General features: G+C 45.8%; 2 protein-coding genes across 7 annotated transcripts; one reads left to right on the forward strand and one right to left on the reverse strand.

Annotated features, from left to right (window-relative positions):
- The first annotated feature begins 6,645 nt into the window (after window positions 1-6,645).
- FAH (fumarylacetoacetate hydrolase) lies at window positions 6,646-40,265 on the forward strand. 4 transcript variants are annotated; one of them, XM_063596870.1, is made up of 16 exons: window positions 6,646-6,786; window positions 6,907-7,016; window positions 11,936-12,046; window positions 13,631-13,752; window positions 14,307-14,356; window positions 16,141-16,231; window positions 21,975-22,072; window positions 22,188-22,240; window positions 26,062-26,161; window positions 26,929-27,059; window positions 28,929-29,004; window positions 31,451-31,497; window positions 34,041-34,142; window positions 34,959-35,076; window positions 37,732-37,935; window positions 40,040-40,265. In XM_063596870.1, the coding sequence occupies exons 2-16, from the start codon at window positions 6,936-6,938 to the stop codon at window positions 40,117-40,119; spliced, it is 1,464 nt and encodes a 487-aa protein (XP_063452940.1). In that variant the 5' UTR covers window positions 6,646-6,786; window positions 6,907-6,935; the 3' UTR covers window positions 40,120-40,265. The 4 variants fall into 4 exon arrangements, with proteins under 4 accessions (XP_063452940.1, XP_008961333.3, XP_063452941.1 ...); XM_063596871.1 differs by having other exon boundaries at window positions 6,650-6,722; XM_008963085.6 differs by lacking the exon at window positions 37,732-37,935.
- An 11,619-nt stretch (window positions 40,266-51,884) lies between these two features.
- On the reverse strand, window positions 51,885-110,799 carry CTXND1 (cortexin domain containing 1). 3 transcript variants are annotated; one of them, XM_034939268.3, is made up of 3 exons: window positions 109,480-110,104; window positions 59,988-60,139; window positions 51,885-58,415 (listed from the first exon to the last, which is right to left on the reverse strand). In XM_034939268.3, exon 3 carries the CDS (start codon window positions 58,348-58,350, stop codon window positions 58,171-58,173), a length of 180 nt encoding a protein of 59 aa, XP_034795159.1. In that variant the 5' UTR covers window positions 58,351-58,415; window positions 59,988-60,139; window positions 109,480-110,104; the 3' UTR covers window positions 51,885-58,170. The 3 variants fall into 3 exon arrangements, with proteins under 3 accessions (XP_034795159.1, XP_034795157.3, XP_034795158.3); XM_034939266.3 differs by lacking the exon at window positions 51,885-58,415 and adding an exon at window positions 108,090-108,216 and having other exon boundaries at window positions 59,993-60,139; window positions 109,480-110,799; XM_034939267.3 differs by lacking the exon at window positions 51,885-58,415 and having other exon boundaries at window positions 59,993-60,139; window positions 109,480-110,662.
- Between the last annotated feature and the right edge of the window lie 32,857 nt (window positions 110,800-143,656).

The following is a 143,656-nucleotide window of genomic DNA, read 5'->3' on the forward strand; positions in this document are numbered from 1 at the left end:
TATCACTGAATTCCAGCCAGAGAACAGAGCAAAACCTGTCTCTAAAGCAAAGCAAAACAAAACAAAATGAATCTACTATATAGCTATAGTAATCAAAACAACATGGTACTGGCATAATAACAGACATATTGAACAGAATAGAGAGCCCAGGAATAAATCCACAGATTTACAGCCAGTCGATTTTTCACAAAAGTGCTGAGAATACGTGATGGGGAAAGGACAGTCTCTTCAATAAATGATGTTGGGAAAATTGGATATCCACATGTGGAAGAATGAAATTAGACCCTTATCTCACACCATATATAAAAATCAACTCAAAATGGATTAAAAACGTAAACTTAAGAAATGAAACTGTAAAACTAGAAGAAAATGGGAAAAGTTCCATGTCATTGGTCTGGGCAATGATTTTTTGGAATATGAACCCAAAAGCACAGGCAACAAAAGCAAATACAGACAGATGGGATTATATCAGGCTAAAAAGCTTCTGTATAGCCAAGGAAACAATCGACAAGAGAAAACCTAGGAAGTGGGAGAAAACATTTGCAAACCACACATCTGATATGGAATTAGAATCTAAAACAAATAATGAAGTCAAACAACTCAATAGCAAGAAAACAAGTAACCTAATTATTAAAAAATGAGTAATGGATATGAATAGACATTTCCCAAAAGACATAAAAATGGCCAATAGATATGTGAAAAAATGCTCAACGTCATTATCAGAAAAATGCAAAATAAAACCACGATGAGATATCATCTCACACCTGTTAGAATGGCTATTATCAAAAAAACAAAAGACAGCAAGTGTTGCAGAGGCTGTGGAAAACAGGGAACCCTTGTACTTTGTTGGTGGGAATGTAAATTAGTACCGCCATTATGGACAACAGTATAGGGGTTCCTCAAAAAATTAAAACTAGTGCCACCATATAATTCAGCAATCCCTCTGCTGAGTATATATCCAAAGGATATGAAATCAGTATGTCATAGAGATACCTGCACCTCCATGTTCATTGTAGCATTATTCACAATAGCCAAGATACGAAATCAACCTGAGTGTCCATCAGCAGAGGAATGGATAAACAAAAGGTGTGTATACACAATGGAATACTATTCAGCCATAAAAAGAAATCCTGTCATTTATGACAACATGGATGAAGCTGGAGGACATTATATTAAATGAAATTAGCCAGATGCAGAACAACAAATACTGCATGATCTCACTTACATGTGGAATCCCAGAAAAAGTTGAAGTCAGAAGTAGAATAGAATGATGGTTACCAGGGGGTAAGGGCTGGGAGGTTGGGGAGATATTGGTTAAAGCCCACAAAATTTCAGATAGGAGGAATAAGTTCAAGAGATCTATTGGAAAATATGCTGACTATAATTAATAACAGTGTATTTTTTTTTTTTAGTCCAACTGAGTCTTGCTCTGTTGCCCAGGCTGGAGTGTGGTGGCGCAATCTCAGCTCACTGCAACCTCCACCTCCTGGGTTCAAGTGATTCTCCTGCCTCAGCCTCCCGAGTAGCTGGGACTACAGGCACCTGCCACCACACCCAGCTAATCTTTGTATTTTTAGTAGAGACGGGGTTTCACCGTGTTAGCAAGGATGGTCTCGATCTCCTGACTTTGTGATCCGCCCGCCTTGGCCTCCCAAAGTGCTGGGATTACAGGCGTGAGCCACCACGCCTGGCCTTATTATATTCTTGAAAATTGCCAAGAGAGTAGATTTCAAATGTTCTCAGGACAAAAAAAATGAAAAGTGAGGTAATGTTTATGTTAAGTAGCTCAACTTAGCCATTGTGCAATGTATACCTATTTCAGAATGACATGTTTTACATGATAAATACGTATAATTTTTATTTGTCAACTAAAAAAGTAAAAAAGAATTCTCCAGGTGTTGTCCCAGACAGCCGCTGAGATGTGGAACACATCTGACAACAACAATCAGAATCCTGGTGAGGAGGGAGGGCAGGACAGAATGCTCTCACACAGGATGTTCTTAGACAGAGTCAATCTACTTCTCATGCTGCATGTTATACTTTTATGTACATTAGTGATGGGGAGGTAAGGAAGAGGAAAACAGGATTGCTGACATTTATTGAGAACTTTCTGTGTGTCCCACAATATGCTGAGAGTTTTTGCAGGGGTTTTCTTATTTGATCTTCTAAACAACCTTACAAGGCAGGTATCGTTTTTATTATTTCATTTTTCCAATGCATGAAATTAAGATTTGGTGAGGTACAGTAACCTAAACCCAAACTCAATATGAACATTCTAGAAAGAGATTTCAAATCTTTCTTATTTGAAACCTTAACACATATATTCTTACAGCTGGGTGCAGGGGCTCACGCCTGTAATCCCAGCAATTTGGGAGGCCGAGGTGGGCAGATAACGAGGTCAGGAGTTCAAGACGAGCCTGACCAACATGGTGAAACCCCATCTCTACCAAAAATACAAAAATTAGCCAGGTGTGGAGGTGTGAGCCTGTAATCCCAGTTAGTCGGGAGGCTGAAGCAGGAGAATCACTTGAACCTGGGAGGTGGAGGTTGCCGTGAACCGAGATCGTGCTACTGCACTCCAGCCTGGGCAACAGAGCGAGACTTTGTCTCAAAACAAAACAAAACAAAAAACAAACCAACAACAACAACAACAACAGACATGTATATTCTGTTACCACATACTGTTTCCTTTTGTTCAACATCTAGGGAAAGGGCCACAAGGAAAAATCATGCCTAGCCAACTTTTGTGTGTGTGTGTGTGTGTGTGTGTGTGTGTGTGTGAGAGAGAGAGAGAGAGAGAGAGAAAGAGAGAGCAAAAGAGAGACAGGGAAATTTTAGTGTGGATTTATTGTTGACAAACTAAACAATGTTTGCAGAGAGAGGCACTGAGAATGATCTATTCAGCTATGCCAAACAGGTTGAATACAGAGGTTGTAACTTACGTGTCAACATTCCTCTGTATTTCTGGGAGCAGAGTGGGATCCACAGCTATAGCTCAAAAAGGCACCGAACATTTGGATGGGAAAAAAGGGATAATTCATATGGGAAAACTATTGAATATGTATTTAGTTATAAGAAAACAAAACAAAATTAGAAGTATTTTGTTGAAATAACAGTGAGGGAGAATCTAAAAAGTGGCTCCTGCTTTGATAATGGTAACAGAGAACTCATTATATGGTACACATTATTAAGTCAGATGGCAATGACATGTTCTTTATTTAAGGTGCTGCTTGTTATTTGTGAGTCTTGCAAATCCAGCTTAAATCCAAAATGGATTTGAGGTAGTATTCCATCAGAACATAGACACAATAGTACCTGAAACAGACTGAAGACAGAATTAAAGAGGGCAGGAAGAAGAAAATTTATATTGCAGAAAACCTAGCCCTGGTTGAGCTGGTTCACCTAGGACTTCATCCAATCCCCTTCTCCCCACCCTACAACATGCACTTGCACTTGAATTACTTACGTTCAGTTCCAAGATCCTCTAAATTTTGAACTCCTTTGAGAGGACAGAATGTCGTGTATATTTGCACATGACATATATTCTTGATACTAAAATGTACTGGACACATGCCAAACCCATGATGCCCACTACAAAATGTGTACCATAAACATCACTGAGCTCAGACCTGAAAAAGAGAGGACACTTACTTTGCTGAAGTGCTTGACCTTTGACATAGTTTCCTCTTTTTCTTGATGACCATGCAGCAGCGCTGAGTGTTGCAAAAAACGCCACCCCATCCTGCTTCCCAGTGCAGGCAGTATCCACACCTTGCTTATCTGAATGGCAATTGCCAGCTTCTCAGAACCGTTGCAAGACATCAGTGTCCTGGATCCAGAAAGTTCTCTCTCAGCTCTCTTGTAAAGGAGTGAGGGACATGCTTTGTGTGAATGAGGCCTGCAGTGCAGTGTGTTGCTTTTTAGCATCAGAGGGAGGCATTAAATATGGTGCTACAGAGACCCAAACCAGCCTTCATTGCTGGAGATGCTGAAACTCACTGCGAGTCCTGAAAGTGTTCATACTCTTTGAGTCAGTAATCTTCCTTAGGCAATTGTCAAGGAAAAGGAAAACATTCTGTGCATGCACATCTTCACTGAACCGTTATTATTACCATCTAAAACATTGCGACTTCCTTAGCCAATGACAATGATCATAATGAAGCCTATTGGGCCTCAAGGAAAAATATTCAAGAGAATAAGGTAGGGAAAGACTGAAAAATTGCATCTATGTAAAGTTTATAAGGATGGAAAAGCCATGTGCATACAAATGGAATGAAAAAAAACATGAAAATGTGAAGACTACGTTGGTGGGATTATGGGCAATCTCTTTGTTTTAAAATTCTTTTTAAATAATTGTTGTGATATACGTGGCCAACACATTCTCTTCCAAAAAATGAGAAAGAAGAAATATAGTATACTTGCAAGTTATTTCAAGTGCTGTTTTCCAAATAGAGAACAGCTTTGGCGTTTTCAGACACTGTGTATAATTAGTGGGTTGGTTAAGTCTATTTTAAAACTATGAAATCTTACTCCCTCTTTAGCCATCTCATCCCCACACCCTTTCCTACACATACATCTGCCCCACGTCCTTTCCCTAAAATACTTTGGTTTTCTTTCTCCAAGGGTTTTATCATTTAGGCTTTTGTTAACTTGTATGTATTCAGTAGAAGCTCCTGGCCTAGCATCCCCCACACAACACATGCTCCATAAAAACAGGAATTAAAGATGTGAGTTGCTGGTGTATCCCCATGGCCTGGCATAGGGCATGGGCTTATTAGTTATTGCTTCATTTCCTTTTGGTCAACAGTTTTATATTGATGACATGTATTTATGGAGCACCTATTCTGTGCCAGGTGTTTTGCTGGGTATTGACAGAGTTGCACATGGAATAAGAAAGCTCGTGGTTTTAATGGGAAGGAGCAGGGCAACTACAGAACGTGGAAATAATTCATTGCGTTGCAGCTGAGGACTAGCTTGAATTAGGCAGGTATCAAGTGCTCCCTGGAATGCCTCTTTATAAGGCCACCAAGTTGGGATACTCTCCTCTTCTTTTCCTCTTTCAGGAACCTACCAGAACAAATCAGACCACCTTCATTCCCTCCCCAGGGCTGACTTAAAAGAACTGAAGCCAGTCCTTGGCAGAGCCACTCAGGGCAGGAGATGAGAGCCAAGAGGCTGTGCCCAGATTACACTCCTTACTGGGTGATGATCACTGGTCACGCCTGGTGGACAGGCACCAGAGTGATCTCAGGGGCTAGGAAGGGGGGCTCAACAGCGGGCCCTGCTTGCCGTACTCGCTCCTCTCAAGCCGTCTGGTTTCAAGCCCACTTAGCTCACATTATTCTGCCATCTTCCAGCCTCTTCTCCCTAAGCTGAAATGCGGAGCAGCCTCCCTAACTCAGCAGTCACTGTGTCACATTCCTCAAGGATCTTCAGGGAACCCTTGCCCAGACTATCGTCTACTTTTCTAGATTTCAGCCGGCATCCTGGCTGTTTAAAAGTGTACCTGAATCATTCACACCAACAATAACACAACGACACACTCTCCGGTGTGTTCCAAGTGTCCTGGCTGTGGCATGGTCTCAAAAAACTGCAGCTGACTGCACATGAGTGATTAGATAACACCTTGAACCCACCCTAAGATAGTCTGCCTTTCCCTTCTTCCCTGCCTTCCTTTTCTTTCTCCCTCTCTCTCTTCTCCTATTTCTCTTTCTTCTTTCCTTTCCTTTATCCCCCTCCCCTCCTTTCCTCTTTTTCCCTCCCTTCTCTCTCTTTCCACACACACATAACCTGTATATGCCAGGCACTATTCTAGGTGCTTCACAAATATTAATTCATTCCATTCTCATATCAACTTTGTGAAGTAGGAACTATTATCATCAACATTATACAGAGAAGGAAGCTGAGGTAGAGAAAGTTTAAGTAACTTGTCCAAGGTTGAGCATCTTGTCAACGTCATTTTACTACTGGCATGTGAAACAGGTGAGTTATATTTTTTAGAATATTAATTCTCATTAATTGAAGCCTTCCAAACAGGCCTAACTGTCCCCTTCTCTGACATACAAGTGGAAGTGTCATAGCTGGACGGAGCATCATGGTATGAAGGCAGAAAGGACGCGACTGGGTGTTCTTCTGAAGCTCAGGGAGCAGCTCTTGGGGAGAAAGTGTTTCCAGGAAGCGGACAAGAGTTCTGTTGAGCTGAAGAGCAGGGCAGCAGCCGGGGCGAGCGAGGCTGGAGTCATGCAGGGTAGAGCCTTAAATGCTAAGCTGGGGTTTGCTCTCGGTAGGACCAGCTAGCTGCCCCGAGCGGGGGCTGGAACCAGATCTCCCCGACGTGGACTCGCGGACAGGGCGGGGATCAGGACGGGGGCGGGGCCAGGGGAGGGGCGGGGCTCGGGGAGTGAGGCGAGACTGGAGGGCCTGGGACTCGGGTACCCGGGCCAGGGGAGGGGCGCGGCTCAGGGAGGGAGGGAGAGATTGGATGACCTGGGGCTTGCAGGGCGGGGCGAGGGGCGGGGCGAGGGGAGGGGCGGGGCGAGAGGAGGGAGGGTGAGACTGTGGAGGACCTGGGGCTCGCGGGGTCGGGGCAAGGGGAGGGGCGGGGCTCAGGGAGGGAGGAGAGACTGGAGGATCTGAGGCTCACGGGGGCGGGGCCAGGGGCGAGGCGGGGCTCTGGAAGGGCGGGCGAGACTGTGGAGGACCTGGAGCTGGCGGGGGTCAGGGTAGGGGGGAGGGGCAGGGTTCGGGGTTCGGGGGCGGGGTGTTCACGGTGAGACCAAAAGTCAGGTAGGAGCCTCCGGGGTCCCTGCTGTGTCACCCGGACAGGCCGTGGGGGCGGGCAGGGGGGCGGGGCCGGGCCTGACCACAGCGGCCGAGTTCAGTCCTGCTCTCCGCACGCCACCTTAGGCCCGCAGCCGTGCCGGGTGCTCTCCAGCATGTCCTTCATCCCGGTGGCCGAGGATTCCGACTTCCCCATCCACAACCTGCCCTACGGCGTCTTCTCGACCAGAGGCGACGTGAGCAGTGGGGCTTTGGCGTCCGGGCGCGGGGAGGGAGTGGAGTGGAGTGGAGTGGAGTGGAGTGGAGTGGAATGGAGTGGAATGAGGGGCGGGATGGAGGCTTGTGCCACTTTTCTCTTAAGATTCGTTCCGTGAGAGTGCCTATGGGCTCGAGTCCCGCCTCGTAACTTTCTAGCTGTGCACGTTGTTTAACTTTTCAGCCTCATTGTCCGCAGGTTTGCTGAGAATTAAATGCAAAATGAAATGAATCGTGTCACTCTCCCAGACAAGCAGAGCAAGCAGGATTCTGTTACCGGAAGCTGCAGCACACAGGCATGCTGCCTACTCCGAGGTGGTTGCGGTGTGTTTCTCTCGCCCAAGAGGCCAGGTCAGGGCTGGTGGTTCATCTCGCTGGATAGCCCCTAACCCTAGAACCCGGGAAATGATAACCCGGTATGCGTAGCAGGTCAGAGGGGCACGCGCGTTTCTTGGCTTAGAGTTGTGAGATCTAAGATGGCAAGTGTCTCTGCCTATAGCTGAAATTCTTTCAGCTCCTGGTGTGGGCTCCCTGGCATTCCCCTACTGATCAGAAGAAAGAGGGCAGGGAAACAAACTTTGACTAAGTCAGTGTAGTCTGATTGGTAGAAAGAAGTATTTGAAAACTGGGGGTTTATCAGCAAATAGATAATAAGAGGGTCCCTAGGTTGGAAAAGCAGATTCCCTTGGATTTGTTGATGATATTTTTGGCTTAGATTTCTGCTCCCAACTTTAAAGGTAAACTCCTGATTCAGCTCTGTAAGCCATAGAACCCCAGAATCAGGAAATGTTTGCTAAACGAGGGGCCTGGCAGTTGGCTTCTTCTTGGAAAGTGGGGTCCCCTCCTTCCCCCATGGCTTGTCATTGGATGCAAGTGGCTGGCCTTTTGTGGGCCTGTCTGCGGTAAGTGCTTTGGTCTAGAAGGGTCAACTTGTGGTTTCACATCTGGCCGGGCTGACCAGATGTTGCAAGGATACAGAAAGTGGACACTCAATCCCCTGGAGGACACAATCTGAGGCACATTAAATCTTAACTTGTGATGGCCAACAACCTTTCTGCAGACAGAGCCCTCCCTCTGCCCTCCTCAAACACTTTGCCCTCGGCAGATGTGTCCTCCCTCACCTTTGCTGGGAGCACAAATCCATTAGACAGAAACATTTGTGAGAGGCAGGCACACCCCAGTAGGGAGCTCTGACTTGCTTTCTCAGGGGAATCGAATTAATATCCGTTAGAGTGTGGCTGGGTGTTTTCAGACACCATGTCCCGCTGTTTCAACATCAGAATGTGCAGGGCAGCCACTACAGATGTCTGGAAGAGAGAGCCCCATTCCGCTGTCCTCTGATACAGTGCTGGGGGTGGAGAGTTGGCCCTTTGGCCTTCCAGCTGAACAGGCCTCTTCTGAAACTTTCTCTGCAGGCATTGGACATTCCAACCGTGATGGCTGCCTTGCCAGGCAAGACTAGTTGCCAAGGCAAAACCTCCCTTCCCCCATGTCAGCAGTCAGCCTTTCCTAATTTGAGTGGAATAACAATGAATCCTGCCATCACTTTATTCATTTTTTTTTATTCGGCGAATGCTTATGAACCCCAACTCTGGTCCAGATTTTGCCCGGGCTCCGAGTTGGCATCAAAGACACAGGAGACGCCTTCCTTCCATTTCTGGTTGCTCATGGACTAGTAAGGTGTACAGGGGTGCTCCCTGTGAAGGTAGGGGTGGTGGCCTCTGAGAACGGGATTGTAGTAGTGTGGAGCTGGTTTTGCCGGGTGCCTTGTTAAAGTCCCCGTGGTCTGGCCGTGCCGCTGCCTCCTGGCCTCTGCTCTCTCCAGCCACATTGGCTGCCTTTGAGTCTCTGAGATGTGCTAAGAGCAGCTTCCTGCCTTCAGGCCTTAGCACATGTTGTTCCTTCTGCCTGGAATACTCGTCCTTCTGCTCTCTATATGCTTGGCCCCTTCTCACTCTTTGGGACTCAGCTTAAATGTCACCTCCTAAGCACCCTCTCTGAATGAGCTCCCCGCTGCGGCCCAGCCTTGGTTATCTCTCACCACACCCTGTGTATCCTTTTGCTTCTGGAGAGAAGGAACCACGTCACTGTTCCCAGGACCTCAGCAGCCTTTGTGTAATGCTGGTACTGAGAAGATGCTCTCTAAATGTTTGTGGCATGAATAGCGTCTACCCTGTGTCTGTTCTTGTGGTGAGAGATTTACAGATATTAATTAAATTCTCACAATAAACCTACTGTGAAGTTATTGTCCCCATTCTACAGATGAGGAAACTGAGGCCCAGAGAGGCAAAGCATCATGCTCCAGATCTCACAGCCAGTAAGACGCAGATATGGGGTTGATCCCCACATCTGTCAGCCTCCCAATCTGTAAGGTCCAGCCCTACGGGGCTTAGCGGGTGTTCTCCCTGTGTGCGGAAATGAGAGATTGTAAGAAATAAAGACACAAGACAAAGAGATAAAGAGAGAACAGCTGGGCCCGGGGGACCACTACCACTGAGACACAGAGACCGGTAGTGGCCCCGAATGGCTGGGCACACTGATATTTATTGCACACAAGACAAGGGGGGCAGGGTAGGGAGGGTGAGTCATCCAAGTGATTGATAAGGTCAAGCAAGTCATGTGATCATGGGACGGGGGCTCTTCCCTCTAAGGTAGCCAAAGCAGAGAGGGAAGGCAGCATACGTCAGCATTTTCTTCTATGCACTTATAAGAAAGCTCAAAGACTAAGACTTTCGCTATTTCTTCTACCGCTATCTACTACAAACTTCAAAGAGGAACCAGGAGTACAGGAGGAACATGAAAGTGGACTAGGAGCGTGACCATTGAAGCACAGCACCACAGGGAGGGGTTTAGGCCTCCGGATGACTGCGGGCAGGCCTGGGTAATATCCAGCCTCCTACAGGAAGCTGGTGGAGCAGAGTGTTCCCTGACTCCTCCAAGGAAAGGGAGACTCCCTTTCGTGGTCTGCTAAGTAACGGGTGCCTTCCCAGGCACTGGCGTTACCGCTTGACCAAGGAGCCCTTAAGCGGCCCTTACGCGGGCGTGACAGGGCTCACCTCTTGCCTTCTAGGTCACTTCTCACAATGTCCCTTCAGTGCCTGACCCTATACTCACCGGTTATTCCTAGGTTATATTAGTAGTACAATAAGGAGTAATATTAAAAACTAATGATTAGTAATGTTTATACTAATGATCGATAATTGTCCATGATCATCTGTATATCTAATTTGTATTACAACTGTATAGCAGTATAGCTACAGTTTGTGCCTGCAGTCTCTTGCCTCGGCACCTGGGTAATCCTTTGCCCACACCAATCCCATGCTTCCCCCTCTATGTCAGGCTTGGAGTTGGGTAATGCTTTCCTTTGGACAACTTTATATCAGATATGACCAACTATTTTAAAACAGAGGCAATGCACATTCATTCTCTTGAAGTTAGACAAATGCAGTCTCCCTCCTTAGTTTGTTTCCCTCAAGTTGCAGATGGGAAACTGAGGCCCAGAGACTTGTCCAAGATGATAAGATGGTGAATGAGGGAGCAGACTTGGAGCCCAGGAATCCTAGATCTGACCTGTGAGCCCCTCTAGTTTTGTGCTGAAGAAAATAACTCCCAAGGTTGAAAGTAGAGGGACTCACTCTCTCAGACTTTTTCTGGGTCCTCAGGTCATAGTTTGAAGCACAAGTTTGAAGCTTCTAGGCTTTGTTTGCATTTGAGGCAGCAGACAGCTGCACTTGTGACCCCAGTTTGGAAGTTGCTCACTGGTGGTGACTCCTTCTTGCCTTCAGCTGGGTGTGGGGACCAGGGTCAGAGATGTGGTCCAAGGGTCTGCCCTGCACATTCCCTGAATGGAAAGCCACTTGGATTCAGGTGGTTCAGCTCTTTGCCTAAAGCAGATTTGCCATTTTCAGGAGGGGAATACTGAGGCCCAGGGAGTTGGCAGTGGGGCTGAGAATGAGTAACTAAGCTCTCCAGGCAGCCTCTTCTAGGGTAGGCTCTGCTGGGACCTCAGATGAGGAGTATGGCTCTGGTCTACCCCGATTCCAAGAGCTGACATGCATGGAGAAATGGTCATCTTTTCTCAGCCCACCCCAGTGAGCAGCCAATGGAGATAAGGCCAGCCAATAATCCCACCACTAAGCTCGCTGGCACTGAAATGGCCAAGCTGGTGGTTCAGGAGAGCTGGAAGCCTGGCTCAGGACAGAGCCCTGGGAAGTTGAGTCTGCAAACATGCCCTCGGGTTCTTGTTGACGAGCAAAGCTCAGGGTTGTGGGGACAAAGACCAGGACTTAACAAATATTTAAGACATCTTTGTTGATGCTGGGATTTTGTGGTGCAGAAAGGAACTTGCCTTGCATGTTCTGAGCAGTCTGGCTTCCTGCAGCTCCCTTACAACCCGAGCTCTCCTCCATTTGAGCTACAACAGAGCTCATTAATCCAAGCCACCTGGCCCTCAGCACTGTGCGTTGGGCACTCATGCTCCACCGCACAACTGAATTACCCTAGTCAAGGCCTAGAAACCTGGAAAATAATCCAACATCCTGGTAAGGTGGTGAGCTCCTCATCACTGGAGGCATTTATGTAATGCCTAGGGAACTTTGCAGGGGTCTTTGCCCAGGTTAAGTGGCTAGGACCAGGCTGACTGCTCTTCCCCCAGTCCAAGGGATATTTGATTTATTTCCCATTCAGGGAACACAGATTATTTTTCCTTTTAGTTCTGGAAGCAGAGATGGCACAAGGGAGCTGGGGCAGGATGCTGAGAACATGGTTCTTCAGTCCGCTCTGCATACAGGGCCACCTAAAGGGGGACCCGTGGACTCTTCAATAGACAGGCTTTCTGAGTAAATGAGCCAAGCCCAGCCAGGGGCTTTTTCTGGTACTGACGGTGTTGTCTTCCTCCTAGCCAAGACCAAGGATAGGTGTGGCCATTGGCGACCAGATCCTGGACCTCAGCATCATCAAGCACCTCTTTACTGGTCCTGTCCTCTCCAAACACCAGGATGTCTTCAATCAGGTAGGACATTGTGAAACGACTTGTCCCTGACCTCAGTGGCACTTACAGTGGATGCCAACAAGAGAATGCTCCTTGCATTCCATTTCCGATAGAGGTAATGCCATCGGAGGTCTCAGTGGTTATACTTGGATAAGGCTGGGGTTGTTTTGAGACAGACAAACTGGTAGGAGGTGGCCTTGGGACAATTCAGGGTGGCTTCTCACCTCAGGGCGAGTTCCTAGGTGAAAAAAGTGTCAGTGTCTGCAGTCCTGGGTCGTTCCTAGTTGTCTATGAGATGAAGCTCTTCAGGAACTCTGGTTACTTTTCTTGTCAAGCTGTTTGAGCCTCTGCCTGTCCAAGGGCTGTGTGGGCCCCCAAGGGAGGGAGCTACGAGCCCAGCCCTCCAGTTCTGTGGAAGCAGCCACGGAGGAGTCAGCCTGAAGTACATGTTCACATGGGATGGACATGAATTTGCTTCCCTGTAAATGGTCATCTACTTTGATATAGCATCTTCTCATTGCATGGGTCAGGAAGAAGGGTGGGATTTATGGGTACCTCTTGTGTGCCAGGAGCTTCGCACACATCCTTTCCTTCAATCCTCCTGACCACCCTCTGGCATAGGAATTGGAATTCCTATGCGGGACTGAGCATCTAGATGGGGACCTGAACTTCTGGAATGAGACATAGTTTTCCCAAGCTGCACAGCTAGAAGTATCAGAGCTGGGACTGGAACTCTGACTCTTAGAACCTACAAGGGCTTTTTCTGCTATGCCTCACTGGCTATAAAACCTCTTCTTTTTTTAAATTAAAAAACTTCTCGGCTCACGCCTGTAACCCCAGCACTTTGGGAGGCCGATGTGGGCAGATCACTTGAGGTCAGGAGTTCGAGACCAGCCTGGCCAACATGGTGAAACCCCCTCTCTACTAAAAATACAAAAATTAGCTGGGTGTGGCAGTGCACGCCTGTAATCCCAGCTACTCGGGAAGCTGAGGCAGGAGAACTGCTTGAACCTGGGAAGCAGAGGTTGCAGTGAGCCGAGATCACATCAGTGCACTCCAGCCTGGGTGACAGAATGGGGAAAAAAAACCAACTTTTTTTTTTTAATAGAGATGAAGTCTCACTATATTGCCCAGGCTGATCTTGAACTCCTGGGCTCAAGTGATCCTCCACCTCGGCCTCCCAATGTGCTGGGATTACAGGCATGAGCCGTCACACCTGGCCCAAAACCTCTTCTTAACTAATGTGAAAGGAATTAGTTTAGGCTGTGATCACTCTGCAGACTGGAGTGTGCCTCTACTGGAAGAACATGGCCACCTTCAACTGTGGGCCGGGCCAAGCTTAGCACAGTTGCTGTGCCAGGTAGCAACTTCTGGGCTTGGACAATTGTGTGCAGGTGCACGAGGGCCTGAGGCAACGTCAAGAGAGGATATGCTTTTCTCCAGGTTGATGAATAAATGACAAAACTAAGAGCAGAGGTCCTGAGAGTTTGAGTTAGCGGGAGAGAAGTGGCAAGGGCTGGCAGGCTGGCTGGCCTTCCATTGGAAGGAGGGATACTCCCTGGGTTTTCCTGTACCTGATCTTCTTTCTCCCTGTTTTGGTCTTAGCCTACACTCAACAGCTTCATGGGCCTGGGTCAGGCTGCCTGGAAGGAGGCGAGAGTGTTCCTGCAGAACTTGCTGTCTGTGAGCCAAGCCAGGCTCAGAGATGACACCGAACTTCGGAAGGGGTGAGAAGCACGTGGTCATAGGGGGGATGAGGGGATGCAGCAGGGGAGATGAGGGGATGCAGCAGGGGAGATGAAGGCTGTGTGGTTGTCAGTGCCATTCTGAGTCACGGCTTGGCAGCCTTAGTGTGGCCAAGTCAGACCTGCCCTCATCCAGCCCCTGCCTGAGCTGCCTATTGATGGGAGGGCTTTGGGAGGACTGGGATTGCCTTGGCGCCTGGACTGGAGCTGCCCAAGCTAGGCCAGGCCAGGCCCATTGGCCCTCTCTCTTACTCAGGCTGTCCTCATTAGCATCATCTGTGACCTCATCTGGTTTCTAGAGTAGGAAAGAGTTTCCACTTGTCTAGTCCCATTTCCTAGGGTAGAATATAGAAATGGCTTCAGTGGGTGGATGTCCTCTCAGCTATGAAAAGTTCAGCATAGCTCTGGCCCCAGGCCAGCCAGAAGGTGCCCACTGGAGATTGTGGATAATCTTGGGGATGGTCTAGGCTGAGCCTGTGGGTGGGACCGCGCTTTGCTGCCTACTTGACTTTGAAGCCCCTGGTTCTGTGTTTCAGTGCATTCATCTCCCAGGCTTCTGCCACGATGCACCTTCCAGCCGCCATAGGTGAGTGCAGTCTCTTCACCAAGACAAGAACGGAGCAGCTTCGTGGGCCAAGAGGGCTGGCCAGGTGCTTTGGTTCTGCATCTGTGTGGAGGGCCCCTGCTGGTTGGGGGAGATGGAGGAGGGGCTCTGGGGCTGTTACCCCCTCCTCATCACTGACCTTTCCCAGCATCCAGGCCCGGCATTCACTCAGGCTATTATCTTGCCTCAGGTAGTGAGTTGCAGACTGCTCAAGTTCATGACTAGCTGCATGGCTCCCTGCACAGCAAATTGCTTTCCTTCCCCCAAAGGCTATGGGACAAATTCTCTGAGCTCAGTCCGTGAGTCAGCAGTTTTGAGGATAGAGGCCAGAGGGCTATGAAGGGCCCCAGTTTGAGCACGTGGCAGGATGTCTGGTTGGAGTGTCATTCAGGAAGTTGGAGCTGTTGAAACTCTCAACCTGAAGCAGAGAGAGAGCTGGCTCAGCCTGCGGCCCAAAGCACAGCCCTCTTCCTTGTGCACAGGTCTCCTCTACTGGGCTACCCGGGCACCTGTGAGCTGAGGGGCCGGTTGACCCTGCCCTGGGGTACACTGCCTCTCTGGAACAGCTCCTGCTGTCCGGGGAGAGTCCTTTGCTGCTGGGCTGCTTGGGCTAAGCTGACTGGAGGATGGGGTTGGGGACAGGGGCCGAGTCACCTGCCTCCTCCCAGCCCCTCTCACTCCCCACTCTCATACACTCATGGGACTGTGCTATGTTTTGGCAAACCAGCTGTTGTGCAAACCATATGTCTTTCAGGGATATCATGTCTGGTTGACTGATGGTGCCCTTTCTTGTTTTTTTTTTTTTTTTGTTATGGATTTATTCTTTTGAAAAATCTCTCAGCTATTACTTCTGTGCATTGGGACTGAAGATGGGAAGCAGCAGCTAAGGCTCCACCTGCCCTGTGGACTTTTCTTCCTCTCCTCACCCTTCACCATGACTGTTGCTAGTCTAGGCTGTTGGTATTGATGAATATCCAGCATTTTTTTTTTTTGAGGAGACATTTAGGAAGATAAAACAGGCAGACTGTCCCAACTGGTTTTTCTTTCAGATTTTTAATTCTCCGAATGGTAGATATGCCTACCGCTTGCTGGCCAGCCCGTTCAGTTCATCATAATCAACAGGCACTGATATGCATCTGCAGTGTGCAAGCCCTTGTCCTTGGCACTCGGGCAGAGTCCAAGAAAATGAGGACTGAGCTGGGGCTGTCCTAGAATGTCCACAGTCTAGCAAAGATGTGCACACACATAACTGGAGCACCAGTGGGAAGCGAAGCCTGCCCCAGAAGGATTCAGGGGAGGGGATTTGGAGGGGGAAGAGATCCTGCTAGAGAGAGCAGGAGGGCTTCAGGGAGGAGCAGGCCTCAAAGAGTTGCCAGGATTTGAATACACAGGGACAAGGGAGAAGTCAATCAGTATAGGCGTGGTGAGGGAGCCTGTGGGAACTCGGGAATGGCAGTTGTGTGTGGTAAAAGTGGGGAGCCTGAGAAGGGGAGTGATATCAGCCACTTGGTGTTCACATTCCACTGTCAGTTTCAGAAAGTCTGGACTCCTGATTTCTTATTTGTTTCTCAGCTGAGGGCTCTAAAAACAAATCTTCAGTGAGGATATTTTATATTGCATTTGGTGCTGCCATTGCTGGCTGCAGGCTGAGCTCTGGATGTGTAAACAGTATTGTGTGCACACTCGTGGCTCCAGTGCTTGGAACAGTCCATTCTTCCTGAGGCATGTGGGTTGCTGATGGGATCTGTTGGGTCTTTCCTCTGCAGGAGACTACACAGACTTCTATTCCTCTCGGCAGCATGCTACCAACGTCGGAATCATGTTCAGGGACAAGGAGAATGCATTGATGCCAAATTGGTATGAACTGGGCCAAATGTTTGCATAAGTTCAAAGTCTTTCATTTCCAGCAGCATGTTTGTCTCAGGAGCTGCCAAGTTCTTCTTAAAGTAAACTGGGGAGGAAAAGCAGTTATGATGTTGCAACCTCTGGAAGCAGTGGTCTCAGCTTCTGGACTCCTGCTCAGCTTGGCTTAGGACTTGCTGTGGGATCGAAGGGCAAGTCCCTTAAACTTCTTTGGACAGCAGGGGTTGGAATTAGATTCCCTTAATCCCTATGCTCCTTCTGGAGTCTTTCATTTATAAGCTGTGTATTATTGTACTATGGGCAAGTCTTAGACTCTAGCATGCTCCATACTTACATTTTCTGATAAATGAGAATCCTCAAATGTGCCCAGTGCTGTATATTCCTCAACATGTGATTGGTTTCATTCATTTGTTTGATCCTCGTAGTAGTTCTGTGATGTCACAAGGCCATGATTGTAAGCCCCATTTTACAGACAGGAAAATGGGCTCAGAGAAGGATCAACTTGCCTGAGCACAACAGGGCCACAGCCTGTCTCCCAGCCCCCAGATCAGGCCATTGACCAAGCTGAGGATGCAGAGCTGGGATCCTTGCCCTTTGTTCTGTGTTGTCCCCTGGATGTGATGGTTCCTTGGAACTGAAGAGGGCCTGGACTCAGTGGCAGGCATACATTCCAGGCCCCAGTGCCATCAGTCACACACAGGAGCTGGGTTAGGGACGGGGCTTTACTCTCTCTCGAGTGAGTGTCTCCAGTAGGCTATGCCATGAGGGGAGGGTCTGTTAGAACCAAGATGAGGAAGAAAGAAAGGGAGACAGAGCAGTTCCAAGCCAGAGATGATGAGCAACAAGGCCAAGGTTGCAGAACGAGGCAGGGGTGAATCTGAGACCAGAACCCAGGCTCCAGGTTCCAGGCTCCCACGTGAGATGGGCAAATATTTGAGAATCTTGCATTGTACAGGCTCCAGGCTGTATTTGTCCCCAGCCAGCTTCAACTTGTCTATCTGATGGGTTGAGTGTCTATATGAGTGTCCTTGGCAGTGATGACTCAGTGGACTGCCCAGCCCCAGAAGAGCTGGCTGTCACCTGTGTGCCAGGATCCCAGTGGCCAAAGGGCAGGGGCACCAGGAAGTGAGAGGAGAGCCGGGACCTGGGAAATGAGTGTTGACTGTGTCTGAAACCGAGTGTGGGGGCCGCAGCCATCCTTGCCCCATGTCCTTCTGCAGAATAAGAGCAAACAGGCCTTCTCTAGCCATGTTTGATGCAAGATGGCCCGCAGCTGTGACTTTTTAGCTTTATGTACATAGTCTTTATTATAAAGGTAACATATATTTACTGGAATTAACCCAAATACTACAGAAAATATGTAAAGTAAACATTTACAATTAAAAATGTGTCTACTCTTTGACCTGCAATGCTCACTTTCATGCATCTATCCTACAGAAATAAAAGCACCAGTGGGTTGTATCCAAGAGCAAGGATGTTAATTAGCAGAGTTTCTAGTGGCCCAGAACTGGAAGTAATTTGAATGCTTATCGGTGGAGGAATGGTTGAAAAATTGGTCTATTCACAATATGAAATGTTTTGCAGCTAGTGAAAGATTTAGATCAAGAGAGATGTGCATTGATCTGTGTTAAGTGAAATAGGTAAACCATAGGCAATTAGGTAAAGTGTGTCTCACTTTTATTAAAAAAAGCACAAAAAATATATATGTACATACACACTGTATTAGTTTTCTGTTGCTGCTGTAACAAATTACCACAAACTTGGTGGCTTAAAACACAAATATATTCTCTTCTAGTTCTGGAGGCCAGAAGTCGAAAATCAGTCTCACTGGCTAAAGTCAAGGTGTCAGCAGGGCTGGTTCCTTCTGGAAGCTCTAGGAGAGAACCCATTTCTTTGACTTTTCAGCTTTAGAGGTTGCCTGTATCCCTTGCCTTTTGACCCCTTCCTGATATCACTCCAACCACTTGCTTCTGCTGTTACATTTCCTACTTCCTCCTTTGACCTTGCCTCTGTCTATAAGGACCCTTGTGATTACATTTAGCGTTCACTCAAATAACCAGGGAGAGTATCCCTATCTCAAGATCCCTAACTTAATCACACCTGCAAAACCCTTTTTGCCATGTAATAATATCGACAGGCTCCAGGGATTAGGATCTGGATATCTTTTGGAGGGCTATTTTTCAGCTTAACACACACACACACACACACACACACACACACACACACACACGTACACATGCACACACACACACTTATGAATACATTATTTCCATAGGCCGGTATGAGCATAGAGAAAGGCAAAAAATATTAGACTCCAGATTAACATTGCTTTCCTCAGGGGAGTGGCCGGATGGGGAGAAACTACTAACTCCTTTTTTTCATCTGAATTGTTTGAATTATTACATGCCATGTAATTGCATGCAATGGAATTTTATAATTTAATCCAATAAAGGAACCAAAGTGGGTAAAAAAGGGAGCTCTTCCTCAGCCACTCACCAGAGGCAACTACTTTGAACAAGTTGGATGTGCCGCTTCCTGTACTTTGCTCCAGGTTACATATGCATGACCACACGTATGCACGCATACATATGCATTTTATTTCTTTAGTTAACAAAACGAGGCCATGCTGAAATTTGCTTTTTTTACTTCTTCATTGAATTGACATATCTCCATGTAGATAAGTTTAAATCTATCTCAGTCTTTTACAAAATAAGTTTTTTGGGGTAGGTAATACAAGACAATTACACAGTAAAATAGCATTTTTATAAAAAGATACGAAAATACAGTACAGTAGGGCTGGGCGCGGTGGCTCACATCTGTAATCCCAGCACTTTGGGAGGCTGAGGTGGGTGGATCACAAGGTCAGGAGTTTGAGACCAGCCTGGCCAATATGGTGAAACCCTGTCTCTACTAAAAATACAAAAATTAGCGGCCGGGTGTGGTGGCTCATGCCTGTAATCCCAGAACTTTGGGAGGCCGAGACGGGCGGATCACCTGAGGTCAGGAGTTTGAGACCAGCCTGGCCAACATGGTGAAACCCTATCTCTACAAAAGTACAAAAATTTGCTGGGCATGATGGCGGGTGCCTGTAATTTCAGCTACTTGGGAGGCTGAGGCAGAAGAATCACTTGAACCTGGGAGGCGGAGGTTGCAGTGAGCTGAGGTTGTGCCATTGCACTCCAACCTGGGTGACAGAGCGAGACTGCATCTCAAAAAAAAAAAAAAAAAAAATTAGCTGGGTGTGGTGGCGGGCGCCTGTAGTCCCGGCTACTTGGGAGGCTAAGGCAGGAGAATCACTTGAACCTTGGAGGTGGAGGTTGCAGTGAGCTGAGATCACACCACTGCACTCCAGCCTGGGCGACAGAGCGAGACTCTGTCTCAAACCCCACCCCCCACCAAAAAAAAAAGAAGGTACAGTAATAAAAGTGTATAGAAATATAGGGAAATGAGGACCATGCTGGTTTCCTCTAGGGTGAGGGGCAGGAAGGGAGGGAAGGAGAGTGAGACCAGGGAGGGATCCCAAGGATGCATTGGACTGGATAAGTGAACTGTTATTTCTTTAGCTCCTTGGTGGTGCATGGTGACTTGTGTTACTACATGTTTTTGTATATCATAAATATTGCAAAATAATTTATCAAACATTTAAAAAATTAAAAGCAACAAAAACAGTCAATATATATATACATGGTTGAGAATTCAAAAGGTACTCAAGGGTAAACAATGAAAAAAACAGAACTCAACCACCTATGGGCCACCATCCAGTTCCCTTCTCCAGAGACAAAACTGTTAATCGGTGTCATACATATATTTTCTTTCTCTTTTTTTTTTGAAACTGGGTCTTACTTGGTCACCCAGGCTGGAGTGCAGTGGCATGACCTTGGCTCACTGCAGCCTTGACCTCCCAGGTGAAGCCATCCTCCTGCCTCAGCCCCCTAAGTAGCTGGGATTAAAGGTGCACACCACCATGCCTGGCTAATTTTTGTATTTTTTGTAGAGATGGGTTTTCGCCATGTTGATCAGGCTGGTCCCAAACTCCTGGACTCAAGTGATCAGCCCACCTTGGCCTGCCTTAGCCCCACAAAGTGCTGGGGTTATAGGCATGAGCCACCATGCCCGGCCTTCTTATATATTTTTTCACAGATGTTTTTGCATACTTTGCCAGTTTATATATACAGTCATTTCTCTATTATTAGTTTACAAGAGTGTTTTATAAGTGATAGAAATTAACCCTTTGTTGCAATGCATTGCAAATATTTTCTCCCAGTATGTTATCTTTTTTCTTTGTTTGCCAGTTTTTCTAGATACAGAGTTTTGCATTTTCTTTTTCTTTTTTTTGAGACAGAGTCTTGCTCTGTCACCATGGCTAGAGTGCAGTGGCACCATCTCGGCTCACTGCAAGCTTCGCCTCCCAGGTTCACGCCATTCTCCTGCCTCAGCCTCCCGAGTAGCTGGGACCACAGGTGCCTGCCACCATGCCCGCCTAATTTTTTGTATTTTTAGTAGAGACAGGGTTTCACCTGTTAGCCAGGATGGTCTCGATCTCCTGACCTTGTGATCCGCCTGCCTCGGCCTCCCAAAGTGCTGGGATTACAGGCGTGAGCCACCGTGCCCGGCCTAGAGTTTTGCATTTTCATAAAGTCAGGCATGCCAATCATTTTCCTTATGGCATTTACTTTAGTGTAATGTTTAGAAAGGCTTTCTCCACCCCAAGAATTTGGAAGTTTTTTGTGTTTTTGTGTTTTTTTTTTTTTTCTAGTGTCTGTAATAGCCTTTGTTTGTACATTTAGATCTTGAATCCATCTGGATTTCCTTTTATGTGTGAGGTGTGGTATGGGTCTGTATCCATTTCCTGGGGCTGCTGTAAGAAAAAGCCACAACAACAGGAATTTATCCCCTCAGTTCTGGAGGCCATAAGTCTGCAATCAAGGTGTCAGCAGGGCCATCTCCTCCTGAAGCTTCTAGGACCATCCTTGTCCTTGCTGCTTCCAGCTTCTGGGGGCTGCAGGCGTTCCTTGTGTCTGCATCACTCCAGTCTCTGCCTCTGTCTTCACGTGGCCTTCTCCTCCTTTCTACATCTTCTCTTCTCTTCTGTCTCTTATAAGGACATTTCTAATTGGATTTAGGGCCCACCTGGATAATTCAGGATGATCGTGTCTCAAGATTCTTAACTTGATTACATGTATAAAGACTCTGGGAGTTAGGACATGGCTGTATCTTTTTTATTTATTTATTTTTGAGACGGAGTCTTGCTCTGTTGCCTGGGCTAGAGTGCAGTGGTGTGATCTCGGTTCATTGCAACCTCCACCTCTCAGGTTCAAGCGATTCTTCTGCCTCAGCCTGCCGAGTAGCTGGGACTACAGGTGTGCACCACTATGCCTGGCTAATTTTTGTATTTTTAGTAAAGACGGGGTTTCACCATGTTACCCAGGCTGTTCTCGAACTCCTGGCCTCATGTGATCTGCCCACCTCAGCCTCCCAAAGTGCTGGGATTACAGGCGCGAGCCACTGCGCCCAGCCCAGAATTTTCTTCCTTTTTGAGGCTGAGTAATATTCCACTGTATGTATGTACCACAGTTTGTTTATCCATTCATCTGTGGATGGAAACTTGTAAGCACCTTTTGATTTTTGAGCCATGTGTATATGGCCACTCTTTGTTTCTAGTTTTTGAAGTTTTTAAAGTTAATTGACAACATATAACAGCTCTGATGCCCTGCATTCTCTTGCCTTCCTTTCTCAGGCTGCACTTACCAGTGGGCTACCATGGCCGTGCCTCCTCCGTCGTGGTGTCTGGCACCCCAATCCGAAGGCCCATGGGACAGATGAAACCTGATGACTGTAAGTGACCCCAGCGTCCAGGCCTTGCTGGTGCCCAGCTTTCTGTTCCCACACAGAGAGTTCTGTGGCCTCACTCACAGCACCCTTTTTTTTTTTTTTTCTGGTGTTATTCCAGCTAAGCCTCCCGTATATGGTGCCTGCAAGCTCTTGGACATGGAGCTGGAAATGGTAAGTGAGCTTGGTGTTTTATTGCCATGGGATCTATAGACACCCGGCAGGAGAGCCCTCTGGGATGGCTTCCCGCACCATGAGCCGCCCACTCCTCTCCTCTTCAGCCACATCGGCAGCCGCTCTGTGTCCCCACCTGGCCATCAGAAGGACAGTTGATCCTTATTACTTGCAGATTCTGTATTTGAGAATTCACAACTACTTGCTAACATTTATTTGTAAGTCCAGAATTAATATTCACAGAGCTTTTGTGGGCATGTGTGGACATGCGCAGAGCAGTGAAACGTTTGAGCTGCCTGGTGAGCATGTTCCTAGGTGAGGCTGGACAAGGTGTTACTCTGCCTTCTTGTCTCAGCTCATGCTGTAAACATGTGTCCTTTGTAGTCTGTTCGGTGCCATGTTTTTTGCATATCTGTGCTTTTTTGGCTGTTCCATTGTTTTTTTATAACGGCCCCAAGCACAGTGCTAAAGTGCCGTCTAGTGTCCCTAGCACAGGAAGACTGTGATGTGCCTTATGGAGAGAATATGTGTGTTAGTAAGCTTTGTTCAGGCAAGTTACAGTGCTGCTGCCTCAGCTCAATGTTCATGAAGCAACAAAATATATTACATAAAGCATTTTTAAGCAGAAACACACATAAAACAAGGTTATATAGTTAGGTTTTGATTAGTTGATAAAAATTTTCTGACCAAAGGCTTGTAGGAACCTAATCCTGTGTTTCCTCTAGGAACAGTCATTCTATATTTGCTAATTCTGTGTTCATGGTGACTTTATAAAAAATAATTACCTGGCCAGGTGTGGCGGCTCACACCTGTAATCCCAGCACTTTGGGAGGCTGAGGTGGATGGATCACCTGAGGTCAGGAGTTCAATACCAGCCTGGCCAACATGGTGAAACCCCGTCTCTACTAAAGATACAAAAATTAGCTGGGGATGGTGGTGGGTGCCTGTAATCCCAGTTACTTGGGAGGCTGGGGCAGGAGAATCGCTTGAACTGAGGAGGCGGAGGTTGCAGTGAGCTGAGATCGCGCCACTACACTCCAGCCTTGGTGACAGAGCGAGACTCTGTCTCAAAACAAAAAACAAAAAACAAAAACTCAAAAATAATAATTACCACGAGTGACAAGAGTCAAGTGTATCAGCCCCATGGCTGGGCCCATACAACCTCAGAACTGTGGTCACTTTAGGCTGCATACTTTTTTATTTGTTTTTTGTTTTGTTTTTCTGAGATGGAGTCTCACTCTGTCACCCAGGCTGGAGTGCAGTGGCACTATCTCAGCTCACTGCAAGCTCCGCCTCCTGGGTTCACACCATTCTCCTGTCTCAGCCTCCCGAATAGCTGGGACCACAGGCACCTGCCACCACGCCTGGCTAATTTTTTGTATTTTCAGTAGAGACAGGGTTTCACCATGTTAGCCAGGATGGTCTCGATCTCCTGACCTTGTGATCCGCCTGCCTCAGCCTCCCAAAGTGCTTGGATTACAGGCATGAGCCACCGCGCTCGGCCAGGGCTGCACACTTTTTTAAATTAAACTTTTTATTTTGAGGTCATTGTAGACTCACATGCAGTTGTGAGAAATAGTACAGAGATCCCAATACCCTTCACACAGTCTCCCCCAGTGGCAACATCCTTCGTAACCATGGTGCTCTATCACAACCTGGATGTTGATGTTGGTACAGTCGGTCCCACCACCTGAGGATCCCTCATGCTGCCCATTTTTCAGAGGGGACACTGAAATCTGGGCAGCCCCCAAGGTGAGGGGACCAGGAAAGTGATGGAAAGGAGGAGCTGACCTGGGGGAGGCAGCGCTCCAGGGACCTGGCAGGGTCTTCAGCATCTGCTGGGTTGTCTGATGCCCAAGGTTGGAGTCAGTCTCCGTGTGGGAAATGCAGACAGGCAGTTGGAGGGGGCTTTCCCATAGTCACCACCTACAGTTTTAGGCGTTGCCTCAGGAAGCTCTGAGTGCCTCATCACTGATGGTGTAGAAGAAGCTGTCATGGGGCCACCGAGTCAGGCTGAGGCAGTGGGAAGCTCTGGTTGGTGGAGGCAGGCTGAAAGGCCCATCTGCTTTTCTGGAGCTCCCTCTCTCTCCTGGGCTTCCCTGTGATTTCTCTGGATTCAGTCCAGAGGAGGGAAATGAGTGGGCACTGCCGAATAGCCTGTGGATAGCAGGGCATTCCCTGCCAGCCCTCTGCCTCCTCCTGCCTTAGCAAGGGTACTATGTGAGACTTCGGGAGGAGGACCCCCAGCTGAGATTCATCAGAGCAGGGCATCTGAGCCCTGGTTTGGGGCCACGGTCTTCTGTCTGGGAGAACTAAGGACTCTGCAGGCAGACGCTTCACCTGTTGAGAGGGAGAGAGACAAGACAGAGAGTCAGCATGTGGAGAAATGGTTGGGGCAGAGAACCCAGGTCGCCTGGACTGAAAGTCATGGGATTCTCCATAAGATAGTGCTTTTGGGTTCTTTTTTTCATCTTGATGAAAAATTTGCAATGTTTAACTATTGTCACAGAACAAATAAGATGGTGACTAAGTTTTGCAAATGTCATGGCTGAGTCTATGTTTTTCAAAGAGATTTTCCCAAATTTTTCTTTCTAATGATGCCTGGCTAGTCTGTTGGTTCATGGACATCACGTTGGTGCTGTTTTTCTTTAGAGGTAGTGGGATGACGGATAGGGGTTAGAGGCTGTGGGGTGTGCTCTCTCTGGTACTATTTGCTGCATGAAGGAGGCAGTCTTTTGGTTTTTCATTTTTCATTAAAAAAATTTATTTTTATTTTTTATTTTTGTTTTTTAATTTTATTATTATTATACTTTAAGTTTTAGGGTACATGTGCACAACGTGCAGGTTTGTTACATATGTATACATGTGCCATGTTGGCGTGCTGCACCCATTAAGTCATCATTTAGCATTAGGTATATCTCCTAATGCTATCTCTCCCCCCTCCCCCCACCCCACAACAGACTGGATTAAGAAAATGTGGCACATATACACCATGGAATACTATGCAGCCATAAAAATGATGAGTTCGTGTCCTTTGTAGGGACATGGATGAAACTGGAAACCATCATTCTCAGCAAACTATTGCAAGGACAAAAAACCAAACACTGCATGTTCTCACTCATAGGTGGGAATTGAGCAATGAAAATTTTTATTTATTTTATTTTTTTATTTTTTGAGACAGGGTCTTGCTCTGTCACCCAGGCTGGAGTGCTGTGGCGTGATCTCGGCCTGCTGCAGCCTTGACCTCCCTGGCTCAAGCAATCTTCCCACATAAGCCTCCCAAGTAGCTGGGACTGCGGACATGTGCCACCATGCCTGGCTAATTTTGTTTATTTTTTGTAGAGGTGGGGTCTCACTATGTTGCTCAGGCTTGTCTCGAACTCCTCAGCCTCCCAAAGTGCTGAGATTATAGATGTGAGCCACGGTGCCTGGCCTGGTTTTTCATGACATGAATACAAACCCCGATAGTTTCAGTTTTACAAGCCCCATGTGGCTGTCAAGTCTTGAAAGGCAAAGCCTGTATGGGATGAAGAGGAAAGAGCAGAGTGGCCTGGGATGCACTGAAGGGAGGGGAGGCTGCTTTGGAGCTCAGGGGCGCAGAAGGAAGGCCGAGGGCGGGGGCAGGGCACACCACTGCACGCTGCTTTCCTGAGGCGTCCATCTGACCTCTGACTTAGAAACACAGTGGATTCATGCCAGGCCCCCGTGGGAGTCCTGGTCCATGGCTGGAGTTTGGAAATACCTGACCTTTGCTCTCTAGGTGACAAGTGACCTGGGCGGCAGATCAGCTCCAGATTCTAATGAACTCTCCCCCATGTCAGGCTTTTTTTGTAGGCCCTGGAAACAGATTGGGAGAGCCGATCCCCATTTCCAAGGCCCATGAGCACATTTTTGGAATGGTCCTTATGAACGACTGGAGTGGTAATTACTGGAGCTCTGCTCCTGTAGAGATGACGGGGAGGAGACTGGGGACTTGGGGCAACTTCATAGAAGCTGAAGATCTGGTGCAGGTCAAAAGTGGCAGGTGATGCAGTGACTGAGAGTGGGGGTTTGGGTATCAAACAGACTTTCAGCTCTAAGAACTCGGGCCACTCACTTAACTCCTCTGAGCTCCAATTTTCTCATGAGTGGCTAGGGACACAGCTGACACCATAACTAATATTTACTGAGCACTTTTGTGTCAGGCCCTGTGCTTAACACCCTACATATATTCTCCCGCTGATCCCTGCACGGTATGTGCAATATTATCTTCCCATTTTACAGATGAGGAACTGAGGCACAGGGAGATTTCAGTTAGTTGCTGAACTAAGATTTGAAGCAAAACAGTCCAGCTTCTGAGCCTGAGCTCTCAACCCTTTGCCATACGTGGGAGGAAGATGGCACCGTAAGCCCCAGAAAGTGTCTCTCTCATAGTTTGAGAATGAGCTTCCAGCCCCTTCCTGGGAGATATCCTGACCATCGTTTGGTCATCCTTCTCTTTGCTGTAACCTGGCACAGTGCCCTCAAAGGACCTCTGTCCTTGGCATTGAATGCTCTTGCCCCTTTGTCCTGGGGCAGCCTGACTGGGGCTGATCTTTGTGGAGATGGCGGTGCTAGGTGTCTCTGCTCCTTGGTCAAGGGCAGGAGGGGGTCGTTGGGAGATGCCCTGATCAGCCTTTGTAAGTCCTGGCTGTGCCCTTCTTCTGCAGCACGAGACATTCAGAAGTGGGAGTATGTCCCTCTCGGGCCATTCCTTGGGAAGAGTTTTGGGACCACTATCTCTCCATGGGTGGTGCCCATGGATGCTCTCATGCCCTTTGCTGTGCCCAACCCGAAGCAGGTAAGCACATTCTCTGCAGGAAGCTCCCAAACCCAGCCCTGCTGCCTCTGAGGCTGCTTGCCCACTGAGTGGACATGCCAGGCATGCAGACCATCAGGAGGGAAGCTCTGTGCCCACGGCATGCCCACAGCAGAGTGCCTGGGAGTTCCTGGCCATGATTACTTCCAGGGAGCCAGGGCATCATTCTCCCTTGTGGTTTCCCTGGCCCTGGCACAGTTCTTGGAGAAAACACAGAATTTTGTAACCTTAAGAATCTTGCAAGACCAGGGGATCTGGCCAGTTGGCAGGAGGAGTCCCTGCAGGTACCAACATTGCACAACCTCCCAGGTGGCCATCAAATCTTCTTCTGTGCAAATGGCGCCACCTGGACCCCAACTCATAGAATGCAGCTTGGAGCCCAGCAACAGGGAGTCCCTGCAGCATCTGGTTCCCAGCACCGCTTGGTCTACCACTGGGTCTAGGCCTTGACCCCTGGTTCCAGTCCTCCCTTCTCAGCCTGTTGCAATCTGCCCCACTCCATCACTGGCAACACCTGGCCAGAGTCACCTGTGACCCGATAGTCAGTGTCATGACCTTGTGTCCCCTTCAGCATGGACTTCCTGTGGCCCCTCACTCTTGTTGGCATTCCCTCACCCCTTGGTTTCTGGCATGTGACCTGTCCTCGTTCTCCAGTGTCTCTGAGTCCTCACGATGCCCCTCTCCAATTCTGACCTCCCTGTGGGGATCCAGGCTGAGCTCCCAGCCATTTGCACATCCTCGCTTGAGCATCTCACCACGCATTTGCTGGGGGCCTCTACCAACACCCGGTGCTGGTCCTGCACCCACACTGCTCTCCTGTGCTCCTCTGCCTCTGGGGTCATCTCATGTTTGCTGTGCTACAAACAACCCTGAGGTCTTTCCTTGCAAGCCAGTTCTAGTGAAGTCCTGTGGGGCTTTCACCCTCATCCCTTGCTCTCTCCTCGCTGCTCCCTGCCACAGCACCCCCTGCCCACCCTGGTCATTTTCAGTCGCCAGGACTTGACTTTCTCTCTAGCCGGCAGCGGCCCTGTCTAGTCTCCCTAGGGCTGCAAGGCCACAGCCTCTCTTTGCTTGTCCTCCAGTCATTTGCCTTCTTCTGGGTCGGTCATCACAGGGTTTTGCCTGCCTTCCTCTGTGCCAGCCCTTCCCCAACACCATTTAGGTACAACACTACTATTCCCCCTCTGAACTATTATTTACTTAATGTTTTTCTTCAGAGTGGCTCCCAGTTTAAACTTAATATATTAAGAAGGGAACTTTATATTCCTACTGGCATCACTAGCTACACTGTTTCATAACCATTAGTATCACCAAAAACGATCTCATGTCCCGTGGGTGACTCATGTACCATGCTTTGGAAAACACTGCTTTTGGCCGGAGTGCAGGCGTTCTGGTCCAGCCATCCAAGCTGCCTCCCTAGCTGGCTCCAGCACCAGCCAGGGCTGTCTACTTCTGTTGTGACCCCTCTGCCTTCCAGGGGCCCTGCAATGCCCTTTCAGGCCCAGCCTTTCCTCACAGGCCAGGCTTTGTTCTCCATCTCGGCCCGTCTGCTGCCCACCTTCCCTTTCTCTCCCCTCCCGTGGCTTTCAGGAACATCTCTGGTTTGGCTCCTGTGACCTTTGACCTGCTGATGCCCCTTCCTTGGCTGCATTTCCTGGAGACCCACAGTATGATCCCCCCACTGCTATCCAGGGACACAGTGCTGGGTCCCTGGAGAGGGAATGCTCCTGCTGTCTCAGACCCTCTGCCTAGGGGAGCAGGTGCTGCCGGGGGCCTGGCTGGTATGGGGGCCCAGCCGGGTGAGCTCAGCCCACCTGCCAGTGACCTCTGTGCTGTGCTTTGCCCTCTCAGGACCCCAGGCCCCTGCCGTATCTGTGCCATGACGAGCCCTACACATTTGACATCAACCTCTCTGTTAACCTGAAAGGTATGTTGTAGGGGGACTGACATGGCCAGGAGCTCTGAGGCAATGTGTGCCTGTGTGCCTTATCCTGAAGGCTCCTGAGCTTTGGCAAGGGTGGGGGCACATGCTACAGCCCTGGAGATGTGTGTGGCTCGTCTAAAGGAAAGAGGAGGGGAGGGGAGGGGACACCCTGGTGCTCACTGGGAACCTAACTGGGCCCATAGGGCATTAACCCTGTCACTGAGCATTCAGTGGTAGGGCTGAAAGGATGGAGTCCAGGACTTCCATCTTCTGCTTGAATCCCCTCCCCAGCCTCTCCAGGGGCTGCCTGGCTCCTGCTCACATATCGCCACTGACCCTCACTTCCGTGGTGGGTGGCACATTTCATTGAGTGCCTGTTTGAAAGCATGTCCTTGTGGGTCTGTTCGCTTGGCTGAGCCCCGGGGGCCACACAGAGCCAGCGCATCAAGACCCAGATTCCCACCATGGACCAGCCCCGAGTGTCTTGCAGACAGACCCGAGATCCCCACCCTGGGCCAGCCCTGACATAGACAGGGCCCACATCTCCCTGTGGCTGCTCAGCCCGCCTCCGCGAACAGACCCAACGGGGCGTTGGTAATAAAGAGACGGGCTCTGCAGGCCATGACTCTGCTGCTCAGCTGTGGGACTTTGGGCAAGTTGCCAAACCTGGCCATGTCCTCATTTGTCATCTATGAAATGGGATAATAGCGGCGTTACCTCATGGTGTGTTGTGAGGACCAAACATGTCAATTCATGCAAAGGTCTGGGACAGGGTCTGTACCTAGAAAGAGTCAGGTGTCATTTTCCAATCCCAACGGGGGCCCTTGGATGGGGAGGGTTTGCCTGGTGGCCACACACAGACCTCCTAGCCACACTCTGGCCAAATCTCCTTTTTAGCTCCATTCTATTCCTTTTTCTTTTCTTTTCTTCTTTTTTTTTCCCCCGAGATGGAGTTTCACTCTTCTTGCCCAGGCTGGAGTGCAATGGTGCGATCTTGGCTCACCACAACCTCTGCCCCTGGGTTCAAGCGAGTCTTCTGCCTCAGCCTCCTATGTAGCTGGGATTACAGGCATGCGCCACCATGCCTGGCTAATTTTGTATTTTTAGTAGAGATGGGGTTTCTTCATGTTGGTCAGGATGGTCTTGAACTCCTGACCTTAGGTGGTCTACCCACCTAGGCCTCCCAAAGTGCTGGGATTACAGGCGTGAGCCACCATGCCCGGCCAGCTCCATTTCTTTCTTCTGTCTGCTCTGTCTGTACACGCCAGGCTTTGCCATGTCTGTCTCACTGTCAGTTCCAGGGTCTCAGCCCTTCATGAGGTGGTTCCTGTCAGGAGGCGCAGTACACTGCAGGAGTGAGGAGCTGTCGCCATGGGAGCAGGATGCTCCATGGAGAAAGAGATGTCACAGAGAGCCTCCTGGCTGCCCAGGGCCCTCTGGGAAGCTGTGCTGGGCCCGCTCTTTCAGGTTCCAGGTCAGGAAGCTGAGGCTCAGAGAGGAAAAGGATTCACCCTGAGCCACCTACCTGGCTAATGGCAGGGCTGGGACTCAATCCAAGTGTGTCACAAGTTCTAGGTTGGCCTCCTGCCACCCACAATGCGTGCTTGGAGTATACTTTCTATCTGGTTTTGTCCTCGGTATTCCTGCCTGCCTAGAGGTGAACCTGCCCGGGGGAGGCCACTGGTAGAGAAGGGACAAGATTATCCAGAAAGCACAGTGTCCAGAGATGTAGTCCTGCATTTGCAGTTCTGATGTTCTGAGTTGGGATCTGGGCGAAAGGGTCTGGGGAGGAGCAGCCTTGGCAGACCCAGACCTTGCATGGCTGAAGAGCACACCTGTTCTGTGCCACCTCAGAGGGGAAGTTAGGACCAAGGGAGGAAGCCAGGTTTTGAGGGAGCAGCGGAGCTTTCTACTTATTAGTGCTGTTCAGAAGTGGAACGGCAACAGCCCGGTACCTTGCATGTAGTAGATGTTTAGTAAATATTGTTTAGTACGTTGTGAAGTAGCACACTGCCCATCACCGGAGGAGCTCGGCAGGGGACAGATGACCCAGCTATCCAGAGGACTCCTGAGGGGACAGCAGGTTATCCTTGATCAAAGGTCACAAGTAGCTTTCAAATGGCACGCTATCTCCAGTGGATTTGCGGGTGCCAGGATCACTGTGTTAAGAAGGATTCTGAGGCTACATGTGGACTCAAAGCAAACATGCGCTGTGATCAATTAATGCTGCCTGCTGTAGGTGTGGGAGGAGGAAGTGATGACTCGTGTGCATGTATTGGCCAACCCTGGACCTCCCAGCTCTGATGTCCTAGGAGCTAATCGTTTCACAGACTCTAAGTGAAATCATGTTGGACAATAGGAAGCTTCAGCCACAGAACAATTCTTTTTTTATTTTCCTCCCTGATGCATGGAATTAAGTTTTCATCAATATTGCTTTTCTTTCCAACAGGAGAAGGAATGAGCCAGGCGGCTACCATATGCAAGTCCAATTTTAAGGTAAGCTTTGACGCTGATCAGACTGCTTTTTAGAATTGAGGGAAAGAGAGATTTTTCTTCCTGGCAGGAACAGGAGGAGAGCATTCCTTTTGGGATATGATGATGGGTCAGCCTGTGGGCCTGGAGATTCCATGGCCTGTCTCTTTTAGGAGTGGCCATGGGGTCACAGAGTTCTCTCGAGATAGAGGCTGCATAAATGTGGCCAGTGATTTTCTTGGGGGAAAATAGGTGTTCCTGTAAAGGTCTAGTTCCTGGTTTATCCTGTCCTGCCAGCGGCTGTATTGATGAGAGTGACTTATTTTTTAAGTGAACTTTTAATTGAAGCATAATATACATAGATAAAAATGCACACATTACTGTAATCCCCGCACTTTGGGAGGCCAAAGTGGGAGGATCACTTAAGCCTAGGAGTTTGAGACCAGCCTGGGCAACATAGTGAGACCTTGTCTCTGCAAAAAGTAAAAAAATTAGCCGGGCGTGGTAGCATGCACCTGTGGTCCCGGCTACTTGGGAGGCTAAGGCAGGAGGATCGCTTGAGCCCAGGAGGTCGAGGCTGCAGTGAGCCATGATCACACCACTGCATTCCAGCATGCGTGACAGAGCAAGACCCTATTTCAAAAAATAAAAATTAAAAAAAGTGCATATTATACATGTACAGCTTGAAGAATTTTCCTAAAATGAACATCCCTGTGCAACCAGCACCCAGATCAGAAATGGGAAATTTCCAGCACCTCAGCAGCCCCGTGGGGCCCTCCAGGTCACTTCATCACTCCCTCCAGCAAAGGTCACTCCTCTCCTGACCTCTGTTACCATGTATTTTTTTTTTTCTATTTTTCAGTTTTATAGAAATGGCATCATAAAGTAGCATGTATTCTTTTCTAGCTGGCGTCTTTGTTTTAGTGTTAGATTTGTGAGATTCAACCCTGTTGCTCTTTGCAGTGACAGCTCATTTTTCTCATTGCCTTATAGTGTTGCACTGTATAAATATTCCACAACTGACTTAATTTTTTTTTTTTTTTTTTGAGACGGAGTCTCGCTCATTGCCCAGGCTGGAGTGCAGTGGCGCGATCTCGGCTCACTGCAAACTCCGCCTCCTGGGTTCATGCCATTCTCCTGCCTCAGCCTCCCGAATAGCTGGGACTACAGGTGCCCACCACCATGCCTGGCTAATTTTTTTTTTGTATTTTTAGTGGAGACGGGGTTTCACCATGTTAGCCACGATGGTCTCGATCTCCTGACCTTGTGATCCGCCCGCCTCAGCCTCCCAAAGTGCTGGGATTACAGGTGTGAGCCACCGCGCCCAGCCAACTGACTTATTTTGTAAGTCACATCAATTCCACAATCGATGGACATTTGGTTGTTTCCGTTGTTTTTGGCTATCATAGAGTTACTGTGAACATTTTAGTACACACCTTTTGGTGCACATATGTGCACATTTCTGTTGAGTGTATATCCAGTAATAGGCTTGCTGGGTCATAGAGTACACGTAGACTCAGCCTAGAGGTACTTCCAAACAGTTTTTTTGAAGTGGTTATACCAGTATATACTCCCACTCGCAGCATGTAAGCGTTTTGCCTGCTCCACATCCTCGTCAGCTCTGGTGGTGTTTGCCTTTTCGTTCAAACCGTGCCTGGGATTGTGACTTCAGTTTGCATTTCCCTAATGACTAATGCAGCTGGGCATGTTAGTCATATGTTTATGGTTCATTTGTTTCTTGGCCTTTTGAATATCCTCTGAATCATTGAACTATTCCTAGTTTCCCTAATTTCCCTTCTAATTTAATATTATTCTGGGCTCCTTAGGGCTACTAAGAAGAAATTAAGGGGCCTCCTTGCAGGGGCTCGTGGGCAAGAATCCATCTTTTGGGCTTCCTATGCCGGGATGTGTGGCTGTAGGAATGGCAATGTGAGAAGCTGTGGCCTGGGACAGGCGTGGGCGTGCATTGCGTCTGAGCGTCTCGGTGGGCACGTGGTGCCTTGGCCCCCTCTGCCCACAGCCTGACCTCCCACAGCTCTCCCTCGCTCCTTGGCCTGCCCTGACATCGTATTTGAATCATTCAGCTCCATTGCCCAGTGTCCATCCCAAGGCCCGGCATGGGAGAATGGGAACGAGGGCTTTGCTCACGAGAAGCCTCTGCTGTGGTGTGGACTTAGATTCTCCCAATACGGGACTGGAAGGTGTTCCCAGGGCAGAGTGGAGTGTTGTACACAAGGGCATGTTGCAGGCTGAGGGACTGAGCAGTAAGGTCAGCCCTTAGGGGATGCTGCTTGGAGAAGGTGGTCAGTGTGGGCTTGAGGTAGCAGGGGAGCTGAGGTTGGAGCTTGTGAAGGAGATGGAAGAGCTTGGGGGAGGTCTCTGGGCAGCTCCCCAGGAGGACAATGTGTCCTTGCTATAAGGGACTGGAGAGAGCTGGCTGGGGGAGCTGGGGACCGGGGAAAGGCCAGGGAAGGCGGTCGTGAGCAGGGCAAGCTGTGCCCAGCTGCCTCCGGGATGCTAGGCTAAGCCTGCAGCTGCTCATTCCACCTCGCGTCCATTGCCCGCAGTACATGTACTGGACGATGCTGCAGCAGCTCACTCACCACTCTGTCAACGGCTGCAACCTGCGGCCGGGGGACCTCCTGGCTTCTGGGACCATCAGTGGGCCGGTGAGTATCTGGCTGCACTGAGGGCTGCCCACGCAGAGCATCCCTGCTCCCCACACAGCCCCGAGGGCCCTCAGCTCAGCCTCAAGAAGAGATTTCAGGCCCGAGGTGGGTGTATCTCACAACTCTGTCTTCCTCGTAGCCTTTCTCTCTGGGTGCAGGAGGGACTTCTCATCCAAATTCAAACCTAAAGAGACTGGTGTGAGAACGGAAGCCTGGGTCTCTGCCTCTGTAGGGGAGCAGCGCAGTGACACGTGGGGAGGAGTCAGGAGACAGTGATAGTGTCTTGGTTGTCACCATCTCACACTACACCCTCCCAGGATGAGGTGGCCATGCTGCTGTGCCCCTTCCCGCCCGCTTGTCCCCCTGTAAGCCTGTGGGAGTCACAGAACCTTCAGAGATGATGACCTTGGGGTGGTGCATGTGTCACTCACTTCCTGCAGGGGCCTGGCCGAGCCCTCTTGTTCCTTGAGCTGTCGACAGGAGGGTGTTAAGCATCACGATATCTGGGCAAACTGCAGCCTCCAGAGCAGGGAGGGGATGCTGCAGGGGGCACTGGGCACTCTGGTCAGGGATTCACTGATTCCTAAACAAGCGATGTCCTTAGTGGAACCATTGCTGTCCCCACAGGAAGAAGGGGCAGAGTTCCATGTCTCAAAGGCATCTCTGCAGTGATCCCACCAAGGCCGAGGCAGGGTCTCTGAGGGGCATGAGGGCCCCCTGCCACTTCTCGGGACTCCCAGGTCTTGCTGAGCATGGTCCATGCCAGAGCCAAGGCATAAATTCACGTTATTCTTTCTTCCCTTTCCTGTGATGAAGGAGCCAGAAAACTTCGGCTCCATGTTGGAACTGTCGTGGAAGGGAACGAAGCCCATAGACCTGGGGAATGGTCAGACCAGGAAGTTTCTGCTGGACGGGGATGAAGTCATCATAACAGGTGAGGGCTGCCAAACCCAGCGGCTCGTCTTCCTCCTTGCCCGCCATGCACTGTTCTAGCTGCGGGGCGCTCCTACCTGGCCATGAAGCCATCTGTTCTCATGCATCCTGACTCTGCCTCCCAGAGTCTCTGCCTGCTTGTTCTGTCCTTCCCCACAGCTATGGCTACCCGGGACTTCAAGTGTGAGTCTCCCTAGGCCAGAAAGACTGTAGACATTCTGCCTGGTCTCCCTTCTCCCTGAGCATAGTTATAAAATACTGGCAGGTTCCTCAAGGTCTAGACTTTGCAGCAAACCCCCTGTGCAGACACTTGGTGACCTATGACTAGGATCAAGGAAGGTTCAGCTGAGTTAGTGACTGAGGCTTCGCAGCAGCCTGTTCCGAGGAGGTGAGGGTGCCTCTTAATTCTTCTGGGGGGGCCATTCTGCCTACCACATTTTACTAATAGAGGGAAAGGGCACCATAATGGTTAGCAGCACACTCTTTAGAGCTGGAAAGATTCAAGTTGAACTCCCAGGTCCCCCACCAGCTGTGTGACCTTCATTAAGTTATTTAGCCTTTCTGAGACTCAGTTTACCTCATCTTTAATTTTTTTTTTGTTTTTGAGTCGGAGTCTTGCTCTCTCATCCAATCTGGAATGCGGTGGCACAATCTCAGCTCACTGCAACCTCCGTCTCCCAGGTTCAAGCGATTCTCCTGCCTTAGCCTCCCGAGTAGCTGGGATTACAGGCGCGCTAATTGTGTATGTGTCAGTTTCCGTGCTTAACTAAAAGCTTGTGTTAGTTTCCTGTGGCCGCAGTAACATAGTACCGCAAACTTTGTGGCTTAAAACAACTGAAATGTATTCTCTCACAGCTCTATAAGGTACAAGTTCAAAATCCTCATGTTGGCAGTGCCATGTTCCTGGAAACTCTGGGGAGCATCTGTCCCTGGCCTCTTCCAGCTTCTGGTGGAAGCCTCTTTGGCTTGTGGCCACATCACACTGATCTCTGCCTCCACGGTCACATTGTCGCCTCGTCTTCTGTCTCATCTCCTTTACCTCTCTCTTATAACACACATGTGATAGCATTTAGAGCCCACCTAGACAATCTCCTCATTCTAAGATCCCAACTTAATCACATCTCCAGAAAATTTACTATATAAGGTAACATTCACAGGTCCTAGGGATCTGCCGTAATTTAGTCCACTCCAGAGCTCTTGGAGAGCAAAGTTTAGTCCAAGTAGCAGCCACATAGTGCATGCCCAGTGTGGCTGTTGGTTAGTTCTTTGAATAAAGTGGATTTGGTAGAGAAGATGCAGGCAGAGCTCAAAACAGCAGATGATACCCATTATTAATCAATAAATACCCATTTTGCTCCCATTTCTGCAGCCTAATTATACCTCTCTAATTTGAATTTGACAATATTTACTGAACATCTGCTAGGAGCCAACCATATTGCAGGCATGTCCACCTTCCTTATTTCATTTTCTACTCACAATAGCCCTTTGATGATATAATATCATTGCCCCCATTTTGCAGAGTCGAAAACTTAGGCTGATAGAAGGCAGGTTACTTGACAAAAGTCCCACAACTGGGAAAGCCAGTCTGCAACCGAGGTCTTCTGATTCCCCTGCCAAGTTTGTTTCTAGTCTTTCTGCAATGCTTGCCAGACCTACCGCAGGCCTTTGGTCACGGTTCTGTGGATTGAGTGAAAGCATTTTCTGAAGTTTTGATTTGGGGAAAGGAAGGAAAGAGATGGTGGCAGAAGAGAAAATGATGGCTTTAACTCTCTGTTGTCAGTGTGATAAGGGCCCCTGACTAAGCCATGCTAGACCAGGCAGCTGTCCAGGGCCTGGGAGAAAGGAGGCTGGTATCTAGCAGTTGGAATGCACATGTGTTCTTGACATTTGAGCCAGAGAAGGAAGGAGAAAGGAGCCAAGATGCCATGAGAGTCATTTCCATGTTTGTTTGTGTATACAACGCCTTACTCCGGAAGGATTTTTGGAGGCCAGCAGAGGAATTCAGGGAAAGGCAGTTCCTTGGATCTGAAGAAGCACATGTTGGCAAGTGAAGAGGGAAATGGGAACAGATGGGCAAAATCCCCTGGAACCAAGAAAGAAGAATTATAATTTGCTAAGAGGAGAGGCATACATTATGTGTTCATAAAAAGAAAAAAGAGAATTTCATACAGAAGCAGACACTGAAAAACTCAAAAGAATGCATATTGCTAGAATTTGGGCTAAGCAGGGGGTAAGCAGAGGAGCGGGCAGGTGGAGGTGGTGCGTCAGCTGTGTTACCTTGTGCAAAGGTTCCGCGCATTGGTGGACGGCTCTGCCCTCACCTTCTACGACTTCACTGGTCACGTGGCCCTGCTGAGCTGCTTTCTTGCTTGAAAGCCACACATGGTTTCTTCAGCTCTTCCCGGCTTTCCTCCTCCTTCTCTGCACCTGCTCAGATGCCTTTATGGCTGCCTCTCATTTCCCTGCTTGCTCTTCACGGATGCTCCTTCCCCAAATCAATTTCTAACCATTGGAAACGCGATAGAACATTCAGAAGTGCTGGCATCAGCCAACGCCGCAGCACTTACTGCAGGCCAGACACTGTGCCAAGTGCTTTACCTGCAATACATTTTCTATTCCAAACAAGGCAGCTACTCTTACTGTCTCTATTTTTCAGATGTGGAAACTGAGGCCCAGAAAGATGCATACTTACCCAGGATCACACAGGCGATAAAGGGTAGAGCCAGGGTTTGGACACAGGCAGCTGGGCTCCAGGAGCTGTGCTCTGAACCCTTGTGTCCTGTTGCCTCTTTAAATGGCGCAATGAAATTCTCATTTCTGAGAGAGTCCAAAAACCACAAAATCTTCAGCAAGAGAACAGGTGAAGTAAACAAACCAAAAATATCAACAAAAATCTCTGATCGTCTTCGTTTAACTCATCCATCCGCTAGTCTCGCTCACAAGCCCCATCTGGTGCTCAGCTTGCAACTTGCAAGGATGTGTTCTCGCAGGCATTTGCACGGATGGCTCTGCACTGCTGGACGCATGCATGTCTCACTCTCCTTCAGATCTTTGATTTGTTGATAGTTATAGTTTGTTGTGGATTCTTTCTTGGTATCTGACATTATTTGGAAACTATCTGAGCAAAAGTCTTTCGTTTCTTTCCCTGCGTCTCTCAGTGGTGGCGTCTTTCACCTGGTGTTCCTGTGTCTCTGTTTATTCCAGTTTCTTTCCCCAGCATTATTGCTTCCCTTGCCTGGCACAGAATTCCTGGGCAAGGCTGACCAGGGGTCCCAGGGTGTAGAAGCGGTGACCCTTCTCCTTCAGGACCATGGTTGGGAGAGGCTCTTTAAAAATGCTGCAGTTCCGAGTTAGTTGTTTTGATAGATGTTTAATAAATTTCTGCTGGGAGCCAGTTTTACTTTAATAGGCTTTTTTTTCACCCCAGTGGTGTGGATATTTCTGAGCATTGAGGTGGAAAAGAGACTGACAGAAAATAATGAAAATGAGCAACAGAATAGGTGAGGGCGTTGCTCTCGACAAAGGGCATCCCTGCATGTTGTCAGCATGTGGGTCACGGGGCTTCTTAGGGCCCCCCAAAGGACAGCCTCACTGAACAGATGTGACAAATGCATCTCGTGCCTGAGTGTCTGAGCCTTTGCACGTGTTCTTCCCTCTGTCTGGAATGGCATTTTCATGTGTCTTCCCTAATGAACTCCTAGCTACCCGTCAAGGCCCAGCTAAGATGTACCCCCTTCCTGCTCCCTTTCCCTCCATGCTGCTCGCTCAGCACCTGTAAGCATTTCTCTGTATCTCTCGTCTGGACCTCCCACTCCCTCTAAGTGGACCCCTCTCAAGGGCAGAGATGGGCTTCTCTCTGCTTTTCCATCATCCTTGTTGAAATGGAATTAAATGAAGGAAACTAATATTTATTAGTTTCTGAGATGTGCTGGGAATTTCACTGAAATATTTAGTCTAATCCTTACATCCTTGAGAGATAAGCGTTGTTTTTCTTGTTTGCAGATGAGGGAGGTGAGTTCTGAAGTCAAACAGCTTGTTCCCAGCCACCCAGCTCATAATGGTTATAATGACTGACACTTACAGGGAATTTCAAATGGGGACTGGAGGCTGTTCTCAGAGTTTTCTATGCATTTGCTCCCATCATCCTTGCATCAGTCCTGTGCGGTGGGCACTATCATTAGATCCATTGCACAGATGAAGAAACTGAGGTCTAGAGGGACCCAAGGTTACAGAGCCAATAAGTAGAGGAGCCAGGCTTTGACCTCAGGCATTCTGGCTTCAGGCTAATTGGCAGAGCGAGGATTTGAACCCAAACCCATGTGGGGAGAGTTGACCACTGTATTAGTCTGTTTTCACACTGCTGATAAAGACATTCCTGAGACTGGGTAATTCATAAAGAAAGAGAGGTTTAATGGACTCACAGTTCCACATGGCTGGGGAGGCCTCACAATCATAGTGGAAGGCAAAAGGCATGTCTTACATGGTGGCAGGCAAGAGAGAATGAGAGCCAAGTGAAAGGAGAAACCGCTTATAAAAACATCAGATCTCATGAGACTTCTTCACTACCATGAGAACAGTATGGAGGAAACCACTCCATGATTCAATTATCTCCCACCGTGTACCTCCCACAACACATGGGAATTATGGGAGCTATAATTCAAAATGAGGTTTGGCGGGGGACAGAGCCAAACCATATTAGCCACAGGAAAGCTGTTGAGCCTTGCAGTGCCTCTGAGGATCCCTGGCTGTGGGGTGGGCCCAGGTTCTAGTCCAAGGGCTCCTGCATGCGACTCTGCCCAGCTTCCGTGGAGGGTTATTCTTGTGTTTAAGATATGTGTGTATGATTCTGATGGCACCTTCCTGCCTCGGGCCAGCTGTGTGCTGACGGGCACTGCCGCTGCCTAGGTGTTGGTTCCGGTGAGCCCAGCAACTTTGTGACTGATCCTTGTCCTCCTCTGTTCCAGGGTACTGCCAGGGGGATGGTTACCGCATCGGCTTTGGCCAGTGTGCTGGAAAAGTGCTGCCTGCTCTCCTGCCATCATGAGATTTTCTCTGCTCTTCTGGAAACAAAGGGCTCAAGCACCCCTTTCAACCCTGTGACTGGGGTCCTCCCTCGGGCTGTAGGCCTGGTCCGCCATTCAGTGACAAATAAAGCCATTGTGCTCTGAGGCCTGCACTGCCGCAGATGCAGCTGTGCCCACTTATGATCGTGATTTGATCCAGTGGGTCAAGGTGTGTAAAGCCTCCCTGCCAGATATTCATTAATGTGTTTTCTCACTCTTACTAGTGAGGTCAGGGGTCTTTGTGGGATTTTCTTATTAGACATCCCAGGCCTCCTGGTATTTCATGGAATATGAAAAGAGACTGGCACCTGTAGTAGTCAGGGCTCTCCAGAGAAATAGAACCAAGGAGAAAGAGATCGATTTATTGATTGATTGATTGATTTTAAGCAAATTGGCTTCTGGGATTCTGGAGGGTGGCAAGCCCAAAACCTGCTGAGTGGGTTGCTGGCTGGAGACCCAAGGAAGAGCTGCAGTTTGAATCTGAAGCAGTCTGCTGTCAAAATTTCCTCTTCCTCTGGGAAGTGAGTCATTGTTTGGTGAAGATCTTCAACTGATTAGATGAGGCCCAGCCACACTGTGGGGGTCTCCTGCTTTACTCCACTGATTTAAGTTTTATTTCACCTAAAAAGTACTTTCTTAGAAACATGTAGAATAGTATTTGAGCAAATATTTGGGTACCTTAGTCTAGCCAAATTAATACAGAAAACTGCCCATCACAGCACCCTGCATGTCCAGTGTTTCTTGGGGCCAGCGGATGAGCACATATGGGTTGTAGGCTTGGTTCATGGGCCCCGTGGCTGTGTCTCCACACTGTAAGCCTTGGGAAGAGCCTCCGAGTCATGGGTGAGCACCTGAACTGTGGTGATGGCAGAAAAGGACCTAGCTTTTCACCTCTTGCAAGCCCACCAGAGTCAGGAGAGTGAGCTCTGCCCCATCTCTTCTGTCCCAACCCATTGCACACAGGAAGCCCTGGTTCTACCCTAGTTCCTTGGTGATGACAGCAGGGGAGTATGCCCTGCGACCTTTCCTGGGCCTGATGAGCCTTATACCGGGGCCTAGGGGGATAGTTGAGGATGCAGAGCCCATCCATCAGATCGCGCCATTCATTCATTCACTCAACAAATCTTTATTGAGCACCTTCTGTGTGTTAAGCACTGTTCTAAGGATGAGAGGCACAGCAGTAAACAGAATAGCCCATTTGAAGCTTACATTCGAGTGGAAAGAGATAGACAATAAACAGATAAGGAAAAGACATGCAGTATGACAGATGGTAATAAGTTTTATGGACAATTGGGAGATGTGGATGCTATTGTAAATGTGGTTAGAGAAGGCCTTAATCCCATAGTGCATTTCTGCTAGAGAGCTGAAGGAGTGAGGGGAGCAGGCCAGATGGATATCTGGGGACAGAGTCCTCCAGGCACAGGAATCAGCCCGTGCAAAGCCCTGAGGATGGAATATGCTTGTCATTTCTAAAGAACATCAAGGAGGCTGGTATTTCTTCCTCACATAAAAGCAACCTGGGGTCAGGAAGGCTGGAGTTAGTGTGGCAGCTCCACAGTGTCATTAAAGATACCTCTGCTCTGCCATCCTCGGTATGTGGTTTTTAGTCTCAGGGTTACCTTATGATACAAAATGGCTGCTGGAGCTCCAACTAGTACATCTAAGTTCCAGGCCAGCAGAAAGAGACAACAAAGAGGTGAGGATTGGGAGGATGGAAGGGGAGAACAGCCCTCCTTCCTCCTGAGTTAGGTCATTTTAAGCAGCTTTCCTGGGAGTCCCATACCACACATGTCTTAGATTTCATTGATGAGAATTTGGTCACAAGGCCACACCTCATTACAAGAAAGCCTGGAAATGTAGTCTTTCATCTAAACACATTGCTTGCCCTGTGAAAATTAGTTTGATTGCCCTAAAAGAAGGGGAGAATGGATACTGGGGGACAATTAGTAGTCTCTGCTACACACAGGCTGGGAAATACCATGCTCTGAGGCTAAACTGCTCCCCACGGACTTTACTTCCTAGAGCTATGCTCTAGGGCCATATTCTCCAGTGCTTTGCTGATTTCAGTGGAAATGCTGTATAGGGCAGATGTCAGCAGGATCTCCCAGATGCTACTCTCTAGATCAGTGATGCAAACAGTTCTCTGAATTTGGAAGACCAAAGCCTTCCCCAGGATTTTTCTGAATTCCTGGGGCTTATGTTCCCAGGGCTACATCTGCTTCTGTTGACTCAGCTAAAACCCCTGCTCTCTAGGCTGTGTTCTGAGATTGTTCCTAAACCCTTCTCTCCTTGTTCCTAAAGCCTTCTCTCCTGGCATCAACCCACAGGAGTGACTCATCTTTTTCTCAAGGCCCTCACCTGCACATGGATAAAAGGCCCTCATGCTCTGCACAGTAGGGCTTTACTGGAGATCTCTGGGTCACAGGCAAAGGTCACTTAAAATAATTATTAATCCACTTGTTCCCACTGGCACCAGAGAATGCTGGTGTCATCTGTAGAGATCACACGCTTATCCCCTTGTTGGGCATTTAATGCACTTAAAGGGCTTGGTGATGTTGGGAAAACCCAATGGACCTGCCCCAGAGTCTGAAACACACACAGGGCAGAAAGAGCCAGAAACGTTCCTGGCATCAGATTCGCTTAAGAAACCAAACTAATGGATGTTAATTCTGGGTCCAGCCTGGGCTTTACTTGGCAATTACTTTTCCTTAATCTTCAGCGACAAGAGCCTCTTTGTTTTACTGTCTCCGACTCCAGAAATGCTCACTGCCAGCCCCACATGACAAGTGACTTTAATGGTCTTTAGTTTTGGAGATCTACTTTATTGAAACCTATCTGTGTGTAATAATATGAAATAGACAAGAATGACTTTCAGGGTCAAATTTCCTCTTTTTGACAGTGATATTTTAAGGACTAGAAGCATTTTGACCAGATGAATGGAGCTTTCAGATGGGATGATGAGCATCTCAAGGCAGGTTGGCCATAGTTATCACTATATCTTCCTTATTAATTTGTATTCCATTTATGCTTCCTGTTTTTAACCAGTGGCCCATTCGGAATATGAATGGATGACTGTGAAACTGAGAGTAGAGTTCATTTGAAACTTTACCTGACCAGGAGGAGTCAGGCCAGAGGTGTTTCTGGCAAGATGGGGCCCACTGCAGGTTTTATTGTAGGGTGGCAAGGGAGCTAGGCTCAGGGGCACGCTACTGCCCGGGGCCAGGGCAGGCACTAGGGGTTCCAGGGGCTGGGAGCCCCTGTCCCTATTGCAGAGGGGACTGGAGGAAGAGAAGCCTTGTTGCCCCCACCATGGGACTTCTCTGTCCTGAGGCCTCTCACACACATTGGTTTACCTTTGAAACACTGTACATTGAGAGCTCTCCTGAGGGTGAGTGTAGACTTGAACCAAGACAATGTTTTTGAGGACTAGGGAACTTTAGGGATTTTTTCTGTTTTTTTGTTTCGTTTTGTATTTTAATTTTGAGAAAGGGTCTCACTCTGTCACCTAGGCTGGTGTGCAGTGGCACAATCTTGGCTCACTGCAGCCTTGACTTCTCTGGCTCAGGTGATCTTCCCACCTCAGCCTCCCAAGTAGCTGAGACTACAGGTGCACACCACCATGGCCAGGTGATTTTTTGATTTTTTATACAGACAGGATCTCACTATGTTGCCCAGGCTGGTCTTGAACTCCTGTGCTCAAGTGATCCTCCTGCCTTGGCCTCCCAAAGTCCTGGGATTACAGGCATGAGCCACCACGCCTGGCAATTTTGGGGTGTAAAGTATTACAATTAATATTATCTCAAAGATTCCTGACACCAAAATGGATCTCAAAAGTGGTTCTATTTTCACATTTTCTCCCTTTCTTTAGTTTGGAAGCATATTCCTTTTAACACCCCCAGAAAAAGTAATTTGGCAGGGTTGTATCCTGAAGTACTAATTTGTTTTCTGTGTATCCCCTCTCTTTCTGTCCTCTCAGCAAGATTTCCAGGGCTGTGGGAGTATTTTGCTCTCCTTCCTCCTGCAGAGAGGCAGAAAGAAACTCGTGGGAGAGGGACCAAGACTGGATGCTTGCTTGCAAGCCTGTTTTTGTTTTTTAAAATTCTGCTCTTGAAAACTAAATAAGGCTGAGACCAGTCTTATTTTCAGACTGTTTGCCAACAGCACACCAAAAAGCTGGAGTGACAGTTTCTTTCTTGGAGAGGGAATGGAGTAGCATGGCACATCTATTCCCGCCAAGGTCATGATCCTGGAAATAAATAGACCTTTGTTGTCTATGATGATTTGATCAATATCTGCCTTCACTGGATTTTCAGCTCCTTGAGGATAGTCTGCTTTTGCTTACTGAAAGTTCATCAGTACCTAGCACGTAAGAGCCACTCGATGTATACTCATTCAGTAAGTGAATGAATTCTAGGGGATCACTGGGAGCAGACTGTGTCTTACTGATAGGTCTACTTCTAGCATTTGCAGGGCCTAAGCTGAGAGTGCTCATGGAGTCTCAGTATTTAGGAGGTATAAACAAGCTATACACTGTTAAATAAAATACTTTCTATTCTCCTACCTAGATATGTTTGCTTTCATAATTGCAAAACAAACATATTTGCAAAGTGATGGCTTTTATGTGATTGAAAATTGGTAAAATATACAACTAAACTTAATTATCACTGCACTTGAAGAAAGTCGATGGGATGGCAATGTTTGGATGAGCATTAAAGACATAAATTCATGAATTTTATACTTTATACATTTTTAAAATCAGACTTTATTTTTTACAATTATTTTTCTTTCTTTAATTTCATTAGAATCGTTAATTATGCTCTCCTGAGCTTTTCATATAAGGTGTGTTTTACTGATGATATGAAAGATTAAAAAGTACATTGAATTATACTTCAGTGTACAAGAAGTAAATATCTTCATCAAAACTCTGTGTTAAAAATTGAAAAATTAAATTTTTCCTATGCATTTTCTTTTTTTTTTTTTTTAATTTTTAATTTTATTTAATTTAATTTTATTTTATTTTATTTTATTTTATTTTTTATTGATCATTCTTGGGTGTTTCTCGCCGAGGGGGATTTGGCAGGGTCACAGGACAATAGTGGAGGGAAGGTCAGCAGATAAACAAGTGAACAAAGTTCTCTGGTTTTCCGAGGCAGAGGACCCTGCGGCCTTCCGCAGTGTTTGTGTCCCTGGGTACTTGAGATTAGGGAGTGGTGATGACTCTTAACGAACATGCTGCCTTCAAGCATCTGTTTAACAAAGCACATCTTGCACCGCCCTTAATCCATTCAACCCCGAGTGGATACAGCACATGTTTCAGAGAGCACAGGGTTGGGGGTAAGGTCACAGATCAACAGGATCCCAAGGCAGAAGAATTTTTCTTAGTACAGAACAAAATGAAAAGTCTCCCTTGTCTACCTCTTTCTACACAGACACGGCAACTATCCGATTTCTCAATCTTTTCTCCACCTTTCCCCCCTTTCTATTCCACAAAACCGCCATTGTCTTCATGGCCCGTTCTCAATGAGCTGTTGAGTACACCTCCCAGATGGGGTGGTGGCCGGGCAGAGGAGCTCCTCACTTCCCAGTAGGGGCGGCCGGGCAGAAGCGCCCCTCACCTCCCGGACGGGGCGGCTGGCCAGGCAGGGGGTTGACCCCCCACCTCCCTCCCGGACCGCTGGCCGGGCAGAGGGGCTCCTCACTTCCCAGTAGGGGCGGCCGGGCAGAGGCGCCCCTCACTTCCCCGACGGGGCGGCTGGCCCGGCGGGGGGCTGACCCCCCCACCTCCCTCCCGGACGGGGCGGCTGGCCAGGCAGAGGGGCTCCTCACTTCCCGGTAGGGGCGGCCGGGCAGAGGCGCCCCTCACCTCCCGGACAGGGCGGCTGGCCGGGCGGGGGGCTGACCCCCCACCTCCCTCCCGGACGGGGCGGCTGGCCGGGCGGGGGGCTGACCCCCCCACCTCCCTCCCGGACGGGGCGGCTGGCCGGGCGGGGGGCTGACCCCCCCACCTCCCTCCCGGACGGGGTGGCTGGCCGGGCGGGGGGCTGACCCCCCCACCTCCCTCCCGGACGGGGCGGCTGGCTGGGCGGGGGGCTGACCCCCCCACCTCCCTCCCGGATGGGGCGGCTGGCCGGGCAGAGGGGCTCCTCACTTCCCAGTAGGGGCAGCCGGGCAGAGGCGCCCCTCACCTCCCGGACGGGGCAGCTGGCCAGGCAGGGGGCTAACCCCCCCACCTCCCTCCCGGACGGGGTGGCTGGCCGGGTGGGGGGCTGATCCCCCCACCTCCCTCCCAGACAGAGCGGCTGGCCGGGCAGAGGGGCTCCTCACTTCCCAGTAGGGGCGGCTGGGCAGAGGCGCCCCCCACCTCCCGGACAGGGCGGCTGGCCGGGCGGGGGGCTGATCCCCCCACCTCCCTCCCGGACGGGGCAGCTGGCCGGGCGGGAGGCTGACCCCCCCACCTCCCTCCCGGACGGGGCGGCTGGCCGGGCAGAGGGGCTCCTCACTTCCCGGTAGGGGCGGCCGGGCAGAGGCACCCCTCACCTCCCGGACGGGGTGGCTGGCCAGGCGGGGGGCTGACCCCCCCCACCTCCCTCCTGGACGGGGTGGCTGGCCGGGCAGAGGGGCTCCTCACTTCCTGGTAGGTGCGGCCGGGCAGAGGCGCCCCTCACCTCCCGGACGGGGCGGCTGGCCGGGGGGGGGGGGGGCCGACCCCCCCACCTCCCTCCCGGACGGAGCGGCCGGCCGGGCAGAGGGGCTCCTCACTTCCCAGCAGGGGCGGCCGGGCAGAGGCGCCCCTCACCTCCCGGACAGGGCGGCTGGCCGGGCGGGGGGCTGACCCCCCCACCTCCCTCCCGGACGAGGAGGGAGAACGCTCCTCACTTCTCAGACGGGGTGGCTGCCGGGCGGAGGGGCTCCTCACTTCTCAGACGGGGCGGTTGCCAGGCAGAGGGTCTCCCCACTTCTCAGACAGGGCGGCCGGGCAGAGACGCTCCTCACATCCCGGACGGGGCGGCAGGGCAGAGGTGCTCCCCACATCTCAGACGATGGGCGGCCGGGCAGAGACGCTCCTCACTTCCCAGATGTGATGGCGGCTGGGAAGAGGCACCCCTCACTTCCTAGATGGGATGGCGGCCGGGCAGAGACGCTCCTCACTTTCCAGACTGGGCAGCCAGGCAGAGGGGCTCCTCACATCCCAGACGATGGGCGGTCAGGCGGAGATGCTCCTCACTTCCCAGACGGGGTGGCTGCCAGGTAGAGGCTGCAATCTCGGCACTAAGGGAGGCCAAGGCAGGCGGCTGGGAGGTGGTTGTAGCGAGCCGAGTTCACGCCACTGCACTCCAGCCTGGGCGCCATTGAGCACTGAGTTAACGAGACTCCGTCTGCAATCCCGGCACCTCGGGAGGCCGAGGCTGGCAGATCACTCGCGGTTAGGAGCTCGCATTTTCAAAGTTAGTTTTCTTTGAAAATATTCAAAATTATTAATAATAAAAAGCAAGATACAAATAATTAAAGAGCTTTAACATTTAATCTCAAAATTCTTTAAATCAAAATGAAATGTCTAAATTCATTTTTTGAAAATGTAATAAAATCTGTTTTTGTTTTGTTTTTTGATATGGGGTCTCACTATGCTGCCCAGGCTGGCCTCAAACTCCTGGGCTCAAGGGATCATCCTGCCTCAGCCATCTGAGTAGCTGGAACTACAAGCCCGTGTCACTGCACCCAGCTCAAAAAAATTAATTAAATCTTATTAAATATATTTTATAAAAACAAAACTACTTTGCAGTCTTAGTGTTCACTGTCCACTTAGTTGCCAAAGTAAAGAATTAGTGTCACTCTTCGTTTAGGTTATGAGACCCATGTGCCAACGAGGGCGCATGTGGTGAGTCCCTTCAGAACCCCAGATCGGAAATAAAGTTTGGTTTTAAAAATCTATAAAGTAGGTATGTAGTTGATGAATTTATGTCTTTAATTCTCATCCAAACATTGCCATCCCATCAACTCTCTTCAAGTGCAATGATAATTAAGTTCAGTTGCCTATTTTACCAATTTTCAATCATATAAAAGCCAAAAAAGAAAAAAAAAGCAAGAAAGTGGATATTTGATGTAAATGGGAAATGTCATTTGTTTGGGGAAGAATCAGTTACATTCTGGCTAGGAGGAAGTGTGTAACAAGTTGAATAATCATTCCTTTCTCTTACCTAAGCGCTTCCACTGACATGTCCACCTCCAGGGTTGGACCTGCCACAGTCCTGCGTGACATTCACACAGTATCTTTTATTTTGGGGACACAGGGCAGGGATGTAAAGAAGAACTCCCCTGGCTTGGACAGTATTACTCATATTTGCGGTACAGGTTGAGCTGCACCAACCTGAGGCCCGAGGGATAGAGGTGCTTGTATGAATTTGAACAAATTGATTTGTATGTGCGTGTCTGTTATAAGCTGGGCCCTCTGTGGCGTGAGTTCCAAGGAAGCCCCCACTCCATACCTTACCCCAGCCTAAGGGCAATATTGCTTCTTTACCTCCATCTTTGGACCCCACACGGTCTCTGATATTTGTTTTGTAATAGCAGAGACTTGTTCATTTCACACAACTAGTGAGTGGCAGAGCTGAAACTGGATTCTAGAGCTTTCAGCATCTAGGACAACACTCTCCCCATTTATGGTCTAGTGGTATGCGGACTTTGATTTTGGCCTGTGGAAGCAAGATTCTCAAGGGCAGGGCTGTGCTCTACGCATCTTTGTGTCCAAAGCCCCTGTTAGACAGTAGTTGCTTCTAAATGTGTGTGGCATTGTACTCACAAAGTTCCCTGTTTCGTAGCTATAAGCTCAAGCAAACTCTTCTTTCAAATGATGTTAGTGCTGTATTTGGTAATCTAAGAGAAGAAAAAAGGAAAAAAAAAAAAAACCTGTGTGCACCAAGGTTGGTCACTGAAGCACTATTTTTGTAGCCTAACTTTCAGCCTCCTGAATGTCATCAAGTCATTTAGCTTTCTGGGGTCTCTCTTCCCTTAATATATATTCGTGGAAAGCTTGAGCTGCTGTCCTATCTCCAAAGTGAAACCGCATATCTCCCCACTTAATGGGATGACTGCTGTGAAGTGGAGGTGGCTTCTAAGGGACAGCGTAATCTTTTTTGGGGGTATATGTTGACCAGCAGCCTCTGTATGGTCAGCTGAAGTATTCTCAATTCTGGGGTCCTTCTTAGTTATGTAGATGAGGCAAGTGGACACTCCTTTCCTTGGAAAAAGGGTATAGTTGGATATAACCAGGGTGCCCCTCTCTTTGGTGCAGAAGGGTGGAGAGGGAGTGGACCAAATTGCATAAGAAGTCCAAGGGATGTGAGAAACTGGTATTCCAATCCTCCCTCCTAAATAGTCAAAGTTAGAAAATTGGTTTGGGTGCACTGGTTGGGTCCTGACTGAGGTCTGTTGGCAGGAAGAACACCCAGGGCCCTCTGCAGATTCATCTCCCTTTGTCCCTCCAGATCTATTCTCCATCCTTCCCTGCCCTGCTGTTTGCGCACCTGGAGGCTGACCTCGTTGGACAACATCACCCAGGCTCATGCTCTCTGGCTGCTGGTTAGGATTGGCCAGTGGAGGTGCAGGCAGAGGTTGGAATATAGAGGAATAAAGCAGCAGAGAGCATCATCCTCCTTACTCTTTCCCTGCTGAGCCATGGTTTGGGCAGTGGCTGTGTCCCACTATGTCCTACTGCTCCTGTGGGCAACATAACCACAGTCTTTGCTAGATTCTGGTGCCACTGTTTTCTCCCCAGGCAAGGGGCAGTAATGGCTTCGTATCATTGTTAACCCTGGATTAATCATCAACCCTTACTGATTCTCTTTACCTTACCTGTCCCTCTGAAAATTGTCCCAAAATTAAACCCTCTTCACTGAACCTTTTGAATTTGCCGCTTAAATCCTGATGAATAAAGTCATTGGTATTAAGGGTGACAATTGGACCCATGGAGTGAGGGCTATTATTGTAGAAGTGGCCCCATGGAAGCCCTTGGAACTGCCTCTTTGTGACAAAATAGTAAACCAAAAGCAATTCTGCATCTTCAGGGCAATTGAATTGTGCCCCCATCAAAGACTTGAGAGATGCAGGACAGGTGGTTCTAATCACATCACTATTTAAGTCACCTGTCTGGCTTATGCAAAAGCCAGGTGGGTCCTACAGATTTTCATAAACACAATCAGGAATTAATGCCATTTCAGGAGTTGTTCTGGATTGGGTATCTTTATGAGAGAAGATCCGCTCAGCCCCTGACACCTGGTGTGCACCTGGTATTGTACCTGGTGACTAGAACAGTAATTCTCAAAGGGTAGGTCTGGATTAGCAGCTTCAGCATAACCTTGGAATGTGTTTGATGTACAATTTATAGAACTCCACTGAAGACCACCTGAATTAAAAATTCTAGGGGCTTACCAGCTGTGTTAGAACGAGCCGTCCAGGTGATTCTAATGCATACTGAAGTTTGAGAACTGTCATATTAGAAATAGTTTCCATTGCATCACAATCAATACAGATAATCAGAAGGAGTTCACCTTCACCTGTTACAAGACTGCGGCACACCCTAAATGCATTACCTCAGGGATCTGCCAATTCTCCTGGTTTCTGTCATATGATATGAGACCCTTATCATCTTGACAGCCCGTAGAACTTTATGGTTGCCTGCTACATTGATAACATTATGCTAATTGGATCTGGTGAATGAGGACTAGCAAGTGCTGTACTGCCACATGCTTGCCAGAGAGGGGAAGAAAACACATGTGGAGGTTCAGTGACCTGACACATTGGTGAAACTTCTTGGGTTCTAGCAGGCTGAGGCCTGTTGGAATATCCCCACTAAGATGAGAAACATGTTGCTTCACCTTGTGTCTTCCACCATAAAGAATGAGGCTCAGCAGTTGATGGATCTCTGGATTTTTGAGGCAATATATAGAACATTTGTGTGTGTGTCTGATGGATTTACTGGTTACATCATAAGATTGCTGGTTTTGAATGGGGCCCAGAATAATACAGGGCTCTAGAAAAGGTATATCCAGACTGTGATGAAAGCTACTCTGCCATTTGGACCTTAAGATCAGCAGATCCAATAGTGCCAGAAGTATCTGTTGCAAATGGAGTGCTGTATGGAATTCCTAACCATCTCCAATAGGAGAATCACAGTGTTGACCCAACTGAACAGGATGGGAAGAGAGGGTCCAAGACAGTCTTGGGCAGATATGTGTGAAAAGACATCTTTGAAGGGGCCCTGGGTGTCAAGATATTCAAGAGCCATCTAAATGCCTATCAGAGGGCATCCACTGCAGAAAAGACTCTCAACGATCAGCTGGATAAGATGACCCAACCTGGGGGTGTGAGCCTCTTCCTCTGTCTACTCTGGTGTTTGCTCAATGACATCGTGAACAGAGTGACCGTAGTGGAAGGGATAGAGGCTATCAACACTATGGGCTTTCCCTTGCGAAGGTCCATTGGTTTCCATAACTTCTGGATATGTAGCCTTCCAATGAATGAGACCAATGCCAAGCCCCTGATATGGCACCATTCCCAGAGATGGGTGGTAGGAGACAGACCAACCGCTTACTTGGTAGCAGGTTGATTACACTGAATCCGTTTCATCATGGAGGGCAGTAGGAATAGACACATATTCCAGATATGGATTTGCCATCCCTGCCCCTCCCCGCCATTTGTGGTGTTTCATTCTTTCATTTTGTGCTGCTAAAACAGAACAACACAAACTGGGTAATTTATAATGAATAGAAATTTATTTGGCTCACGATTTTGGAGGCTGCAAAATACAAGATCAAGGAACCAGCATCTGGTGAGGACCTTCTTGTTGCATCATAAACATGGTGGAAGGAATAACATGGGCAAGAGAGAAAAGAGGACCAAACACCCCCTTCATAACAAACCCACTCTTGAGATAACTGCATTAATCCATTCACTCCGCCCTCATGGCCTAATCACCTCTCATTGGGCCCCAGATCTCAACACTGTTGCAATGGGAATCAAGTTTCCAACATATGAACTTTGGGGGACACATTCAAACCACAGCATATTCATCTCAGCATATCCCACAAACATGGCCTTTAACCAAGAAACCTTAGGTTTTGTGGGTTTGGAAATCTCTAGTGACCAAGAGGAACTGCTTCCACCAGGGAATATAGTTATGGGTCTGTTAAATTGGAAGATGATCTTGTGCCATCTGGGGCTCCTTATGTTGAAATATTGGCAGAGAAAGAGATCACTGCACTGTCAGGATGGTTAACCCCAATATCCAAGGGAAAGTGGGGTTTCTGCTACACAATAGGGGCAAGGAGTACTAGCTTTGGAACCCTGGGATTCGCTAGGGCACTTGGTACTCCCTGTATCCCTTGTCCTCATTCTGTAAGCCTGAGGTGGGGGCATGAAATTAGATTTCTAACAAGCTCCCCAGAGATGCCAATGCTGTCCATCCGTGGACCATAGTTTGAGTAGTGTTGCCCTAGAGCACCTGCTATTCTTTCTGATAAGTTTACAGAGCTTCCAGGTGAGATCTTCAAGGCCTCTTCATATTCTTTAGGAATCTGTGGATACTGTGGCAACTCAATGAAGACACGGCACTAAGAATTTGAATCCTCTGTGGATGAAGATTTGGGTCATTCCACCAGATAAAATTCTCCAACAGCTAAGGGAGTGCCAGAAGGTAGAGGGGCTATGGAATGGGTGGTGGGAGAACAAGACTGCAGTTACCACTCTGGGCCTCATGACCAGCCACAGAAGGGGGCACTAGCAGTTGTGCTTTACAGGAAGTGTTCCACTTACCCAGGAGTGGCTACATTATGATTTAAGTTGCAGGAGGGAGTGGGACTAAATTGCTATCACCCCCAGACAATATGGCTGCTGGTGAGATTTTATGTTTCCCCTGTGCCGGGGACAAAATATTTTTCTCCCATCTAAGCAAAGTTTGTGAATGGCTGCTAAGTGGTAATAAGATGAATTGTGCTGGTTTTTCTTCTTTTGCTCCAGTGTGCTGCCTATGTGGACCGTATCACCCAGGGTCCCCTGACCTTTAGCTTCTGTTGTTTTTGGCCAATGGAAGACCCAGACAGGAGATTGGAGGGCAGGAGGCAAGAGGTCAAGGTATTTATTCCCCCAGCTCTCTTCCTACTGAGCTGCAGTGGGTGCAGGAGTTTTGATCCTCTAGCTGTGGCCAGGGCTTCCATTGGGTGACTCCTTCTCCATGGCTCTAGCTCTCCCTGGGTTCTAGATCCTTCTCCTTGTCTCTCTAGGCAAGAGATGGTAACAGTTGGTGGCCTGCCTGTTCCTGGGTAGTTTGTTTTTGTTTTTTATTTTTAGAGACAGCATCTCTCTTTGTCGCCCAGGCTGGAGTGCAGTAGTGTGATCCTAGCTCATTGTAACCTCAAACTCCTGGACTCAAGTGATCCTCCCACCTCAGACTCCTGAGCAGCTGGGACTATAGGTGTGCAACACCACAGCCAGGTAATTTTTTAAAATTATTTTATTTTTTGTAGATAAACAGATTCTTGCTTATGTTGCCAGGCTGGTTTCAACTCCTGGGCTCAAGCAATCTGCCTGTGTTGGCCTCCCAAAGTGCTGAGATTACAGACATGAGCTACCTTGCCTTGTCATCCCTGGGTGTTTTACTGTTCCCTGTTGTTTTCCATACCCTTGCCCAACCTCTGTAAATATTCTTTCATTAAATTATCTTCAATCAGTGCTTCGTGTGTGCCATCTCTTTCCTGCCAAGACACTGAAAAGTCCCAAGGAGAATCCTCCTAAAGGGAGAGAGTCTTTGCTGATGACCATCAAGCTCATAAGTAAGGGCTGGTGTGGCTGAGGCTGTGTGTCCCTCTGGACACAGGCAACCTGTCTTTGTTCTATGATTGGACAGAATAGCTGGGCACATGGATGTGGACCCAGATAACTCTGTTTGGGCACCTCTCCACAGGCTGGGCCACAGGACATTGTGGGTGGTCATTGATCATGCCTGGCAGAACCAGTCCTCAACAGCAAGACCTAGGGATATGAAACCACACTAGTGGACACACCAAACTTTGTAGTTCTCTTCACTTGGTGTTTGAAAGCAGGGCCAGCCCCTTTTGGATTGATTTAGCCTCTGAAGTTCTGGAAATTTAATGAGACAGGGAGACACTGATCTTTCAACTCGATAAGAACATGTAGACATTTCAGCAACTAATTGGAAAAAAATGAAATAGCTATGATGGGAATGATATGCCAGGATGGTAAAGCTAGGGTCCTACTATACATATCCACCTGTCTGAGCATCCTTAGAGGCCACATTTCTTCTAGTGACCATCACTCTGAACTCTTGGTTCTGCATATTTCTGCTACCCCACTTGTCTCTGGGACTGTTGGCCCCTTCCAGATCGTATTTCCCTAAGTGACCCACCACCGAGGTGTCTTCATTGTCCCAAAGACCACTGCTGCAGAGTGGTGGATCATTTATCAGACTTTAGAGAGGGCTTGGGGCAACATGAAGGGAGTGTAGCTGAGCACAGTACAAGCAACAACTTTAAACTGGCCACTAGGCACCATTGCCTGGAAAACCCACCACCCATTCTCTGCTTTGGAGAGTTCCTCTCCAGCCTGTGTTCTCCTTAAGTCCTGGGTTGTGGCTACCTTCACAGGCCTCCCATTCTCTAAATGCTTTTCATTTCTTCTCTGCCAACTTCTAGCCTTCAATACTTCTGTGCATTTCTTTTGCAGATCAGTTTATCTTTCTATCCACAACCCCAAAGTTCATCTTAGCTTGCCAGAAACGAGTTGAGACGCTCTGATCACAAAGGACCATCTCCTCTGTGCTTCAGCAGCATAATGCAACAACTGAAGCCTGAGATTCCAGTTGCTTTTTTCTCCTTAATATGATCCAGTTCTTAGACAGGTCTCCCTCCCCCATGTGCTCCATGTGTCTCTTAAATGGAGAGAGTGTACTGTAAATATTTATTCTCCCCTGTCGTAAGCAAGCTCCCCGGCTTCATCATATCTATCTTGATCTTTCTTTTTTTGCTTGGAACATGTACAACAGGGAAAATGGAAGAAATCCAAATATTTAATAATAGGAGTCTACATAATTATATATGTGCACTAGATGTCATGTTTTATGGCCATTAAAATGACAAGTATGAAGAATGTAGCAGCAACATGAAAGTATACTTGTGATGTAATGTTAGGAGAAAGAGTATGATATAAAATTATGTAGCAGATCATCTTTATGAAAAAAAATCTTGCATGAGGACAATGATTAGAAGGGAATATATGGACACAAAATGAAAATTGCTGTTTTTTAGAGGCTTGGGTTGGGAGTGCTTTTTATATTTTCCACCCTTCCTGAAATGCTACTATTTCCCATTGCCATCAAACAAGAGTCAAGAGATAAGGTGAAACCCATTAGCAAATCTGAGTGTGGAAAAGAATTAATTAGGACCAAGGGATTCTCAGGCAGTGCTTCTTAAACTTTAACGTGCACATAAACCACCTAGCAAATCTTGCTAATGTACATTCTATACGTAGGTCTGGAGGGGGCTGTGAGTTTGGGTTTCTAACAAGCTCCTCAAGTATTGCAGAGGCTGTTTGTCCTTCAACCACAGTTTAAGTTGCACTGCCCTGGGGCACCCTCTTTTTCACCCCTGAGGGTTCTAAAGTGTGTCCGGGGAGGTCTGGAAGACCTTTTCTTGTTCCTGGGGTCTGTTATTAGCTGACTGGGAGTTGGTTCTAGTTTGCATTGTAAATGCATGCTGATGAGCTTTTCACAGAAACGCCTGGCTTCTCAAGGTAGGCTTCAGAGTGAGGGCTGCTGCTGCTGAACCTGAGGCAATGCACAAAAGGCTTTTGCTTTAGATCCTCCCCATCATACAGGGCCTTCCCTGCATCTTGGTTCACTGCCTTTGCCAGCTGTCCCTTCGTGCATTCCACAATAGTGGGGATAGGGGTGGGTAGGAGAGGGGTATGAGAGGGATGACAACTGGATATCCCCTGAAATGCTGCCTGAAGAGCTGTGGCCTTGTCCACATTCAGGGGTCACCTAGTAGTGATAGTGCTTTGGAACCCATTTTCCAGGTGGCCTGGGCTGTGGTGGGGACTAATGGCTGGGAGGCAGGCAATGAGAAAGAAGTCTTGAGCTTCTTCACAGCTGCAGGTCTCTTGGATGGGGATGGAAGGCCACAGCTTGGAGGGAAGGAATAAATGCACTCAGAGGAAGGGGAGCTCAGGTGCTCTCATTTAACTTCGTACCATGTTATGGGAAAACTGATGACAAAGGCAATTATGTAAATTGGTAGACACCATATCCCTTGAGGTCAGGTGCTGGGAAAGGCTGCTGTGAGTATTCCTCTGACCAAGTGGTTCTGGCTGGGAGATTTGGCCTGTAGGAAGCAGCCCTCAGAAGTAGAGAAAAGCTGAAGGTTCCAGGCTCTGTAGGGGCAGGGGGCACCCAGAACCTCTGCTCCTCCCAGCTCAGACCCCTGGCTTCTCCTGGGGTGGTGAATTCAAGAACATTCATGTTTGCCCATGTTCTCTCATTTCAACCTCACAACAACCTTGCGAGGTAGATGTTATTCCCTCACTTTACAGATGAGGAAATTGGGGCTCAGAGAGGCTGAGTGAGTTATTTGGGGTCCTATAACAAGGAAGTAGAGGAATTGGGACTTGGGGCCGGTTTTGTAGGCTCTGCTCTAATGATTTTGCTGCAAGGTCATAGATGTAGGTGATGGGGTGGGAGTCGGTGGAGGGCAGAAAGAGGTGGGAGGAGGGAGGGCCTGAGAAGAGCCATCATCGATGACCTCTTCCTTGCCCCCCAACTCCGACCATAGCACATTCATAGCATATTCACTCCCCTTTCTGTCCTTTTGTTCACATGAGGTATATGCAAAAAATAAAATTTTAAAAATGACAAGGCTTTTCCTATCTTACAATGAGGAAACTGAGGCGCTGGGAGGTGAAGTGACTTGCTCAAGGTCGCATTGTAACCTGACTGGTAAATGCGAGACTAGAACCCAGGTCTCCCCATTCAATATTCATCTCATGGACTGTGCACCCCCAAAAAGGGTACCGGGCGAAATCATTTTGTGTGAGGAAAAAATAGTGGAAAACAATTAAATATGCAACCAAAGGAGAAGATTTTTTAACCATGACCTACCCAACCGATGGGATGCCCTTCGGTCACTAAAACTGGCAGCTAAGAAGAGTGTTTGATGTAATGGGGAAGTATTCATGCTATCATATGAGGCGATACAACATCATGCACAGAGTATGAATTTGACTAAAAAATACAGGTAAAAAGGCTGGAAGAAAATATATCAAAATGGTGATTTCCAGGAGGTGGGATTATAAGTGTTATTTCCTCCCCCTTTCTTTCTATTTATCTGCATTTTCCCAAGTTTCTAAAATGTACATTTTATTTATAACAGGAAAAATATATCCCTCTATATTTTAGTTTAAAAAAATACTGCTTGGAAGCAGCCCATATCCTGTGCGTTTTGTGAATTTTCAGGTGAGACTCCCTCAACCCGCTTTCCCCCCTCACTGCCACACCACTGCTAGTCCATGGGGAGGGGGCTGGGCTTCAGGTGGGACATCTTGGTTGGGAGCCTCCATTGCTACTTTGCATTTAAAGGACCGAGAGTCTCCTCAAGACAAGACCACTGTTATGTGATGGATGGGGGGTGTCTGTTGCTGGATCCAGTTCCAAAAGGTGCCCAGGAACCTGGGAAGGTGACTACCCTATCATCTCACAGGGACTCCCCACACTGGAACCCCAGCCTCCTGGGTCCTGGTCCAGGGCTCTTTTCCCCTGGCTGCTCCATGGTTGCGACACCCATGGCACCCGGGCATTCCACGCTGGTGCTCGAGGGAGGGCTGAGAGGGCTAAGCTGCACCTTCTGCTTCCCTGGGTGGCCAGATTCATTCCTTGCCTCTGTGGGATGGCAGGCTGGCAGGGAACACACGGATGCATCCTGGGGCACAGCCACCCACAGAGCGCCAGGTCCAGTCCCCACAGCCGCTGTGCCTCAGTCGTCCAGGTGCTGCTCCTCCCAGGTGGATGTGGGGATGGCGCTGTAAGGGTCCATGATGACCTTGGCACAGCGGATGATCATCACGACAAGGAAGAGGCAGAGGAAGACGAAGCAGGCCAAGGTCAGCCCTTTGTCCACGTCGACATAGACGGGCTCGGGCGTGGGCTCCTCCATCTCGCGGCAGCGACTGCGGGCTGCTCCTCCTCCGCCTCGGGCTTGACTGGTACCATTTTCCACCCCTGCAGAAACAGCCACAGCAGTGGGGAAGGAGGGGCATGGTCATGTGCCTGGGGTGATTGCAGGGCACCAACCTCTGCTCCCTCTTATCTGCTACCCCCGCACCAAGAGCTTGCTGCTCAGACCACCCTGCAGGAGGGTAGGAGGGGATGGGTACACATGGACCCACATGGTCACAGCCCGAAACCTTGTAGGTAACCAGAGTCTCTAGCAGGGTGCAGCCAGTGCCTCCCCAGACTGGGGCAGGGGAGGTGACAGATGAGTCCCAGCAGGCATGGGACTAGGGTGGGGCTGAGGGTTGGGTGGGGATAGAGGCCCTGCAGCTGCCTCCACTCCATGAAACCCTTTAAAAAGGCAGTTAGGATAATGCTTTCCATTTAGCCAAGCCACTATCTGAGGGTGATCTGAAAGCATTCCCAAAATTGGGTAATTATTATATTTATACATGTATTTTAGAGACAGGGTCTCACTCTGTTGCTCAAGCTGGAGTGCAGTGGCACAATCATAGCTTACTGCAGCCTCCAACTCCTGGCTCAGGCAATCCTCTTGCCTTGGCCTCCCAAAGCGTCAGGATTACAGGCGTGACCACTGTGCCTGGTCTATCATGTTTTGAAAGCAAAGAACCTAGATTTCAAATGAAACCTATTGTGGAAAACCACAGAGGAATAGACTGAGGAGGGGCTGCTGTCATGGAAGAGAGTGAGAGGCCTGGAGGGTCTATATCCCCTTCCCTGCTGCAGGTCCTCACAGGGACTCTCTAGAGACTCCTGCTGAGGCCAGCACATGGCCTGAAAACTGTAAGTGTTATGGGAAGAACAGTTTTGGCAGTCATGTGGAAGAGTCCCAGCTCTGCCACCGCCCTGCAGGGCAGGTCTGGACAGCTCTCAATTATTGTTAGGACTCCAGCGGTAGTGCCTACACTGACACATCACTCATTCATCTTGGGATGATTTGCAACTTCTCTGGGTCCTAATTTCCTCCCTGCTGAGGAGAGGTGGCCATACCTGCTTCACAGGGATGTGACGACCAAATGCACAGTCCCTGGCTCCAGTGGATGGTCAGTACATACTTTGAGTGAACTGGGAGCTCGAGGAGCTGGCTAGGAGCGAGCAGGCAGCTCCCCAAGTTCAGCTGCCAGGGACAGCTTTAGGAGGAGGGCCGGCTGCTGCTCCCTCTCCCCATACATAGCGTTCGTCCCTATCCTCATCCCTGAACTTGTGGAGTGCTTGAACTGTACTCTGTGCTTCGTGTTCTGTCTGTTATTTAAAGCTCATGATACCCCTGGAAGCAAGTTACCCAGGCATCCATAGGCCCATTTTATAAATGTGGAAACTGAGGCACTGAGCAGGGAAATGACGTATCCAAGGTCCCACATCCCACACCCTAGGTCCCTACATGTCTCTGCCTCCTGTAGTGGGGCTCCATCTTCCCCACCCACTCTGGAGCTTCAGGAAGATACCTGTGTGTGCAAGCTTGGAGCCCGCTGGCTGGGGAATATCTGTAACCACAGTCAACCACGCCTTCCCCTCTCTTAGACCTTGTCTCAGCCCTCACCACTCTCGGGGGACACTGACCTGCTGACTGGAGTGGTCACCACTTCATAAGGACCCTGGCTGTTCCAGGAGGCACGAGGAGCGGTCAGGCATCATGGGGGTCGCCCAAGGAGAACAGTGGCCTTTCACTGAGAGCAAGCACTGTGCTGGCTCGTGGGGGCGCTGGAGTGTGACTGTAAGAGAAAGAGACAAAGAAGACTAGTTATTTCCTGAGATGCCCAGCCCCAGATTTGATGTGGACTCGCCTGGGTAGCTCCTCCCTGGCATGGGGGTGGGAGCTGCCACACTCTGTTACTTGATGTTGATTTCTTCTCTCTTTTTAAAATATAACAACTTTCAAGTCTGTAATCCCAGCACTTTGGGAGGCTGAGGTGGGAGGATTGCTTGAGCTCAGTTCGAGACCAGCATGGTGAAATCCTGTCTCTACAAAAAGTACAAAAAGTACAAAATTTTAGCCGGGCGTGGTGGTGCATGCCTGTAATCCCAGCTACTCAGGAGGCTGAGGCAAGAGAGTCACTTGAACCCGGGAGGCGGAGGTTGCGCCGCTGCACTCCAGCCTGGGCGACAGAGCAAGACTGTGTCTCGAAAAAAAGTGTGTGTGTATATATATATATATATACACACACACACACACAAACACATATATACACACACACATGCACACACACATATATATATAAACTTAAAAAAAGTGACCACGTACACATAATATAAAATCTACCATCTTGACCATTTTAAAGTGTACAGTGGCATTTATGTGTACTGTTCAGTGGCATTAAGTACATCCACACTGTGGTGCAGCCATTGCTGCCATCCATCTCCAGAACTCTTCATCTTGCAAAACAAACTGTGCACTCATTAGACCATAACTCCCCATTCCCCTTCCCCCAGCCCGGGGCGGCCACCATTCTACCTTATGTCTCTATGAATTTGACTGCTCTACATACTTCATATAAGTGGAATTGTACAGTATTTGTCTTTTTGTAACTGGCTTATTTCATTGTGCATAATGTCCTCCAGCTTCATCCATATTGTAGCATGTCAGAATTTCATTTTTTTTTTAAGGTCCGAATAATATTCCATTGTATATATATATACACCACATTTTGTTTATCCATTTTTTCATCAATGGGTACTCAGGTTGTTTTCACCTTTTGGCTGTGTAAATAGTGCTGCTATGAAGGTGGGTGTACAAATCTCTCCTTGAGACTCTGCTTTCAATGCTTTGGGGTATAGAAGCAGAAGTGGCATTGCTGGATCACATGGTAATCATGTTTTTAACTTTTTGAGGATTAAATTGAACATTTTGCGTAATTAATAGTTGTACACTTTTCAAAACTCAAAAAGCACAAAAAGAAAACAGTCAAAGCAGTGTTTTTACTACCCCTCTCCCCAGCCATCTAGTTCATCTCCATAGAGGAAACTACTGTTATCAGGTCTTTATACATCCTTCTAATCTGGAGATATTTTATTCTTATACAGGAAAATATGTATGTTTATGTATTTGTTTTTCAAACAAATGCAAGCCTGTTATATAAACTGTTCCACATCTTTTAAAATTTAACGTATCTTGGAGATTATTTCATGTCAATACAGAGAAGGTTGCCTCTTTCTTTTTAATGGCTCTATTGTATTTTGTTGTACTGATATCCCATAGTAAATTCAACCGTTCTTCTATCAGTTAGACAGAATTTCCAATCTTTTGTTTTTCATGTATTGATGGAGTAAATGTCCTTGTAGCGGTCATTTTGCACATGTCTGAGTATGTCCGTAATTAAATTCCTTCAGGCGAAACTGCTGTGTCTAAGGATAAATTCATTTTAATTCTGATTGATAGTATTATTCTTGGAGGTTGTACCTATGTAAGCTTCCATTGGCAAAGGTTGTGAGGGATGGTTGTCCTACAGTTGAAACCAGCCCAGTTGTCCCATAGAACTGATATTTATGGGTTTTTTGAATAAACATAGAAATTGACCCTCCCAGTCTTAAAACTTGAAACTTACATTTGTCTCATCTGAGTTTTTTCCTTAGAAAACTGACTCTCAGGCAAGGGACTGAAATGCACCAGATCCCGGCATCCAGACAATGAGACACCAGACCCCTCGTTCATCTTTCTTACTCTTCCTTACCTTCCTAGTCCAACTTTTCCACATTCTTTCCCTAGTCTATAAACCCCCAGTTTTAGTCAGTTGAGGCGATGGATTTGAGACTTATCTCCCATTCTCCCAGTTGACATCATGAGAATAAAAAGCCTTTTTCCCTGGAAATACTCATTGTTTCAGTTACTGGCTTTCTGAACAGTGAGCAGCAGGACCCAGCCCGAACCCCTGGTGTTTCAGTCACACAATCTTGAAAACCGAGTTATCCTTTATTTTTGCCAATTTGAAAGAAAATTTGAAAGAAGATGTTACAACATCTTATAGCAAACATTTTCAAACACACGGAGAAGTTGAAAGAATTATACAGTAAACAAATATATACTCACCACCTAGATTCTATAGTTGTTAACGTTTTGCTGCATTTTAAAAATTTCATAGTTACCCACCTATCCATCCTTTTTATTTTTGGAATGCATTTCAAAGTAAGACGCAAACATTAGTACACTTCACTTCAAAGCACTTCAGCGTGTGTATCATTAACTAGAATTCAATATTTGTTTACAGATTTCTTAAAAGGTAAAATTTACATGTAGTGAAATGTACAAATATTAAATGCATCATTTTGAGATTTTACAAATGTATATACCCTTGTAGCTCTCAGAGTAATTTTCATTTATCTTCGTGAATGAAGTTAAGCATCTTTGCATGTGTTTAAGATCCATTTGTCCTTCCTTTTTTGTGAACTCTCTGTTAATATCCTTTATCTATTTTTCTATTGGTTTTTTGGTATCTCTCCTTTTTGGCCTTGAAAGCAGAGAGTTGAAGTAAATATACTCATTTTATTTATTTTTATTTTAGTTTATTACTGTTTTTTTCTTTATCCCTGATTCTTACTCTTATTTTCTCTTCCACTACCTAATTTTAGTCACTAGTATTAGCTTTCTAATTGTTTACGTTTGTTCTTTTAAATGTGTGTGAGTTTCTGTAATTTGAATTGTCAACTTTAGATGTATATTTATTCCCAGCTGTAAGATATTAGGAAATTAGGGAGCTTATTCTAACTTTCACCTCCTTTTCCCATTCTCTTTCCATTGTCAGTTAGTTCTGTTATTTCTACACGGTTAGGGGATGTAACATTTATATGTTGTTTTTGCCCTTATGTCTACCTTAGTTTTCATTCTCAGTTTTACAGTGACATCTATTTAAGGCTTCCCACCAGTCCTTTGGCTGAAGTTTTTCTATCATCTCTTGTTTGGCTGTAGATTGTTGTCTACCATGTCCTTCAGGAAGAGGTCATGTGAATAATATTCCCCAAGGTCTTGTCTCCTTTGAAGGGAATGTATATTTTTCTCTGCCTGCCTTAAAGATTTTCTCCTTCTCTTTGGTTTTCAGCAGTTTTCCTGTGAATGTGCCTATGTGTGGTTTTCTCTGGATTTTCTTGCTTAGTGTTTGTACTACTTCTTGAATGTTACTTGATGTCAGCTTCTGAAAATTCTGGGCTCTTTCCCTTTTAAATATTCATCTGTCCCATTTTCTCTCTCTTCCCTTTCTGATGCTCCAGATACACTTAGACCTTTTCACTGTGTCACAATTTTATTTGTTATGCTTTTTTCCTGTTTTTTTTTCTTTTTATGCTGTAGTCTGAATATTTTTATGAACTAACTTCAAGTTCATTAATCTTGTCTTTAACTATGTCCCATCAGCTATTAAATCTACCTATTCACATTTCCCTTCAGCCATATTTTTCAGTTTTAGAATTTCCATTTGATGCTTTAAAACAATTTCCAGCCCTCCAGTGCCATTTTCCACCTTGTCACTGATATCATAATTTTTTTGAAGTCCTTATTTGATAACTCCAATATCTAGGTCATCTGTGAGTTTGCTTCTATTGTTTATTTTTTCTTTTGGTTCAGTTTCTTGATATACCTGATAAACATTTCAGTGAGTTACTGAGCACTGATGTAAAACATTGTAGTAGCTCAGGGTGATGTTATTTTTCTGCAGAGAGGATTCACCATTTTCTCTGGTAAGCAACTATTGTGAAGCAGATCACCTCCATTCAATAAGGGGCTAAGCCCACTTCAGGTGGGGTTCACTTATTGTAAACAAGGCTGTGTCTATTTTTGGTTTGACAATATTCCTAGGGTGTTGCACTGTAGGGTTCCAAGTTGAGATCCTGGGATGTTTACTTGAGCTGTTCCTTTCTTGGCATATCTTAGATTCTAGCTTTTCTCCTTAGTGCCTTGAGAGAGCTGAAAACTTCCTGGGGGAAATTATTCAGGATTATCCAGCAACTGGTTTTTGATTCTGCGCTGTAGAATGCAAGTTGTGAAACTTAAGAACATTGGCCATTCATTAACAGCCACTCACAACTATGAGGCCAGGCTTGAGGATGAGGAAATAGGTGTTTGGTCAAAGTTCTGCTGTTCTTTTGCCCCGGGATTTTGAAAGACGTTCACTGCAGTATTGTAACAGTGAAAAACTGGGAACAAAATTAACTTCTGTCAATAAGGAATGGTTAAAACAGCCATGGTATATCTGTGTCATGGAATACTCTTACTTCACTGGAAACACACGTGTGCACACATATGCACATACACACAATAGAGGGCTAGAAATTTTGTTAAGTGAAAAAGTAAGTTGACGAGCAATATCACAAATATGATATCATTTATGTAAAATAAAAAGAAACTATAAATTTTTTATGTACAATCTGCACATGCTGGGGGTGGAAGGTCAGTGCTCTCTACTCACTGCTAGATCAAGACCTGATCCTGCTTTAATTGCTTTTTTTTGTTTGAGAAATTTAAGACCTAGAAAAGTACAAACAATACTATAACAAGTACTTACATTTCCATGATGCAGAATTTGCAATTATTATGTTATCGTTTTTGCATTGTCTTTTTTTAAAAAATAAATCCTTACATTGTAACTCCTAACCTATAGAACCATTCCTCACCCTCTCCAGCAGTATCACCATCATTAGTGTGGTATGCACTCTCCACTTTGGGCATCCACAAAACCTCTAGGATTCCTTGGACCATGCTTTGAAAACATGGATCTAACCCATCTCCCTCTATTTCATAGATGAAGAGACTGAAGTGTAGGGGGAGGAAGACTTTTGCTCAGAGTCTCAGAGCAATAACACAGCAGAATTTGGAGAAACCCATGTTTCCGACCCCATGCCTGTGCCCTGGGCCCTGCAGCGTGCATTCCACGTAGTCATTTAGCGGCTGCTAGAGAAAGTTGAATGTGCGAGGGATTCCTGCTCCCATGTTTCACAGCAGGACTCAGCCTAGCCTCTCAAACCTTGATTCTGAAATCTCAGGCTCTGCCTTAAGTTAATATCAGATAACTTCTTACAGATTGCAGAGGTCAGATCTCACAGGGATCACCTTGTGACCCTCCACTGTCTTGTCTGGAACTGGGATTGGGTCCTATAACCTGGTGACATATCCCAGGGGAGGATTATCACTGTCTCCTGGATCCTTCTGGGTGGGGTGAATGCCAAGAATGTGGACTCAAAAACCAGATTTGCTTTTCTGCCTTGCAGATGGAATGTGCTCATTAACCTTAATTACCAGGCAGGCATAAGTCCTATCCAACTCTGCTTTGAAGCAAGGACACATATCCAGGAGAGAAGGCAACACTGAACTCAGCTGTGGTTCCCTGGGAGCTGAGCTGCTGGCCTTCCCGGTGGCCAGCTCAGTGGGCCCCAGCATAACTGCATCATCCTTCAACACTGAGCCTGTACGAGCCAAGTGCTCCATCTGCCATGTTCTTGCAGCAGCTGGAGGTGGATTTGCTTCAGAGTCAGGGACTCTGACCTAGGCGAATGAGTGACCCTCAAAGAAAGTGGCCGCTGGGCTGACCCAGTGTACTTGTCAAAGCGTGAAAGTGTAAGGTTGGGTTGTAGCAGATCCAAGTGGAAAAGAGTCCTGCCAAATGCTGTGAGAAAGCCATAGGACACGATGAAGAATCCAAACATAGACCTGGAAACAAGCATCCGAATATCAGGATTTTAGGAAAAAACTAGCAGCAAGGCAATCACAATTCAAAGGGTGCACAAATACAGGATTTATGTACAAATTTGTGTACCACACCAGGGCTGGGAGTGAGGTGCTCAGGGAAGGCGCATATATTTGAATAATCTCACCCCGTTCTCTGTTTTACAGCTATGCCTTGGGCAAGCCTAATTTAGACTCACATGTATCTTTGGTAATTTATTAAAATGCCAATCAGGGCAATTTTTCATTTCAAAAATATGACACCTTATTTGTACTTTTAAAGCATACATGTAACTATTAATCTAAATCAAACAAACTCAATTTAAAAAAGTTATAGAAGATTAGAAACCTACTCAATGCAGATAAGAAAATAATGTCCTCAGCATTTTGGCTACATTTGAGGAATTTTGCCCCCGATCATCTGGTAATAGAAACACAGGCCTGGCCAGGCAGACCTTTTCTTCCACTGGCCTCTGGATCTCTCCAGATCCACCTGTTCGCTGCCTCCTTAATGTTTTTTCTTTACTCTCTGGGGCAAGGTGGGCATGAGACATAGCCAGGCTTGTTCTAGCCAGTCCACTGAAGTTTAGTATTAAGCATGGATACTAAATTAAATATTAATACTAGTAAGTATTGGTACTCATTAAATATTTTCCCCAAAATGTAAGACTCTTTCCACCTTCAATCTGCTTTATTTAAACCACAGTAAGCCAGAAGCTGTTTCTCTCTTTTGTGGCTTTCTCTTCCCTCTCGCAGCCAGAGAACTTGGCATGGGTAGGAAGAGAGGGACTTGCCTTGTCTGTCCCACATCTTGACTCTGCTTCTGCTGTGTCACCTTGTTCCCCTGGACCTGTATTTAATGAAATGATGAGACAGTAGACGCTGTATAGTGTGCGGAGCTTTGTTATCTGTTTGGAGGATCTATGAACGGCACCAGCTTAAGGCCATCCCTTGCCTGAACACTTCAGAATCAGCAGCCTCGCTTTCTATGCTGATGTATTTCCTTACTTCTGTACATGTGTTTCTTAGTTCGCTCAGGCTGCCATAGCAAAATGCCACAGACTGGGTGGATTAAACAGTAGAAATTTATTTCCTCGCAGATCTGGAGGCTGGAATTCCCAGGTCAGGGTCCAGTGGGGTTGGCTGCTCCCCAGGGCTCTCTTCCTGGCCTGCAGACGGCTGTCTTCTCACTGTGTGCCCACAAGACCTTTCCTAGGTAGGTGAGTCTTCTTGTAAAGCCACCAATTTGATTTGATTGGGACCCCACCTTATGACTCATGTAACCTTAATTACCTCTTAAAAGCCCTATCTTCAGATACAGTCACATCGGGGGTTAGAGGTTCATGAGTTTGGAGGAGGAGGGAACAAAATTCGGTCCATAGCAATGAGATCCTCGAGGACAGAGTCTGAGTCTGCTGAGGGGCACTGCCTCTCTGGAGCCAGGCCAGGCCCACACCTGTTAGGCCAGCTCACAGTAAATGTCAGAAGGTGAGAGCCAGTTCCTGGCTGGTGCCCACCAGCTCCTGAAAATAGGAAGAGGAAGGGACTGAGAGAGCACGCCACTTCTCACTGTGGGGATAAACAGTACGCTGCAGCGACATTATAAATTCACTCAGGGTAAGAATAATCCGAGCTGACCATGTGCAATCATCAGCTGGTTCTATAAATAGAAGTGCAGCCATTATGAAAGGTGACCTGTCAGAATCACTTCCCCAAACTGACAAATGGGTTAAATGGATGGCATTTGCTCAGGACAGAGAAGATGTTCAGTGTCCTAACCCCTCACCAATCACATCGTTCTGTGGGACTGCACTTGGTGGCCTCACTCCTCTACCAGAACAATTAACAGGCCTGTCAGGGGGAGGTGATGAGTATATGTTAACAGATAATTAAAACGATGACAATCAGCAGGGCGGGGGAGAGGATGGGATTAATGGAATACTGTGTTTAAGACTTGTTATCTTCCGATATGTAAACACCCTCCTTGCACCTTCAGAGCAAGGAGGCAGTATGAGCTAACACCATTTTAGATGAAAGTAAGAAAAGAGGGGTATTTCTGCCGAGAGAATGCATTGTTATTACTTCATAATTCTGAGAACCACCATACCAATTCTGCTGAATTATGTTACGATAATGCTGATGCTGTTGGTCTCACTCAGATCTCCTGGATTCCCTTTACCATTTGGTATGCACAGCACCCAGGCTCTGAATGTTTTTTATTCTTTTTCTTATAGCAGGTCACACTTACAACTCCGTAGAAGACTATCCTTAGACTACTAGAGCTGCTTCACCCGTGTGTATAGAGAGCTGGAAGTGCCTGGGAGTTAGGAGTTATGTTACCCTGGGGTGGCCCATAGCTAATGGCTAACTTGTGCAGGAGTATGAAAGTCTAGCTCACTAGTCCTGAGGGAGGAAAAACTCTGTTGTGTAATTTACACTACAGAGCACCACAGGATCAGGCTGAGACTTGCCCTTCATCTGAAATTGCACCCTTGCTTGGCTTCTTTCCCTTCTAGCCCTGCTTCCTCCAGTCCCGTGTCAGTTTCTCCTAGGAGCCCTTCCCAAATAAATCCTTGCACATGAATCACTGCCTCAGAGTCTGCTTTGGGGTAACCTGATCCAAGGTAGATGAATATCAGTTTTCTGTATTTATTCCATACTTTTCAATTCAAGGTATCAAACTTCCACTGAAAGCCACAACAGGAAACAGTATGTTTTGGATATTCAATGTTAAATCAGACCTAGTCCTTACCCTCAAGGATTCTCTGCATATCTGGGTTGCAAAAGATGCTAAAATTAGGATATTCACTGTTGGGAAAGTATGCTCTGGAGAGAAAGCCAAAGGTGGGACTGGACAATCTTTTGCTAATGCTGTAAAAATTAGATGTGTCACTCGCAGATCCCCTCAGCCATCTCAGCAGAAGTTAGAAATAGAGATACAATTATCCAGAAAAAAATATTGGAAAACTCTCTGGTCTGAAGGACTAAATCACCATGACATATATGGGAGATCTGCAAAAATTTTTCAAATGTTATATCAGCAGAAACACTGCCAGCTTGGATTAAAAGGGACAGAGACAAAATGAAATAAAAGAAAGCTGTTGGACTCCCAAAATTCTACAGGCAGAAAACATACTGATAAAACTAACCAGCTAAAAATATGTGCTACCCTTCAGGAAAAAAGGGAGGATGACTCTGAGGGAAGAGCTGTGGCCAAGAGGGCAGAGCTGTGGGCAGAAAGGGTGGAGCCTTCAAAAATAGAGGATTATTCAGGCTTTGGAAACCAATGGAGTTTTTCTGGTTGGATTTTGAGATTTCTTGGGACTATGATTCTTTTCTTCCTTCTGTTTTTTTCTCTTTTGAAATGAGAATGCATGCAACTGTTATCCTATTCTTGTCCCATGATTTTCAGAGCAGATAACTTGTCTTCCAGGTCCACAGATGGAGAGGAATTTTGTCCCAGGGTGGATCATAGCCAGAGTCTCACACATATCTAATTTAGATGATCTAGATTATGAGATTTTGGACTTTAATGCTATAATGGGTTGAGGCTTTGGAGTAATGTTGGAATGAGGTGAATATATGTAGCATAGGCATGAATCTTTGGGGGCCAAAGAGTGGACAATGGTAGGTTGAATAACGGCCTCCCAGAAGTTCACCATATAATCCTTGGAACTTGTGAATGTTAAACTTATATGGCAAAAAGGACCGTGCAGATGTGATTAAATTAAGGGTGTTGGGATTGGGGGAATTATCCTGAGTTATCTGGGTGGGCCCTAGATGTAATCAGAAGTGTCCTTATAAGAGAGAGGCAGTGGGAGATTTGACTATAGGAGAGGAGAAGGCAATGTGACCCACAGAAGCAGAGACTGTAATGATGTGGCCAGGGGCCAAGGAATGCTGGCAGTGACTAAGAGTAGAAGGAGCAAGGATAAGAAAAATCTAAAGACGTAAAGAGAAAGAAACAACAGGTTATCCACATAGGGGAAGAAAATTATGTTAACAGGCTGGCATAGGAGTCTCCTCTACAACAATGAACACCTGAGGACGAGGAGCAACATCTTTAGGATTTTGAAGGGGAAGATTATAAATAATACATTCTATATTAAGTGGTACTATTCAGCTGTGACAGCAACAGAAAGACATTTTCAGACATTAAAGAATTGTATATACCTGTCTGAGATACGCAAAAACCTTTCTAGCAATAAAAAATTGCTTGAAGAGTTACCTCTACCACTAAGAGACGAATCAAAGTGAATAAATGAAGGGAGGAAAAGGCATATAGAGAATAATGAGAATAATAAAACTGGTAAGGCAATAACCTACTGTGTTTATATAGGTATAAAACAATATAAACATTAAAAACAATTTTTGAAAAAAATTACCTATCGTAAGAGCTTTATAATAATAATTTGTACCTATGAGCCCATAGTATTTCAATAAAAATTAGTGGGAAAAGGTAGAAGGAAATGAAAGTACAATACATTTTTCACATTATTGGATAATGTCAATAAATATTATTTTATTTTAATATTGATAGAAAAGTGTAAATTCAGATATGTGTTTGAACATTTAAAGATAACACTAGTAGGATGATATATTAATACAAAATTTGAATAATACAATTAATTAGCTGAATAAATGTTTTTATTACTGGGAGGGAATAGACATTGTTTTCAAATGTTCGTGGAATATTTACAAAAATTGATTTCCAAAGGAGACATCCACAAATTTTAAAAAGTAAAAATTCTGCAGACTGCATTTTTGACCACAAAGTAGTAAACAAAACAACAAACCAACAAGCTTCTTGATTTAAATAACATTAAAAAAAATTATTGAGTCAATGAGAAAATTAAGCTGTAATTACAGAAGATTTAGAAAATTACTATAATGAGAATACTTCCTATTAAAACTTATGGGGTGAGGTGAGTGACAGCTGTTTACTACACTGAGGGGCAAAATCATAACTCTCATCACTGAACAAAGGGAATTAAATGTAGTGAAACAAGGAATCAACTTAGGAAGTTGTATAAACAGCATGAAGAAAATCCAGAAGATGAGATTAGTATAGTTAAAAGTGGAAATTAATAATTCACAAAACACAAAATCAACACAGTTAAAAATAAACCCTAGAGCAAGTTCTTTAAAATAGTTTGAACCTGGGCAAACTTCTGGCAAGTTTAACCTGGTTAAAAAGAGAAAAGGCAAATGCACACCATTAGGAATGAGAAACAGGATATAACCACAGATGCTATACAAAGGAGATCAAAAATATAATGAGGCAGTACTATGAAAACTCTGCCATTACATTGGAAAACTTCAAAGATATGGATGTTTTCCAGAAAAATGTAAATACTTAAAATTGGCTCAAAATGAAATAGAAAACCCAAATTAAACAGTCTCCATGGGGTGTTTGTCAAGAGTGTTTACTTGGCCCAAGTTGGGCTCCAGTCCAGCAGCCAGACCAAGGCCAAGTCCATGAAGCCACCCAATGTTCTCCAGCACATAGTGACCTACGCTTGAAACTCCTCCATATTGGGGGTACCATTTCTTCTTCTGAGAGCTGGGGGAATCGTGTTGGCCACTATTGGAGTTCCTCCTTGCCCCTTTGGGGTACAAACACATTTCCTGTTAGTACTTCCATTGAACAGCTCAAGCTCCAATATTGACTATTTTGAATATGTTTATGATGAAAGAAGTCCCCAAGGTGCTTATTTATGACCAAAGAGCCGGTTTATTCATGCCTTCCAGATGGCATGTCTCCTCTCCTTGAGGACAAAGGATGTCACATCACCAAGAGAAGGTGATTAGGAAGTCTATTCCAGTCCCTGCCACAGTGGCTCTGCATGGGTGGTCCTTCAAGGTGTGGGAAGGGGGCTTCCTGGTCTTCTTCAGCTCTTTGTCAAGAGTTCCAATGTCACAGCTTTTTAGATTTGTTTTCTCATATAGGGCACGTTCCTGGGGCATTATCTGGCCTCCAGGATGGCTGGATTGGAAACTGTCCTAGGATCCACAGCATTAGGGATTCAGAACCATTCCTCTCTTAAGAGCCCAACTCAGCAGTGGCCCGCCCCAAGCCTAATGCTTTTTGTCTCCAAGATGATTTCATTCCAGGGGCTTCGTTGCTCTTTCCTCCCTCTGGACGTTGCTTAGGGGAGACTGGGCTACTGAAGCCGATTTCTGCAACTTCAATCTTGGGAAGAAGTGGGTGGAGTCTCAATCACTTCCCACTTTCAAGGGTCCTGGGGGTCTCATACAAATGTGCGGCCTCTCCCCAGCATCTTCCAAGGTCTGCTCATTAGCAGTTTTTCTCCCAGAAAGATATGTTAGCTACGTTAGATTTCCACCTTGTTGATCATTCTGTGTTAACTGTGTTGACACGGAATATTCAACAATTCACAAAATGGCATTTAAAGATGTTTGTCTTTATCTCATCTTTCAATTGGAAAACTCTGAAGATCATGTCCCCGTTCTCCAGGGCTGGGGCGGCACCAAGCTGCATCAACCATATGTTTTCTGGCTCTACTGCTGCTGGACATATGGCAAAAGGGAACACTTCCTATTGATAGTATTTCCCCTAAATTAATGCAAATCCCCTCTGCGCAGCTACATAAATTGATTTTCTGTGTTTGAAGGGTAAACTGACATACGCTCAAAGTTTTGCAAACTAGGGAAGAGAGGTTTCTTTTCCAAAGAACACATTTCATTTGTTTACAGCCATGAATTGAGATGTTCGCATTTCCTTCCTACAAATTTGACAACTGTTACATAGCAGCAGGGGGACCAACAAACTGTCATTTACTTTGCCGCAATAGCAAAAGTAACTTGAGCCTTGTTTATGGCTCATCATTTAATATAGAAACAGAAGTGATGACGTTGGAGATCATCCAGTCCCTTCCATTATTTTATTTATTTATTTATTTATTTATTTATTTATTTATTTTTGAGATGAAGTCTTGCTCTGTTGCTCTCCCAGGCTGGAGTGCAGTGGCGCGATCTTGGCTCATGGCAAACTCTGCCTCCTGGGTTCAAGGGATTCTCCTGCCTCAGCCTCCTGAGTAGCTGGGACTACAGGGGCACGCCACCATGCCCAGCTAATTTTTGTATTTTTAGTAGAGATGGGGTTTCATCATATTGGTCAGGCTGGTCTCGAACTCCTGACCTCAAATGATCCACCTGCCTTGGCCTCTGAAATTTCTAGAATTACGGGTGTGAGCAACCGTGCCTGGCCCCTTCCATTATTTTAGAGTTTGATGGACTAAGGCTCAGATAGGGCAAATGATTTGATCAAAGATTCTTCTTATATGGACCAGAACTCTTGAGTTCTAGTCACTGGTGTGTGCAGCGACTTGACAGTATCCATGGTAGTGGCAACTAAATCTCTGCTTTCTTTGAATTGGTTCCAACAGCAGAAGGTTGTTCTCTAGTGCCAGGACACAAGGGAAAAAACATTCATCTTGGGGTTTTTCTATGCCAATTGCAAGCTGAACCTCACTTCTGCTGTGGGTTGAATGCAACATATCAAGCCTTGGGGAGTTAAAAAAAAGGTCTAGGAAACTGACAAAACTCCCACATGAGTTTGCTTCTTTGTCTACAAATAGATATCTTAATATAGAACCAATTTTACATCCTGAAATAGATCCTACTTTGTATACTAATTTCTAATACACTGTCAGATTCAAATGTTAATATTTTATTTAGGATTCTTACAACAATTACTAAGTAAAATGGAATCTTTTTTTTTTGTACTATTTTGTTAATTTTGTGTCAAGGTTGTGCTAATTTCTTAGCACAAATTGGGAAGGTTTATATATATGTCTGTGCTCTCCAATAGCTTGCTTATTTATTTATTTATTTATTTATTTATTTATAGACAGTGTCTGGCTTTTTCACCCAGACTGGAGTGCAGTGGCAAAATCTCAGCTCACTGCAAGTTCCACCTAATGTGTTCAAGCCATCCTCCCACCTCAGCCTCCCAAGTAGCTGGGTCTACAGGTGCACACCACCATACCGGGCTAATTCTTGTATTTTTAATAGAGTCAAGGTTTCACCATGTTGCCCATGCTGGTCTCGAACTCCTGAGCTCAAGCAATCTGCCTACCTCAGCCTCCCAAAGTGTTGGGATTACAGGTGTAGGCCACCATGGCCAGCCCACTAATAGTTTAAGTAAGGGGAATTATCTGTTCCTTAGAAGTTTTTTGAATTGTAAAACACCCTGTGTGACTTGGATCTTTTCTGGAAATAAATGATGGTAAATATTTTTCAATTTCTTCTATGGATGCTGATGTATTTAGATTTTCTACCTTTTCTTATAGGAATCTGGGAAATGTATAACTTCTTGGGAAATTGTCCATATTATGTATTCAACTTCAGTGATAGAAAATTGTATGTAGTATTCTCATTACTTTTTGGTATCCTTCTTGGCTGTAATTATCTGCTTATTATTATATATATTTTTAGAGATAGGGTCTTGTTCTGTCCTCCAGGCTGGAGTGCAGTGGCACAATCACAGCTCACTGCAGCTTGGAACTCCTGGGCTCAAGTGACCCTATCACTTCAGCCTCCCAAGTAGCTAGGACTACAGGTGTGTACCACCACACCTGGAAATGTTTTTAAACAGTGTTTTGTAGAAGTGGAGTCTTGCTATGCTGCCTAGGCTGGTCTCAAACTTCTGGCCTCAAGCAGTCTTCCCACCTGGCCTCCTAAAGTGCTGGGATTACAGGTGTGAGCCACCGCTCCTGGCCTATTTGCTTATTTCTTATTGCATATATTATTTATTTGTGTTTTCTCTTGGTTAGGCTTTCCAGAACTTTCTGCATTTTGTTGGTGTTTTAAAAGTATTGATATTACAGATCAATTGTATGCTTTCCTTGCTTTCCAATGAATTGTTTTCTTATTATTTATTTTACCTTTCTTCTCAATATTATATATATATTTTCCGTTGATATTTTATTTGAAATAGTTAAACATGTACAAAATCTGAGAGAGTGTCTGTATATCTACTATCCAACTTTAACCAATATTAGTATTTCACCCTGCTTGTTTCCTTTTTAAAAAGGAAAGATATTACAGATGTAAGCGAAGCCCAGTATGTATTTGAACTAGATCCCACTCTCCACTTTCCTTCACCAGAGCTGAGTACCCTCCTGAAGTTGTGGATCATTCCTATGCATATTTTTATATTTTTATTATATAAGAAGAATGTATTCATACACCATACTGAGTGTTATTTTCTGTGATTTTTTTTTTTTTTTGAGACAGGGTCTTGTGCTGTCGCCCAGGCTGGGGTGCAGTGGTGTCATCATAGCTCACTTCAGCCTCTGCCTCCCAGGCTCAAGGGACCCACCCACTCAGTGTCCGTAGAAGCTGGGACTACAGGTGCGCACTACCACTCCCAGCTAATTTTTTTTTTTTTTGTATTTTTTTGGTAGAGTGAGGGTCTCACTACGTTGCCCAGGCTGGTCTCAAACTCCTGGGCTCAAGCAATCCTCCTACCTCGGCCTCCCAAAGTACTTGGGATTACAGGCATAAGCCACTGTGCCCAGCCTATTTTCTGTGGTTTTTAAAACTTTAAATATTATTGAGTATGTATCATCTTGCTACTTGCTTTTTCATTCAACTCGATGACTTTGAGACTTTTCCTCATGCCAATACGTGTAACTTTGTTTCTTTCTTTTCCACTACTGCATAGTATTCTGTGGTTGGAACAAGGTTTGTTCACTGCTCATTTCTTCTCCAACTAATGGGCTTTTATGTTATTTCAAAATTTTAAATTATAAAAACAATGCTTCAGTGAACATTCCTATACAGGTACACTTAGGTGAGGATTTTTCTAGGCTATGTTAATTGGTATGATTCCTGAGTTGTAGAATAGGCATATCTCTAACTTTATTAGACATTGCCAATTTTTCCTCCCAAGTGGTTATTCCTAATCTCACAGTCACCAGCAGTACCTGGGAGCTCCTGCCACTTCCTACCCTTGGCATGAGCTGGTATTATCAGATGTGAATTTCTGCCATCATGGGGCATGTGAATGGTATGTCATTAATGGATTTAATTTGCATTCCTCTGCTTTCTAATGATGTGGTGCATCTTTTTATAATTTTATTGGGCATTTAGTTTTCCCCTTTATAAATTACTATGTTAATTTTCTCTTTCTTGTTTGTCTTTTAGGCTTTATCTTTATTCTAAATATCATTTCTTCACTGGTCTTGTGCTTTGCCATTCTGCGACCCCTCCCACCCCGCAATCTGTGGCTTGTTTTTCAAATTTGTTCTTAGAATCCTATTTGTTCAGATGTTTCGAATTTTAATGTAGTAAGCCACATTAATCTTTTCTTTTATAATTTTTGCTTTTTGTGACTTCTTAAATCCTTTCCTGTCCTGATGTCAAATATACTCTTATCTATCATCTATCTATCTATCTATCTATCATCATCATCTATCTATCATCTATCTACCTATCTATCTATCTATTTATCTATCTATCTATATTAGAATTCTACAACTTTGTTTTTCACATTTAGGTTTATAATCCATCTGAGATAGTTTTTCATGTGGGGGGTTTATATTTATGTCTCCCTATAGGGATAAACAATTGTCTCATCCCTATTTATTGACGAATCTTTCTTCTCCCAGGGATTTGTAATGCCACTTCTAGTTTCCATCTACATGAGTCCATTTCTGGGCTCTCTATCCTTTTGAATTTGTTTATTGTCTATCTCTGCCAATACCATACTGTATTAAATTGCATTAAATGGCTTTATAATACATCTTGTTATATGCTACTCCAAGTTCTCCACCTTGTAATTTTTATTCCAGAGTGCCTTGACTCCTTACACTTTTATATATTAGGATCACCTTGTTGAGTTCATGAAAAACTCTATTAGGGTGTTGATTGGAATTACATTGAATTTATGATTTAATTAATAATGAATTATCATCTTTATGATATTGCGTCTTCCCATTTGTGATAAAGGTATTCAGACTTTGATTCATGTCCGTTAATCATGTGTTATAATTTTCCCTATGGGAAAACACATTTTCTGTTTGTTTATTTCTAGGTATTTTGTGGTTTATAGTATTGATTTTTTTTACATCTTATAATTGGTTATGGTTGGTATGGAAGAACAATATAAGTTTTTATGTATGAATTTTAAATCCAGAAAATTTACTGAGCTCTATTATTAATTAATTAATTAATTAATTTTTTTTTTTTTTGAGACAGAGTCTCGCTCTGTCGCCCAGGCTGGAGTGCAGTGGGGCGATCTCTGCTCACTGCAAGCTCCGCTTCCCGGGTTCACGCCATTCTCCTGCCTCAGCCTCCCGAGTAGCTGGGACTACAGGCACCCGCCACCATGCCCGACTAACTTTTTTTGTATTTTTAGTAGAGACGGGGTTTCACCGTGTTAGCCAGGATGGTTTCGATCTGCTGACCTCGTGATCCGCCCGCCTCGGCCTCCCAAAGTGCTGGGATTACAGGCATGAGCCACGGCGCCCCGCCTCTATTATTATTTGTTAGAAGATTTAGATTTAGAAAATCATAGTGCCCGCCAAGAACAGTTTTGTCCCTTTCTTTGCACATTGCCACTTTTTTCGTTTCCTGTTGAATTGGCTCAGACCACAAGTGAAATAATGAATAGTAGGGATGATAAAGGGCATCCTTGTCTTGTTCTTTATTGTAAAGAAATATTACTAATCTTTCATTATAAAAATGATTTGTTTGGACTCGACATGGTGGCACGTACCTTAAATCTCAGTGCTTTCGGAGGCTGAGATGGGAGGATCACTAGAGCCGAGGTGTTCCAGGCTGCAGTGAGGTATGATAGCGCCACTGCACTCCAGCCTGGGCGACAGAGAGAGACCCTGGCTCTAAAAATAAAAATGATTTTTTTTGGTAAGTCTGATTTAACCTATATTAATCCCTTTGTCCTACTTTTAGTAACATTTTTGTTCTTTTTCTAGCTTCTAAAGGTGACAGTTTAGTAAATTTATTTTAAATCTTTTTTGCTTAATAGAAAAATAAATAATTTTTAGGGCTTTATATATTTCTTTGAGTATAACTTTGGCTGCATGCCATAGATATTGGAAACCATGGTTCTAACTGCTATTAATTTCTATGTAGTCTCAAGTTGATATTTTGATTTAAATGTTGTTTGGAAATATGTTTCTCAAAAATTATTAAATAGCTAGAAAATTTTATTTGGGGTTTCTCTTAATTGTTAATTTCTAGTTTCATTGCACTATGGTCAGAGAATATAGCTTGTATAGGTGTTGCTTTTTGCATTATATGTGTGTGTATACATAGTCAGTTTCTTGAAATGATTCCATGGACATTTATAAAAACGTAATATTCTGTTTTGGGGGCATATAGGATTTTAGATATATTCATTAAATCAAGATTATTCATTATGCTATTAGAATCCTCTATTTCTTCATGGCTATTTGATCCATCCAATTTTAAGGTTTATATTCTTTTTGTAAGGGAAAATTTGAATTTAAAATTTTATGGAAATTTAAAACATACACAAAGTAGAAATGGCGATATAATAAATCCACATGTACCAATCATCCAGATGATCAATTATGAATATTATACCACTCTTATTTCATCAACATACCCCCCCTTTTTGGAGTATTTTGAAGCAAATCCCAGGTAACATATCATTTTGCCAGTAAAATACTTCAATTTAAAGCTTTAACAATTAATGACTCTTTCTTAAATAGTCATAACTATAATACTTCTATCATAACCAACAAATGTAACCCTAACTCTCTAATATACAATATCCAATTCATGGTCAATTTTCCCCAATTATCTCAAAATTGTTTTCTTAAAATAGGTTTGTTTGAATTAAGATATGAATGAGTTTTACACATTATCTCTTTTAATTGTTATTAACAGTTCCTCCTCTCTTTTTAATGCAATTAATAGGAACGTTTTTGAAATGGGTATAGTTGTAATTCTGCCAAGTTTCTTGTTTTTCTTACAGTTTTGCCTTATCATTATTTTACTTTTATTGTTGTTCTATAATGCTTTTTATTTTTTACTGCATCTTTTTAAAAAATTTATTTCTTTGTTTCACTAAATCTGCCATAGTATTTCCTTGAGTGTGTTTTTCTTTTACAATGGATTCACATATGACAATGTTTCTTAGATATATTTGTTATAAATAAACAAATAAACACAAATACATACAGACACACATTTGTATCCTGTCCCCTAGAAGAAACCACTATTCTGATATCACCACAGATTAGTTTTACCTGTCCTGAAACTTCATATAAATGGAATCATACAGAATGTTTTCTTTTGTGTCTGGCTTCTTTCACTTAACATAAGGTCTATGAGATTTATTCATATTTTTATTTATTTACTTATTTTTTTGAGACAGAGTTTTGCTCTTGTTGCCCAGGCTGGAATCCAATGGCGCGCTCTCGGCCCACCGCAACCTCCGCCTCCTAGGTTCAAGCGATTCTCCAGATTATAGGCACGTGCCACCACGTCCGGCTAATTTTGTATTTTTTTAGTAGGGATGAGGTTTCTCCATGTTGGTCAGGCTGGTCTTGAACTCCCGACCTCAGGTGATCTGCCCGTTTCAGCCTCTCAAAGTGTTGGGATTATAGGCCTGAGCCACTGCGCCCGGCTGAGATTTATTCATATTTTTGCATGTATTAGTAGTTCTTTTTTATTGCTGTGAAGTATTCCATTGTATGAAATGCACGATATCACGATTTATTCACTCTACAACTAGTGGACATTTGGGTTGTTTCCAGTTTGGGATTATGATGAATAGTGCTGCTAAGAAATTCTTGTCTGTCTTTGTTTATCTTTTGGTGGATATATGTATCCATTTCTATTAGTTGTATATCTAGAAGGTTGCTGGACCGTATAGGTGTATGTTTAATTGTTGCAATTATGGGCAGAGTTTTCCATGGTGGATGGACAAATTGACACTCCTATCAACAGTCCCAGTCGCTCTGCATCCTCATCAGCACTTGGTAGGTTTGGCCTTGTAAATTCCAGCCATTCTGGGGGTAGATTGTGGTTTTTATTTGCATTTCTCTGATGTGAAATTAGAACCTTTTAATATGCTTTTTGGCCAAAAAAAAAAAAAAATACCCAAAACAAAAAAGCAACTATATGTGAGGGTTGATGTGCTAATTTAAAAATATGTCCACGAATACTTTGAAGAGGTTGAGTCCATGCGTCCCCCCACTGAGCCTGGGTAGGCCTTTGTGACTGCCTCAGTGGATAAAATGAGGTAGAAATGATGCTGTGTGACTTGGCTGAGTTAGAAAAGGCCACATCATTTTTGCTGTTTTCTCTTGGGACACTCACTTTGGGAACCTTGAGCCGCCAAGTCAGGAATCAGCTGCTCGGACGATCACTAAGTGGAGAGACTAAAGAGGAAAGAGGGATGCCTGAGGAACCCCAGCAGTTCCAGCCCCAGCTGTGTAAGTCTCCCCAGCTCAGGTGCCAGACATGCAAGTGAAGAAGACTTTAAGAAGACCCCAGCTCGGCTCCAACCACCGACTGACTGCAATCAGCTGAGAGATCCTGAGTGAGAACTGCCTAGCTGAGCCCACTTAACTCCCAGATTTGTGAACAATAAAATAATTGCTATTGTTATCAGCCAAGATTTGGGGTCTTTAGCTACACAGCAACAGGCAACCAGAACAGTCTAGTTATGGAATTATCTATCCATTCTATTCCACTGTCCTTCTTTTCAACAACACCACTCTTTCTTAATGATTCTAACTCTATTTAAGTCTTGAAATCTACCAGAGTAAGTTCTTCAGATTTGTTTTCAAGATTGTCTTGGATATTCCTGGCCCTTTGCATTTCCGTATAAATTCAGTTTATCAATTTCCACAAAACATAAGCATGCTGGCATTTTGATTGGGATTGTGTTAAATCTGTATAGATCAACTTGGAGACAATTGACATCTTAGCAATATCAAGTGACCCAAACAATGAACAAGGTATATCTCTCCATTTATTTAGATTTTTCGTATTTTATTTGAGTAGTGTTTTCAAGTTTTCCGAACTTTTTTTTTTTTTAAATTGAGACAGGCTCTCACTGTGTCACCCAGGCTGGAGTGCAGCGGCTTGATCTTAGCTCACTGCAACCTCTGCCTCCTGGATTCAAGCGATTCTCCTGTCTCAGCCTCCCAAGCAGCCGAGATTACAGGCAGCCGCCACCATGTGGGGCTAATTTTTGTATTTTCAGTAAAGACCAGGTTTTGCCATGTTGGCCAGGCTCGTCTCAAACTCCTTACCTCAGGTGATCTGCCTGCCTTGGCCTCCCAGATTGCTGGGATTACCGGCGTGAACACCATGCCTGGCCTTCTGAACATTTTTGAATGCCTCACGATGCCTTTCTTTTATCCTTATACGTGAAGTGTTGTTTTGCTAACATAGATTTCTAGGTTCAAGATGTTCCTTTCTCAGAACTTTAAAACTATTGATTCATTGTTGTCTGGGATTTTAGCATGTAGTGTTAGAGATGAAAAAAATCTTATTTTTCTTTCCATTGTTGGCAACAAATATATTATTTACTAGCCTGGAAGCTTATAGGATATAATCTTTATTTTTAATATCCAAAAATTTTACCAAGAGATTTTTAATGTGTGTGTTTTTTTGTGTCTTGTTTTCATTTGTTTTTTTCTTCATCTGGTGGGCACCTTTTATTTAAAAATTCAAGTCTTTCTTCAGCTCAGAGAAATTTTTTCCCTTTTTTCCCCACCATTTCCTTGTGTCTGTCTTTCTGGTTTTATTATACAAATATACAGATAGTGAATCTGATGGATTTATCTTCCATATCTCTTATTTCTTTCTCTCATAGGTTGTTACTTTTCCCATCCCTCTGTCCTTGAGGAATTCCTCAAGTTGGTCTTTTAAATCAATAATTTCATTTTCAGCCATGTTTCACGCTGCTACTCACTGCTTCTATGAATCTTTTTGTTTCATCCATTATGCTTTCAATTTCAAGGATTTTTTCCTTTCTTGCTCTCTTTTTATGAAGTGGTATGCTATCACTCCATAAAATCAGTCTTACTGAGCATACCAATTAGAATTTAATCTTTCCTTCTGTTCCTTCATTGCCATTTTTAAATTAGAGGCCATTTGTTCTAATTGCTCAGTTTGTTGAGATGCTGGTTATCCTCATTTTTTTTTCTGCTCACGTTTATAAATGGAGGTATAGATTCATTTATATTGGTAGCTGATGTGGGCTCTTCCAGCAACTGCCTCATTGTTTATACCCTAGCTATCTTTTCCAAGAGCTTACGGGTCCATGGGCAGGGTTTATCCTGAGCACAGTGACTAGAGGATGAAGCAATAGGTGGGTTTTATTTCAGGGTGCTTGGGCTTGGGCCAGAAACAAAAAGAGGAGGTTAACCTTTCTCTCCTCTCACTCCACCATCAGGGTAAAGTGGGTAGCTCAAAGCTACTATGGAGGAAGTCCCCAATTGTCCAGTTGTAGTCAGTAAAAAGAGAATGAGGTGGGTCCCTGAGCTGGTGGCTCCCTAATGGATTTGAAGCAGAGCTTTATGAAGACTTTCTTTTGTTCGCTAATGTCCATAAGTCAACCTGCCTAAATCTGCTGTTGAGATCTCAGGAGGGTCTTTTTGCTCGGTTGAAAATATGTTATAGCAGGAAATAAGGAAGTAATTCCAATGAAGGTAAAAAAAAATTAGGACATGTTTCTTTTGTAACTCCCACTCAGTATCTGCTGTAATGGCCCCAAGTTGTCCCTCCCTGATCTCTCTCTGGCCCTCCTGCTAGTGTTAGAAAGCTCCCAGAACAAATGCTCTGCCTCATTTAGGAGTCAGTCCACTCATGAAGCCCTGTGGCAAATAGAAAGCCTTTCAAGTGAAAAGAACACTGTTAAATTGAATTCTCCACTTTCCCCAACTCCCCCACAGCTGAGTGATCCAGGGTCCCCTTGGCCTGACACTCTGACCCTGGCGGCCTTCTGCTGCTCTACTAGGGACAGCCATCCACTCCTCCCCTGACAAGGATCAACCTTTGACATGAGAGTCAAGCCTTCAGCCATTGGTTGTCAATCTGACCCCATCTGCTTTATATCTTCCTGAAATTCCTATACCCGTCTGCTGCATTGAGAATGCCCTGACTTGTTTTCCATGACTGCTACAGACTTTTGAATCTATTTTTTATTTCTTTGGTAATTTCAGTGGGATGTAAAGAGTGAAGAGAAGGAAAAGAGTAATAAATTCACCATTCTGAAATCCTGCCACATGAGCAGGATTCTTTCCCCATCTCTTTGCTCTTTGCCTATTAACTAGTCTTCTCTTCATATCTTATTCATAGGGATCATGGTTTATTGAGTTTTATTGAGTGCACATAGCAGATGCTGTTTAAAATTTATTTCTGTTTTGTGAAGTACATCATTTTCTATGTTTTCTCTGACTCTTGAATTCTAGCATTTTTTTCAAATGCTACAAAGAAAAGCAAATCAAGCAAACAACTGGTACACAAGTAGTGTGTTCACAGTACCTTTGACATTAAAAAAAATGTGCCTCTGTTTCCTGTAACAGATTGAAAGTCCTTTATAGGCACCTACCTCATTGAGTAGTGAAGGTAACTTACTAACTAATATCACAGTCTTCCACACTTAAAAGTCTCTTTTCAGTTTAAATAGTCATCCAGTTTTCTCACTAGGGGTGATTTCAATGATAAACATGATTTATTTAGGTAAACATGCAGGCTGTCAGAATTCTGTCTATTCTTTCTCCTCCTCAAGTAGACATCCGGCTATATAAGGGCTTATTATAGGGTCATACATTGGAGATATTGTGGGTTCGGTTCTAGACCACCACAATTAAGTGACTATCACAATAAAGTGATATTTTTGGTTTTCTAGTGCATATGAAAGGAATTTTTTGGTTTCCTAGTGCATATAAAAGTTATATGTACACTATATTGTACATTAAACATGTAATAGCATTACATCTGAAAAACTTACATACCTTAATTTAAAAATATGTTATTGCTAAAAAATGCTACTGATCATCTGAGGCTTCAGGAAGTTGTAATGTTTTTGCTGGTGGAGGGTCTCGCCTAGTCGTTGAAGGCTACTAACTGATCAGGGTGGTGGTTACTGAAGATTGGGGTAGCCATGGCAATGTCTTCAAATAAGATGATGGTGAAGTTTGCTACATCAATGGACTCTTCCTCTTATGAAAGATTTCTTGCAGCGTGCAGTGCTGGTTGTTTGACAGCATTTCACCCACAGTAGAACTTCTTTAAAAATTGGGGTCAGTCCTCTCAAACTCTGCTGCTGCTTTATCAATTAAGTGTATGTAATATTCTAAATCCTTGGATGTCATTTCAACAAGGTTCACATCTTCAAGGAACCACTTTCTTTGCTCATCCATAAGAAGCCACTCCTCATCTGTGCAAGTTTGATCATGAGATTGCAATAATTCAGTCATATCTTCAGGCTCTACTTCTAATTCTAGTTCTCTTGCTATTTCTACCACATCTGCGGTTACTTCCCCCACTGAGTCTTGAACTCCTCAAAGTCATCCATGAGGCTGGAATTAATTTCTTCCAAACTCCTGTCAGCGTCGACACATTGACTTCCTTCCACGAATCATGAATGTTCTTAATGGCATCTAGAATGATAAATTCTTTGCACAGGTTTTCAATTTACTTTGCCCAAATCCATCAGAGGAATCACAATCTATAGCAGCTAGAGCCTTACAAAATGTATTTCTTAAATAATAAGATGGGAGAGTTGACATTCTCTTTCACATGGTAAGCATAAGCTGGGCTTATCCAAGGGCCCCACAGTTTCCTTCATGTTATGCCAGAAAGGGAGCTACTGGCCCCATATTCTGAGGTCCTCACCTTTAGCAGGGTGCAGGTTGAGTATCCCTAATTTGAAGATTCAAACGCTGAAATGCTACAAAATCTGAAACTTTTTTTTTTTTTTTTTTTTGGAGACAGAGTCTTGCTCTGTCACCCAGGCTGGAGTGCAGTGGTGCAATCTTGGCTCACTGCAACTTCTGCCTCCCAGGTTCAAGCAATTCTCTGCCTCAGCCTCCCGAGTAGCTGGGATTACAGGTGCCCACCACCATACCCAGCTAATTTTTGTATTTTTAGTAGAGACGGGGTTTCACCCTCTTGGGCAGGCTAGTCTTGAACTCCTGACCTCGTGATCCACCTGCCTCGGCCCCCGAAAGTGCTGGGATTACAGGCGTGAGCCACGGTGCCGGGTTCAAAATCTGAAACTTTTTTTGAGTACTGACATGATACTCAAAGAAAAGGCTCATTGGAACATTTTGGAATTTCAGATTAGCGATGCTTAGCTAGTCAGTATAATGCAAACATTTCAAAATCTGAACACTCCTGGTCCCAAGCACTTCAGGTAAAGGACACTCAACCTACATTTTGAAAGCCTGTAAGGTGTATGACCCTGAGCTGGGTAAAGCTGGGAAACAAGATCCTGCCACCTGATATCCCCACTCACCTGGCTCCTGTTTCTTTCCCACAACCCTCCCACCCGGCCCCGCACCCTGACTGGGGCTGGAAGGGACAGGTTTCAGGGTTTCTGGGTCTTTTACATCAGTGTTTTATGTTCATTCTGGAACTGTGGTTGCTGGTCATACCAAGGTAAATACAGAATTGGAGAATAAGTGTTAGGAAACCTTTAAAGCAATGTGACGCTGCAGTGTGTCTAAATGTGTGAGAATGGACTCTCTTGGAGCAGGGCATAGGCCAGTTATGTGTGAGTCATACGTGGTGCTTGCTGAGTGCTGACCAGGCAAACTATGGTCAGGTCCATGACAGACTGGAAATTTAGGAAGAAAGCCAACAACAGGTCATTCACTGCAAATTCACGCCCTGGCCACCACAAGGGTTCATGTGTGGGCATCCATTCTTACATTGAAACTCTGTGATTTTGATACTCTGATGCAAATTCAAGGATGTTAAAATATCCTTTGTTCCTATGGTATTTTGGCTTTGAAAAGCAATATCGTCTTGACTAAAAAATTCTGATATGGTCCGTGCTAGTCAAAAGCTGAAAAAGCCATTCTTTCTTTTTGCAGTCCTGGTATAGCGTGCTTTGGGCAGACTAGGGAGAAGGTTAGCTGCACAAAAATACAAAAAATACATTACATGGAGTTCTTAAAAAATCCCTTTTTATGTTGGCCTCAAACAGAGAGAGATCTATCCAGGTTGGAAAATGCTAAGTATTAAAATTCTCCTTTCACCTCAGGCTGGAAGGCCCTGTGTTGAAGTAAGGTAAGAGGAGCAACTAGGGTGACAGGATAAGCATCTGTAAGGATGGGCAGCAGGACTCCTGGTCGTGTTCAGAATTATTTGAACGACTTGGAACCAATGTTCTTTAATTAAGCTTGGTGAGTTTCTTTCTAGATACTTTTATAGACATTCCCCAAATTAATTAATTAATTTCTAGAATGACTTTCTATAATTCTTAAGTTGGTAGGATTGTGTCAGGTAGAAAATCAATTCTGTTTCCAGATCTGCAGCAGTGTAATCATATAGTGCATCTTGCTGTGCAGGCAAGTGTGATGATGGATCTCTAAATGCCTCTTGGAAGGCGGGGGCGGTGTCTCCATTGATAAGAAGGAGTACTTTTACTTCCTATTACTTAAATATTCACAATCTCCCACAAACATAAGCACACGCTCACACACTTCTGTGCTGGGATTACAGACGTGAGCCACCACGCCTGGCCAGTCATACCCTTTTTTATTCCTGATATTGGTAATATTCTTTCTCATTTGCTTCATCAGTTTATCAATCTTATTACTCTTTTAAAAGAATCAGTTCTTAACTTTGTTGTATAATTTCTATTTCATAGATTTCCATCCTTATCTTTATTATTTCTTCCTTTGATTTTCTTTGGGTTTTGTTTGCCATTCTTTTTTTTTAACCTTACTAAGTTGGAAGCTTACATCACTGATTTTAGACCTTTCTTCTTTTCTAACATATGCATTTGGAGCTATAAATGTTCCTTTAAGTAGTGTTTTGGCTGTAACCCACAAGTTCAAAGTATGGGTATTTAAAAGTATGGGTATTTAAAAGTATGGGTATTTAAAAGTGTGTTGCTTAATTTGGCTGGGTGCGGTGGCTCATGCCTATAATCTCAGCAGTCCAAGGAGGCTGAGGCAGGTGGATCACCTGAAGTCAGGAGTTTGAGACCAGCCTGGCCAACATGTTGAAACCCCATCTCTACTAAAAATACAAAAATTAGCCGGGCAGGGTGGCACACACCTGTAGTCCCTGCTACTCAGGAGGCCGAGGAAGGAGAATCGCTTGAAGCCTGGAGTCAGAGGTTGCAGTGAGCCGAGATAGTGCCACTGCACTCCAGCCTGGGCCACAGAGCAAGATTCCATCTCAAAAAAAAGAAAAAAAAAAGTGTGTTGCTTAATTTCCAAGCATTTAGAGATTTTTTTTTTTGGTGTGTGTGTCTTCTTGTTATTGCTCTCTAGCTTAATTCTGCTCTGGAGACTGACCGCTGCTTCTCTGTGCCTACTTCTCTCCAGATTCACATGGGTAGTCTTTAAGATGGCTCAGTCCTGCATGGTCAAGCCCTCAATGCTCCCCCATTATCTCATGCACCTTGCCCCATCCAAATCTAAGCTAGGAGAAGAGAAATTGAATGACAGAGCCTTGCCACCTTCTCTCTCTCTTTTACCATCATCTTTGCCTGCCATTTTTATCCTGCATTTAAAAAAAAAGAAAAGAAAAAAAAAAAAGAAAAAACTTCTCCTGTGTCAACTTCTTCCTGAATGCAGCTAATACCTCATTAAGGACACAAACATGGCTCTAAACCATGGGAGAAATTTATAAGCCAACTCCTCTAAATTGGTCTTTGATATGCTAAATAAAGAATGAAATAAGGGAGTTTGGAAAATTTCTTCTCGAGAAAATAGCTGGCTTGCAAGGCTATTATTCTGCTGTATAATCGTAATTTTGATTGTCAGGAATGGACTATTCCTGTGGCCTTTTTTTCTACATGCCTCCTGTAACAGTCTAATCTCCTTCCAGGCAGAGTGTTGCCCAGGATGAACTAGGCTGAAAGTCACATACTCAGCAATGAGAAAGAGAAAAGCATATTAACTTTTATTAAAAAATTTTCCATCTTACAAAAAGAGAAAAGTCTGTCCACACTGAGAATAGCAGCCGCTATCTGTGCATAATTTATATTTTGGAAGAGGTTTTTCCATTCATGGTATTGTTTAAGCATGAACAATTGGACTGTTACGGTTATTAAGGCTAAGCAGGTTCACAAAGGTCCCAGGAACCCAGGTCCCAGGAACTTAGGAACTTGGATGGCGTGGAGCTTCTGGGGCCACAGTGGGACCTGGCCATGGGGATCAGCCATGGTTCTGGTTGCGGTTGGAGAGAAAGACTAGGGATGGGCATAAGTGGAGGGAGGCTATAGGAGTGGTGGGTATCTGACGGTGACAAGCCTGGAATGCTGGCGACGTGCAACTGATCAATGGAGAGATGAGGAGAGCTGTGAACCAGGCAGTGAGGATGTGCTGTGTGGGAAATTCTCCTGAATCAAAAGAGATAACCCCTGGCTTCTGCATACCTCCCTGCCCCCGATCCTTTTGAATCACAGAGGAATCGCTTACAGAGTCTCATGTATTTAGAGATATCCAATTATCTTAGATCAGACCCGTGGCCAAAGAAATGCTCAGGAAATCGAGCTCATGTTTCTGATCTGATTGTAATTTCATCAGTGGCCCCTATGTAATTATTTCCCTTTTAGTTTACTTAACACTAACAAACAGCCTTTAATGATTTTTTTTGTTGTTGTTTGTAATGGAAAGAATCAATCTTTCTTCTCCAAATAATGAAGTTGAGTGGAACACCATGCATGAGCAGGAGAGTCGTCCTGGCGCAAACGCTCTTGCTCAAGGTGCCCTTTCCTTCAAGCCCTTTAAAACCCCAACAAGAGCCTCAGGCCCAGGCCTCCCTGAACCTGTGTTGCTCTGTCTGTGCCCTGAAGCCCCCAAATAAAACTCTCCATCTCCCCAAAGCACCAGCAGGTAGTTTCTCTTTCACAAGACAGTCAGGTAGACTCAGGTGCGTATGCCTTTGCAATGATTTCCCATCACCATAGTTAAAATCCCAAAGCCCTTCCCAAGTGAAAAACAGAAGCCAGACTACTTGAAGAATGTTCGTTGGAAATTCAGGTCCTGGGCATAATGTCCAGGCTCAGGTTCTGGCTCCCGAACTACCAACAGTGTGATATTAGACGAAAAATGCAACTTCCTTTTTTTTTTTTTTTTTGAGACTGAGTCTTGCTCTGTTTCCCAGGCTGGGTTGCAGTGGCGTGATCCCGGCCCACTGCAACCTCCGCCTCCCAGGTTCAAGCAATTCTCTGCCTCAGCCTCCTGAGTAGCTGGGATTATAGGCGCCCACCACCACGCCTGGCTAATTTTTGTATTTTTAGTAGAGACGGGTTTCACCCTCTTGGCCAGGCTGGTCTTCAACTCCTGACCTTGTGATCCACCCGCCTCAGCCTCCAAAAGTGCTGGGATTACAGGCGTGAGGCACTGTGCCTGGCCAATGCAACTTCTTTAAGTCTCTGTTTCCTTACCTTTAAAATGGAGAAAATAATATCCCAGTGAATTTCACTGGATCTCTGGGAAGAGTAAATGAGAATATATTTCTAAAGTGCTTAGCATAGTTACTCAGCATAGTAACATATTTACTCAATTAAAATATTAGCTGTCATTCTTACTTTTGTTCTTACAGTTTCCCTCTCTAGGTATCCAAGCCTCCAATCTGGCTGCTGGAATACAAGATGCTCCTGTCCTTCAGGCTGCAAACTGCCTGGCTCTTGGTGGCTTCCACAGAAAACAGCCCCTGGTTTCCTCTAATGAGGAGACATCACAGAATGAACAAGTCTCCCAAGGATTCTTCCTCCCTGATCAAAGTGAGCTCAGAGGGCTGGGGGCTACACCACGCCAGGCTCGGATTCTGCCCTACAAAGAGACTGGGGGAGCTAGACAAGCCCACTTCCCCCACAGCGACTCAGACAAACAAAGGCAACCTGCAAGCGACTGACTTCGCTGTCTCGAGGAGTGATTAATCTCCCTGAAATTAATGGCCCCTCAAAGGCAGGCAATTGCAGTGGCTGTGCGCATCTGAATTGCAGGATTCCTCTGCATGCGTGAAGACATTTAACAGGACAGATGACACGCTGTGGGTGCCCATGGCCCTCAGGAACCCACACAACTTGACCATAGGTTCCATAAGCATGCAGGAATGGGGTCACCACCATGGGGTTCCCTGCCTACCTCCTCCATTCCCATTAACAGAGGTAAAAAAGCTGTCCCTCAGAAGAGGAGCAAGCCTGCGGTGGAGAAGCTAAGTGACCTTGAGCAAGTGAGTGAGCCTGGGTCTTCTCCAGCAAAACCAGCACATTGCTTTGGAGGACTAGGTCCTTTGTGTGCAGAGCATCATGCGGAAATAAGAAAACAAAGAAAGCCCAGCCGTCTTATTTCAATGCATCTACAAACTTATTGGGGGAAGGCTTTGGGGATACAGATTGATTATGGAAACCTGACATTTTAGAGGCTGTTTGTCTGAGACCAGGGGACATTTGGATGAAATTTAGAAAACCAATTATTAAATATGTTTTATTTTCATCCAAGCAATGGGCTAAATCAGTAGAATGATTAGGGTCAGGGATGGGTGGGAATCAGGGGAGAGGTTGGGTCAGGGATAGGGTGAGACAGGGCTGTGTATTATACACAGCATCCTGAAATAACATGTATTATTCCACAATTTGAACATGCCTTTTTTTTTTTTTTTTTTTTTTCTGAGAGGAAGTTTCACTCTGTCACCCAGGCTAGAGTGCAGTGGTGCAATCCCAGCTCACTGCAACGTCTACCTCCCGGGTTCAAGTGATTCTCCTGCCTCAGCCTCCTGAGTAGCTGGGAATACAGGTGCATGCCACTGTGCCTGGCTAATGTTTGTATTTTTGGTAGAGATGGGGGTTTCACCATGTTGACCAGGCTGGTCTCGAACTCCTGACCACAGGTGATCTGCCAGCCTTGGCCTCCCAAATTGCTGGGATTATAAGCGTGAGCCACTGCTCCTGGCCTCAGCATACTCTTTTGATGGGGCTGTGTTCCATCGCCTGTGTCAAAATGTTCCCTTTATCTAAACAGCTGCACAGTGCACAATCACTCAGACCAGTTGTGGACAGAAACCTGCCGTGTTTTGTTTCCTGCTTTTGGGGAATGGCCTTCTTCAATGAAGCAGTGACAGCAAGATGCGGAGAGCAGCAGGCTGAGGTTCAGTCCCCAGAGTTTGAGTTATGACTCTGCCCCCTGGTGGCTGGGTGACCTTGGGCAGGCTGCATGACTTCTCTGTGTCTTGCAACCAGGGCCCTTCCTTTGCCTCTCAGCTGCTCTTCCCTGGAGGGTTGCGGGGGAGGCAAGGAAAGGGGCCCTTGCGGTAGTTCAGCTACTGAGTCACAAGGCAGCCCTCCCAGCCTGGCAGAGCAGATGGAAAACTGGCCTCCCGTGTTCCTCTGTTCAAGGTGTCCTGTGGAATCAACCCTTAGGGGCTGGCAGGACCTAATAGACAGCCTGAGCCCCAGAAGCCTAGGGTAAATGTTTTTCTCTCCAGGTACCAAAAGTACATCATAAGGCCAGCTACAGAAGAGATGCAGGTCAGGTGCCCTCCCAATGCAAGGGCCAAGGCGCACACGTGGCCCTGGTGGAGTGCTGGCCAAGATGGCCGGCATCCTTGGCTTAGCATCTCCGAAAGAGCTCGCCGTAAATTGTGCTCATTTGCATAACCTAGTTGTGGGCTTGGTTGACAGGGACAGCAAGCATACTGGGAGTGGCATAACGCGACTGTGGAAGATTGCAGGGGAAATCAAGTCCCAGTTACTATTTTCAGCCTTTAACTGTCTCCTGAGGGCCAATCTTGCCAGTTGGACATCTTCACTGGGATGTCCTGGGCTGTTGCTCTTGGCTCCATAAAGTTCTTATTGTGTAGTTCTGTAGTTATGACCCAGAACAAACTCCCCTCTACCCACCTGCCACTATCACAGGGCTACCCTACCAATCCCTTCTTCTCCTCAACAGGCTTCAATGTGGCTCTGCCCCTCACTGACTGGGTAGCCTGACACAAATCATTCATTCCTTTGAACCTCAGCTTGCTCATTTGCAAAATGGGGATACTAAGTAACTACCTCATGGGATGATGATGAGGACTTAGAGGAATTAATATACATAAAGTACTTAGAGGAGTGTCGGGTTCCTAGTCAGCACTACATAAATATCCCTCAACCAGCTTTCCATCTGGACTTACCTTGTGCTGGGAACCATACTAGATCCTGCAAGTTCAAACTCTTAGCACCACATTTCCCAAAATATGCTTGATGGAACAGGGTGGGGAACACCCCAGTGATGCTCAGCCTTTTGGGGAAACATCCTATGTCATGGTCCTCTCTGGGATATTCTCACTGCATTTGAAAAAGGAACATCTTCCTTTTACTTCCTTTCAAGGTTGGCCCGCTGCTCATTTCTGTACAGACATAAATAAGAATGGTTTCTACTTTTTTTAATGGTAGGAAACAAAACGATTAAAATCATGACACATGAAAATCATGTGACATTGGGATTTCAGCGAATGTACAGTTCTACGGGAACACAGCAGTGCCTGTTCATTTACACACTGTCTATGGCTGCCTTTGCACTATGACAGGCAGAATTGAGTAGTTGGGACAGACACTACCTAGATTTGCAGTCATGGTAATTTATAATGATGTTTCCATCAACCATAGTGGTCCCGTAAGGTTATAATGGAGCTGAGCCAGGTGCGGTGGGTCACGCCTATAATCCCAGCACTTTGGGAGGCTGAGGCGGGTGGATCACCTGAGGTCAGGAGTTCGAGACCAGCCTGGGCAACATGGCGGAACCCCATCTCTACCAAACACAAATATTAGCCAGGTGTGGTGGTGTGCACCTGTAGTCCCAGCTACTTGGGAGGCTGAGACAGGAGAATTACTTGAACTGGGGAGGAAGAGGTTGCAGTAAGCCTATATTGTGCCACTGCACTCCAGCCTGGGTGATACAACAGGACTCGGTCTAAAGAAAAAAAAAAAAAAAAGATTATAATGGAGCTGAAAAATTCCTATCACTTCATGCTTAGTGGCATGGTAGCCCTCTTAACATCATAGTGCAATGTATTACTCACGTGTTTGTGGCAATGCTGTTGTAAACAAACCCACAGCACAGTCAGTTATATAAAAGCAACACACTTACAATTATGTCTAGCACATATACAAAAATTTTACTGGCTTATGTATTTGGTATATTATTTATTGTTATTTAAGAGGATATTCCTTCTGTTTATTAAAGAAACAGTTGGCCAAGCGCAGTGGCTCATGCCTGTGATCCCAGCACTTTGGGAGGCCGAGGCGGGCCGATCACGAGATCAGCAGATAGAGACCATCCTGGCTAACACAGTGAAACCTCGTCTCTACTAAAAATACAAAAAATTAGCTGGGCGTGGTGGCGGGTGCCTGTAGTCCCAGCTACTCGGGAGGCTGAGGCAGGAGAATGTCCTGAACCTGGGAGGTGGAGCTTGCAGTGAGCCAAGATCGCACCACTGCAGTCCAACCTGGGCGACAGAGCGAGACACTGTCTCAGAAAAAAAAAAAAAGAGAAAGAAAAAGAAAATAGTTAATTATACGATAGCCTCAGGCAGGTCCTTCAGGAAGTATTCCAGAAACAGGCATTATTATCTTAGGAGATGGCAGCTCCATGTGTGTTACTGCCCCTGAAGGCCTTCCAGTGGGATAAAGTAAGTGAAAGACATATACTGATGCTCCTGTAGGCCCAGGCTCATGTGATTGTTTGTGTCTTAGTTTTTAACAAAAAAATTTAAAGGTTATAAAATAAAAATAAATTTAAGTAGAAAACACCTTAGAGAATAAGACTAAAAGAAAGAAAATATTTTTGTGCAATATTTTGTACAATATGTTTGTGTTTCAAGCTAATATTTTTACAAAACAGTCAAAAAGTTAAAACACACTGGGTGCAGTGGCTCACGCCTGTAATCCCAGCACTTTGGAAGGCTGAGGCAGGCAGATCACCTGAGGTCAGGAGTTCGAGACCAGCCTGGCCAACATGGCAAAATCCCATCTCTACTAAAAATACAAAAATTAGCTGGATGTGGTGGCATGCATCTATAATCCCAGCTACTCAGGAGACTGAGGCAGGTGAATCGCCTGAACCCAGGAGGTGGATGTTGCAGTAAGCTGAGATCGTGCCACTGCACTCCAGCCTGGGAGACAGAGTGAGACTCAATCTCAAAAAAAAAAAAAAAAAAAAAAAAAAATTAAAACAATTTAAGTTTATAAAGCAAAACACTATAGTAAGCTGTTAATTTATTACGGAAGAAACAAAAATTTTAAAATAAACTTAGTGTGGCCTAAGTGTACAGATTTATAAAGCCTATACTAGTACACAGTAATGTCCTAGGCCAAACTCACCCACCACTCAGTCAACGACTCACCCAGAGCAACTTCCAGTCCTGCAAGTTCCATTTATGGTAAGTGTCCTGCACAGGTGTACCACTTATCTTTTATGCCATATTTTTACTCTACCTTTTCTATGTTTAGATATGTTCAGATATATAAAACTTAACTTTGTGCTATAATTGTGTCATATGATTTTTATGTGTCATGATTTCGATCTTTTATTGTTTTCAATAATTTAAACATGTAGAAACCATTCTTCTTTCATGGGCTGTACAATAAGAAGCAGCGGGCAGACTTTGCCCAACCATGTTTGTTTTTTTTTTTTTTTTGAGACGGAGTCTTGCTCTGTTGCCCAGGCTGGAGTACAGTGGCGATTTCTCGGCTCACTGCAAGCTCCACCTCCCAGGTTCACGCCATTCTCCTGCCTCAGCCTCCCGAGTAGCTGGGACTACAGGTGCCCGCCACCACGCCCAGCTAATTTTTAGTAGAAATGGAGTTTCACCTTGTTAGCCAGGATGGTCTCGATCTCCTGACCTCATGATCCACCCGCCTTGGCCTCCCAAAGTGCTGGGATTACAGGCGTGAGCCACCGTGCCTGGCCTGCCCAACCATGTTAAACTCAGGGAACAAGTTCTACCATTGCCTACAGTATTCAGTACAGTAACATACCGCCCAGGCCTGTAGCCTAGGAGCAATCAGCTACACTGTATAGCCTAGGTGTGTGGTAGGCTCTGCCATCTAGGTGTGTGTAAGTACATGCTATGATGGTCACATAAGAACGACATCCCCTAAGAATGCATTTCTCAGAATGGATCCCCGTTGTTAAGCACCACATGACTGAACTGAACTGAATCTTCGTTTTCTTCCAAGTCACACCTGCTGGCATCCCGAGCAGTCAGCGACAGAGCAGCACAGTGTCAGAGCTCTCCTTGACCTCTCGATTTCTGCCCACACCTACTCACGCCAGCCCTGGAGGCTCTGCCGTCTGAAGCCCTTCCCACCAGCTCTGGCTTTCCAGGCCCCTCCCTGAGCCCCACAGTCCTCTGTGCCTGGGTCCCTTATATGGTCTCTTGCTCCCCACCTCTCCATCCTATGCCCTCTGGTGACCACCCACCCCAAATGGCTGCATTAATTACTGTGATGGTTAATACTGAGTGTCAACTTGATTGGATTAAAGGATACAAAGTATTGATCCTAGGTGTGTCTGTAAGGGTGTTGCCAAAAGAGATTAACATTTGAGTCAGTGGGCTGGGAAGGCAGATCCACCCACAATCTAATCAGCTGCCAGCGAATATGAAGCAGGCAGAAAAATGTGAAAAGGAGAGACAGGCGCAGCCTCCCTGCCTGCATCTTTCTCCCATGCTGGATGCTTCCTGCCCTCGAACATCTGACTCCAGGTTCTTCAGTTTTGGGACTCGGACCGGCTCTCCTTGTTCCTCGGCTTGCAGACAGCCTATTGTGGGACCTTATGATTGTGTAAGTTAATACTTAATAAACTCTTTATATATATATATCCTATTAGTTCTATCCTTCTAAGAGAACCCTAATACAATCACCAACTCGCTACAGCTCCCCATCGTCCACAGAGTCCAGTCCCTTCAGCCAAGCATTCAAGGATCACCATGCTCAGGCTCACTCAAGCCTCCCTGTCTCCTTGTGATGTCTACGGTATTTTTATCTTGTTTGACTGTTAAAAAAAAATAAGTCTTTTTTATTATTGATCATTTGCTGTTATTTTCTCATCCCAAATATTCACTTTTGTGCTTACTTTTGTTTTCATAATTTTGTATTACTTTATTTATTTATTTTTGAGACGGAGTTTTGCTCTTGTTGCCCAGGCTGGAGTGCAATGGCACGATCTCAGCCCACCGCAACCTCCGTCTCCCAGGTTCAAGCGATTCTCCTGCCTCAGCCTCCCGAGTAGCTGGGATTACGGACATGCACCAACACGCCCGGCTAATTTTGTATTTTTAGTAGAGACGAGGTTTCTCCATGTTGGTCAGGCTGGTCTTGAACTCCTGACCTCAGGTGATCCGCCTGCCTCGGCCTCCCAAAGTGGTGGGATTACAGGCATCAGCCACCACACCCCACCTATATTACTTTATTAAGGGGGGTCCCCAAATTGCATAAACCTTAGGACCCATAAAACCTGAATTTGCCCCTGTCCCTCATCTCCAAGGAGGACCAAGGTCTCCCTCTCTCTACCACTCTGTTTTCCTGTTCTGCCAGGCGTCCCAGATTGGAACATGGCATAGGTCCCCTAGCCAATTTACAAGCCTGCACTATTTGTTAAATTGAATTGCATGCTTGACTTACTGTTGTGTGCCTGCCAACACCCCCACCACCACCCAACAAATAAAAAGCTGTTAGCAATGGAATCAGTTCCTAATCACTGTGTAGAGCGGAAAACCTCTCCCGAAGACTCTTCTGGAAGTCCTAAGAACTTTCCAGACATCTGTTAAAAGGAACAGGATTTTGGAAGCTAATTTGTTTAATTGAGTCATTGATAAGAGCTCTTGAAAATGCATCTGCTTATTGGAGACACTTTGTACAAGACATAAAAATCAGTGGCAAATGTCACATTCAAGGGAAGATAAATCCAGTGAATAAAGACTTAAGTAGCTGTTAATGAGGGATGTTATTTCCTCATAACCAGGCAGCCATATGAATCTCAGTCAAAGCATCCGGATATCCTGGTACCTAGAGAATCCCCAGGACAAAGCTGGCTTCCTTTGCCTTTTCATCCTGCTCTGTGCCAGGCTGTGAGGGGGACCCACTCGGGAGACAAGTTCTACAGAGACAAGCTCTACTGCAGAGAAAGTGTGGAAATGCTGCTGCTCACGGAATCCTTAAACTGGCATGTGATACACATTTTGTTGATGCTCATTGCACCCTCACCTTCCCTTGTGAATGAAGTCTGTTATCCCTGTGTTATAAACAAAGAGATGGGGGCAACTACCGGCCAACAAGAGCTAAGCAATGGAGGTGGGAGCTGTGTGTGCATCTGTGGGCAGAAAACAGAAAAGCCCCATGTGTGACTCCCTAGACCACTCTCCAGGGTCAGGATTCAGGAGCTCAGGGAAAAAGGGGCCCTGCAGCACCATTGTCTGAGACGGATTCTCTTCCTTTCCTGCCTCCTGTTCCTTCTTTTCTCATATATTATTCTCCAAACACTGGGCTTCTCAAATGAAATAGGAACTTTTCCCCTTTTCATGCCTTTTTTCAACAGACCTTTCTATGTCGAGAGCCCACGGCCTCTAGGAAATCTTTCAGGACCACCTTCAAGTATCACCTGCTATGATCTGAACTGAGGACCCCCTTTTGGGTTTCTGATGCCTCTTGGCATCAGAAACGTGCTCAGACATGTAAGGGCTTCAGCTGCCATGAGGGCAGGGGCCCCCATTCTCCTTTGCTTTGCTCTGCAGGGCAGGGTGGGTGCTCAGTAACCATGCACAGTGAGGACAGCAAGCTCAGCTCTGCGTTCCACCCTCCCCCACAGAGCTGAGATGATGGAACAGGGCCTCATGACTGTAGAGACCCCAGGTGCCCACGGAAGTCAGGCGCACTGGCCCTTGGGGGAAACAGCTGCTCGTTGGCCTACCCTCCCTTCCACCCACAGCACAATTTCCTGGAAACCTGCCTAGTGCAGATTGAAGAAAGAGAAGCAGAAATACCAAAGTCCAATTCTTCCCATCCCACCCATAGAAAAACCCACATATGCAAAATGATAAGCCCTTTCCCCTGCCTGACTTCACCTTCCAAAACACTTTCATGTCCATATCCCACTTTTTCACTCCAATAACATCCTTGTGAGGTAGGCAGAGCCGTGAGCATTCCTGTTTTATAGATGAGGAAACCGAGGCTCAGAGAGGCTACCTGGTCTGGACAGGACATTCCTGTTTTATAGAAGAGAAACTGAGTCTCTTTATTCTATGTTATGTAGGTTGAGAGAGACACCCTAAGAGAGACAGAGAGGCTGCACTTTGACCTGCATCGCGGTCACTCTGAGTGACCGTCCCCTATGCTGAAAGGCAGGAAGGAGAGGAGAGGCCCTAAAATGAGTTCCTGCACCCCAGGTGTCCACTCTGTGCTTTCAGGACTTGATGGCAAGTTAGATGTCTTTGAAATCTGCAGAAACTCTCCTGGCCCGCAAGGGGGCTCCTGTGAGCCTGGGCAAGAAGTTAAACAACGTGGAAGCCTTTCGGGCATGCTGGGCAGGAAGGGGAGGCAGAGATATGGCCCCGTCTGGCTCCTCCTCAACCATAATGGCTCTGAATTATCTGTTTTCTAGATTGGGGTATCACAGGGGACTGTGTTTGAAACAAGTTCCACCTCCCCTGGAGTTTGCAAATTTGCATGAACAATGCCTCACTAGTCAATGCCGAGGGAGGAGCCTGTAAATCCCAGGTCACAACACGGGGCCCTCTGGTAGATCGGGGCAAAGCTATGCTATGTTTGGGCTGCAGACTGGCTTTATGTTTAATTTTGTTTTACCTTGAAAAAGTTGGCCCTTGGAGAATTTCACATAAAATTCAGGATTTCTGCTTTTGGAAGACTGGCTACACTGGGGCTGCCTTTCTGCCCCACAATGTGCAGGTGGAGCTGAGCTGCCAGAGTCCCCTTTACACTGCTCATGGAGTTGGTTTTTCACAGCCCCCACCACTCCCTATGGCTCAGACCCAGCCAGCTTTGGTCATTGATGTCATCTGCCCAGCCCCTGGAGGCATCTGATTTTACCATCTCATGCATGTGTGGCTTTAAAGAAGTAGGCTGTGAGTTAGACTTTCCAAACTTTGTTGCACAGGCAGGTCAGGAGGCTTGGATTTGTGAAAGACTTGATCTGTGACCACATGAGCTGCAGCTTCCGTCTGCCAACCCTCTGATTCCTTTGAACTACCTCCTCTTCATTCAGGAAGGAAGCCGTGCCAAGTGCATCTGCCCGGTTCCCTTGACCCGCCACCCAGAACAGATGCCAGTCAGTGCTGCCAGCCAGGCCCAGCTTTGGGAGTCTCAGGGTCTCCTACAGGGCCTAGTTGTTGAGGGCTGTGTTAAGCCATCCCAGGCTGGTGAACACAAAGTTACATTCCCAAGTTATACCTACCAAGCCTGGGGTATGGTGTAAGCTGTACATTAGGCAGTGGCTACTCTAATGGGCATTAAGACACTTTCCTGCACAGGGAACTCCCTTTGCCAATTGTCACCTTAGCATATTCTCTGGGTCAGGCCCCAAGAGCCCTAAAAGGGAAGGCATGACGGCCACTCACGGGGTGAGTGGTGAGAGGTGGGGGCAGGTAGAACCTTGCAATGGTAGAGTCTTCACAGGGTGGTGTCCCAGTAGCTATAGCAGATGCCTTGGACAAGAGGTCAGAGTTATTTTCTAGGGCTAGGCAGGTAGCAACACACTAAGAGAATCCAGATTATTTACCATCGTCATTTTCCCTCCTTTCTTCCTGCAAAATTCAGATGCAAAGCCATCTTTCTCCTTGCACCCCAAGGGTAAATGATGCCTCCCAGCTGAGAGCCAGAGAGATGAGGCAGACAGAGTGTGCAGATGTGGCTGTCTCACATTGGACTTAGTCCACCAGTCACAGTGAGATGAGTCCCTTCAGTCGTTGAGTCTCTGTACCCTTCTCATGATAATGGAGCAATGACACCCCTTCTTTTGGGGCTACCAGCTTAGATGGTGTAGTCAACATGGAAGAGCATTTTGAATAAGTGGAAAGAGCTGTGTTAACAGCTCCTGGGAGGAGACCAGGGGATGTTGGAGGAGTATGATGCTCTGGGCCATCTGGAAGGCAACAAGCAGTCAGGCTCTGCTGAAGTCCACTGTGGAGCCCAGGGCTCAGCCATCCTTTCCATCTCCTCCATCTCCTGCATCTCTGCATCCATGGAGGGAAGATTGACTTTTCCCATCCTGCTCACCAAGGAGGTGGGAAATGGGAAGATCAACCAAGCCATTGTTATTACCTTTCTCTCTTTAGAGTCCTTGAAACTGTCTGCTTGTTTTCTGCTGAACGTCAGTAATCCTACTTATACTCTGCTAATGCCTTCTTTCCTCTGAGCCTAGCAAGTGAGATTTAAATGAACAGATGAGGTCTGAAAATTTATGTGCAAAGCCCATGTTCACGACAGTGAGGGATATGCTGTCAAAGGATGTATCAAAGTCAGCTGAAGCTATAATGATCCTTACATTATTCTTGAAAAATTGAACCACAAGGAGGCACAGCCCAACACAGGGTTGGTCATGGGAGGCTGAGCTCCTCAGGTGCGTCACTGGCTGGACTCCATTCTTCTAGGGGGATGTGCAGAATGTGATGAGATCCCTAGTTTGGAAAAAGTAAAGGAGCTCTCTGATTGAAGATCAGGCAGAGTTTCCTTTGAGTGTGTGCAGAAGGCCTCACACCAGAGTGGTGCAGGGTGAACCCGTCAGCAAGGACTTGGGTGGCTTTGGATAGTTCTGGCTGCAAGAAACAGTGAATCAGCCCCAGACACTGCCCTCTGTGGTTGAGGCAAAGAAGACACAAATGACTAGAAATTGTGTTTCTAATAAGTTTCCTGGGGATGCTGATGCTGCTGGTCTGTGACCCTGTGGGCTAGATCTTTCCCACAGAGAAGGGCACGTTCAGCCCCCTAACACCGTCGGCAACTTAAACCATATAAAGCACTATCAGGTACACAATCTCATCATCTCATCTGCATTCCAACAGCCTCCACTGAGCTGGAACCGAGTGTAAGGGTTGAGAGTTGGGCCTGGAGCTAGTCCTTGGGTTTTGAATCTCAGCCCAAATCCCATTTATCAGCAACATGACTTGGGTGAATTCATTCACCTCTTTGTGCCTCGGACTTCTCATGGGTAAAATAGGGGTGAGGATTAGGGTACCAGCTTCACAGAGTCGGTGTGAGGATCAGAGGCATGACTTTGTGGAATGCACTGAGGACAGTATTACACAGAGGGATGGTAAGACTAACACCAGCGGCTATCATGATCATGCAATCCCTCTATGGGCAACAGCTCATAGCTGAACAGCCTGTGATACCTCTCAGTGCTGCAGGCATCAAGACCTCTAGGTTCTGCCCCAACCAGCCTCACCAGGCACCTTGCCAGTAGCAAGTTTGTGTTTACATCAAGACTGATGTAAACACTGTTCCCGAAGAGACAGTTCTGGTTCTTTATTCGTAAATCACTAACAATCATTTATTTTGCTTACAAATCTGGAGGGTGACTGGGTTCAGCTGGGCAGCTCTCGCATGGAGCTCTATCGTGCAGTTACCTTCAGATCCTGGTTGGGACAGCTGGCTCCTGATATGGCGGCCCAAGGCTCCCAGAGCACATGTCCCAAGATTGCCTGGCAGAAGCCATGTGGCCTTTTCTATCCCAGCCTTGAAGTCATACAACATCACTTCCACCTCATTTTATACATTGAGGCAGCCACAGAGGCCCACCCAGTTTCAAGGACAGGGGGCATGGACTCCACCTCTTTGTGGATTGATTATCAAGGAACTTGTGGACATATTTTAAAACCACTCTGAGGCTCTCACCCTTCCCACCCCTTTCTGCCACCACCCTCTCCCTGTGAAATGCCACCTGCCTACCTCTGCTGCCCAAATCTGTCCATTGCTCAAAGTCTCATCAAACTCCACTCTCACCACGATCTTTCCTGGCCAGCCCCCATGCTACTGATGGACAACCCCCAACCCCGCAAGCCTCATGAACACAATTTATTAGGTGTCATTCTCACAGATTCCACTTTTGTAATGAAAATCAAATCAACAACAACACCAGAAAAACACCAGGGAGACAAAACTGGAGGAAATACTAACATGGTAATTATGTGTCTGAGATCATAGGTAGTTTTTATTTTCTTCTTTTATAATTTTCAGTATTCCAAAATTTCCACCTAGCACATCTGTAATTTGTATAATGAGAAAAACATTTTCCTCCCAAAAAGTACACTTAAAAAATAAATGGTAAACATTTCTTGCTCTGAATTCAAAGGACTCAGCTGTTAAGCTACTGAAATCTTTGTCTTCCAAAGAAGCGAATTTTCTGTAATTCCAAAGTTCAATTCGTATAAAGGTGGAAAAAATACTATGAGATCAAGTAAGAATAGAGAGAAACTTCCTAGTGTATAGGTTGAAATTGGAGTAATTATGGACTTTTGTTGTGGAAGAGTCATGGTTAAAAGGCACCTGGCATCAGATCTGGGCTTTGCTGTTTATCCGTTTGTGATTTTTCCTGGGCTGGTACGATGAAGATCGGAGCCACATGAGCCTGGACAGGGAAGCTTTGGCTACTGGCAGTGCTGACAGCCGACTGCGTCATGACATTGGAGGCAGCAGGAAATTATGAAGTGCCCTTGTGTGAAAACCGTTGTGGGAGTTAATGTGTGTCTCTCTATGTTTAGAAGGAGAAAGAGGGCATTCATTTTTCTGCCCAGGCAGAATGAACTGTGGACTTTGGGGGATTTGGAGTTTGAGTCAAGCAAGTATGCAAACTGCTAATTTGCCCCAAGCTGGGTCAGTGATTCTCAGATTTTAGACTCTAATGTTTATCGTGCCTAATAATCTCTCATAGAGTTTGTTTAAAAATGTCTGTTATCAGCTCTGTGCCAGGAAGTTGCGGTTCAGGGATCTGAGGTTGGGTCCCTGAATCTGCATTTTACAATGAGCCTTACAGTTGATTCTTTGGCCATTTCTGTGCTGCCCACTTAGGGACACTGCAAGGTTTGTCCTCGCAGTCGGATTCAGATGTCACATACATTTTCCCAGGCCTGCTGTGTGACAAGCACGGTGCTGGTTAATTTCATATAGTCTCCTCTGTCAGCCTCTCTTAAAACTTAGGAGGTCAGTATTCCGCTTTCCATTTTACCCGTGAGAAAATTGAGGCTCAAAGCAGTGGGGTGGTGTGTCTGTGGTCTCGCAGCTGGAAGTGGTGGAGTTAAGATTTGAAGACAGGTCAGGTGAATTTGACACCAGGAAGTCCCCATGCTCCCCTAGGAGAATATCTCCAAGGCTCCATAATTTGTGAATCCAACTGCTAAGGTATTGATGACTAGATCTCTCCCTTCCCCATCCTTCCACCACGTTAGCAACATTCCACATGTAGGAGCTTCCTCAAATTGTCCCTCATCCCCATCAACTAGGCTTGTGAGGTGCATAGTTGCACCCCTAAGAGGGGTGCCTTTTGTCTTGTGTGAATAGTCAAAGGGTTAAAGTAAAAGGCTTTGTTGCTGGTCTCCATTGGGGGCAGAAGTCCCCTCCTTGGAATGACAGATGAAGAACGCCTCTTCTGAATTGCAGGGGTTGGGTGCTCCTGGGGAGGGTGGGGAGTGGGAGTGGTAAGGGAGGAATTTAATCATAGGTCGAGATCTGACCCTTGGAACACTCAAATCCACCCTCCTCACACTAACATAGAAACCCATTATCTTGCTGAGGAGTATCCTCAGAAACCAGAAAAACTGCTGAACAAGAAGACAAATTTTAGGAGAGTTAGATTTCACTGGGCATGCATATTGATTAACAATAATTTCCTTGTTCACATGGAAATGTGGACACCAGGGAGAGGCAGGATTTCACAGTTTAGTTTCCTAAAGGTAGCAACTTTTCTCTGTTCTTCTGCAGACACTGAGAATGAATATATTAACATTTTAACTGGGGCCCAGGGAAAGGGAACATGCTTTGACTATCACCGCACAATTCTGCCATACTGTTAATGCTGATGGAAACCCAGGTCACTACTTGGGAGCTGAATCTATAATGACAATTTGTCAAGTCAATTGACCTAGCGAAAAAGTGCACCCCTCTGAAACATCAGCTATCGTAGAGGGCACCAGACTTATCTTCCAAGAGGAGGGTCATCTTGGGAGCTGAACAGCCTACTCTCGATGGAGAGGATGCCCTCCCATGCCCTCCAGGGACCTGAGGCTTGTGGCTCTTCCCGTGCATGGGCCTCATTGCTGTGCCAGCCTAGACTATGCCCTCTCACATACAAATGAACCAACTCTAAAGTCTCATTGTCTTTGATGTCCTGGTCGTACAAGTCATACCTGATTCGATGCAGGCAGCCCAACCCGGGAACAGACCTGTTCTCTCAGGCCTAGTAGCAATGCATCAAGATAGCCTGCAACTGATGTGGGGAATCTTGGGGCAGGTTTGCCTGCACAGGGGTCATTTCTACAGATGATCCTACGGCTTATAGGAGACGCAGCGGAAAGGGTAAGGAGAGAAAGAAAGGTACATTAGGGAAACACTTTCAGGAGTTTTGCCACCACATTACTCTCCTGGCTTAAAACTCCTCAATCTCTCCCCATTGTCTACAGTACCTAACTAGATACCATTTCCTAAGCCAACTCCAGGCAGTTGTAGAAAAGGATTCTGAGGCCTCGTTCTGGCTCCATGGGAAAGAATATCATGATTGATTAGCAATGTCTGCTCTAGGCAAGAGAGGGAGGTGCGACAAATGTATGCCATTAATTTGCAGTTTTCTAGAACACAGGGAGCTCCGTCTGAGTCAAGAAGCCAGGGTAGCCGGAGGGAACTGGATGTGATGATAAAGGCCATGCAGTGTCAGGCCACTTGTCAGCGATTAATAATATGAGCCTCTAAATAACAAACAGGTGTCAGTATGCCTGCTGCCTCTGGTCAACTCGTGGTAACCACCTGGGCATGGAGATTCATGTCTATGGAAAGAACATTGTATTTTAATTACCCATGTCTGCCACCAGGCTGGGTTGCAGGAGTGGCAGCACAGTTCTCTTTCTTTCTTTTTTTGATGTTTTTTTTTAATTTGGTAGAGACAGGGTCTCACTATGTTGCCCAGGCTGGAGTATAGTGGTGCAATCACAGTTCAGTGCAGCCTTGAACTCTTGGGCTCAAGTGATCCTCCTGCCTCAGCTTCCCAAGTAGCTGGGACTATAGGCATACCACCATGCCTGGCTAATTTTTAAAATTTTTTTGTGGAGATAAGTTCTCACTCTGTTGCCTAGGCTGGTCTCAAACTCCTGGCTTCAAGCAATTCTCTTGCTTTGGCCTCCGAAAGTGCTGAGCCACTGTGCCCAGCCTCAATTCCCTGTCTTTCTGACCCTGCTCCAGTCTCAGGGGAACTCAGCTCTTTTCCATCACGCCATCTTAAGGACAGGGATAGAATGCCATTTTGGGGTCTGTGGGATTCTAATGGGACAAGGGCACTAGGAGTCAGATCTTTTAGAGGAAGAATACAAAATTCCCATAAAGACAGAGCATAAACTCCGTATTGAATATGAAATCTGTGCCTTGAGGTCATTTACTGAGACCCCAGGGTCACATTTTCTGTCAACGGGAAAATCTGAGGGCTCTAGTTTAAATGAGCAAGGTCCCTTTCTTTTTATTCCCCTGTCTGGGCCTGTCCTTGCCACATGAGTAGTAACAACTTGAGGGCCAGGGTGATGATGTGGCCCTGAGGAGAGGATCAGGTAGGCACTTGTTCTGCTTTCAGACTAGACCTTGAGTGAGGGCTAAAAGCAGAACTGGGCCGGCAAGCGGGCAGGGCACCAGCAAAGGGGCCTGAGGCCACAGCCACAGAAACACCAGAGGATGCTCGTGTGTGTAGACGCCTCTGTGCTGCAGGGGCCTCTTAGAAGCCTGTGGCTCTAGGGGTGAGTGATGGGCTGGGGATTCCGGGGTTAGGGATCCCAACCTAATCCTTCCCATCCATGATACTGTTTTCCTATATTTCCGTCTGAGTGTGTTTTCCCAGGGGCCTCCACCTGGGGGGGCTTGAAGCATCACAGTCACCGGGGCACAGCAGGGACTCTTCTGGGAATGTCCAGCCCTAGAGTCATGTGTTTGAGGATGTGTAGATTACAGAAATCTACAGAGCACTGAGGCCCATAATGAAGCAAAAGGAACAGACTACGGAAGGGAACGGTTTACAAGGACTGTTTGTAAAACACCTATTAGGTGCCAGGCTCTCACATACATCAACTACGAGTCTCACAGCAATCCAGCAAGGAAGGCAATGCTTCCCTAAGTCATAAACGGGGAAGCTGAGTCTCAGAGGCATGGAGGTTCCAGGGGATAACTGACACAGCCGTGATGACTTCCAGAGGGGCCACGCTGCAGGCCCAAAGCATGACTTATCTCACTTTATCCTCACTCAGTGCAACTGGTCATCATAAGTTAAGTGTAGCTACATTTTTTGAGTGCTGACTTTATATCAAAGATATTTTTCTCTGAGCAACCCCATACCATAAGTTCAACATAGGTGAGAAGAACACAGGCTTCAAAACCAGGTGACCCCTACTCAGAATCCCAGTTTTCCTACCTCATTTAACCTTGGGTAATTCAAGTTGCTTCTCTGATCATTAATTTCCTTGTCAGGTAAATGGGGATAATAAACCTGAGAATTAAATGATGGAATATATAAAATGCTTAGTATATACTAAGTGCTTAATAAATGGAACTGACTTTTAGTAATTGATGATTCTGGGGTTTTACAAATAAGAACTGAAGATAAAAAAGGTGGCTTGCTTAAGGTCATCTGACTTAGCGGCAGAGCCAGGACTAAACACTGATCTGTCCCCCACAAATGCCAGTGTTCTTCTCCCCTGGTGTCCACAAGGCAACTGATATTCACAGTGCTGATCTTGAGTTGTCAGGAAACACACAAATTCCCATTCGCTGACTCTCTGATTGTAGAAAGCATGTAATGTGCTTTAGAAATATTTCCATCCCAAACAGTTCTAAATGTTGTCACTTTTAATAGCAAACTTAAGCTATCTAAAAAATTTGCAGACACGGACCGGTTCCAGAGCCTTCAATGTCAAAATTCACACTCATTATGGTCTTCTACATCAGAACTTATTAGGAGCATTAACCTCAGTCTAGGAACCATGTCAGTTTTATAAACACTGTTCTTTCTATTATGGTAAGACAGGATACTTAAAGGACATTTTCCTTGATACCATTTCATTTTCTATTTAAGTCATGAAAATAGTATTGAATTTGGGCAATACTACACACAAACTATTTTAGGGTTGCAGATTTTGAGTCTGTGCTGTAATAGTGTGGCCTGGTAGTGTAAATATTTGTTGGAGAAAGATTAACTAGCAAGGCAGTATATTCAGAATGGCTGCCTCTTTCATTAACCCTGTAAGGAAAGAAACTGGAAAGATACACGCAATTCTGTAAATCACAATTTATAAGCAAGCAGCAATTGAACTTCTAGTTGAGCTAGTTTTTTTTTTTTTCAGGCCAATTAAAGTTCATATTATTTTTTAAACATCTCCTATTCTGCCATAACTTTATTTTAAATCTGCATCTTAAACATGTAATGGCGAGAAATTTGCTATAATTTTCCACATGTATTTGGGTTAGAGACACATTATGCTCTATGCATTCATTACTTGCATGCTGTTGAAAAATCATAAATAGTGTTACTAGGAAAACTGATTGGGAAATTAATCCTTTGAAACAACAATATATGAGTGCAATGATTACACAGAATAAATAAACAGCTTACCCACAATTTCTCTTTTGGATAAATGTAAAGTCATTAGTTTCAGAACAGTTTTCCCAAGGACGTAAGGTTTTGCTTTTCCTCCGTAATGCCTCCTCAAAGCTGGTACATATCTTATGCTGAGCCATCCCTGAAAAGGTAGCCTTAATCAAAATCTAATCTATAAATCACCTTTAAAGCCTTGAATGTTTGGCTTTATGAGGTCTTAAACACACTTTGCAGGTTCGCAAAGACCACAGATCAGATTATTACAGTTCCTGTCAAGATGTGGCTTAATGAGGGTGAGGGAAGTATAGAAGACTTCAACTCCAGACCCTCGGAACTAGATCCCCTAGTTCACTGGATATATATTTTATGGAAAAGGGTAAGATTGTATCACAGTGTTAATCCAGAAACTCGAATCCTCTGATTAGAATCAGAGGAGAACTGAGAAGAACCTGCCGGCGGATGCACGAGTGGGTTAGAATTGAACTTCTCCCCACGAAGGCAGCACAGGCTTCGATGGAGCTTTTTTCCTGGGTCCCGAGCCACATCCTGACAGGCCACTGTGGCCCTATTGCACACCTGGTGAGGAGGGGCATCAGCTTGGATTTTCTAACAGGTTCCTTTCCAGAACTTTTGCTGCGGGCATGGAGACTCTTACCAAATTCGGCTCCATAATACATTCCCCAAAACATTAGAACTCAGGATAGGTCTACGCCTCCACTGATATGAAAAAATATATGAAAGCATGGATTAGGGTTTTTGCCACAGATGAGAACAAAATCCAACGGAGACTTGACATTTCTTTAGAAAGGCTGCCACCAACAGAACTTTTCCCAGAAGTTACATCCGTGCTGACCTTCATCAGTTACATTGAGAAAAAATCTGTTCTATGTGACTGTCAGCCACAGGAGACGGAATTTTAGGCACTGAACTTGACGAGAAGGACTTTCTAACTTTGATTCAGTTTCAACTCACACTCCCCAAACCCCTCAATGGCAGAGAGGCCGAGGATCCCCGAATGGGGAGGTGAGGCTCAGAACAGCGAGGGTGCCTGAGCACAGCACCACACTCTCCCGGTTTCTGAGCCCCGAGCCCCGCAGTGGAACTCGGGCCGCTGCGACGCGGCTCCCGTGCGGCTCCCACCGAGGCTGCTGTCACCTGCCGCGCGGGTCCGGCCCTCCCCGCCGACCGAGGCGCGCCCCGGGCGCAGTGCCGCCGAGGAGGGGCTCGGTCCCAGTGTCCACGCGGGTCTCCTCGCGGCCGCGGCAGGGCTCGGCCCGACTTCAGCGAGCAGATCCTCCGCCTGCGGCCGGTGACCCGCGCGACGCCCCGGCGGCACCGACAATGCTGTGCTCCAGCCCCGCAGGCGCCGCGGCAGCGGGTCCCGGGATGCTCCCGTGGTCCTTACCTGGCGAGGCCCGTCCCGTGCGCTCCCGGGGTCCTGGCTGGGCCGGCGCCGAGCCCGGGGCGACCGCGGATCGCTGGCTACGGCGTTTCCCGGTGCCGGGGGCGCGGGCGCGCGGGGCGCGGGGGGCGCTGCCCAGGCCCAGCTCGGCGGGAGCGGCCGGGCTGCGGCTGAGTCAGAGCCCCCGGCGGCGCGGGCGAGCCCGGACCAGCAGCCGAGAGGGGGCTCTGAGCGGAGCCGCGGCCGTCCTGGCATTTTAAAGGCGAGGCAGCTGGACGCTGTTCAAGCGGAAACGCAGAGAGAAACTTCAGTCCCCGGGGCAGAGCGTTGGCAGCGAGGGGAGGGGGCCCAAGAGCTCCTTGCAGGCGCACAAACCAATCTGGGCTATTCCAATATGCTCTTCAAATGCATTTTCTTCAGATATTCTCTTTACAGTTAAAAAAAAAAATCCCCCCAAACAACAACGACAGCAAAACCCTCTCAAAGCCTTCTCCTGCAGTATGCTTCATAGCAAGCCAAACATTTCCATTAAAGTTAGGGGCAAGAGCAGGGGGCCGGTTTGGGACGTCTGGTCAATGCAATCAGACAAGAGAAGGAAAAAAGGTGTAAAAATACTGAAGTTGTGCCTTTGTTAAAAAAATATATATTCTATATGTGTGTATATATGTATATATATTATATATATGTGAAGCGGGAGAAAAATGATTACTGTTTGCAGCGGCTGTGATTGTGTAGTTGGAAAGTGCAAACTGAAGATTGTTGAAATAATAGCCTTTCCAAGGAATTGGCAGGCTACAAAATAAACATACCAAATTAACGGTGTTCTTGTGCACTTACTAACCAGTTTGAAAGGCAAATAAAAAATCCCATTCTCACTAATAGCCAAGCCACAGTAGCTAGGAAAAATAAACTTATCATGAAATGTGAAAGAGAAAAAAAAAAACAACCTTCTCTACTGGGGGACTGGAGAAGACTTGAATCTATTATGACGCACGCCTTATTCTTGGACAAGAAGAAGTAAACCCTGTAATCCCATCATGTCCTCTTTGTCTGTCAATTCAATGCCATCTCTATCAAATTCCAAGTAGAATTTTAAAACTTGACATGATTCTCAGTGTCGTGTGGAAGAATAAAGAGAACAGGCAACAAAATGTTGATAAGGAAGAGCATAAGGGAAGCTAGCCCAGCTGGATATTAAAATGAAGAAATGCTTGCATGCATAAATGAATAAATGAAAAAATAAAATACATTGTTTGAGTGCTTACTATTTAAGGAAGTGCTCTATGTGGATTAATGCATTTTATTCATCACAACAAGCTATGATGCAGGTACTGATACTGCTGCCATTTTCAGATAGGAAATGGAAGCCCAAAAGTGTAAGTATCACACTTACACATTTGTGTAAGGTCACACAAGTAGGAGTAGGGGATCAGGGGTTTGATGCAGGCATTCTGCCTGCAAAAACTATGCATCTATGTGCTTCAACCCCATCACACGACACCGCCTCTGTCACAAGGCAAAAACCAGCACATTACTGGTCTGGACATGACTGTTCAATGGAATGGGATGAAGAGCCCAGAATTAGAAGTACATGAGAAACTGTGGTGTTTAAGGTGGTACTTCATGTTAATCAGATAGATAGTTTTTTATTTTATTTTATTTTATGTTTGAGACGGAGTTTTGCTGTTGTTGCCCAGGCTGGAGTGCAATGGCACGATCTCGGCTCACTGCAACCCTCTGCCTCCTGCGTTCAAGCAATTCTCCTTCCTCAGCCTCCCAAGTAGTTGGGATTACAGGCGTGCCCCACCACACCTGGGAAATTTTTGTTAGATACAGGGTTTCACCATGTTGGCCAGGCTGGTCTCGAACTCCTGACTTCAGGTGATCTACCCACCTCTGCCTCCCAAAGTGCTGGGATTACAGGCGTGAGTCACCATGCTTGGCCCAGATAAATAGATGTTTAAATAAATGATATTGGAATAACTAGATAGTGAAAGTGTGGGGATCTCATTTTCTACCTAGTTCCCCAGACCAAAACAAATTCCAGATCTGTCATAAATTGAACATAAAAAACTGAAGTCAAAAAATAATTAGATGAATATATACATAAAAGTCATCATAAACCTAGAATTCTGAAAGCCTTTCTAAATATATCATAAAAGCATAAAGGAAAAGACTGATATATATGATTATAAAATATCCAAATAAATGTCTTCATGGAAAAAGGCACCGTAAACAAAATTCAAAAATAAACAACAAACTGGAAAAATATTTGCTATCCATATGAGATGGGGTTACTAAGCTTAACAGAGATATAAACCTGGTTGAATTGGAATTTCAGATAGGCTATGAATAATTTTTTAGTATGATTATGTCCCATTCATCATTTGTCTGAAAGTCAAATTTAACTTGATGTCCTGCATTTTAATCTGAAAGCCCTAACATAACAGCAACATTTTAATGTAGATATCTTACAAAGAACGCTTATAATCTTTTTTTTTAAAAAGATGATCACCACAATAGAACAAAGAATAAAAGAGATGAGCGGCCAGTTCACAAAAAAAGAAATATAAATGTCCCAAACAAGAGAAAATAACTGTCCTCTCTAGCAGTGAAATAAATGCAAATAAAAAATTTAGGAAGTTGTACTTTTTACCTACTAGCTGGCAAATTTTAAAATATTGAACAAATTCAGTGCTGCTGAAGGGTCTGGAAAAATGGGCATTCTCTCTCACTGTTTATGAGAATGTAATTTGGTACAATATTTCTAGAAAGCAGTTTGAGGACAAATATCAAATTGAATACTTTATGTACAAGCAAATTCATTTTCAAGAACTTATCTAAAGGCATCATCTGACAAGTGGACAAAACATATATAGCAGATGTTTGTTGCTTTGCAGAAATAATTTATAATAGTAGAATATTGGAAACAACCCAAATATCTGTCAATAGGGGATTAGTTATTGAAATATAATTAAATCATAATACTATGCAATGAGACTTACTGTGATGTGTGATGCAGGCATTATTCTTTTTTATTCTTTGTTTTTGAGACAGGGTCTCCCTCTGTCATCCAGGCTGGAGTACAGTGGTGTGATCTCAGTTTACTGCAGCTTGGATCTCTCAGACTCAAGCGATCCTTCCACCTCAACTTCCCAAGTAGCTGGGACTACAGGTGCATGCCAGCACGTCTGGCTAATTTTTGTTTTGTTTTGTTTTGTTTGTTTGTTTTTGGTAGAGACATGGTTTGCCATGTTGCCTGGGCTGGTCTCAAACTCTTAAGCTCAAGTGATCCTCCTGGCTTGGCCTCCCAAAGAGCTGGGATTACTGGCATGAGCCACAGTGCTGGGCCGATGCAGGCATTATTCTAAACACTGCCTGTGTAATAACTTGTTTAATCATCAGAACAAAACAAAACAGAAACACTGTAAGAAAGTACTATTAGCATCTCCATTCTGCAGAAGACAAAACACACAGAGAGGCAAGCAACTTTCTCAAGGTCTTATAGCTGGAAAATTGAGGACTAGGATTTAAAGCAAGGTGTTGTCGCTCCAGAGACCACACTCTCAGCTGTTATGCAATGTTGTGTACTGAATGGAATCCCATGATAGCATGCCAGAATAAATGCATCCATAGGATGGAATACCAAATAGGTGTTAAAAATGACAATATAATTCTGTACTTACTGACATAGAAGATAGTTATAACATATTGTTAAGTGAAAAAAGAAAATTTCAAAACCACATACTTATATGATTCCATTTGCATAATGTTGAATCTATTTACATGTGATTATACATATAGACAGAGAGAAATATCTGGATGAATAATCACTAGCATATTAACAGCCTTTCTTTCTGAGTGATGGGATTTCAGGAGAGTTTTTACTTTCTTCATTGTACTTTTCTAAATGGCTTAGGTTTTGGTATTATGAATATACATTTTTTTTTGTTTTGTTTTTGTTTTTTGAGACAGAGACTCTCTCTGTTACCCAGGCTGGAGTGCAGTGGCACAATCTCGGCTCACTGCAAGCTCCATCTCTCAGATTCAGGCCATTCTCCTGCCTCAGTCTCCAGAGTAGCTGGGACTACAGGTGCCTGCAACCACACCCAGCTAATTTTTTGTATTTTTAGTAGAGACGGGGTTTCGCCGTGTTAGCCAGGATGGTGTCGATCTCCTGACCTGGTGATCCACCCGCCTTGGCCTCCCAAAGTGCTGGGATTACAGGCATCAGCCACCGCACCTGGCCATGTTTTTTAAATATTTAGAAAAACAGGAAAACAAAATCCTGGGGGGAAATTCCCATTTTATGATTCCATGCCTTAGTGTCTTGATAGTCTAGGCTTTCTGCAAGCTTGTTATTTCTCCCTTCAAATTCTGACTGCTGAGATACCTGGTTAGGACTCAGCCTGGAGGATCATGGGAGTTCCCAGCAGCAGGTAAACCCCAAGTATCCCCCATGCACCTCCTGCTGCCTCTGGCTGAATGAAGATCGTGCACTGGGCTATGTCAAGTGAATCTTGCTGCTATCAAAAGGGGTGCTGAGAACACGGGCAGGTCCCACCCATTCTTCATGACTAGTGTCTCATCTGTAAAGTTAGATATATATGTTAGGGCTCTAATTGCAAAATACAGAAATTATTTAATACAACTTACACTGGTTTAAAAAATAAGGCATATTCTCTTGAAGGTTTAGAGAATCCAGAGAGAGTAAGACAACCAAGGCACAGTAAGAACCAAGATGCAATTTACTCTAAAGAACTGCTGTCATCATCACCTCTAAGGATTCTCCATCTACTCCCTGTTTCTGCTTCTGTCTGGGCATCAGTTTCATCTGTTTAATTCTACACTGGTGTCCTCTCCTCCTCAATCCATGAAAATATGGCAGTCACCTGAGTTTTATGTAACTTCTTCAGTCACCCAAATAAATTAATTTTCTTGGTCCTTAGGTTTAAAATTTCCAGACCAGGGCTTCCTTAACCCAGCTTGGGAGAATATCTATTCCCTTGGGCATCAGTCAGGATAGGCTGGGTTATGCTGTAGTAACAAACAGTTCCTAAATCTCAGTACCTTACAACAACAGAGTTTACCTCTTGCATGTGCTTCATGTCCATTGTGGGTTGGCTGTGGCTTGGCTCCATGTTGGGAACTTTACTTGGGAAGAAGTAATTTACAACTGGAGGATTTTCGTCTCATGGCAGATAAAAAGAGAAGACACAGGAAACCATGGGCTAACACTTAAAGCTGCTGCCAGAGTAATTCACATGGCCAAGTCTAATACCAGTGGGATAGGGAAGTCTACAGCTCTGCCAGAGTAACAATACAGCCAACAATATAGCTTCATACACCAGTAAACTGTGGCCAAGGGGATGGGGTCCTAACAGAATATGACATTGATCACCACAACCACTGGATGGGACAGACAAAGATGCCATGTTCTGATACAGCTCTGTGTAGAAAAAGGTGGCAGGAACATTGGGAAGACAATTGCATCAATCTTGACCAGAGTCATCATTCAGTTAACGGATTCTGTGAAACTGCAAATAGGCTAAATCGTCCTTGGGGATAACTGGGATACACTGGAAAGAAAGCTGGACTTGGAGTCAGACAGGTCTGGGTTCAAGTTCTGGCTCTGCAACTCACTATGTGTATAATCAGGGCCAAGTCATGGTACAGATTGAGTGCCCCTCATCTAAAATGCTTGAGACCAGAAGTGTTTTGGATTTCAGATGTTTTCAGATTTTGGAATATTTGCATATACATAATGAGATAACTTGGAGGTGAAACTCAAGTGTAAACATGTAATTCATTTATGTTTCATATACACCTTATACACAAAAGCTGAGGTAATGTTATATAAATTTTAAAACAATTTTATGCATCTAATAAAGATTTGGCTGTGTTTTGACTGAGACCCATCACATGAGTGTGGAATTTTGGTGCTCAAAAGGTTTCAGATTTTGGATTTCAGATGTTTTTTGTTTTGTTTTGTTTTTTGGGGACAGAGTCTCACTCTGTCATCCAGGCTGGAGTGCAGCGGTACAATGTCGGCTCACTGCAACCTCCGTCTTCCAGGTTCAAGCAATTCTCCTGCCTCAGCCTCCCCAGTAGTTGGAATTACAGGCATGTGCCACTACACCCGGCTAATTTTTGTATTTTTGTAGAGATGGGGTTTTGCCATATTGGCCAGGCCAGTCTTGAACTCCTGATCCCAAGTGATCCACCTGCTTTGGCCTCCCAAAGTGCTGGGATTACAGGCATGAGCCACCGTGCCCGGCCAGACTTCAGACTTTTGGATTAGGATGCTCAACCCATATTTAATGTCTTCTCAGTCATGAAACAGGGATAGCAATGTTTGCAGGATTGTTGTAGAGATCAAATGCAACTTTGAATGTAAGCCATCTAGAAGAATGTCATAGGTGAGCTCAGCCCTTATTATTAACCTTTAAAAAGAGATAAAGTGTCCCACCTGTTCCTGTTTAGTGTCCACTGGGAGTAAACGAATGTAATCCCTCCAATTTATGTCTGAGTTATTAACTGTGGCACTTCCTTTGTCACTCCCAAAGTTCAAAACACAGGTCGCCTTCAACAGAATTAGTTAAGTCTCACTCACTTGCACCTGGTTTCTGTGGGTATTTGAGCTCCCGAGCCAGCTTACATAGAAGCCTACTTTCTTTGTGGTAAGGACAAAAAGCCCTAGAATGGCACCAGCTGTAGCTTCCAGACCAATCTACTTGCTTTGTCCTGCACAGAAGTGTTGCCTTTGTCATGAGCTTGTACCCAGAGATACCATCAAAAGCCCAGAGTCTTTATCTGTGGGATCCTGATACATTCATAGGTATCGGCACCTTCTACGCAGCAGGTGACTTGCATCTGTGACCACCATGTCACAAAGCAGGCATGTCCTTCTAACTTATTCATGCCGAATTCCTGCCAAAGGCTCAGGGGTTTATTTCAACAGTGAAATTCACAAGAAGCCAGTTGGTAAAAAATTTTCCCAAGCACTTGGCTGGGATGGATGATGACTGACTGCAGTAGGCTTTCTGTATGAGGAGTTAGGTAGCCAGAGGATGGAGGGCATTAATGCCCTACGGCCAGCTTGTACTGGCTTGTAGAACACAGTTGTTCAGTTATCAGAAATTTTGCTGGGTGGTTTTTAAGCCATTGGTAGCTTGAAATCAGCCATAGTTGGAGTATTTACACCACAGAAATTGGTAAATGCAACAGATCAGAGTCCCCCACCCCTACCCCAAACCAGCTGTTAAACATTTCCCAGCACAGCCTTGGTGAATGGCCACTCTCTGGAGGGCTGCTGAGGGACTTCAGCTCTGGTACTGGGTGAGAAAGTTGTCCCAGGAGTTCTGTGACATTTCTTCCAGACCTGAGGCTCCTGACTGCCCTGCAGAAAGGGGACTTGTTGCCTGTGGCTGGCAGACTCATGGTTCTGGCCAAACAGGGTCCTCTCTTGATTCTCACAAGGGGAGGACATCCAGACAGACCAGTTTTGCCATGTGTAAGGAGGTTCGGGCAGCAAATTTCTTTCTGCCTCAAATCTACGTTTTGATGCTCTTTTTCTTACTCCCACTTACAACTACTAATTAATTAAATTGGCTCTATAAAATACATTCTGAAAGCCACCATTCTTCCAAACAGCAGCCAGAGTTACTCCTTTAAAATCGAAGTCAGAAAATACCACTTCTTTGCACAGAAAACAAACAAACAAACAAACAACAGTTTTTACTTTCACTCAGGTTGAAATCCAGTCTTTCAATGTGACATATACCCTGGAAAAGATCACTCCCATTCTTCTCTGACCTCCTCTGGCTCCCTTGTTCATGCTTCCTCAGCCAGGACAGCCAATGAATGATTCTCCTGGCACACCTGGTTCATTCCGATCCTGGCTTTTACACATTCTGCTGCTTCTGTTCGCACTGTTCTTTCTCCAGAGATCTGCAAGGACTGCCTTCTTCCTTCTTCTTGGGCTCCTCTGTCAAGTAACTTCCATGATCGTTCTGTACAAAACAATAACTCTCCCCTTTTCACTCTGTCTCACTGGCTTTGCTTTTTCTGTTTATAGCATTTAGAGCCTCTCTCCTCCCCTGCCATGTGATGTACTTAATTGTGGAATCATTCGTGGTCTGTTTCTACCCGCCAGATCGCATAATCATGAGGGCATGGACTTTGTTTTCCTGGATTCTGTGTCATGGGTGGTTGGCCCCAGTTGGGGGCATGGATGCTCAGATGGGATGCCTGGCACAGCTGTCTCCTAAGGATGGATGGGCCCCTGCCTTGGCATGCTGGGTGGTGGGTGCTGGCTCCTAGGAGAGGGTCTCCCTGTGAAAGCTCAGCCTTGGGCTCCTGCCCTGGTTGGCCAGTTCCTAACTTAATCCCAGCCTGAGAGCCTCATAGACCCAGGGAAAAGAGACCTAAAGACCCTCAGAAAATATCTCAGAGGCTACTTCAGGAGGCGGCTTGGAAAGGGCACACTGGACAGAGTTCCTTTGGAAGTGACTTTGAGGCAGCCCCTTGCTCTCTCTCTCTCTCTCTCGCCTCCTTTTCTCCACTGGACCAGGGCACGGGGAGCCCTGAGCTTTCTTCCCGCTTTGACATTTCCTATTCCATCCCTAGATGGGCCGAGGAGGCAGCTTTTGAGGGAAAGCTTTGGAAAATTCCCAGCTGTTGGCTGTTGTTTACATCTCAGTTGCTGTTTATGCTTCTCCTCTGGGCTCCCTGCCTCTGCGGATGACACAGTATGGCCACTGTGGGGTCAGTTCCTCCTCCCACCCTTTGCCCTGCACTTCAGGGCCACAGCCTGCAGGCTGATTCATGCCCTTTAGAGGCTAGAAAGGTGGCAGGGAAGCAAGCATTGGTGGCAGCCGGTCCCTCCTCTTTGCATTTTGGGGAGGGCTGATGGATGACCCCATCCTAAATGAAGATACTCAAGGGAAGAAGATGATTCCTGACAGCTGGACCAGCCTCAGGGTGTGCAAAGCCCTTTCTCATACATCGTCTGCATTTCCAACCACTTCTTTATAGGCAGGGCAGGGCAGGCAGTGCTTAGTGCTTATGCTTGTTTTGCAGATGAGGAAACTGAGGACAAAGACCAGTTGAGTAGCTGGTCCAAAGTCTTAAGACTTCAGCACCAAATTCCGGAACTAGCACCCAAGTCTCTGGAGTCCTTGTCTGGTGCAGTTTCTGCCACATCCAACTGCCTCACATGGCACATTGTGAAATTGAACACCTGATATTGGAGTTGTTACTGTGTGGCTGAGTAGCATCATACCCCCTGCTCTAATGCCTGATATTGTTTGGATGTGTGTCCCCTCCAAATCTCATGTTGAAATGTGATCCCCAGTGTTGGAGGTGGCCTCCTTCAGGAACAGCTTGGCACCCCACGAATAGCTTGGCATCCTCCCCACTGCAATGAGTTCACTTGAGATCTGGTTGTTTAAGAGAATCTGGCACCTCCCTTCTCTCTCTTGATTCCTCTCTCACCATCTGACACACTAGGTTCCCCCTTTGCCTTCTGCCATGATTGAAAGCTACTTGAGGCCTCACCAGAAGCAAATGCTAGTACCATACTTCCTGTACAGTCTGCAGAACAGTGAGCCAAAATAAACCTCTTTTTTTTATAATTATCCAGCTTCAAGTATTTCTTCATAGCAATGCAAAAACAGACTGACATAATGCCTCCCTAGGTTCTGCCATTCCAAGGGCTTAGGACATTTGGCTGGAAAAGAAAACTCAAGGTTTTCTCTGCTCTGGGTCCCTGAGGGCTTGTGGTGCAGAGAAGGGGGCTAGATCCATCAAGAGGAGGTACCGGGAGGCGGGTTTCAGCTCAGCTCAGGAATGCTCTCCCTCATACCTGCAGTCACCTGCAGTCACCTGAAAAGGGATGTGCTGCTCTCCTGTGCCCTGTTTCCACATGGGTGTGCCCTAAGGAAAAACACAAAGTATGAGGGAAAAGACATGACTGAAAAAATGCCCTTTTAGCTTATAAACATGTGCACTGCCCTCTGTCACCTTCTAAAGAGGAAGGACTCTTAGCTGGCCTGCATCTTGGGTTTGCATCTAGGATCACATCATGCTGAATGGAGCATGGAGAAGAGAGCTGGAGAGCCAAGATAGGGACAAGTAGTTCTGCTTAAGGAAAGAGACAGTCAGCAGAAACTCTCTGGGAGAGGAATGGGAAGCAGAGGAGAAGCCTGTTCCGGGGCAGGTGGCCCTGAAGGAGGTTTGGGAGCTGAGGCTGGAGCACAGCAAGAAGGGGGACTTTGGAGGGAGGCAGTGGGGGAGAGGGAGGCAGGGAGGGAGCAAAGGGGCAGAGGGAGGAAGCTAGGCGGGAGAGAGGGAATTTTAAGTAGCTATGTGTGTGTGTGTGTGTGTGTGTGTGTGACATTTTGTAAGACAGAAAGACACAATTTTGTCAAGAGAGAAAGACACAATTAAAACACACTTTAGGAAGTCCTGCTGAGTGGTACACAATGTCACCCTCTCTTGTCTACCCTCACAACCTTCAGTAAAGAGCCACATTACCTTGAGTGCTTTGGGAGCCTGTTCTGGGGAGGGTCTTACTGTGCCAGTGAGTTGGGGTCGTGGAGGTGCCAGGAAGGACAAGGGGTCTGGGAGGCATGAAGCCCTAGATGGGCTTCTGAAAGCAATGATGACCCACCATAGAGAAAACCTGGCTACCACCATGGGTTCAAATTCTGTCTCCGCTACCTATTGTTTAAGAAGGTTTGGGCTCCTTATTCACCATCTCTGAGTCCCGCATTCCTCACTTTTAAATGGGGATACGATGGGGTCTGATTTTAGGGATGCTGTCAGGATTAAGCCAGGTGACACATGAAAAGCTTCAGTGCTGAGCCTGGTGTTCAGTGAGAGCCCAGTGCCAACAGCAAGGGAGCTATTAAATCATGGAAGGTGGACCCACAAATGCAAAGAGTTGACTGTCATTAGAGAATGCTAATGGAGATCATAGAGCAATGTGGAAAAATGTTTGGCTTATAATATTGGGTAAGACATAAAAAAACACTAAATCATGTAACATTATTTACACAGGTGGATAGAGCATGGAAAAGAAACAATGAAAAACAAAAGTAGTTGATTTGTTAGAGTGATGGAATTGCAGAGGGCTTCCTTTCCGTTTTTATTCCTTGTATTGTTATAATATTTTTGTACAGTAAATATGCAGGAAGAAACGAGTGGTCTCAGAAGGGGAGGAGGACTCATCCATAGCAGGGACTGTGGCAGAATCTTCTAGTGCTCAGCCACAGCCAGCTCTTCCCTTTTTTGGGGGACCATCACGTTTGACTATTTCTGATTAATAGTTTGTGAAAGGAAATGAGTGTGTCCCTTCTAGGCTGCAGCATTTAATTGCCAGTCCAAAGGCTCCTCATCTCCTCCTTTCCCTGCCAGGTGACCCAGAAGGCCATGGATTCCAGAAGGTGCAGCCACGCTGTGGCAGAACCTCCATCAGCCTCCATCAGGGTCCTTGAAAGACATGTGGAGAAGAGCTCCCTGCTGACCCCCTACTGGTCATGTAAGACTTGAGCAAGAAGTGGATTTTGTAGCATTCAGCCACCGACATGTGTTGGTTAAATTATGCACAGTATAACAGCCCATCCCATGTCCAAACCTCTGCTTGCTGCAGCAATGTGTGCTGAGTTTTCCTTAGATTGATGCGGACAGGCAGACGCCTGAGTCTCCTGTGTCTTAATAGCTCAGTTATGCTTGACTGAAAAGCCTGGTCCTTGCTTCTCCCTGGAATAGCTTCTCAATGCTGCTCACAGAACTTTTTGAAATCTGGTTTCCAGCTTCGGCTCAAGGTCTAAAGAAACCCCCACACCCCATGCACAGGATTTAGCTGAAATGGTGCAAAAGAACAAAGGAGTGACTCAAACTACAACTAAGCAGGAGAGCCCACTGTGGCATCCAAGCCTTGCTCCGAGGCTCAGACATCACAGTGGGATTCTGAGGAAGTCAGAGTCTACCTGGGATCTGAGAATTCAGAGTTATGGTGTGAATATTTGCTGTTGGCTCTGATGTGGGTCCAGTTACTTCCTGCTGCCCACAGTGCAGCTTTCCCCTTAGCCTTGTCATCTGAGTACCTTGTCCTTGGTACCCTTCAACTCTCACTGGTTTATCTGAGCCAGGGGCACACTCTCCTTCCTAGAATTGAGATGACCTTGGTTAAAGAGAGATGTTAAGAATCAGTTAGCCCTAACCAGGCTTTCTCTCAAGTCAGTTCTACCAGGAGAGAATGAGGAGGCTGCTGTCCAAAGTTTTGGGTGCTGAAACCAAATATGCCTAGATCTTGGAAACCAAATATTTCTGAATCTCTCATCTTATAAATCTGAGATTCTTCTTCTTCTCTTTTTTTTAGATGGAGTCTCACTCTGTTGACTAGTCTAGAGTGGAGTGAAGTAGCTCAATCTCTGCTCACTGCAACCTCCACCTCCCAGGTTCAAGTGATTCTTGTGCCTCAGTTTCCAGAGCAGATGGGATTATATGCACACACCAGCACGCCTGGCTAATTTTTGTATTTTTGTAGAGACAGGGTTTCACCATGTTGGCCAGGCTGGTCTCAAACGCCTAACCTCAGGTAATCTGCCCACCTTGATTTCCCAAAGTGCTGGGATTACAGTTGTGAGCCACTGTGCCTGGCTGAGATTCTTTTTAAAGTATAATTTACTTCAAGTTATTTAAGTTATTATTTTACTTCACATCCAGAGGGATAAGGAAGGAAACAAATAGCATGTTTCTAAGAACCCTAGAATCATTATTGTATTATGTCCAAAGGGCATCCCATGGTTTAGAATGAATAAAAACAAACTAAATTTATAAAAATTGCTTACAATGGCTTATTTATTTTTTAACAATGAATTTTGCCAAAGAGCTATATTTTTGAAGAACTCAGTGAATCTGATGACTAGTGCAACATTATAAACTGAGTTAAATGAAATGTTATGACATTTATTCAGCAAGTCATGAGACTTTCATATCAGATAAAGAAACCAAGACACAGAGGAGTAAGTGACATCACCAGATTACAGCAGTAACAGATGTGGAACCTTACCCAAGATCCAGGCTCTCCAGCAGGGGGGTGGCATTGAAGGGGTAGCCCTGACTGGACTGGAAGCTCCTTGAGGGCAGGGGCCCTGTCCTATCTATTGCTGGAGCAGTGGCCATGACAGTGCCTGACACATAGAGGTAAATGCTGACTGAGATAATGAGTGAATGAAGGAGGATGTGGTCCCTTCCAGGTTCAGTGACTCAGTTAAGCCAGTGACTCAGTGCCTCTGGTGGGGGCAGGGATGAGAGTGAAGGGAAGTCTGTGTTGTCTGTTGAATCCGCTCCAGGCTGCATTGTCACTGATGCTAGTGGCCATCTGCCCATCCTCCTACTGACTCCATGTACCAGGCAGCATTGGTCCCTTCACGGCACTGAGTAGGAGCAAGCCTGCTGTTTGTAAGGTAGGTTTGCTTCCACCTTTAGAGGCTTGAGAGAAGGAAGTTTGCATTCTCCTTCTGTATAATATGAGCTGTGTTACATGGGATGGAGGCAATCATTCTTCCTTCCCAAATGCTACAGGAGTAGGAGCTACTGAGCCAAAGTAAATGAATGCAAGGCTCTCATTCTGAGCTACTTCCCTCGAAGTGTCTGTCCTTTTCTGTGTGATTGCTCCTCAGTAAGTCCTGGATTCAAGCTTAGCCCTCCTGAATGGGATCTAGACAGAAGATGTAAGCAGATACTTAAAATATGTTTTTATCGAGGTAAAATATATGTAACATAAAATCACCATTTTAAGTATTTTAAAGTATACAACACAGTGGCTTTTAGTAAATTTGCAATGATGTGCAACTATTGCCATTATCTAATTCAGAATATTTTCATCACCCCTCAACAAAACCCCATAACCATTAAACAATCACGCCCTATTCCTTCCTCCCTAAGCCCTAGCCTCTGGAAATCACAACTCTGCATTTTGCCTCTATGCATTTGCCTGTTCTGGACATTTCATATAAATAGAATCATACAATATGTGGCCTTTTGTGTCTGGCTTCTTTCACTTAGTATAACGTTTTCAAGATTGATGCATATTGTAGCAGGTATCATTCCTTTTTATGGATGAATAATATTTTATTGTACGGATATGCCATATTTTGTTTATCCATGCGTCACTTGGTGGACATTTGGGTTGTTTCCCCTTTTTGACTATTATGAACAAAGCTGCTGTAAACATTCGTGTACTGGTTTTTGTGTGGACACCTCTTCTCCATTCTCTTGAATCTATACCTATGCTTGGAGTTTCTGAGTCATAGGGTAACTGTATGTTTCATTTTTGAAGAACAGAAACAGGTTCTTAGGGAGTATAAAGGCCCTTCTGGCTGGTGGAGCCTCAGGGGCTATTTAGAGCCTTCCAGTGAAAGGAACTTAATCTCCATCCGATCCCTCTCATTCATTCCTGCTTCAATATCTTTGTTAAGGCCCCTTCCCAGATGTCAGATGTCAGTTGCCATGACTCCTTTCTGTACCAGGCTCTCCCAGGGCCACTCCCACAGTGATCTTCCTATAGACTGACCATAAAAGTCTCTGAGAACTCAAAGTGTGGGTCCTGAGACCTCAGCATCAGCTTCAGCATCACCTGGGAATTTTCAATTTTGTCTGCAATGCCATTTCATGAGCTGCACCCCAGATCTGCTGAATCAGAATCTCTGGGAAGGTTGGGCTTGGGCCATCTTTGTTCTAACACGACCTCAGAGGATTTGCATGCACCATGAAGTTTGAGAAGCTTGGCTCTGAGGAGTCTGTGCTCTTTGGGATCTGTGCCACTTGAGGCAGAGAAAGCTCAGATCACTGGGCTCTCATTTCCCCCTTCAGCCCAGAATAGGTGACCACATTAGTGTGCATGTTTGTGTGTGTGTGCATGCAAGGCATGGGGGGATTGTGTTGAGAGGTGGTGCTGAGATGCACCTGCTCCCAGGAGAGATGACGCGGGTTGCTGACACCACAGGAGCTCTGATGCTGCAGAGCCCTAGTCTACTGCGGACTCTCCTTCCTGCTGGAGTCTGCAGTTGCTCCTACTTCTCTGGGACCTCAGTCCCACCACAACTCTGTCTCTTGGGGTTTCTCTTGGAGTGGGAGATCCCTTGGCTTCCCTCCTGCATCACCTCCAGAGATAAACATGCTGGCTGTTTGCTTGAAGGAGCTTCCTTTGATCCTCTGGGTAAGCAGAAGGCAGTGACAAATGGCAGGGGGCAAGTGGAGTGGTGGTTTCCAGAGCTCATGGAGTCCTTGTAGTCCAAGCCCTGGGACTGTAGTTCCTGACTGTCCTCCTTGTGTGTGGGTCAGGATGGATGCGTCTGCCTGCCTGGAGCCCCGTGCTACACTGAAAAGCCCTGACGGACCCCACTCTGAGAAGGACCCTTTTCCTATTCACTCCTCATCCATCCTCCTGATTGTCACAGTGCAGCTCCAGGCACTGCTGGCATCTCCCCAGATCGTCTAACTCCAGGCTCTAGACCTCAGCTTTTTCTACCTGATGGGACGCACTTCTAATCCAAACAAGCTGTGTCCCATGAAGGAAAGACCAGACAGAAGAGAGGAAAAACTGGGAGATGACATTTATAAAAAGCTTTGAACCTGAGACAGAAAGGGAGAGGAACTGAAATGAAATCTCAAGCCACTCAATCTCTGTTTGTGATCCATCCCTGTCTTCTCCCCTAAGGTTAATGAATGCCATTGAAAAGGGTTAACGAGGCAGTGGGAGGGTGAGTGTCACAGGTGTTCTTTACTGTGAGTCCCACCACCACTGCTGATGTCCTCAGGATGACCTGCCCCAGGAGCCGGGCTTTCCAGACTGCAGGATAACACCCTGCCATCTCCAGCCAGGGAAGAGGGCAGGAACCCTATTTGTGTGTATCTGCTATTTCCTGTCACCACGCCCAGTAACGCTTTATTCCCCACAAGCCTACAAAGGGATGATAAAGATTTTCCTCACTCTCATTTTATCTTTTTCTTCCCTAGCCACACACGTATGTATCTGTTCCCCAGCCCCCATTCAATGAGTATCTACTGAGTTCCCACTGCACATTTGGCAAATAAAGAAGGCACTGTCTCTGCTCTCATGGAACTTCCAACCCACTGGGTTAGAGTGATATTCAAGAAACATTTACACACTATCTGGTTACAATTGCATTAAGTGGGTGATGGAGACGAACGGGGTGCTGGGGGAGGATATGTTAGGAGATCTGACCAAATCTGGGCATTTGTGGACGTCTCCTGGAGGAAGCAACATTCATACTGAGACTTGCAGCGTGAGCAGGAGCCAGGACAGCAATGGAGAAAGGGCAGATGCACAAAGGACTGCGTGCAAAGGGCAGATGCACATAGGAGTGTGTGCAAAGGCCCCGAAGTAATGACGAGTTTGGGGTAAAGGAAGAACTGAAGGAGGGCTAAGCTGGGGTGGGTGTGGCAGGAAATAAATTCAGAGTGGTGAGCAGGAGTCAAATGCCAATCACCATGGAGACCTTGACCCTATTCTAAGAATAATGGGTGGCCTGAGACCGTTTCTAAGGAAGAAGCAACATCTTAAACTAGCATAGAGAGAATGTACTAGTTAGCATGATGGATGCAGAGGTCAACGCAGAGGCAGAAGATGGGCCTGGACTTGGATGGTGATAGGGACAGATGACACAGACAGAGGGATGTGTGGGAGTGGAGCCAACTTACCAATGACTACTTGTAGGGGTCTCAGGACAGGGGCCTCTCAGGGACAGTGCTCAGGTTTGTAACTTGAGCAATTGGGCAAGGGTGAGGCAAGGACAAGAGGGACTCATTTGCTGACTCAGGAGCAGGCTTGAGGGGCATTGCACCATGAGTTCAGACTTAATATGTCAAGCTTGAGATGTCTGTGAGATGTTCAGGTGGAGATTTTATGGATACGGTTAGATGCACAGAGCTAGAGCTCAGGAGAGAGAGAAAACTGGAGGATGCTGTGGGTAACTGAAGTCATGCACCAGGCTGGGATTGCAGGGAAGGGAGCAGAGCCTACAAGGAGGGGTGGCCGAAGGGCTAAACCTGGGACACCAGTGTTTAAACACTGGGTAGACAGGGAAGAACTGGCTAAGAAGATGGGCTGGGAGTGGCATTGAGGAGCCAGGGGAACCTTGAGAGAAAAGCATTGCCCAGAACAACGGAGCCTCCTGCAAGAAGGAAGGTGTGGGGAATGCAATAGAAACCTGAGCAAATCTAGTATCAAGGGGACCAGAAAGCAGCCCGGAATTTAGCAACATTAAGGTCAAGGGTGACCTTCACAAGAACAGGTGCCTGCCATGGAATGATTGGAGGGTATCAGATAAAGGCAGGTTTGTGGATGATGTAGCAGGATGCTAAGGGGTGTCCTGTCTGGTGGCTTCTATCTTCTCTGTGAAGAATGAGGCAAGTTTATCCTCTAAGAGTGAGGGAGGCAGAGGAGAGGTCAGAGATTCAAAAGGGTGACAAAGGTTTCAAATATGTATTAGCAAGAGGTGTTTGTCAGAGGTTAGCGTTTTTGGCAACAAGGTTTGGGGATAATGAACAGATTCCCCATCAATGGCCCTGAGCCACCATACACTAGGCATACCCAAACCAAACAGACCCCTTTCTCTTTTCACCCACCCTTCCCAGTTTCTTATCTCTATCCTTGGCACCACAACCCAAACCAGGTTTCTAAGGCATACACTGCAGAGTGAGCCTAGATTCACACCTCCCTAACATCCTGATTGCAATCAGACCCCAAGGGCAGTTGACATGAATATCACCACCCACCATCCCAGCTCTCCCTCTGCTGTATCCAATACCACTGCTGTATCCAATACCACTGCTGTATCCACCCACTTCCTTCTCCACTACGTCAGGATGCTGAAAAAAAAAAATCACAGGGAAGTACAGAGCTTTTTGTAACAGATACCCATGTACCTGCCACTTATTTAATGACTACTAACATTTCGTCTTATTTCTCTTAATTTTTACTTCTTTAAAAAAATGCAGTAAGTACACTGACATCCTTGCCTTCACAACATTTGTGTTTCATCTGATTCATATTTTTAATAGGTAAAAGTCATATCGTACAAGACTTAAAGAGTATGAGAATTTGCCCCTTTCTCATGTCCCGATTGTGTCGTCTGATGCTGTGAGCATAGTTCAGCTGGTCTGTAATGGGGAAGGGGAAGAGGCAGTGAGACACCACGCCGCCAGAAATCCCATGATTCTTCATCCTTCCATGTGCCTCAGTTAAAGAATCCACAGACCCAATCTTCTGTTGACAATTCAGTTTGGGTGTAATTTAGACTCAGAGTTGGGGCCTGCATGGTTCCCAGACCCACGCTCTTTCCTGTCTCTACCAGACCACCCAGGAGAATGACATGGCAACCCCTCACAGTCTCAGCTGCCTTCAAGGTTGCAAAAATTATGAGTAAGGTATGCCAAGGGACCTGGCTGCTATTTCCACAGAGCTTCTGGGCCAGTGGAGCAGGGCCTCAGGTCCCACCAGCCTGGTGAGCACAGAGGTCAATGTTTCCATATGACAATGGAAGCAGCCCTAGGGTCTATGGCTTTTGTTGCCATTGCAGGATGATTAGATATTTAGGATCTGAACTAGGCAAGATGCAAAACTCCTTCCAGCTCTCACTGTGTTACAGACCTCAGTTTGCACCTCTTCTTGCATATTCTGGGGCTCACGGGAGCTGGAAGCCTCTACTCCCAGTCATTGTCAGCACCAGACCATATGGCGGAAGGAACAACAAATTCCCAGCATGGCTGAGCCAGCACAATATGCTTTTTGCTCAAGTGGAGGAACTTCCATCCTTCCAAATTCCACAGAAGCAAGTCAGGTAATACATATTTCACCCTGTGGGTAGGCACAGGGTGGTCTAACCCAGGTACTACCTGTCATTCAGAAAATAGAAACTAAAATCCCCAAACTTTTATTGAGTAGCTCTTGTATGTTAGGTGCTTCTAGGGCCATAAATATGAATAATACTGGCCCTGGGTTTGAGGTGTTCAGGGGCCAGCTGGAGAGGCAGACACACAAAATCAAATAACATTTAGCAGCAAGGCATTAAATTCTGGACAATGCAGAAAATAGAGCACAAGCCTGTATATTACCAATCCCCTAGCTGCATCTCTCCAGCTGCCCCATCACTCTGTTCCTTCCCTTGCTAATGTTGTCTACATCTTCCACACACTACTCACGTTACTAAAATCTTGCTTCCCACTCGTACCACTTCAAAAAGCTAATTCCACAGAGGATATCAGTGACTCTAAATGTCTCTAAATCCAATGGGCATTTCCCTCTCTCCCTTCCTTCCTTCTGTTCTTTCTTTACCTCCTGTCAATATTTAGCTCAGTTTCCCTGTCCTCTTTCTTCCACTGATCTCGTGCTGTCTGTCTCCTGTGGCTTGCTTGCTTTCTTCTCTGATCTCTCTTTTAGCCTCCTTGGTTGGTGTGTCCTTTTCCGTAGGGCTCAATGGTCCCAGGGCTCTGTTCGCTGCACACTCTTCCTGCCTTGCCAGCTCACCATCGCTTGGTCACTTCATTCATTCTCAAGGCTCCAATGACCATCTCTGTGCTGAGAATTCCCCAACCCCCAGCCTGAGACTCCCATCTGGTGAACAGCAGGTCCACATACCCAATGACCACTTGGATGAATGTGGGGTGGCTCTACCTCCACTTGTCTCAGACCCAACTCATCATCTTCTCTACACCTGCTCCTCTTCCTGTACTTCTTATCTTTGCGGGTGGCACCACTCCCCACCCAATTTCTCAAGTCAGAAGTGTAGGAGTCATTCATGAGACCTATTTTGCACTCACTCCACAGGACCCACAACCAAGCCCTCCAATTTATCCACTCCTCTCTGAACCATCAAGGTCCCTCACCTGCCTCATTGACCCCAGCTGTTCTCTTATTTGCAGGCTGGCCCCTCTCCATTCCTTTCTTCACTGGGAAGTTGAAGCAATTTTTAAGAATGGAAATTAGATAATATTATTCCCCTGCTTAAGGTCTTTAAATGGCTCCATTCTCCATTGCGGTAAAGTAAAATCAATTAATATAGAAGCATTTTAGGATCTTACTGAAATCAATGTCAAGTCCTTTTTTTTCCGTGCCTAATTTGGATTCTTTTATGATAAAGTCATAAGGAGAAAATTTCAAGATATGGATATACAGAGATGAATCCAAGGAGTTTTCTACCATCCTCTTTACCTTCTGCCCTAAACAGCTTCAAATGACATTCAGATATTGCCCACCCTGGCTTTGGTCAGCTGTGCTAATTTGATTCAGTTGTTCTGAAATAATTTTTTTTAAGTCTGAGCAATTCTGGATACATATCTTTTGTTTCTGGAGGGGATGATTGCCCACCCAGAAGGTTTTGCCTGCAACTGGACAACTGCCTCAAAAATAGAAGGTATTTTAACTCCTTCATTACCTTCCTGGCAAAAATGGTTGATTATCCGTGATGACATTTAATGATACCTTCATTACTTCATAGGAGGTGGGTTCGGTGGGAAGGGTCTATTCCAGGGTTTATAATAAACAGAAAGCTAACATAATTTCTACACAAAAAGGTTTCCTGCTGGTATTTTGTAAACATTGCATGCTATATTTGCTGCAATATGTAAAATATATCTTTCCTAAAAAGGTATACACATATTTTGTCATGTGATATGGTTTGGCTGTGTTCCCTCCCAAATCCCATCTTGAATTGTAGTTCTCATAATATCCACATGTCGTGGGAGGGACCTGGTGGGAGGTAATTGAATCATGGGGGCAGTTATCACTCACAGTGATAGTGAGTGGGTTCTCATGAGATCTGATGGTTTTATAAGGGGCTTTCCCCCTTTTTGCTCATACTTTTCTCCCCTTTTTTGCCCCCTTTTTGCTCATACTTCTCCAAGTGAAGAAGGACATGTTTGCTTCCCCTTCTGCCATGATTGTAAGTTTCCTGAGGCCTCCCTAGCCCTGCAGAACTGTGAGTCAATTAAACCTCTTTTATTTATAAATTACCCAGCCTCGGGTATGTCTTTATTAGCACATGAGAACAAATGAATACACCATGCCTTAAGTTCAATGACACAAATCAATAATGTCTTTTCACAGGAGAGAGAAAACATTATTAACAGCATGGTGAGTGCTGGGGGACACAGGCCCATGGGAAGCTGATTGCTGGTGCCCCTGGAGGAGCTTCAGGCTTTTCCACAATCTGGCTGCTGCCACCTCTCTGACCCCATCTGCTGCCTCTTTTTCACTTCCACTCTCTGCTCTTGCCACAGCCATGTGGGCCTTCTTTCAATTCCCATGAGAGAAGCCGTGCTTTCTGCCCTCTAGATCCCCCTGCATGTGCTCACCAACTCCGCTCATCCCTTAGGTGTCAGCTGAAGTGCCTCTTCTTCAAGGAGACATATCTGAGCCCTGCTCCCATGGAGAAAGAGAGAATGCCCAAGAGTCAAGCCCTCCCAGTCGGACCTGGCATAGGGTAAGCACTCACCATGTTATAATCACCATCGTAGCACTTGAGCCACTCACTTTAATTATGTGTCTCAATTTTGCTAGATGGGAAGCTCCCAGAGGGCAAAGTGCATGTTTCTCTTTTTCATGGCTACGTCCTTCATGAAACACAGCAATTAGAACATAGAAGGTGCTCAATGCATAGTTTTTGAATAAACATAATAAATACACAAGCAAATGAATAAATAAATAATTGAATAAATTATTGTGGGTATGCCAGAGTGTAGGAAAGGATTTGTGGTTACCCTGGTCAAAAAAGACATCTTGGAGAAGCTGAAATTCAGCTGAGTCTTAAAGGGTAAGCAGAATTCACACAAAGAGAAAGTGAAAAGATGCTTGCAGAATGGGAGAAAATGTTTGCAAATTATACTTCAGATAAGGAACTTGTAACCAAAATACACAAAGAACTCACAACTCTACAATAAAAGGACAGAAAGCCCAATTTAAAAATGGACAAAGGGTTTGAATAAACACTTCTCCAAAGATATATGTATGTGTACATTCACACAAGCTAGACAAGATGAACAAGAAGCACACGAAAAGATGCCTTCATCATTAGGTATTAGGGAAATCCAAATCAAAATCACAATAAGATGCCACTTATTTTGGCATCAGTGAGATGCCAAAATAAGAAAAGACAGACAGTAAGTTTTGGCAAGGATGCGAAGAAATTGAAACCCTCATGAACTATTGGTGGGAACGTACAATGGTGCATTCACTTTGATAAACAATTTTGCAGTTTCCCAAAATGTTGAACATAAGAGTTAACATCTGACGAGAAATTCCATGCTTAGGCATATACCTGAGAGAACTGAAAACATACCTCCACACAAAAAAACTTGTACAAGGTTGTTCATAGTAGCATTACTGATATGGTTTGGATGTGTGTCCCTTCTAAATCTCATATTGAAAGACGATCTCCAATGTTGGAAGTGGGGCCTGTTGGGAGGTGCTGGGTCATGGGGCCAGATCCCTTATGAATGGCTTGGTGCCTCCCTTCTGGTAATGAGTGAATTCTCTATTCATTCACACAAGATCTGGTTGTTTAAAAGAGCCTGGAACCTCTGCTCCCTCTCTTGTCATGTGACATATCTGTTCCCCCTTCGCCTTCTGCCATAATTAAAAGCTTCCTGAGGCCTCACTAGAAGTGATGCCAGCACCATGCTTCCTGTACAGCCCGCATAACTGTGAGCCAATTAAACTTCTTTTATTTGTAAGTTACCCAGCCTCAGGTATTCCATTATAGCAACACAAAATGGACTAAGACAATTATTAACACTAGTCCACACAGTGGAAACAACCCAAAGTCCATCAGCTGATGAATGGAAAAACGAATGTAGTGTATCCATACAATGGAAGGTTTGACCACAAAAAATGTATGAATTACCAATACATACTACAACATGGATGAATGTTGAAAACATTCTCTGTTAAATAAGCCAGTCACAGAAGGCCACATATTGTGTGACTCAATTTATATGAATTGTCCAGAATAGGAAAATCTGTAGAGACAGAAAGTAGATCAGTGGTTTCCAGGAGCTGGGGAAGTGGGGAGTGACTGCCAGTGGGTATGGGGTTACCTTTTGTGGTAATGAAAATAAACCGAAATTAAATAGTGGCAATGAAACTGTCCCTAATAAAATTTTATAAAATCAACTAAGGAAAAAAAATCCTACTAGGCTTGCAGCACAATCAGCAGTTATCAGCAATCCACCTTACCCTTTGGCCTGCTTCCTTGTAGCTAGCTGCTTCTTACTATCCCAGGATAACATAGCCCTGTCACAAGGCTCTTTGCTCCTTTTCTGTTCTGTAAAGTCTAAGACATTATAAAATAATAAGCTTTCTGTTTGAGTTTCTCATTTGGGTTCTGTACACTGATAAAACTACCAGTGCCAACAGGGCTGAAGGACCCAGTAAGGAGCTGACTTATGGGAAAATGCAGTTTCCACCTTCTAATAATTTTATCCCCCTTACCCCAACCAATCAATAACCCCAACTTTCCAGCCCCTTTCCTTCCATGATCTCCTTATAAACCTTTGCCCAGAACTTCCTGGAGAGATGGATTTGAGGCTTGAGGATTCCTCCCATCTCCTCACTCAGCGGCCTGGAGATTATTCAACTCTTTGCTGCAAGCCCTGTTGTCTTGGTGTATTGGTCTGTTGCTGTACAATGGATATTCAGACCACCCACTGGAGGCAAACGGGATGCAGTGGAAAGATGAACTTCACAGTCCTGTAACAGTGATGGCTGAACAACTCTACGAATATACTAAAAACCACTTACCTGTATACTTTAAAAGGGCAAATTTCATGGTGTGTGAATTATATCTCAACAAAGCTGTTACACACAAAAAGAAACAGTGATTAGGACAGTGTGGCTGTTATGGTATGGGATGAGCTTGGAACCAACTCATAGAGTGTTGGGGTCTGTGAAGTCCCTTGAAGCATCTTATTATGACAGTGATAACAGTTGAGTGTGGCCTGGCAAGACACACTTGACACACTTGATCAGGATGCATAGGGAGGGTTTGGAATGGGAGGAAATGAGGACCATCTTTTAGTGACTAAGGATATCTATTTGTAATCAGCTGGGCTGGAGTTTGAGTGGCATCTGTGTTTATGGAACTGAATAACTTCCTGGTTTGGCCTTAGCACCATCTGCCATGTGCCAGACTAAAAAGGCCTCCCAGGCACTGAAAGATGACTCACCCCTCCCCAGTCCTCACGATCCTAGAGAAGTTCTATTATTTCTTAGCTCATTTCTCATCAGCACCATCTGGGAGTGGCCTGGCTTACAGCCATTTTCCCTTGAGAAGGACCCTGGCAGGGTGTCGATCCCATGGGACCTGGCCCCTGGCCACAGGCTGATTGGTCACTGCTGACCCCAGCTGGGGCACCTGATTCTGTGTCTTGGGATTCTGAGTCACAGAGAGAGTCACAGGTCTGGTCTGTCTGTGGCAGTGGCATCGAAAGGAGTCCCAGGCTGCAGCCCCCAGGCCTCTGACACCACCCGGGCTCCCCTCTTTCTGAAGCTGGGTATTCAGCTCTCCCTTGGGTATCATGAGCTGCCTTCAATTCCTCCACTTTGGCTGCATGGGCTAGAGAGGTTTCTGAGGCTTCCAACAGGAGCCACTGTTGGAGCCCTGCGTGGACAGAGGGACAAGCTCAGTCACCAAGGAAGCCCAATCTCAGGGACTAGGGCTACCAAGGAGTCACCTCTGCCCTCAGTGAAGATACAGGTGACAAACAGTATGTTTTTGGAAGATCCCTCAAGTTCTGTTTCTCTCTAAGGTGCTTTCTATCTCTGCATTGGTCACCAGGAGGGATAAGGGTCAGGGTGACACCACCTCAGGAAGGGGGGATTTGGGGGTAGCTGTCCCTTCTGGTCGGGGCATCATGGAAGGGACAAAGGGAACATGTGGCTGACTTGTTGGTCATCATTTCCTTTCTCCAGGCTCAAATCCTGGATCTGGGGGAGGGAGGAGGTCCTGAAATCTAAGGGGCTCCTGCTTCTCTTCCTGTCTGAGGGTCTGACAGGAGACTGTGCCCAAACATCTCCCATGCCGACATCCCAGGCTCTCCATCGTGAGGGAAGTTTGCCCCAGCACCAGCATAGCAGGAATTTCATAGGCCAGTGTGCCAGATGCAGACACGGATGCTGGGATACCTTTGGGGAGGGTCTGCTGCCCACCTCTGCAATGTGGCCACTGCTGTTGGCCCCTCGGGGACAGCCTCAGCCTCAGAGACCCACCTCACCAAAGGTACAAGGACCCAGCCATGTCAGCCTGATGCTGTACAACTCTGATGATACTTCTCACTCTGTAGTGACCAGCTCGGTTGGCAGGGGCTGCACTGGGCCCCCAGCACAGGATGACTCCCCTCGGTCTGTGCCTGTGGCACCTTCCTTTCTCAGATGTGACCCCTTATCAGCATCGTGTGAGCCCAGCTCCATTTCAGCATCTGCTTCTGGAGAACTCACTGGCGGCATCAGAGTGTAGGCCTGTGGTGTGGATGCACAGATGCCTGGGCACAGAATGTCTGCCACACACAGACATCAGCTATTACTGGGGCTGACATGGATGGAGAAGGGGGACAATATTACCACTCTTGTTCTTCTAACCCAGCACAGCATTCCCTCTGTTCAGGCTGCCAAGACCTCTGACCACCAGTGTCCAGCAGAAGGAGGGCACAGGAGTGAGATCTGCAAGGCTGAGATTCACCTACTAGGCTCTGTTATAAGAGATGAATGGGGATTGCTTAAAGGGACATCAATGTCGCTGACATCACCCTGCCATGGGAGGCTCATAAGGAAGATTAAATCATACAGTGTGAAGAGACAGATGTTCTTTGCACATCTGAGAGACCCCAACAGATATTCAACCATGTAAACTTATATTTTGAGCCATTTTTCATGAGATTTTAAACAATTTTATCTACTGTAAAGTACATATGTGCTGTGGGACATCTCTGGCATAATTTTCCTCCTGTTTCTCTAGGGAACGTGCAAATAGATAAAAACTTCAGGCTTCATGTCCCTTGCCCACACTAGAGGCCTGGGGCCTCTCAGACAGGTCACCTACAGTATTTCTGTTGACTCATTTCCATTACTTGCTTTCAGAGACAGAGAGAGAGAGATTGAGAGAGATTGAAAGAGAAGAAGGAGTCAAGTTATTCTCCAGTGATATAAAGACTTGGGCAAGCATGTGGTTCTTGCAACCCAGGGGAAGGGGACATGGAAGGATGCTACCAAGGCCAGCCCTGGCAAGCCCAATGCCCATTTCACGGTGAAACTTTACATATTTGTGACTTTCTTTTTTCGCAAATCTCCCAAGGCTAGGTCCCCTGGGAGGAAGGGCCATGGACCCATCATGATAAAGCGTGATGGTGCCGCATGTGGCCTCCCTGCCATCCTTCTTGGGCATGCATTTACACCTGTCTGATGGAGTCTTTGCAGGAGGCTGGCCCACCCTGTCCCTTCTGTCTCACTCTCAGAAAGGGCGTCCCCCTCTGCACCACAAATCCAATATCTGCAGGGAGCTGCCGTGACCCACAGTGGACTTGCTATAGATGTGGTGAGAGAAAGAGGCAAAGCAAGGCTATTCATGGGGGTGAGGGGGAGAAAATTTGACCGAAGGCTTAGATTGACCTCAATAAAACCAGCTCTGTGGTGTGTGTGGAATTAAAATTCTTGACGAAGAAGCCAAATTAAAATTCTTGATGAAAAAGCCTATCAGGAGTCAAAAGCGAACTTAGTTACGTTGCTGGGGTTCATTGAAAGGCAATCCTTTCGTTTTCCAGGCCCAGGGAATATGCTGCCCAAAGTGACGCGTTGAGGGAGGAACAAAGTTGAGGGTGGGGAGTCATACTTGGTCTTCTGATGGCCGATCTGGTAAGAGTTTTAGCTGGAGGATTTGTAGCCAAACTGCAAGATGTAAATAACAGACCCTGACATGTAGGGGAGGATGAATGTCAGGACCAGGGTCACCAAGGACCTCACAGAGGACCTTGGACACGGACTCCAAATGAGGCTTATACATAGATGTGTTGCGTTTGTGTGTCGTTTTGGTAAATGTAAACATTTAAGATGTAGTATAATTATCCTAAACTCATTCTGAAACTTTTTTACTTTCTTCCATATATGGGGTAAGAAAAAAAAAGGCAGTTCGTTCAAACCCTTCTCAACAGTGAAGGGTCCTGGCAAATTATATTCTATTAATCAGTCATCAAGTATTCAAATATTCATATAACCACCCACTGGGTGCAAATATGAACAAGAAACATAGATTATGTAAATTAGACATTTGAGTCCATTTAAAATAATTTCCTATCCATATGGGTCCTGTTGTTTTAGGTTTCAACCAAATTATATAACTTGTCATTGGCCCATTATGCTATTTCCTTTCTCTGTGAGTTGCAGCAGCTCAGGAGCTGGTTAAAGGCCAAAAAAGCTTCAGGGTCTCCATGTGCAGTTGGCAGCTCTGTCCTGGTGGGAGCTACCTGGTCCAGACTAGACCCCCCAGCACACCTGTTCATGACATTCAAGCAGGGCCAGGCAATCTCTCTTCTTGGGAAGTGAGAGAAGAGGGTTTGGTAGAGAGATGATCTTGCCTAATCTCATCCTTTGAGAGGCATGTTCAAGTGTCATCTGATGATGGATTTGGTGGCAAGAAAGGGACTCAAACTCAGGTTTCCTGATTCCTGTTCCCGTGTACTTTCCAGGAAACATCGCACAGGTTCTTATAGCTCTTACGAACTTCTCAGCTAAGAATGCATGTGCTATCCTCTGACTTCAGTTCTCTGAGCAGCAGAGCCCAAGTATGTCATTTGTTAATGGTGTGCCCAAGGTGTTGTTACTCTAAAGGGAACACTTCCTTCCCTGGATGGAAATTATATTCCAATTCTCACCTTTCAACCACCTCCTCCACGAGCTTGCCTGCCCTTGTTCCCACACGTTTTGCTCTCTGGCCTGGTAGAAGGAGGTGACCCTCGCCCCTGAGGACTTTGTGTCTTGAGTCTTCTTCTCTTTCCTGCATTGTCACTCTTCCCCTCTTCATGGACGGTTGCTGCCAGCATCAAGCTGTCATGATGCTTCCCGAGGGTGATAGCATGGGAGTGTGCGTGGAAATGGTGGAGTGGGTTTCACGGGGGAGGGACCGAGGCAGTCTGAGGGTCCAGGGAGCAGACATTTCTATGTGTGGCAGCTGAGTCTGCAGTCAGAGAGTCTCTTCTGCATACCCAGTCCGTCCACGTGCCCTTCATCCGTGGAGTCAGCTGGTGTTTATCTCGTGCTTGTTATCTGCCAGGCTCCATTTTAGGGGCTGGGGATACAGCAGTGGACAAAAGCAATCAGTGTCCTACTGTCTTGGAACTTAGAGTTTATCAGGGGATAGAGGGCCAGCTAGGGGCAAATCAATAAATAAAGAATTTTCAGGAAGTGAGAAGTGATTTGAGAATAAACAGGACAAGGGGGATGGAGAATGATGGAACAAAGGGGCAAGAGTGGGGTTGCTGTTTATATGGACTCATCAGGGAAGGTCAGTGTCAGGAACTCTTCTCCAGATGCCGCATCATCATTAGATCTCGGCTCCGATATCACCTCTCCCAGAAAGATTTGTTGACTTCCTTGACCCCGTCACCACCCTGCTGCCCCCATTGTAAGCTCTCGTAGCACCCAGTTTCCTCTCTTCTTAAAATGTATAAACTTTCAGTTTTACATTAGTTAAGTGGTTTTTTGTTTGCAAGGCAGGTGAGCTGAGTTCACTCACTAAGCGTCTCTACTGCCTAGAAACGGTGTCAGTGGTGGTTCAGTGAATGAATGGATGGGTGGCGGTGGCATCTCTTCCCCAGACCTGCTCTTCTGGTTGGGTTTGTTAACTTGGTACACGATGCTACTTACCTGGGGATCACTCTGAAGTCTTTCTTTTTCTCAGCCTTGGCCTCACAACACATTACTGGTCCTACTTCCCCTTCCGCCCTTTGTGAGACAAAGTAGCAAACAAAAGAAGCCACGCCTGCTCATTTCTGCTTGCCGGCATAACTCCACAAAGCCCCCGACTCTGTGACAATGTGCGGCGCTCCGGAAAAATGCTTTGAAGACAAAGCAGGCCAGAGCACATAGCCCCCCAGGTCTCTTGCCTGAGTCTCTATTCTCCCTACAAGATAAATGACCCTTATCCTTGCCTTTCCCTACACATAAGGTGACATCTGCTGGGGTTAGTGAGGATGCCTCTGTAATCTCTAACCAGATGCACTCTCAGGCCCAAACCTTGATGTGATTCTGCTTCAATGTCACTTCTCAGCAAGACTGATGCGATTTTGCAGGTACCTGACCCCGCCACCTGCATTTAAGCTGTGGCTAAAACACTGTACCGAGAACTGACAGGACCCCCACTGAAGGGCGGCTCTTGGGCTACCGGCCTCTGTCTACAGTCCTACAGGCTTCTGAAGGAAACCAACTTGAATTCTTTAAAAGCTTGGCTTTTTTGCCTTTAGTCAACACCTTCTATCATTGTCTGAGTTCAAACCCTCATTTTTTTCAGAACCCCTCTTCTCTGTATACATTTTCCGGATATATATATATTGGCCCTTCCTCTATGTGGAATCACCAGGGCATTTTACTTCTAGGTGTGTCCATTGTTAACATGAGCATTGGATTTGTCGCTGTTCGTTTGTTGTTGTGCATAGCTTGCTTAGAATGTCTTTTACTAGGAGAGGAGAGCTGGGCGCAGTGGCTCATGCCTGTAATCCTAGCACTTTGGGAGGCTGAGGCAGGCAGATCACAAGATCAGGAGATCAAGACCATCCTGGCTAACACGGTGGAACCCCATCTCTACTAAAAACACAAAAAATTAGCCGGGCGTGGTAGCAGGCGCCTGTAGTCCCAGCTACTTGGGAGGCTGAGGCAGGAGAATGGCGTAAACCCGGGAGGCGGAGCTTACAGTGAGCCAAGATGGCGCCACTGCACTCCAGCCTGGGCAACAGAGCGAGAGACCGTCTCAAAAAAAAAAAAAAAGGAGAGGAGAAGCAATTCAGACTTAATGTGGTCATTGATAAGTTAAGGTAATAAAGGGTAAATTAATGTGATGACCAGCAAGTCAACAATTGGAATAGTGGATTTTAAGAGCTTGGGGGCTGGGCACGGTGGCTCATGCCTGTAATCCCAGCACTTTAGGAGGTTGACGCCAGCAGATCACTTGAGCCCACGAGTTCCAGACCAGCATGCGCAACATGGCGAAACCCTGTTTCTACAAAAAATACAAAAACTACCCAGGTGTGGTAGCACACACCTGTAGTCCCAGCTACACTGGAGGCTGAGCCTGGGAGATCGAGGCTACAGTAAGCCATGGTGGCACCACTGGTACTCCAACCTGGGCAACAGAGTCTCAAAACAAAACAAAACAAAACAAGAAAAGAAAAGAAAAAAGAAAAAAAATACATCAGATGAAATGGCTCATGCCTATAGTCCTACCTACTCAGGAGGCTGAGGTGGTAGGATCGCTTGAGGGCAGGAGTTCAAGACCAGCCTGGGCAATGTAGAGAGACTCTGTCTCTTTAAAAAAAATTAGCTGGGCATGGTAGAGCATGCCTGTGGTCCCAGCTACTTGGGAGGCTGAGGCAGGAGGATCGCTTGACCTTGGAGTTGGAGGTGGCAGTGGACTATGAGTGTGCCACTGCACTCTAGCCTAGGCAACAAAGTGAGACCTTATCTGTAAAATAAATAAATACCTCTCTGTAAGAAAATAAGAAATTTAATATGCTTTTAAATATTCCATTTAACATTCATTCTCTCCTCCATTTAACACTGTATTTTGCTGAGAAATCAAGGCTTTTAGATCCAGACTATTATTAGCAGGCTTTTTGTTCTATGACATTTTTGGAGGCTATAGTTGTCTACATTAAGTTAACATTCATGTTAATGAACATTATTTCAACACTAACTATTCATTTTACAGGTTTAACTTTAATAATTTGTCTCTGCCATTCTTGCAGTCTTTAATTTGATCATTTTTGGGGGTTGCATGGAGTGTGATGTGCATTGCACCTTGGCCTCAGTTCTCCCCGGCCCCATCCACACCTCTGCCACAGCTTCATTGGGAGCAGAGTGCATTTCCCGTTCCCTTGACCTTGGCCTTGGCCATGGGACTTGTGTTGGCTGGTGGTACATTGGCAGAAATGCTGAGTTTGAACTACAAAAGCCCTTAGCTGTTTCTACTTGCCCACTTCCCCCATCTCCCCCCACTATCAGCAGGAGAGAAGCCCTTGCTCACCTGCTGGTCCCAGGTGGGAGATGAGACACATGGAACAGACCTTCCAGCCCACCTACAGACCACAGAGAGAAACCATGCTGTCCTGCCCCATCCCTCCTAGATCTGCCAGGCCCAGCACCTACAAATGCATGAGTGCTAACAAGTGACTGTGTGTGATGGTCAGTTTTACATTGTCAACCTGAGTGCACCACGGATGCCCAGATTAAACAAGTTTCTGGGTCTATTTGCATTCTCATTGGTGGATCCAGTAAAGTAGACGGTCCTCCCCAGTGTGGATGGGTATCATCAGTCCATTGAGGGCCTGAATAGAACAAAAGACGGAGGAAGGAGAAACGAAATTTGCCCCTTCTTTTTGCCTCATTGCCCGAGCTGGGACATCTCATTTATCTTTTCCTGCCTTCAGGCTGGGATTTACACCATTGGCATCCCTGATTCTCAGGCCTTTGGACTTGGACTGAATTACAGCACTAGCTTTCCTGGGTCTCCAGCTTGCAGATAGCAGATCATGGGACTTCTCAGCCTCCAAAATTGTGTTACCCAATGAACCATAAACCTCATTTCATGTCTGCCTGTATCTATCTGTCTATTTCTATATCTATATCCCCTATTAGTTCTCTTTCTCTGGAGAACTCTAATGCACTGTGGTTGGGGGTAGTTTGTTATGAACTAATAGGTTAACAATACAGAGGAATTCTTAAGTCACCTTTTTCTAGGAAGGATAAATAAATGTCATATTTTCGGTGCTCTTTCACATTAGGAAAATCTCATGCTCTCGTCTTGCAGCATTTAGCACTGTGGAGAAATACCATGATTTCACCTTTCACCCTTGACAGTTAATTTTATCCCAGCTTCCCTCCCTTCCAAACTGAGTGCTTGTACATTTTTTTTTTTTATTTTGGATATGTCTGGGTATTAGTCTATTTTCATTGTCTTTGTTTTTTCAGTCTTGCCTTTTTTTTTTTTTCCAGGGCAGCAATTTTTTTTTTTTTTTTTTTTTTTTTTTTTTTGGTGTGTGTGTGTGTTTTGTTTTTTCTTTTACGATTGTTCCTTCCCCATCCCTTCTGTTCTCTATTTCTGGGATTACTTTCGACTATTTGCTGGAGCTATAAATACCCAGTCTTATACCTTTATCTTTACATCTTGCATCGGTTCTTTTCTCTTACATTGTGGGAAATGTGACTGTGTTCATCTTATTATTCTGCGATGCTGTTTCTGCAGAACCCAATCTGTTCTCTCTCCCCACTGAATGTTTTCCCTAACTTTCTTTTCTTCTTCTTCTTTTTTTTTTTTTTTTTTGGTCTTCTTCTGTCTCCCATGCGGCAGTGCAGTGGTGCAATCTTGGCTCACTGCAACCTCTGCCTCCTGGGTTCAAGCAATTCTTCTGCCTCAGCCTCCTGAGTAGCTGGGATTACAGGGGCGTGCCACCACATCCAACTAATTTTTGTATTTTTAGTAGAGATGGGGTTTCACCATATTGGCCAGGCTGATCTCAAACCCCTGACCTCAGGTGATCCACCCGCCTCAGCCTCCTAAAGTGTTGGGATAGCAGGTGTGAGCCACCTCGCCCGGCCTGTTTTCCCTAACTTTGCTCATCTCTGCATTTTAAAATTCGACCATGTATTTTGCATCTAAATCTTTCTTGTTGTCAGATTCTTTTCTCTGCATATTTACATATATATTTTTCTATTATGTATTATCAAAAAGAGAAATTGGAGATTTAGGGAAGATATTTTCCTATTTTTTAAAAAGTAAATCTGTTTTATGGGGGGGGATTGTGCTTTTATCTATCAGATTGGTTTCTGCTTAGGGAGGCAGCATGTATGAGGGTGAACGGCACAGGCTCTGTGGCCAGACTAACACCCTGGTCTCAAGACCAATCACACCATGTGGAGCTGTGTGGCCTTGGGCAAGTGACTTAACTGCTCTGAGTCTCAGCTACCACATCTGTAAAATGGGGACCACCATAGCACCTGCCTCACAGGGCTGTCATTGTAAATAGATGAGTTTAATATTCATGTAGACTTTAAAACAATCCTGACTCTTGCATCACTACGTCAGTATTTGATACATGAAATGGTGGCATCTGTCCATTTTTCTCTTTGCTCATCTTCATTTTGTCCAGTACTGAGGGTTCATATGGGATCTCTCTGGCATAAAACGGGAAGGGAAGCTCATGTTTTGTGTGTGTGTGCGTTTTTAGGTTGCTTCTTGGAGGTCTGGTGGGCCAAGAGCAGGAGTAGGAACGCAGAGCCTTGTGGCAGAGAAGTGTCCTCAGCAGGATGGGCAGTTGCTTTTCTGATAGCTGTGGTGGCTCACGGTGAGGCGAATGGGACAACCTGCCTCAGCAGGGCCCCCGCATTACCCAGCTTATGCCTGCACGAGGGGCAGGCTCCAGGGAGCCTCGTGGCCTTCACCATGAGAGCAGGCCCTGGGCTGTTCTGAAGACTTCGATCTGCTCCATGCCACCCTCACTCCAGCCTCCACCGTGCCCCCTTGGGAGAAGGAAGCCGTGGGTAAAGAATCCTGGACAGGTGGACACATTATTAGTCTCTAGCAACACCTGAAGAAGTTTCCTTTCTTTCTGGCTTATTGATGACACCTTTTCATTTTTATCTGGCATATATGCAGAGTTTGTTTTTTTCTTTTAAGAACTTTAAAAAATATATCTTAAAATTCAACAAGAATTTGGGAGGAAGCAGAGTTTACTCTCTGGATTCAATGACTAGGTTGAAATGGAGTCTGTCATAGTCTCCTAACTGGTCCTCCTGGTTCCAGTCTCCCTGACCCCTCTGTCTGTCCTCTTACAGTTGGAAGGAACTTCTCCGTCAAGTCTGACATTGGGCCCCTTCTTTAGCAGCATCTACCAC

The sequence above is a fragment of the Pan paniscus genome, chromosome 16, assembly GCF_029289425.2.
Source record: "Pan paniscus chromosome 16, NHGRI_mPanPan1-v2.0_pri, whole genome shotgun sequence".
Taxonomy (NCBI): Eukaryota; Metazoa; Chordata; class Mammalia; order Primates; family Hominidae; genus Pan; species Pan paniscus.

Excerpts from the sequence above, each read along its gene's own strand:
- FAH (XM_063596870.1), top strand. The coding sequence starts at position 6,936 with ATGTCCTTCATCCCGGTGGCCGAGGATTCCGACTTCCCCATCCACAAC. Across the intron at positions 26,162-26,928 it reads CCTTATGAACGACTGGAGTG|CACGAGACATTCAGAAGTGG; the intron begins GTAATTACTGGA and ends CTTCTTCTGCAG. Across the intron at positions 35,077-37,731 it reads GGATGAAGTCATCATAACAG|ATGTGGAAACTGAGGCCCAG; the intron begins GTGAGGGCTGCC and ends TCTATTTTTCAG.
- CTXND1 (XM_034939266.3), bottom strand. The coding sequence starts at position 109,731 with ATGCCAGGACGGCCGCGGCTCCGCTCAGAGCCCCCTCTCGGCTGCTGG. Across the intron at positions 108,217-109,479 it reads CACGGGACGGGCCTCGCCAG|GGATGGCTCAGCATAAGATA; the intron begins GTAAGGACCACG and ends CTACCTTTTCAG. Across the intron at positions 60,140-108,089 it reads ATCCAAAAGAGAAATTGTGG|TCACACTCCAGCGCCCCCAC; the intron begins GTAAGCTGTTTA and ends TTTCTCTTACAG.